The sequence below is a fragment of the Aquila chrysaetos genome, chromosome 17 (assembly GCF_900496995.4).
Source record: "Aquila chrysaetos chrysaetos chromosome 17, bAquChr1.4, whole genome shotgun sequence".
Taxonomy (NCBI): Eukaryota; Metazoa; Chordata; class Aves; order Accipitriformes; family Accipitridae; genus Aquila; species Aquila chrysaetos.
This window is the reverse complement of record NC_044020.1, coordinates 9,669,297-9,813,475: the sequence shown is the minus strand read 5'-3', so window position 1 is coordinate 9,813,475 and position 144,179 is coordinate 9,669,297. Positions and strand designations below refer to the sequence as shown.

At 41.5% G+C, this 144,179-nt stretch overlaps 1 protein-coding gene across 5 annotated transcripts; it reads left to right on the top strand.

Moving 5' to 3' along the window:
* The first annotated feature begins 25,195 nt into the window (after positions 1 to 25,195).
* Positions 25,196 to 131,145, top strand: CHRM2 (cholinergic receptor muscarinic 2). 5 transcript variants are annotated; one of them, XM_041118184.1, is made up of 4 exons: positions 108,800 to 108,936; positions 109,333 to 109,413; positions 123,888 to 125,323; positions 128,606 to 131,145. In XM_041118184.1, exons 3-4 carry the CDS (start codon positions 123,927 to 123,929, stop codon positions 128,625 to 128,627), a joined length of 1,419 nt encoding a protein of 472 aa, XP_040974118.1. In that variant the 5' UTR covers positions 108,800 to 108,936; positions 109,333 to 109,413; positions 123,888 to 123,926; the 3' UTR covers positions 128,628 to 131,145. The 5 variants fall into 5 exon arrangements, with proteins under 5 accessions (XP_029897253.1, XP_029897254.1, XP_040974118.1 ...); XM_030041393.2 differs by lacking the exons at positions 108,800 to 108,936; positions 109,333 to 109,413 and adding an exon at positions 25,196 to 25,792; XM_030041394.2 differs by lacking the exons at positions 108,800 to 108,936; positions 109,333 to 109,413 and adding an exon at positions 67,209 to 67,283.
* Positions 131,146 to 144,179: the final 13,034 nt, after the last annotated feature.

The window sequence follows — 144,179 nt, the reverse complement described above, 5'->3', positions numbered from 1 at the left end:
TATGTTTAATTTACTTTATGATTACAGGTACATTCTCATACTCTCTGGTAATTATCACTGGAACAGGATGTGATTGGCATAGGTAACGATGGCTAGTCTCAACAGAAGAGTCTGCAGTTCTCTCCATTCCCCGAGAAATGCAAAGCTTCAAAATGAAAGGGAAATAAGGTCACCTTAGTCTAGGGGCCAGTTGTTATCGTAGGTTGTAAGTCAGGTCCTCAGCTGGGGCAAGTCGTAACTTTGGGTTACTGTAAGTGAGTTACAATGTCTGAAGCTCTGCTCCCTTATTTTTATATACAGCTTTTCCTGCACTGTTAATATTGCAGAATATTTTATGGACACTTTTATGTTCTGCAGGTAAATGAGATGTTCTGAGATGCTCAGGGAAACTAAAAAAAAAAAAAAAAATATCTCATCAAGGTAGCACTTACAGAGAGGGGAGCGTAGGAGTAAAGGGTAAAAAAGCCAGACTGCAGCCAAAGAGACTATCTGAGCAAAACATGCTCTGAGATTTATTGTCTTAATGTAAAGAAGGTTAAGAGTTATCCCACCATGAAAATTGTGTCCTCAGCCAAGGGGTGGAGAAAACAGCACCACTAGCTGTACCCGGTGGCTGCTAGAGCAGCAGGCAGGGAAACAGAGGGGAAAGGAAGTCTGCTATTAAGGAGCTCAGGATTTGTAGGTCAAATACAAACTCAGCCAAGATAAGTGAGAGACATCCCAGTGTCTTGGCCAGTACTGGATCCAGATCTGGCTGAGCTGCCCCATTTGCTACAGGCGGCAGCTCTCCTCACTCCAGTCAGTGCTGGACTGCTCCTGCAGGAGGGGCCTAACTGAATTTCAAATTAGGAGAACTGCCTTCAATAAAATCAGGTGGGTTTTCTTTCCCAGTTGAGTAATACATTTAATGAATGAAAGAAGAGTAAGGGCAAATGATCTGGTATTTGCATTCAATGATGCTTGGAATAAATCAAGAAAAGGTCCTTGTTTATACCTTCAGACAAAGCACAGCCTAATCAGCACTACATCATCTGAATTTGCATTCGAGGACAAAGACGATGGATTTTTTTAACTATCATGTAACAGAAGTTGCGATGCAACAAATAAGAAACAGGGCTACACAATGGCTTGTTACAGATGAACTGCTGTGAGGACAAATTGTTAGATGACATTTAACCTATGCTGACATTTTTGTTTGCCCTTAGAACATCACATAATTAAATGTGAATTTATTTTGACAAGCCAGATGGTTCTGTGGTTACTGCACAGGAGTCATGACATACCAGATCTATTCCTGGCTCTGCCACTTATCTGTTCTACGACCTTTGCAAATCACTTAACCTCTTCACACCTCCAAATTCTGTTTGTGATACCAGAAGAATAATGTGTTTTTCACTGTGCAAAGGCTTTGTACAGTTCAGTGCATTAAGATCACTAGCTGTTTCACAGTTAATGAGAGGACAACGGACTTAAGTTTGTGGAACTACATAATCAGCTGGCATTAACTGGTCCACCTCTCCTGACTTAAATGGACTCTGACTAATTCATGCTGTCTGAGGATTTGCCTTATTTTGTGCTCTCATTTAATTTGTAGTCAGAATATTTCTCTGGTAGCATTTTTTCCATTAAGGTCCCATTCTGCTACAGTGTTGTTAATAAACTATTAACAAATTTATTAAAGGGTAATAAATTGTTATGAAATCATACAAGTCGATGACTTGCTTGTTATCGTTGCTAATGGATACCTCACATTTCAGTAGTGTGCTTCCAAGGTATTTTATTAAAAATAGTTATTGCTATGTCAGTCTTTATCAGTAGCCTTTAATATGTTTTAGAAGGCAACATATGTGGTTTTATACAAGTATCAGGGCCTGAACCTTAATATGATTCTTTGATTAAAAAGATGATAATATTTAACACTTAACTTTCTTTAGTTAATACTTTGGATGAAATTTCAGATTACGTATATTGGTAGATACAATGGAGACTTCTTTTTATCACAGAGGAAACAAATATCACGTCTTTATAAAGATTTTATTTCAAATTGCCCTCTATCTCAACCTTGAAAAAAGAGTGGAAATCTGAAAACGAGCAAGAGCTATATAAAAAAAAAAGAAACACGTTAACTCTAGTAAGATATGTTTCAGCAATGTTTTTCACCTCGCCTTTTTTTTAAATACTAGTTAACTTAAAATTTTGAAATTAGAAGTAATTTTAATCTCTTCCCAACATTCAGGTTTTTTATGAGATAATTCTACACCTTTGAAATTTATGGGGTTCTTTTACCTTCCAAATTGGGACCTTTATCAGAATGAAGAAAGCATCGAAACCTACCCTTCTGCATCTCTCACATCTTCCAAGAAATACCAAACTTACTCAGACAATAGCCAAATTCTGTGTCTAGTAACAAGCTACTGTTAATATAGTCAGCATTTGCTGAAGAAGAGATCTGCAAAGTGACTGGTTTTTAAGGAAGGAAATCTGGACAAAAAGCTATAGCCATTACCTGATGCAAGTACAGCATTTGATTAAAAATTCTCTCCATTCCTTCATATTTTGCCTTCCCTGGGAACATGGGCTTAGAGATATTCCTTAGGTTTGCATAAATGTAATCCTTTCAATCAGACTAAATATGCAAACAAGTCAGAAAGAACCAGTAGACTTGTGTCCTTCTTCATTCCTTGTCTCATCTTCATCTCCTACATTTCTATAATTTTTACATACTTTAACATTCTTTTGCACACTTAGAGATGATTTCTTTGATCTACAAACTTCATCAGATGACCTAGCATCACTGCAGCAATAAATGGGTCCTTCAAAGTATTCTGGCTTAATTTATTTGCAGCCCTTCCAGTAAAGATGTGTAGACTGCAAAGTGGAGGCAACTACTGTTTTTCCCATGTTTTGCTGATGCTGAAACTTTCATTTTTCAATTTTAAAAATAATAATTTGCTTATTTAATTATTTGCTTCTATAAATTCACCTTTCAATGTCATTGTGCCTACAGCTGGAACCTGAGGTCTCCGAGAAGTGCAATTAATTGTTAACACTTTTCTCTTAAACACTTTTTTTGTTGAGTTATTTACTTGTTAGAAGATGATGGTGATATGGATGTGTCTTTTGCATACCAAATAGCAATAGCAAAGTTGATGTTCTTTCTGCAAATACTTCCTGCCTTCCTGATGCTATCGATACTTGCTTCAACCTCTTTAATAACAGAGGCAGATTTTAATGTGTCTTTTTAAATAAAGGAATGCAAAGTACGAGCAAAAGACATTAAGGCATCAGTGATGTGTATGAGATACCTGCAAGAACATAGCTCAGTTTATACCATAGTGGATTGTAATTGGCTACTGGAACTTAGACAAGATGGAAATTGGCAGGGTCAATATCAGATTAGATATTTCTGTCAGAAATCGCTGTGCTTCATCAAGTAGACAGGTGGCTACATTTCTGCAAAGGCCCAAGATGTATCATGGAGTTTTAATAATATCCCCAGGAATCCAGTTTTAAGAGCCTGATTTAAAACTCTTGGGAGGGAGTCTTTCCACTGGCACTACCAGGCTTTCAATCAATACGCTCACACCTCTACAGAGCCTTCATTTACCCTGGACATACTACTAATGAGTCACTACACTAGGTCACTGGCACTGAGCCCAGGCAGCAACATTTGGCTCTGGAACCAAGTTTACCTCAGGCTGCCGGATGTGTAGGCCTGGGGTTTTGACTCAGACTCCTACCTGACATATTATTCCTTCTTATCTCTTAACTGAGATTTAAAATTATTAAAAGTTGGCAATCCCATGGTCTCAGTGCCCTTCATTAGCTATGCAATAGCACATATTTCTAGCAACACAGAGATACTCCTTCTCACATGCGACTTCTCCAACCCAGCACCCACAGGGACTTTCCCATCACTTCAGCAGTATGGGCATGTGATGGGTTGACCCTGGCTGGTTGCCAGGTGCCCACCAAAGCCGTTCTATCACTCCCCCTCCTCAACTGGACAGGGGAGAGAAAATATAACAAAGAGCTTGTGGGTCGAGATAAGGACAGGAGAGATCACTCACCACTTACTGTCACGGGCAAAACAGACTCAACTTGGGGAAAATTAACTCACTTTATTACAAATCAACCAGAGTAGGGTAATGAGAAAGAAAACCGAATCTCAGAACACCTTCCCTCCACCCCTCCCTTCTTCCCGGGCACAACTTCACTGCCGGCTTCTCTACCAACCCCCCCAGCGGCACAGGGGGACGGGGAAATGGGCGTTACAGTCAGTTCATCACACGTTGTTTTCTGCCGCTTCCTCCTCCTCAGGGGGAGGACTCATCACACTCTTCCCTGCTCCAACGTGGGGTCCCACCCACGGGAGACAGTCCTCCACGAACTTCTCCAACACGAATCCTTCCCAGGGGCTGCAGTTCTTCACAAACTGCTCCAGCGTGGGTCCTTTCCACGGTGTGCAGTCCTTCAGGAGCACACTGCTCCAGCGTGGGTCCCCCACGGGGTCACAAGTCCTGCCAGAAAACCTGCTCCGTGGGCTCCTATCTCCACAGATCCGCAGGTCCTGCCAGGAACCTGCTCCAGCGCAGGGTTCCCACGGGGTCACAGCCTCCTTCGGGAAACCCACCTGCTCTGGCGTGGGGTCCTCCACGGGCTGCAGGTGGAGATCTGCTCCACCGTGGACCTCCATGGACTGTAGGGGGACAGCCTGCCTCACCATGGTCTTCCCCATGGGCTGCTGGGGAATCTCTGCTCCGGCGCCTGGAGCACCTCCTCCCCCTCCTTCTGCACTGACCTGGGGTCTGCAGGGTTGTCTCTTACATGTTCTCACTCCTCTCTCCGGCTGCCGAATCTGCCTGTCCCAACTTTTTTTTCCTTCTTAAAAATGTTGTCACAGAGGCATTACCAGTATCGCTGATTGGCTTGGCCTTGGCCGGCGGCGGGTCTGTCTTAGAGCCGGCTGGTATTGGCTCTCTCTCAAACACAGGGGAAGCTTCCAGCAGCTTCTTACAGAAGCCACCCCTGTAACACCCCCCGCTACCAAAACCTTGCCAACAAAACCAATACAATTACTCAACAACGTTACGTTTTTCCGCAGCATTCTCCCGGCCTCTCAAAAGCCATTCTCAAAGGCTTGCCTTTTACGTTGTACTTCCTTAAAGTAACCATGTGCTTCTGTTCCCCACCAACAGTGGCAATAATCCCGCTTTCCCAGGGAAAGCTCTGACACCTGTGAAATAGATGTGCTTTGGTGACCCCGGCTGGGTTTCAGCAGGTACAAGAAGGGAGGGTCTTTCTAGGGCTCTTAACTCTGTTTTGTTGGTCTGCTCAGCTCTGTGTTGGAACTGGTTGCAGGCTGTACAAACTGCAGCCGAATTATTAAATCTATTTATTAGAGGCTTCTCAGTTCAATTGTGTTTGCTTCTCCTGTCTTTCATGCATTTCACATGGATGCTTGAGGCCTAGCTGTGCATCACTTAAATACCCATCCAAACATGAAAACTAGGATCTTTCTGTGCAAACAAAATCATTCACTCTCCCATTTCCTATTTATTGCACATTACTTGCCAATAGTAAAATGTTCACTAATTCAAACGGGCGCAGAAGCTTTGTCATGTGACTTAACTATTCACCCCCTGTGAGCAACAAGCGATATGTAAATAAAGCCAACTATGTGTGGAGCTGCCATATGCTGAAATTTACTGCTAGAAACTACTTGATGAGAGCTGTGACTAACAGGCACTTGCAGTTTGCTTCCCAGACAGACCCAGGGGTAACATCTGTAGAATGAATACTTTTGACCAGCTTTTCTCATAGTATACCTGGCTTTACAGTAATATTTTCTATGGAAAGTTTCTTTAGAAATCTCAAGTAGGACTTAAAGTAAAAAAAAAATCCTAAATATTTGGCATGTTGCTATTTTTTTTTTCAAAATAATGTGTTCAGCTAGTTTTCTTGGTGGTTTTATTGGTCTGAAAATGTAAGTCAAATTCCATAAAAAAGTTTGCAACAATATTCTGAACAAAGAAGATTAAACATAGTGATACTTGCTGAAAAGGTTGTACAAATGTTAAGTCCACTTGGTATGAACAGCACTCTGTGGGATTATAAAGAGGTTGAGTTTTTTTAAGTTCCAAACTATATCTATGCAAAACAAAGGAATAAGAATGTGAGTGAACTCATCACGGTTTGAAAAAAAACCTATTTATTTCCTGTGTTTGGAAACAGAACTGAAAGTAACCCTTTGCTGCAAAACTAAAAAAATCAAGTGTTTTTTCCATGAGTATGGGTGAGAACCTGACCATAGATAAATGAATGACACTTTTGCAATTCACATTAATAGAGCCAGGAATTGACCCTTTGACCACAAAGTCACAAAAGGTTGTTACAGGTTTTCATATTATTGCTGTATGGTAAATTTTCTGCTTACCTGCAAAACAAAATAAAAGGGGGTGGGGGTGGGGAAGGAAGGAGAAAAAAATACTATTATTTTTAATTTTTTTTTTTTTTTTAGCAAATCAACTCTTTTCTCTCTCTTTTTTTCTCTGCACAGAATATCCTTTCCCTTCAGTTTCATTTTTGTGTATTTTCTGAATGTGGGCAGGAATCACCTTTCCTGCAAATTACTTTCTGCACTGTGGACCCTGTTTCCCTCTCCATATAAAAAGTAATGACATGGTAGCAAGTGCAAGAAAGAGTTTGTCATCTGTTCCATGACGCCAACACACAGAATTATCCCTACTTGATATCATTTGAAGATGTTATCAGAATGTGCTAATCTTCCAGCAGTACGTCAATTTTCATTTCTTATTAAATATTTGAACATCTGTTCTTCTTCACTTATAGTTTGTGGTCACTTCAAATATGCTGTGATACTTGTCCCGTGTGTTTGAAGGAATTGAACTTTTACAAAGATGCAAAGTGAAAGAATTTTCAAAAGACTAAATGTGAAGTCCCATTGTACAAGCCTACATGTTAGTTATTATTTTCATGAGCCTTCATAAGATGTTCGGGTTTGGCAAAAACTCTTGCAAGTTGAAGTAACAATGGATACAATTAAGAAGAATCTAAAATGGAACAAAATGTATCTTAGGATTTATTTGAACTTACATAAAATATTTTGTATGGCAAGTATCCAGCACTTATTACAATCCTCTCTTCTTAGACCAAAGGCCACGATTCTCCTTTCACTTATATCAGCAATAACTGAGAATAATTACCTTAAAATGCATGGAGCTGTCCTAGTGCAAAACCAGAGAAATTTCTGGATTGGCAGAGAAATCAAGGTCCATAGATTTACATTCCTTCCTTGATAATAAAACCACTTGATCTTCTTTTAATTTCTGATTCTGTTTTCAAAGCTAGAAGAAAATGACCCAACATGTTTCTTCAGACACACAACTACAAGCTGCTTAAATTGATCTCTACTTTGGCACAATCTTCAGAAGCTTTACCCTCATTCAGCGGAGGACTCTCAACAAGGCCTTTGGAACATTCAGTATCTGCCTCAAACAAATTAATTCCTCGGGAGATAAGTATCCAACAACTTAGAAGCAATTAAAAGTTCTTTTAAGTGAATGGTTTTATTGTCTATTACAGTCCTTGTATAAGTTTACTCAACAGAGAGTTGCCTAGAGGCCACTGATACTTTGCATTCTATGCAGGTGTTGATGCATTTTCTGGAATTCACAGGAAACTGCTGTAAATTTATAGAACAGTTTGTTCTGGTGCCTGCTAGTCACAGCTGTGTGTGTTCATATCATGAGTAATTAGGCAGGCACAGGAGGTGTGTATAACATCTTTACTCTTTTTAACCAACAGTCCCTTTTCAAATTCCCTCCCGTTGTTTCCTCAGGAGGTGGTGTGGAAGTTTCTGTTAGCACATCTAATTAAGTAAAGCAGAGATTAGTTAAGACCCCTCTAGCTCCCTGAAATTAAAGCACATCCCTCCTAGGGAAGTGTGCTGGTTTTGGCTGGGATAGAGTTAATTTTCTTTACAGTAGCTAGTATGGGGCTATGTTTGGGATTTGTGCTGAAAACAGTGCTGGTCATTCAGGGATGTTTTTGTTCCTGCTGGGCAGTGCTCACCCAGAGCCAAGGGCTTTTCTGCTCCTCACCCCACCCCACCAGCGAGGAGGCTGGGGGGGGCACAAGGAGTTGGGAGGGGGACACAGCCGGGACAGCTGACCCCGACTGACCCAAGGGATATCCCACACAAGAGGACGTCATGCCCAGCATATAAAGCTGGGGAAGAAGGAGGAAGGGGGGGACGTTCGGAGCGATGGCGTTTGTCTTCCCAAGTCACTGTTAGGCGTGCTGGAGCCCTGCTCTCCTGGAGATGGCTGAACACCTGCCTGCCCGTGGGAAGTGGGGAATGGATTCCTTGGTTTGCTTTGCTTGTGTGCGCGGCTTTTGCTTTACCTGTTAAACTGTCTTTATCTCAGCCCATGAGTTTTCTCACTTCTACCCTTCTGATTCTCTTCCCCCATCCCACCGGGGGCGGGGAGTGAGAGAGCAGCTGTGTGGGGCTTAGCTGCCAGCTGGGGTTAAACCACGACGGGAAGAGACCACAAAAGTTTTTTTAGAACTGGTCATGACCACAGTTCTGAGTCCTAGAAACCTCCTGAATGCCTCCGGTTGCATGCAAAGGCAAAGTTTGCTGGACTAGTGTGAGATGTACGGTGAGGATCAATCACTCAAATGATGGCTGTTGATATTATTTTCTCAAGTACTGCCAAAGAAGGGCTTTGCAGCACAGATTTTAGGTGTATCCTAGCTAGAGCCGTCAGTTTCCAAACTGAGGCTATCATACCTGCTCCACAAGCTAGAACTGCTGGGGGGTCTGCGCAGTAGCATTCTTCCCTGGGAGGGCTTGTACCCACTCACCCTCGCCAGTGGCAGTTCATCTGCCAAGGATATGCTGCTGGGAGCTGCACTCCCTCCAGCAGAACTTGTGGCCGGTTGAAGTATTTTCTTTTATGAGGGCTGACTCCTGCACCTAGTAAATCACTGTTTATACTTCAGCATTTTAAAAACACCTGCTAACACAGAGGGAGAAGGCAGTATGTTGCAAAGCTTTGTTTAATAGTGTACTTTCAGCTTTAGCTTGGGAAGAGAAATGAAAGCAAAGATGATACCTCAGCTGGGGAAACCACTTTCCTCTTCAACAACCCAATGCTCAGATTTTTCACTCACACCACGGGAGGCTCCACCCTTTGGTTTTTAGCCAGAAGCAAGAAAAGGGCTAGTGCTTATTAGATACAATTAAGCACTATTTTAGTCTGGACACTCTAGAATGAGTGCTATAGATTAATAATTTTTTCTTTTCTTTTTTTTTTCTTTTACTTCTGTGCAGTCCATGAGAGATGAGCAATAGGTAATCTAAAGCAATCCAAATCCGTAGCTGTTCCAATGAGTGGGATCGTTCCACTAGCTAAGCATGGGCTTCCTTAGGGCTTTCTGAGCTGACTAATAAGATCTGTAGGGAGGACCTTGCTGGCAGATGAGGCAGCATTGTTGTCAAGAATAGATTTTAATTTATCTCTTTCACTCACCTGAGCTGTTACAAAATCTGAAGTGTAAAGCAGTAGGTTTTTAGGAGGAGTGAATATAGCACAAAGAAAATGAATCTAGAAAAATCTAGCCCACCTAGTGGCATTTACAAACAAGGAGAGCAACTGGTTCATAAAAGTCAGAGTGAGTGTCCCGCTACAGCTGCAACAACAGTGCGGTCACTGAGTCTTCACTACTTCTTCCTTTCACCTTAAGGGGGAAGTTCATACTGTCTGCAATGCTTTCCCACGGAAGTTTTTCATTTCTTATGAAATTCACAAGGGAACTTCAGACAAGGTCCAACCTCAGAAGTGTCTACTGAAAAGTCAGGAGCAATTCAGAACTAGCAAAAATATAGAAGACCTTAGGCCATAAAATACATTCACTGCTAGAAGAAAAATGAACCTATACTTCCTCATGCAGATAACTGAAGTTATACATGCATGTGTACATAAATAGAGATCCCACAATGATTTTATCTAAGGATCCCTCAATGCATACATTTGCCCCCTGAAGCCATTATTAAATAAGCCTGAAATTATTTATCTAAATTTGATTTAAAATATAAACAATAATTGAGTCTGTAAATCTCATTTGTAATTTCTATTGAGTTGTAGTCATTTGATCTTGAAGCGTGAACTCTTTCTGAAAAACAAATGCAAGTGATGCTTTTTTATATTCAGACATACGCTGAAATAGGAACAATAAACAGTCTTTTTCATAAATCTATTTCACCATTGCAAAGAGCCACCTTCTGAGAGTGACATAATCACTGAATTATTCTCAGCAGCTATTGTCACTGATATCCTATTGAGAAATATAAATCTGAAATAATTAAATGAAAAAAATTATATGCTACATTAATCAACAAGTGTTGGTCTTGCAACCAGTTAAAACACCATACACACCTACATGCAACTTCCACTGCATTTTTCTGAAGGAAGAGTCATAACGGACAGTGTACTTTTGCTTAAAGATCCGAGTCCCAAAAGGCACCCCTTGCTCTTCCAATACAGAAGAAGAATTTTGAATATTATGTTATTGTACATTGAGATCTGCTTCTGCCAGCTTAAAAAAGCCATTATACTCCTTAATATAAAAATACTATTTCTCTCCCTTTTTGTTACATGTCAGACTGCATCAACTCTCTTCCACAAGGTATGTCTTGCTACCACACACATGCTACCAGAGGAGCCTTCTCAAACCCAAAAGCTTTACTGTTCAGATAACACCCAAAATTTTGCTTGACTCTAGCCTCAAGGTACAGAAAACTCATCTTTTATGCCTCTGTTTTCCAGTTGCTCATTCACAACCCCCTGAAGATACTTTGGCTATTTCTAGGGAAGGCAGGAAGTACACCTAAGAAAAACAAATCTGTTTTCACTAGTCTTATATTTGCAGCTCCATCAGGAATTATTTTAGGATATACAAAACAGAAAAGTTTGAAAACTTCTGCTCTAGGGTCTTACAGTCTAGACAATGAGCACTTGGCAGTATGTGGAAGAAGGACAAATAACAAGGAAACTGGGGGAAAAAGGATGCAACTGGAGGGAGTAAGATCCAGTAATTTATCACATTAGAAATGGACATCTCAGTGATCCTGTCAAAGGGGTTGTGGTTTATCTCATGAAAAAATATACGTAGCTTATTCTGTGTCCTTTTAAAACAATGAATTTCTAATAAGGTTAGAATGTGCTGTGATGAAGTAGACTGTTGATTTTAGGGGGGGGTTCACTCTTTTTTTAAAAATAACTGTGTGCTTGAATCAGTACCACTTACCCACTTAATTAGTAGATTTCCCTGCCCCCCTAAGGTATAAGAACAAACACATATATTCCTAGGAGTTTCAGGGTGGGGGATGTTCTTTTCCTCATCCATAAGCATGGGGTTTTTACTGAAATTGCAGATGTTGACATGGATGGCATTATTATTATTATTATTGTTATTATCGTTATTGTTGTTATTATTGTTATTAATAACCTAAAAAGCAAACCAAAATACTTAAGCAGAAAAATATCAATGCAGAGAAAATGTTCCATATGCCAGTGTATAAATAGATCTGGCAGAGAACATAACAATAGCTCTGCTTCTGCTCTCTCAGAGCTGGGCTGATCCTGATAAAAACAACGGGTGATTGTTTCTTGCTGTCTTTCACTGTAGATGAGAGGGAGCCATTGTAATGGTACTGCCTATTAAGGAGGATGTAACACAGTGAGGTAAACAGTAATTATACAACAGGAAGAACAGACTGGGTAGGTCTGACCATGTTCACAAATAGGTTGTCTCTGTTGGAAAGCAGTGGCGAGTGCTGCCTCTGCCCCCCAAATACTTACATGGAAGCACAGAGTGCTTTATCACTGCAAGTGGTCGCTGCCCTGTGCTGTGCTGTTAATTCCAGAATTACCACTTTCTGTGAGCAATGTCTGTAGGAACCATATCCTTGCTCGATACCCCAATAGTTGGATGTTTTGATGTCGAATTGCCTTGCAGCTGCTGCCTAAAGGTTGCATGGCCTGCCTAGCAATGGTGAACTTTTATTAAAGGCAGCACACCTGCACTAGTGAGGGCAGGGAAAAAATACAGTCATTAACACTGGCAACAATTTACTTGTTAACCATGGTCCCCAGCGCAAATGTAATTCTGTGCTTTGCTATTTTGCTTCCCTATTTTGAGAGGTTGTGTGGCCTAAAGGCTTAAAATAAGGAGCAAATATCACTTACCTGCTTTCCCTGCCCTGTACAGTGGAGATGCCAATACTAGCTGTCCATTACTGAACTCAGGCAGAATAAATTAGTTCATATTAGCACAGTTCTTTGAAACCATGCTTGAACCTGCTTACTGTTGAGAATCTTTATCCCAAAAAGCAAAAGGAGCCCAGTCCTTCATAGATCCAGGGAGGCATGAGGAGCTCTAGATTAATGGTGCCATCAGCAGCATCCCTCAGCTAACCTGGTTAATCAGAGAGAACCTCGGATCCTGGATGATGGGTGCTCAAATAAAGGATGCACAGATAAAAATAGTATTCATCAAAGAGTTCTTCCAAAATCACTGCACTGAGGGAAGAGGTAGAATAAATTCTGTAACAGACAAAGAGGGAGTAAATGTTCAGGCCACAAAAAATAGGTCAAGTACAAAACATCCCACATCCATGTTCATCATACAGTATAAGAGGAGCTGAACCTGCTCTGTGACCTCAGAACCAAGGTAGCTCAAAAGGTACGAGTTAGCTGATCACTGTAAAAATAAAGAAGGCAAACACACTTCACTTTTAGCTTAAGCTAATGGGTATTCTCTTTCTCCTGGAAACAAATTATATCAAAATAGCAACTGTTCTTGATCCTTTTTTTTTTTTTTTTTTTGGTGTGTGTGTGTTGGGTATTAATTACCTATATCCTAGGAGTCAAGAACAAAGATAATATATTTTCATTTTGTGGTAATAACTCTGATTACACCATGCAGAGGACCATGCAACAGGCAGTATTTATATGATTTAGTGAAGACAAATATTTATCTTCCATAGAGGTGTTGTGGCTAAGCAGATCATATGCTCATTACACAAATCATATCTGGGATCTGTTTCTCAATCTATCATTTTACCTGTTGCAGAATTGGAGTGCAGTTCTGAGCTGTACTTTCTTACCTGTTGAAGAGTGGAGTCCTAACACATATAATTTTTTTTATACCTGTCTGAGGATAGATCATGGTAAGAATTACTAAATCTCTTCAGTTCTTCACCCCTTGTTTTTACTCTCCTTACTTTTAATGGCCAGAGTCTCCCATTTAGAGCCAATGGAAGTCTTGTGTGCAAAACATATTTTTTCTGTTTTATCGAAGCACGTGTTTATTTGTGTGTGTTTTCAAGGTAGATTCTTTTGGGGACATAAATCTTTCTGGTCACTACTGGTTAGAGAGAAAGACCCTTCCTCCATCCTCCTCCTGAAAGGCTGACTTCTTAGATTCACAAATTGTTGTTTTGACACAGTTTTCTTAGAATAAAAAACTTTTTTCAGTGTTCTCGTCTTTACAGTGCAGAACAAAAACAAATTTTGAAACACTGATGGGTGTTACCAAATGAAATTGGCGTTCTACAGCCAGCTCTAATTTCCACAGTAGGTTCACACACGACTTACTTACTTAGTCCTTTGTGAATTCATCTAACTAACTGTGACTCGCTATGTAGCCATCATTCCATGAGCTGCCACACACTGTTAGTATGTCCTCAAATGGCTTCAGTGCTATTTACCTTCAAAAATTTTGTCCACGAAAAAAGGTAACCTGTAGTCCAGATTATTTTTCCAATCAAAAATCCTGGAAAAGCAGCACAGTCTAATAATAAGCTTAGTTTTGCCAGATTTAAAAATATTAGCAAGGAAGTTCTATTAAAAACAATAGTAAACAAACAGGGATTAGTGAATCCAGCCACTCTCCTGCTCATGGTCACTTCTACTGAAAAAAATCAAGTGTCCTACCCAAAGTCTGGACAACCTTAGCCCAGGGGTCTAAAGTACAGCAGACATCTAGAGCTCAGAATTTCCTCATCACAGTGTGGGAACTATGGCTGGTTAGTGATGTGGTTTAACCCCGGCAGGCAGCTAAGCAGCACACAGCCTCTTGCTCATTCCCCCCACCAGTGGGATGGGAGAGAGAATCAGAAGGATAAAAGTGAGAAAATTCATGGGTTGAGATAAAGACAGTTTAATAAGAAAGAAAAACCCAACCAAACCAACAACAAAAACCAAAACCCTCAAGAAAAACAAGTAATGCAAAAAAACCCAATTGCTCACCACCAGCCAACCGATGCCCAGCCCATCCCCAAGCAACGGCAGCCCTGGCAAACTTCCCCTGCCCCTGTATTTATTACTGAGCACAACACCACATGGTATGGAATATCCCTTTGATCAGTTGGGGTCAACTGTCCCGGCTGTGTCATCTCTCAACTTCTTGCCCACCCCCAGCCTACTCGCTGGTGGGACAGAGTGAAAAGTAGAAAAGTCCTTGATGCTGTGTAAGCACTGCTCAGCAATAGCTGAAACATCAGTGTGTTATCAACACTGTTGTCATCACAAGTCCAAAACACCGCCACATGAGCTACTACGAAGAAAATTGACTCTATCCCAGCCCAAACCAATACAGCTAGCTACCAACAATGTGGACAGAAACTGATCGGCAAAAAGCCCCAAATCTTGCCCATAGACACAGAGGCTGAAACTTAATCTAGTCGTATATAAATGGCCAGAAAGTTTGAGCACAAAGGGTCATTCTTCATCTGGATTCTTATTAGTCAATTCATGCTGTTGTCTGCTGACTGAGCTATCTTTTATGAATGTTAGGTCTTAAACCTCTACAGGAAGACCCAAGTACCTGGCTCAGGGCTGTGGAGTCAACAACTTAAGGTGGTACAAACTAGTTCATTTTGCAGGACTAGATCTAGCTGCTTATCCTTCAAAGGCCCAGAGGATGGCTTGGGATGATGAAAAGAGAGGTTCTGTTCTGTATATGTTTTCCTGTTTATTATTGTTGCTTGGAAGTGAAGAGATTTTGGTCTTTGTTCTCCAGCATGTCTTGTTTAGGCTCAATTCAGATAACAGCTTGTACAAAAAACTGGGATTGATAATAAGGAACACTTTTCCAGGTATTGTCATTTTCTTTTCATAAAATCATGCTGAGTGTAGACCAGAAGTGGAAATGTCTGTCAGAAAGGCCCATTAGAGAATAACAGGAAGTCTGTAAAATATTCTGATGTTCACCAGTACATTAATATAGGAAAGACTCAGAGGGGGGGGAATGTGAAGGGAAAAAACCAAGCAAAAAAAAAAAACAAACAAAATCAAACCACCATAGTTCACAGATAAAAAAGTATGGAAATTTTCTGATGCATTTTTCTTTGATTTTAAAGAACAATCCAAACCACATCATCCACGTTTCTGGTTACTGGTACAGTGGGTGGGCCCTAATTCAATGAAACACCAATACAGAGATGTAATATTAAGCACATGCTTGAATCTAACCCTATTGCATGAGTATTTAGGCACATAAATTTTAACTTTGTTGAATCAGAGACATGAGTAGGAGGAGCAAATAACCCATCCATTAAATGAAATAGATATGTGCCTGGTTGCTGCTCTCTTAATAATTTGTGCTATAGCACCTTTTCCTCATGTACACTTCCACATGTTACTTGAACGACTTTAATTAGTAATGTCTCATAACACTCCTTTGAGGGAGATAATCACTGTAGTGATTTTGCAGATTAGAAAAGGAAACCAAGACAAATTGTAGTCTATATTTTTGTTAAGTGCTTCAGTCTTTTAACAACTGACTTGAAATACCAAAGCCCTGATTCTCAGTGATAGCTCCTCTGCAGCAGTGATAGCTCCTCATTCGGCACTTCAGCCAGTTCAGCCAGAGCAGCCGTGTGCTTGGAGCACAAGTGCTGTATACCTATACTTGAAGGAACTGTTTTGAAAACTGGCACTTAAGTGATTCATTAAAGCAATAATCTTGATTCCTGAGCTTGATCTTTAGTCCCTGAGGTCCAGTTGAGAACATAGCATCCCTATTCAGGAAAGCACCCAAAGATCTTTTAACCTTTAAACCAACAATTTCGTGCTGAACACCAGGCAATCACTTAGCTGTTTTCATGAACTGATATTCTGATTACACCATTGGGAATCATCATAGAACATCCCCAGGTGTTACAAAAGTTATCAATAAACACAGACCCCAGGTTTTTCATTCATATGGAAATAGGAATGAAAAAAACTCTCCCTCATGGTTTACGAAAGTAGCATTTTTACTTGGGTCAGTTGTTGTGCACAAATTCAGCTTTAATGGTAGCTATAATATTTCAAAAGATAGTACACTGGGCTCAGCAGTTCAGGTAGTCAGGTATGGTTGTTCCCTGAAGAGACAAGTCAGGAGCAGAATATTAGCAGAATATTAGTCTCAGTATTTTATTGTTTGCACCAGGGAGTGACTTTTTCTAAAGGTTCTGAAAAACTTGACATGTGAATATTCCAAGTGGCTCATAATTAAATGCAACTAGATTTACTTCAACATGTTTGTCATTAATGTCAAAAAGGGTCTATCTATCTACTCTGGAGGAAGAAAACATACTTTCTTCTTTCTAGAGGGCTTATACAAAGTTCCATAGCATCATCTGTTGGCTCTAAAAATGATGCAAGAAGGAATTGCTCTTAGCAAAGGCTATTCAGTTGTTGAAATGTGTGTGGTACAGTGAGGAAGAGTACAAATTATAGTAATTTGATACTGGAGGTAGAAAAGATGGTTTGATGAAAAGACACTGTTTTGACCTAGCAGACGTCCACACTGACAACTTGGAAGGTGAAAGAACTTATGAAAAGATTTTAGCTATTTCTCATTCTAAAGGTTCGTACAGGAATCAGATACCAATAGATCCAGATCTCCATTTCTGCATAAGATTGCCACATGTTCTGATCTATAGTCTTGCTGGATCACCAAACAATACTAAAAGTGTGCCCGTAAGACACATTTCTAAAGTGTTCCAGAGCTCATTTGGTTTGCTGTCTGAGCTTGACCACGCGTGATTCATTGCTCTTAATAATCATTGCAGCAATGTAGAACTTCATCTGACACCTTTCTCTTTCTAATTTAAAGGCTTATTAGAATGGCTGCTTATACTTGATTTAATACCAGCTTGAGCTACAAAACTATTGTCATGTCTCCTCAAGAGAGTCTGTTCTTTTCCATGCAAAGCAATTCAGCCAATGTGCTACTGCACAGGAATATGAAAACAGGTAATTTTAAGATGTACAATATGTAAATACTGCCAGAGGGTCCATACATTCTATGTCTGCTGAGTCAAACTTCATCAGAAAATTTTGTTGTTGTTATTAGTAATATTGTCATTATTAAATATATCTTATTGACAGGAAATAACCAAAAATAATAGAAGGAAGCAAAAAATGGCTTCTTACTGTCATGTTTCACAGGTGTATCTCACCCTTCTAAGTGGGAATAATGCATAGTTTTCAACAAAGGACATAAGCAAATTCTCCAGGATGCTTAGGAATATACTTAAGTTCTTTCTGTGATGATAATGAAGATGAGGAAGGAAAAAAACACAGCAGGATTTTTAACTTTTATGGAAAGATATTATTGACTACAGTTCAAAACAGCATAGGAAAAAAAAAGAGTATTTAAGAGTAAAAAGGTGAGTTATGGAATATGTGACAGTATCTGTTACTAATCTTATCTTGATTCACAAACTGAAGCTTGAGAAGCTGTAGGTATACGGCTGGTATAAGTCAGTACAATTTCACTGCAACTGCTACAAATAGGAAGGAGGGGAAGTCTAAGCAACTCCATTTGGTGGACTTTTTTTTTTTTCTTTCAAAGAATAAATAGATAAGAGAGGAATGATATAATAGGGTAAAGGAAGTAAGAATTAGAATTTAGTACTCAACCATTAGTAATAAAAGGGTTTACAAATTAGTTCTGACAAAGGGACTCCAGTAGCACTTCAGAAGAGGGCAGTGAATTGAGAAGGGGTTTTGTACTGTACTAGAAGCAATAGAAAAAGTGAAGAAAGTTGAATACATTTAACACGTTTGGTGGCTAAACAACAGGACAGTGAATAAAGATCAGTGTTGATAAATACAAAGCAGTAGAAGCTGAAGAAGAAAAAAATATATGCTGATGTATTTTGCTGGAGTTTTTCAGTTAAACATACCAGTGACACGGGTATAATTCCAGACAGAATAGCAAAGATGTGTTCAGAGTTCAGCTAAGTAAATAAGGCAGAAGGATCTTAAGCAATGAGGTTTACACTGATTAATGAAATTGTATTAGGCAATCATATTAGAACATTATACAAACCATCTAGGTGGTGTGGTTTCATCTAGAATAGTATCTGCTACCAGATGACCTTGTCTCAAGAAAGGTGCTGTAGAGGGGGATCAGAAAGGGAAAAAGAATTGCCGTGAAGCATGAAAAAACTGAGACCCTTGGCTAAACAGAGGGTGAAGAAAAAAATACTTAATCCTTACTCTTAAAGAGCAGGGGCATAGGAAAGAATATGGAAAAAGTAAAGATCCAGTGAATAATTCCAACATGGGAATTTGCTGTTCCAAGGTAGGAGATTATTGTTCTTGCCATTTCAGACAAAAAAAAAAAAAAAAAAAGTGGTGGGGGCCATCAGTCGAGGTAAAAGATATCAACTTTTTTTCACAAACTTAATTGAACTGTAAAACACATAATTACACTGTAGTTCTCAAAGTCAAGGATGACCTTGAGCTTGAAAACTTCACAAGGTTGAAAGAACAGGGCATTTCTAGACATACCAGCAATATCCTAAGCTATAGTAGCTAATGCTAAGACAAACAGTAAAAGACACAACAAAAAACATGCAGGAGAATTTATGCAGCTGTAATTCTTTGTGATTAGGAGGAGACTTCTTGTGTCTTCTTTATCCCTATGTTGTGTGTACGGGAGAAACTGTTTTGCTCTTTCTATAGAAAGACCCAATTCTGGCCATTGTTGGAGAAAGGCTGCTAAATTTGTCAGTCTACAGATTGGGAATTCTTTACTTTCCTCGTGCTGTGAGTCTGAGACACACAAAAAACTTCGAAAGAAATTCCAGCTGTGAAGGGGAAGAAGTGAAAAGCTGCCAAGGGTCTAGCTGCCCTGGGAAAAAAATTGTGTTTGAAATACCTCTTGGTCTTTCCCCAGCTAATTAAAATAAAAAGAAGTGTATGGCATGCCTGACACCTGCCTTCCTATGTCCACACACCATCCCTGTGTATAATGTGAGTGAAGTGGGTAGGCTTGCAGTGGCTGAGGTTCTCTTTGGAAAAGTTCCACTGACACTTTTGCAATAACACATTTACTTAGATCCCGTACTGGAAAGGGAGCTATTCATAGTCCCGAGCTTCGTGTTACTCTGTTCTTCAGTGTATATTAGAGCTTCTCTGACACTTTTAAAGGACACGATGAAATCTTCCTCATTTCTAGCCACTGACTCCAGCTAATGGGTATATGCAATGCACAGAAGCAGCCTTCTCCAGCTTGCTGCAGGGAGTCATCTTCCAAGGAGCGCAGCATTAAAAACAACAGATACCACCTCAAAGAACATCACACCAGATGTGCAGCTGATTATTGGCTTGCATTTGCCTAAACAGCTGCAAACACCCATGCAAGCAACGGTCGTATGTGCCAAGCGGGGGTGGTGTGCGCACACGCGGACAGACGGACAGGCGGACAGGCGGACAGGCGGACAGGCGCCCGGCGGCGGGCCGGCCGCTCTCCAGGGTGCTGCAGGCGGCGGCCCCGCGCTCCTCCGGCGGCTCTCGCGGCTCTGCGCGTTGCAGGATTTTCCTATTTTCTCCCCATCAGAGACACTTCAGGCTACAAACCCCTGAGTTTCCGGTCAAGGAGGGTCTGTGCTTCTGTGGTCAACGTCAAGTAAAACTTTTATGCGGTCGATAACCCGCTCCACACACAGGCACACAATTTAGAGAGGATTTCACTTAACTCTCCGCCTTTTAAGAGCTTTGTGCCACAGCTGTAAAACATATCCTGTTAAAAACACAATCGTACGACTGCTTGCCCCCTTGTTAATGATTTTTAACTCCCACATCACATAAATTGAGGCCATATACTTCCTTCTTGTTTTCTTTCTCCTGAAAGTCACTTTTCTGTCTGTACTCAGAAGTATGTCTGACAGCCTTGAACACATGCTATACCGTCATTCTCAGTAGCTGTCTTTCCAAGCCTGGACCAAGGCGACATCAGTTCTCAGAAAATATATTTTGCAGATTGTTCTGATGCTGTTTTCAGATCTGCCCACCTATATACTTACTTACTCACCTGGGACGCTGCAATATTTGCAAAGAGCAATTATTCCTACACAAAAAAGTGCAGAATTGCAATTTATAGGGCTTTATTGATAGGCAAACTACTTGCATCTTTACATTAAAAAGTGCCCCCTCAGCTTTGCTGTGCCTAGTGGGATGCTCCTCCAGATACTGTGTTTATCCGTAATAAAACAGTAGATTTGATTTTCCAGTTCGCCACCTAGCTGTTCTGCAAGAGAGGGGATCAGTTTGGCTTTGAAAATTAAACTCTGAGCCCCGTCTAAACCTGCTGGGAATTTCCATTTCATCAGTGTGGTCTGTTTTAAATAATTCCTAGTATGTCGGGCTTTGAGATTCAAAGGGGCTACAAAAACATGTCATCATGCAGGGGAAAAGTGAAAGAAAAGCTTGGTAATTTTCTGTTAGTAAGGCAGTGCTTAATGTTGCTGGTGGGTGAAAGCAAAGCACCTCCTTGCTAGCTGTGCTGGAGGACTGAAAGGGTTCAACTGGGAAGAAGAAACCGAGATGTTCTTAGTTCCCTAGCACTAATGAGATCCAAGCTGTGATGTGTCAATGTTTCAGTATCTTCCCCTGGCAGATCTAACTGTGCTTTATAACGCTCCCATGGACACACTGCTCTGGACACAGCTAAGTGCCCTTTTCTGTTAAAGGTTTGACCATCAGTTTATTTAACTCATTTAATTTCCTCTAGTAAGTGCCTATTAGCAATTTATTTGCATGGAGTCTGGCTTGCCGTTGCCTTGGTTTGGATTTGTTCCTTCCTTTCTTCTTGCTCTCGGCAGTCCGCACCATCAGGATGATTTGCTGTTCTGTTGTCCCGTTGTTTAACAGCCCTGTGCTGCTTGGGTCAAGTGCCCGTTTGCAGGCATCTCTTCTTCCAGAGAGGCATTAGAGCTTCTCCCTGTCCTTCCCAGTCCTGTTGGCCTAAACTGGTGGCAAAAACTCCAAGGGAAGAAGTGCTTCAAAGAAACATTGCTCTCAGAGCTACTCCTTTTCCCTGGGAGGTGACATGTCCATCTCCAGCAGGGACTGAGGAGGGGACCAGACCTCCAAAGGGAAATGAAGCATTTCCATTTGCAGAGCTGGCTGTCTCCTGGGCTTGCTCTCTCAGTGCCCCGAGAAGGCCGTCTGCTGGCTGGGAAGTCGGTCGCCTAAGCCATGGCAAACAGGTTGGGAGGTAGCCGAGCCATCGGTACCCCCTCTGCCGGGCATCCGCACGTCTAAGGGTGCACCCTCCCTCTTTCCCTCCTCCTAGGAAACTTGGTAAATCGGAAACAACAAGCTAGGGGAGCCGGGCTACTTTCCTTGGCCATCCTTATCTGTCTGGGGATAGAAAGAGGCTAACAGGAGGGAAGTTCTCATCTGCCCTGGCTCCAGGTAGACATGAGTGCCTCTGGGAGTGAGAGGGAAGCCAACAGTGTCACCTGGGGTCTGCCCATCTCTCATAGCCCCTCTAACCCCAACCCTGTTGCAAGGGGGTGAAGCTGGGAGCGGGGGGGAGCGCTGAGGTGGGGGGAGTAGGTGCCGTGGGACTGTGGCGACGACCCACCCAGGACAATTTGTCCCCAGCCCCTCTGTAGCCTCCCTCACCCTTGAGGGGACCTTGAGTCTCTGCAGATACCTCTGCGGCTCCCGGGTGCAGGGGAGGGCTGAATCGGAGAAGCACTGCACCCGCCCGAGTATAACAGAAAAGATCCCGTTGGAGGTCGTCCCCAGGGACACCCCTCCTTCCTCTGCACCCCTCACCCACCCAAGCTATAAAAGCCTCGGGACAGGGCGCTCGTCCTGCCGGAGCGCACCCCAAGGAGGCAGCTCCACGCCCGGGGGAAGGAGCCATTTGGGAGACGGGTACCTAAAGGCAGGGACACGGCCCGCAGCAAAGACTCCCCAGAGATCACTCGGCATCACTGGATACGGATGCGACTTCTTTGGGAAATTTCCTCGCTGAAAGTTGCTCTCTTTGCCTCCCCTCCCCGGGATCGCCTCTCGGTCCCTCCGCGGGAGGGGAAGATCATCATTAGCAAATACCCGCTTCCTCTTGCGCTTTCCTTTTTTTCTGCGAGCCAAGGGCTGAGCGCTTTGTTCTGTGGTTTTACGATGGATTTATCTCTACAGCTGTTTAGCACACTGTAAATGACTCGGCTCCCCCGCCCTCCCTCCTCTTCCATGAGCGGGGGGAGAGGGGGGCGAATGCATTTTAAGCTCAGGAGCAGCATTTTTTTCCCTCGGGAGGTGTGTCTAGCACATAGTGCTCTGAGGAGAGGAGCCGGTAGTAACAAATGCTCTGTCAAACTTAAAAGGCGCTGCTTACCACGGAGTCACCGGCTGCCACCAAGATGTATCTGCTGACACTGATTAAGAGCAGGGCTCCGCGGGCTCAGGAAGGCAGCGCTGCTCACACGCGTTTCGGTGGGGGCGGGGAGGGGAATCTCCGCTCTTCCCGGGAAAGCTGCAGACAAGGCAAGGTGGAGATGGGGGTCACACGGCAGGCTTTTCAGCACCGGCCTTTTATTTCCATAGGAGATCACGGCGGGGTGGTGGAATACGTACGAGAAGGGGAGATGCTCCCCGGCTTGGACGAGGTTTGCCCGGCGGAGGATGCACCCCCCCGGCGGAGGATGCCTCCCCCGGGCGGTCCGGGCTCTGCAGCCGTGAGAGCCCCCGGCGCTGAGCAGCGTGGCGTTGGGGAGCCCTCTGCAGCTAGGTTAGAGCCGCGCCGAGCCCCGGGGCAGGACGGCCGTGGGCTGCCAGGGTCGCCCCGGGGCAGGACGGCCACCCCCTCCCTGCTCCTCGCTTTGGGAAGGGCTGACTCGTGCTGGCGGTGATTGAACTCTAATTAAATCTCCGGAAATCAACGTGCACAATCAAACACTCACGACGTTGCTGGGAGGGAAAAAAAATAACAATAATAATAATAACAAGGGGAAGAGGAGGCGGGCATTGTCCCTTTTGAGGCTGCTGATCATTTTGATTAATGAATGTTAAAATATGTTAAGCGGCAAGGTCTCCGAGACAGCCGGTGGGAGGTGCAGGGGGTGGCCAGGGCTCTCTTTCGCCAAGGAAGGGGCAGCCAGGCTATGGGGGTGGCTGTCCCTGCCCGGGGGTGGCTGTTCCCTGTCCCAGCGTGGCTGCGGCTGTGGCAGAGCAGTCCCACAGGACCACAAGGAGCTCGTAGCTTCCTTCCAACCTCCAGGTGCCAAACCCCATCTGAGTTGCCCGGATAGCTGTCTCCTAACTCTGCTGTGAAGCCCATGCAAAATTTTCTGTGAGGAGGGCTAAGAAAACAAGGGGCAGATGTCAGGTCCCAGCTGCCTTGATGCTCCCAAAGAGCTACAAGTGATCCAACCCCTAAACCCTGTGAAAGTGCTTTCAGGTAAAGAAACACAGACTTGTGAACACTGAAGCATGTGTACCTCCAAAATTCAGACCTCCCCACCTCCAAATTAGCCCTGCCACCCAAGGCAGGGGAAATACCCACCCCAGGGCCGAGCAGAGTATTTCCAGAGTCCTGCTATCCTGAAGGTACATCACCCTCTTGGGGTTAAATCCACCCCTGAGATCCTTCCAGAAGCAATAGCTAAATGTATGCGAGTAGTGTAGGCAGCTCCTCTGCCTGGGGCAAGCCCAGGCCAAGAAATACTTTCTGCAAAGTGAAAGGGGTATTGGAGTGGAGAGGAAGGGGAGTGGTTGGGCTGTGGCTCCATCAGCCCTTCAAGAAGAGAGATGGGGCAGGGGAGGCAGGGCAGGGAGCAGCCGGGGTCACCTTCATAAGGTGCACCTCTCTCTCCTCTTCGCTTCCACCCTATTATTCTTTGGACGAGAGATGAGATGGGTTCCCCTTTCCTGCTTCCCACCCTGACAGCCCCTATCCCAAGGGAAAAAGCATCACTCCAGACCACAAATCGATCCCGGTCCAGGAGAGAGGCAAACAAAGACAAAGCAAACCTAAGGATATTTATGTCTAGATTATTTCCATTGAACTGGCAAGTTCCCCTAAGCGAAGTAAATACTTCTCAGCCTAGTGACTATTAATTAAAGGAGAATGCTTTACACCCAAGAAGATTTAACTCTTGCTCGCAAAATGTATCTGTTCCTGCTAATTCGTTTGTCATTGTGCTGGGGTAACAGCTTTCCATGAATATTTCAGCACAATAATAAGTTTTAAAAACTAAACTGGATTTAGTGTAACATTTTTCCATAGTGCGTGGAGACTCCGATGACTGCAATAATCTAAAAGCAAGATCTCTTTCTCTCTTTCCCCTCCTGTACATCGCGTTAGACTTACAGCTATCATGGAACTGTGAAAAAAAGTAACCAGAAATAAAGAGCGTTGCCGGGAAAGATGGGGAATAGGTAATTGAAAAAAAATAAAAAAAAAAGGTTCTGATGCGCAAATTGTAGATAAAGACTTCTGATGAGGAAGAGGGGAGTGTCTGATGAGGAAAAGGGGAGAGTGTGTTGAGAGATAACAAGAACCAGTAATTTCTATTCAGCAAAGCCACCAAATCAGAGAGCAGTGCTGATCTTATTGGAGGAGAGCCTTCAACAGCAACTAATCCTGTCATATTGAAAGAAAATTGTAAATGTTCTCTGCAGAAATTGCCTGCCCATTGCAGCTAATCGAGCCCACTTCACGCTCACACCCCCCCACACCCCCCGACACCCCCTCCGCCTCCGCAGGCGGGCAGCAAGGGGCCCCACAGCCGCAGCACCCCAGCAAGGACATTCACCCGAGATGCTCACCTAAGGGGGCCCGTTTCCCTCCCTCGCCACCCCCCCCACCCGCCCCCCGAAGGTAGCAGCTTGCCCTCGTTTCCTCCGAAGCGCTGGGGGAAGTATGAATTATCACCAGCTCACTTACAAGTCCCAGCTTCTGCTATTTTTAATTTCTCCAGTTTTGTCTAAACCGTTAAGCCGGGTTTGATAGCACTATCGCTCTAATTTTTTTTTTTTAATATATTTTTTTTAAAGCTCAACTTGGCTGAACTGAAGCAGAGACTCCCAAGAGCCAGGGCCACGGAGGGGGTGCGTGTATATGTGTGTGCCTGTGCGTGTGGGAGGGAGAGAGCGAGGGAGGGAGCGACAAAAACTCCATCAGCCCGGACAATGCCACCTCTTGTTTAAAGCCTCCAAACTGTTATTCTTTCCCCCCATTATCACGGTACCAAGTAATCTGTCTTTCCCCCACCCCAACCCCCCCTCCTCCCTCCCTCCTCTTGGAAGATATGGAAGAGAAAGATAAAGCGGCTGCCTCTGGGCTCTGACTGCGCGCAGCCCGCATGCCTCTGCCGCCAGAGCCGGGGCCGCTCCGCAGCCGCCGCTCGCAAGGAGCCGCTTGCAAGCGGGATGGGATGCAACTTCTGGTAATTGGATCACAGGTAGGAAAGCTTTGGTTTTTACTGGCGTTTCCTCTCTCTCTCTCTCTCTTTTAATTTCCTTTTTCTTTCCTTCTATTTTTTCTTTTTTTTCCCCCCTTTTTCTTTCTCGTCCTCTACCCTCCGCCCCTTCTTCGCCGCACCTAGGATTTCATCCGCTGCTCTCATAGGCAAGCTCCCGCCAAGAAAATAATGTCCAAGAAACGAGCTTACGTTTTGCTTCCTAGCAGAAGGAGCAGAACAACACAGAGGGAAACTTTTGCCCGAAAGGGTCCACAGCGGTGCGGGTCACCGGGGAAAGGCAGCGAGAGGAGGGAAGGCAAAGCGATTGCCCCCAGCACAGAGCCTTTCTCTGTTGCGTTACGGTTGCGATATTAATCCCAGAATCGAGTCTATCATGGTACAGCGGGGAAGGAGAGACGCAATAGCCTGATTTAGCGAAATCCTCACATTATCCAAGCGCTGTCCATAGGGGGTTTTTTATATAAATGCTGCATTCCCACACAGGGACATCCCCCGGACTACCTTTCCCAAATCCCTCTGTGACAGGTTTGTTGGCGACTCCTGCAAAATGTCACCGGCAGCCGGGAGCGAAGCCGTCCCCGGGGAGCGGAGCCTGCCCGCGGAGCGCGCTGGCTGGCGGGCGGGAGGGCAGAGACGGGGCGGGGGGGGGGGATCCCTGCCCTGTCGGGGACCATGCAGGGATGCGGGGTGTAAGGGGAGGAGGCTTCCACCGTGTCAGTGAGGTCCCTCGCCCCTCAGCATCCCTCCTGGGGAGCGCGCCTGCCCGGGGTCGGTGCCCGTCTCCGCCGCCTCAGGTCTCAGCTCCTGCCCCGGGGCGGGGGAGCGCGGGGGGCCGCCGGAGGCAGGGGAGGTATGGGCTTACCCCGGCTCGTTTCCGAACCAGCTTTCCTGGCTCGGTGGCCCTGGGGTCCGGTCCCCGGTGCGGCCAGAGAGTCGGGTGCGGCGGGGGAGGATGCTCCAGGGCCGGGGCCGGCTCCCCCCGCTCCCCCGGCCCGACTGAGCCCCTGGCAGGGCTGAGCCGGTCCCGGCCGTGCCTCCGGGCTCCTTTTGCTCTCGCCCGTGCGGCCGCCGCGGGGTGCTTGTGGCCAGAAGGAGCGAGCTGATGCCTTGAGAGGGAGCTCAGATCAAGCCGTGGGAGAAAAACCTCCTCCTAGAAACAGCTCCGGGGCACCCAGGTCCTGGTGACCCCCCCAGAGTCCAGCCATTTGGAAGGCTGTGGAGGAGCAAAGTGCTTTCCGGGCCGCTTCATCTCGGGCAAAAGTCGAGCCGGGCCATCTCTCCGGCTAGGGCCACTCTTCGCTTCGCGCCTTCCCACCTCTCTGCACCCCCCGCCGTGCTCGCCGGCTTCCCCGCGGCTGCCCCGGTGCCAGGGCGATGCCCCGCTGGGGGAGCAGGCGGGCTGGAAGCGGCAAGGCCGGCTTCTCCCCTCCGCTCCTCTCCCCGCAAGGCAGCCGGGCCGGAGGGCCCTTCCCCAGCCGGCGAGGGGCTCCCGCAGGGCGGCTTTGCTTCCACAGCGCGACCCGCTGCCAGGTCCGAGGGGAAGCTGCCAGGGCTTGTAACTCATTCCCACGGGCCCAGGGGTGAGTCCTTATCCCTTCGCAGGGGAAAGGACAAGGGGCCCTTCCTCCCTTCCCCGTAAGATTGTTTTTTCCTACTATTTTCATGTGCTAAAGTTCCTTTAGGGCAAGGAGAGGTAGCTTTTTTTCAACTGGAAGACGACACTGGGAAGGGGGTAATTCTTGTTGCAAATCTAGCCAGAGTAACATCTCCCCATTTTTATGTGGCAGCCAGTGTGTTTGCTTGTCCCTATCCCTTAAGGAAGATTTCCCCTTTACAGAAGGGAAAAAGGCAAGGGGAAAAAAAGGAGAAGGGCCAACCTCTGCTTGACAGACTGCTCTTGCAGTTTCAGGGGGGGAAAAAACCCCAAAAACAAACAAAAAAAAGACCGACAATGAGGAAGGTTAATACGGGAGATCAGAAGTATGCACGCTGTCTGCTTTTATGGTATTGCATTGCCTGCAATCATAGCCCCTGTCTAAATACACACCAGCCTTGATCGTATGGTTTATGACACCAGCCGCTCTCGGTGACTCATCTATAAACCGCGTTAAGCTACACAGAGTACGCTCCCTCTCTCCTTTGGGCTCTTTTGGATTATAACTTTGGTTGAACTTCCCCTCTGCAGTACCCCTGGACTGCAAAAGCAGCCCTGTTTGCTTTTGCATCACGAGAGCAAGAAGTGCAGTGGGCTCGCTGACTTGGTGAGCATGTATCCCACTGAGCTGCCCACTCTGCCCGTGTCCGCAGCGCTCCATGATTTCTGCATTGCAGTCCGCTTGGGAAAGGGGCTTAGGACATGGGGACAGGGGTCTAGGATGTCCCCAAGTTGCTTTGGATGGAGGGCAAAATAATAAAATGAGAGGTCATGCTCTTCTCCCATCCAAAACCAAGATCTTAAGTAATATCCTCTACCCAAAATGTTGCAGCTCTGCATCTGAGCAGAGCTTGGGGAGATCTGGACCATGCGTGATCTGGAGTGTCCTGAGAAGGTGGAAGGGGCAGCAGCCGTGCAGTGCTGTGCCATCGCCCAGGAGGGAGACCAAGACACAGAAAGGGGGAAACTGAGGACATCAGTGAAAAATAGCATCTGTGAACAGAAGCATATTTTTTTGCCTCCGTGTTCAGTCCCGTGTCCCACTGTCATTTTGGTTGTCACCTCTGGGCTGACTCCCTGTGTGTGTTTCATGGCGCTCAGTTGCTCTAAGTGCTTGGATCTTTCAGCCCATTGGGTGTCTAATTCAATAGTCTTTTGAGGACATCTGCTATGAAATTCCCCATTGTTGTTGATTCAGTCCCAGGAGGTTACTCTGCCCCACTTCACTCCTGTAACCCACTCACCCGTTCACCCAGACGTTCTCTTCTCCACTAATATCATGACCTACATGCAAAAGACTTATTTTCTGGTCCCGTTTCCATAGCAATGCAGCATGGGGAGCGCGGACAAACCAGTAAAAATGAAGGAAATTCCCTTTCTGTGAAACCAAGACCTCTTTGAAAGTTGAGTTCAATTTAAGGGAAAGTAGGGCTCCGCGGAGAGTTGGATTTCCAGCCCAAAGCCCAGATCTCCGCGCCCTCTAGTGCCAGAGGCAGGAGAGGGAGAGCACCCCCGGGCACAGGGGATGAGAGGCTTGATAGCGAATTACAGGGGAGGGAGAGAAACAAGTGGGATGAGATAAGGACGTTCCTCCCAGTGTCTGTTTCCAACCAGCTCTTCCCTCTTCTAAATCCCAAGTTGCAAAAAAAGGCAGGTGGGGTTCAGCTGATCCTGGTTCGGTCACTCAGGGGTTAACACTGCAGGTCCTGTGGGGTGGACCTGGGAAGCCCCGTCTGTATCTGGCCATTTATTCACAAATTCTGGATCTCTCTGGCTTTGAGCATCTCAGCTTGCAGCAATTTGCAGCTGATTCTCAGAGATTTGAAGGCACAGAAGAGGATTTCTCACTTGTGGAAAAGCTGCCCTGACCTCCTGTGGGCTCTTTGGGTGGGTGGATGGGTGGGCAACAGTAATCAGGCTAAGGAAAGCTGAAGGGGCTTAGGTCCAGCTCGTATGAATGACGGGGATAACTTTTTCACAAATGCTTGTAGTCTTAAATCTTAAAAAGCTTAAATTGTATGGTAACATTTCAAGCCCTGTTAAATCTGAGCTTGGATTCCCGTCTTTAAGAACCAGGCTGCGCAAATGACCAAGCACTAAGAACTGCTGTAACTAAATGAGACAATTAGCACACTCCCCACACACCACCCTACCCATCTTTTCCAGTTCCTATGTTTTGGCAAAGATAACTTTCAGTTTTGCCAGGGTCTCCGTGGCTTTTCCTGGGTCAGAGCTGCCCAAAAGATGCAGAGTTACTTACTTGCTTGTCCTCATCCCACCAGCTGAACGCCAACCGCCTGTGCCTAGCAGATTGCATTCCCTAGCCCTCCGTACCAAGTTGAGGAGGGTTCTCTTGCTGACTTATCCCACTGCCTTCCTACATCTCCCTGATACAAGTGGGCAGAATTAAAAGATGAGGTCACCCCTGGAATTATATTAAAAGGCTGCAACCCCTTCCCATGGGCCCTGAGCTTGTTTTTATGTAAAAATGCTTGAGGCTGTGGAGCTGCCTGTCATTTTGGACTGTCTGTCCTACATTTAAAGCTGTATCATTATTTATATCTAACACCGTCTATTCCCTGTAGAGAGATACGTATCAGTAGGTGTTCCAAAAAGACATCTCTCATATAACATGATTTTAAGTCCCAAAAGGATGGGACAGGGTGAAGTGAGTTTCCTCTCATTTCCATCAAGCACTTCCTAAAGAATGCTTACCAATGAAACTAAGATATCCAACGGGATTTCAGTAGTCCATATGCTTCATGTATTCATTTTCAAGAATATGATAAGGACGAAATGAAACAGACCATCATTTAGGGCCAGCTGCTTTCCTGAGAGCCTTCTGCATGTTTTCTTTTGACTCCATGGGCTAGGTTCTGCTCATAATTACATTTTTTCAAATCAGGGGTGACTCCACTGACTTTAATTACTTCTGGTTTATTCTAGTGCAATTCAGCTCAGAATTTGACTTTCACAGAAACATAGTAAGTGTTGTAATTAGAATATGCCAGTGTTTTGACAACTGTCCATGGAACAGCTTTGTTTCATTTGCCTCTGCCGAATGTGATATGGGCATTGGGAACAGTATGGGGCACCTCTGACAGTGATGACAATAAAGGTCTCTATAAGCAGCCACAACACAAATAGGTGAGACATTCTGTAAACCAGCATCTCCCAGGGTTTTCCTCAAGCTCTTAGAAAAGCTCTGAGTAAACTGTGGGCAGATGTGGGTTTTTTTAGATTTTTGTTCTTTTTTTTTTTTTTTCCTCTTTTTTTTTTTTTTTTTTTTGAGAAAGAGGTGGAACAAGACAAAAATATCTTCATAGATCTTTCTTCTGAATCATTGTGAAAATTAGTGTTGGAAACCAAGGAGATAAAATAAACCTAGTCATTTAGAAGAATTCTCTTGCTTAGTAATTTCTCTGGGTCAGGATTTTCAGGTAGTCTGAATATGTAAAGCTCTCTTGATTTCAGTGGAGATAGGATGATCTGCAAACTCGGAGGATCAGACCCTTCATTTTTATAATCTATTCCAGCATGTGAGAAATAAAAATTAGCAAAATCTGTCCACGGGAAACAGTAAGTTTCTGGTACAGCCTATAGCATTTTCATAGATTTCCTGAGAAATTTTCTCTCAGCTTTGCAATGAATTACTGATGTCTATTTTATACTCATCTATCTCACATTTAGTCAATTAGAAAGCAGAGTGGTCATATATTGAAAATGATTCACAAATTTGTTCATGAATAATGGCAACAAGCTCATTCCACTATGATTTCTGAGGTCATTTAGTGCAAGCCGGTGACCAATGATTTATTCATGAAAATATTCATACATTTCAAAAGTTTCATGAACGTTAGCATGAATAATTAACGGAAATTGTGTTATTTGTTATCATTACTCATTATTTTCCTATTCAAAAAGGCATCAGTCATCCAGTTAAAGAACATTAGAACATAGTGATTGCAGCATTGGATGAGGCAGGTGTTTTGTCTTGTCCAGTATAGTGTCTCTATCGATGTCCCTCACCGCGTGCTTGAGGCAGGTGCAGGGAGTGCTGCCCTGGATATATGCACAGCCCTCAAGTAAAATGTTTTAACATCCACCAGCTTGTGTTTGCTCGCTGCCCAGAGACCATTTCCAAATGAAGAGAGAAACCTGCCCTCCTCACCAAATGGAAACCTCTAGCGATTCTAGACAAACTGCAGATATACTCACTGGCCAGATAAGCAGCTAATGCAGTTTTGCCCCCCCAGTTAGTTCACTACCTAAGTGATAGCATGAAGCAGTGAGTTCAGTAGGTTAATTACATATTTTCTTGGGAAAACCACACTCCAAGCAACCTTTGATCTATTTAAATTAGTTGTCTTTCAATGTTATTGCTACCTCTCTGTTATATGACGTGAAAAGGCCAACAGGAGCACCCGGTTCATTGTATAGGTGCCATTCATTTACTCAGCCATGAACCCTCTTGTTCTTTTCTTCTCTCAGTTAGACAGTCCCAGGTTCCCAGTCACTTTGCACATCTTAAAAACTACTAATTCTTCTATATCCTTCTTTGGTGATGGATTGACCAATGTGGACACTGTTTTCCAGGTGAGGACTATTGCCTTATACAATAAAACTGTTTTAATTTTCACACCTTTTACTCCTTCTGTGCACTAATGGAAATTTTGTTTTGTTTGTTGGGTTTGGGGATTTTTCTGACCGCTGCTGTAACTGAGCAGAATTTGCGACTGGGTTATCTGCAGTGATCCTTCCTTGAGCGGTCACGGCTGGTTTAGAATCCAGGAAGATTTCTAAGTTTTTCACTCTACCTGTGATTGTTCTGCATCGGCCAACACTTATTTCCATTTGCAATGCGAATGCTACGTTCACCCAACTTAATTAGCATACTCTGAAATACTTCAGTCCTTATTCCCTTTTCCGAACAGCAATAATTTCAGTAAAGAAGTTATATGTGGTATAGAATCTTGGACAATCCAACTGTTAATCTTTTACAGTGAAAAATGATCATTCATGTGTAGTTCCTGCTTTCTCTCTTAAACAGTTTCTAACTTGTAATAATAAGCTACTTATTCTACAAAGACTTAAATTCTTCAAAGGAAATTTGTTAAAGAATTTAAGAAGATATATAAATACTTATATATATGTACATACTTATCATGTTGTTTTTCTTGGTCTATTAGCTTGATGCTTCAAAGAATATATAGAAAAGACAATATTTCTTTGAAAGAAACTATGTTGTGTTTTTTTTTTCTCTCCTGTGTGTAATTCTAGTTTTTCTTAGTTTGAATCAATTTACCTGGAAGTGAAATAAGACTTTTCAATATATAATACCTAAGATCAGTCTAGTGGCTGTCCTAAAGATAGGTACGCTAGCTGCTACCCTCCAGTCCTTCTGCAATGTATCTGACTTCAGCGACAGCTTCTGTACTTTTGCTATCAGCACAGCCACTTCATTTTCAAATGCTTTCCAAACCCTTGCATATATACCATGAGGTCCTTGTGACAAGCTGCTATTTAGTTTATCAGTTTGTTCCAGTGTTTCCCCTTTCAGTGTTTCACATTCTGACAGCTCATGTCCTTCTTGTCTTGAAAAAAAATAGGTCTAGTGTGGACATTGGCACAGCATTATTTGTGGGAAAGATTTACCCAAATGAATCGTTCAGAACCTCTGCAAAGTCCTTTTGCTCATTAATTATTCCCATTACGCCCTGGATGTGCAGCAGATCCCATTGGTTCCTTCCTAAACAGGGTGAATTTAAGACCTTTCAGAAATGCCCTGCAGTTCTCCCCTCTGCCCAGTCCCCCCAAGCTCTTGTCAGTTAACGCATCCTTGGCCCTCTTCATTTACAGCTGACATTTTGTTTGTGTTTTATTGTAAATTCCCTCCCTTAGTCAGGGGTTTCACCGGAGCTGATGTGCCATTTTCTGAAAGCTGGTTGTTTGGCTCAAACAACCTCTTAGACCTTAACATTTCACAATACCTTTTTTTTTTTTTCCTACCTTGCCTTTCAGTTTGCTTACTGCATGACTTCACTGAATCGGAAACTGGCTGTTAATTATACCTGTTGTTTTGAATCTATGGATTTTACTTTCTTTTTCTTTCATTCTTTGCTTTTCTTTTTTTTTTTTCCTTTATTTTCTTTCTACCTCCAGTAGTTTTTAAGCAGTTCTATAATTATTAGCAGTTTTAACCTCATGCTTTTAATATAGTAATAAGTTCATTACTATTCAGTGGCCTGACTGTATAATTTCTTCAGCTACTTAAGACTAAGTTAAGAACATATACTGTTATGTTTTCCAGTTATTCTAGAAAACACCTAGAAGTTGGGTTTTTTAATCCCTTTGTACCAGTTGACCTACCAATGTACAGGTGGGTGAAGTCACCCATGATTACCACTTTATTAGACTTAGATACCTCTTTGATCTCTCTCCATTTAACCCATTGAATATCCCAGACATTTCCTGGACTAAGTGTGCTATTGCTTTGTGCAAGCATCAGGATTTAATTAAAGAAGGATATTTTTATGCTTAGCACACTGGACTGAGACCAAGAAGATCACGGATAAGCTCCTGACCATGCCACCAGCCTCCTGCCTGATCTTTGACACATTCCTATGGCCTGACACAAAGCCTTTTGAAGTCAGAGAGAAACTCCTTACCTTTGGGTAGGTTTTGGCTCTGCATCCTGAGGTGGGGAGAGTAACTCTTCTTGGTCTCATGACAGTGTTGTAAGGATTCACTGGCTCCAGTTTGTCAGGTATTGAAGTTCAGCTGTGGTGCTGCCCCGTGAAAACAGGAGCAGACAGACTCCATTCACAGCGGCTTTCTTTCCACTGGGGTGTTGGAAAATTGAGCCTTTAGGAGCTGATTATCAGGAAAGTTTCTGTTCAGAAGAGAGGATAAGCTAAAATGTTCAGCATCCATCGAACAAAAAAGTACTGAAGCTCCTAACTGCTCCAGATCTTGGTGAGGAGTAAAAGAAAAAAATGGCTAACAAGGCCAGGTTTAAATGGACAAAAGTAGATTTCATAATCTGGTCTTATTTGAAAAAAATGAAAGAAGAGAGAAATAAACTGAAGGTAATGTTTAACAACTGGATCTAGGTCCGGGGCTTTACTCAGTTCTGTGAGTTTTCAGCTTAGTTAATGTTAAGTACGGGTACGATTGCCAAAGTAGGGTTTACAATGCCATGACCTTGCTCAGATCATATACTGCATCAGAGTTGTTCGCAAAATTTATAGGGACCTGCTGGTCCTCCTGCTCCCCCCTGCCCCAACACTAATTTCTCATGTAAAACAGAGTTAGTGGACTCTGAGAGCAGGGCACATGGGTGGAGCAAAGTCCATGTGTGGACAGAGAGGGTACAATTTTCTCCTCCGCTATTACCTAGGGTCCTTGAGGACTTGCATTATCATTACCGTGGTAGAGTAAGTGTAGTGCTTCACACTTCAATTGATGCCAAGGCCAGATGATATATTAAAAATGGTTGCCTCTGAGACTCACTTTCCTATATGTCCAGCAGCATTCTGCCATGGTGGGAAATTCAGTTTAATCCATTTTTTACATAATATTGCATGACAGTAAATTAATATATGTGTGGAAAATGAAGGCAGATGAGGGCTGGCAGTGGGAACCTTGGGGAGGGTCTTGGTACAGAACATGCATATGGACATGTGCTCCTCGCTGAACTTTAGAACTGTTGCTCAACATGGATGTCAGGGGAAGACTGGCTTTTAGGGGAAGGGGACTAGCCAGGGAGATGTCTTCTCTGCTTTTGTTTTTCCATGCTTAGGCTAAGCTGCAAACTGATCTCCTGATCCGTTACTGGCATCTTTCACCCACACTAATTTCACTTTTCTAGCAGTGTATTCTCAGCTGATGAAAGCTGTCAGAACATGAGTGACATGAAAGGAGAGGCCATCACCAAACAAAGTGCTATATTTAACCTGGCAATCTTATGCCTTCTCAGGTCTGACCTTGAGCCCTAGCAGTGAGGATACAAACGGGGCATCTTGGTTGTAAAGTTTCCTCCTTTAGCCAAACATAGAAGGCTCTTAAATATAAGGAAAAGCAGGGAAGAAGGAAGGTAATACAAATTACCCTCCTGCTTTTGACTTTTGTGATAACCAGCACACTTAGTTGCCACTAGAAGGAAAGAATACATGAAGGGCTCACTGTTAAATTCTCATTAAAAATGTCTGTTTGATGTCTGCAAGTCATTTCCACAGTCTTATCCACTGGGAGTAAGTGTAGGGATCTTTACTGAAAGGTTTTGACATCAGAAGCAGTTCCCTGCGAGGAATATCCTACTGTTATTAATCATTTTGCAATGTGATGCAGTAAAGAGAAAAAACCCCAAAAGTATACAGTTGGAAAGAAGCAAGGAAGGAAAAAGAAAGAAGATGAAGAAAACCATTTGGTCTGTTTCATCTGAAGAAAGCTTGTAACTCTCTCTCTTCCTTTCTTTGGCAAAGAGAGTGAGACTGTATATCTCCTACTTTGAAGCACAGGGGAATGCAAAATATCTGGTTTAAAAAACCCAGATAACTTGAGCATTGCCGTTCTTTCGAATGACAAATTTGACAATTAATATTCCACTTTATTGTCTTTAATGCCTCTTAAAAATGATGTGGGGTGTGGAAATGACACATAACTAAAAAGATGAGAAGCAATTTTCCTGTTACTTCTTTCGGAAAATAGTGACAAGGGCTGAATTCCTAGTTTCACCACAGATTGTTGACGTGGCCTCGGACAAACTCGGGAACATCCTGTACCTCAGCTTCTAAGATGGTAACTGTATAAAATAGCATTTGCATTCTCACATGCTTTGTCTGCCTTTCCTCTTTCGATTTTAAAGTGTTTGGCAGCACTTCTGTAACAGTCTGCACAGGGGAACCTTACTTAAATTTGGGCATTCATAGAAAGAAATGAATGATATAGGATCTTTCAAACATTCGTTTGCTTTTTATTCCCTGTGAAAACTAGCTTATAACATGGACCTGATCTTTCTTTTCTTTAGAGAGTAAGAGCCTTTCCATTCACCCCTGGCTGTTGCAGGTACAGGCAGCTATACATGGGATACCTCTTAGCAGCCTCTATCTGGAGCGGGTCCATGACAGATCTTCTTAAACCCTGAGAGCAGTTCTGCCATGCCAGTGCTGCAAGGGTACAGAGGAACTGGGAAAAGTACACAGGAAGGTCACAAAGATGGTGAGAATTACATGCCTTCCAGAGAGGAGTTGTTCGATAGACTAGGACTCATCACCCCAGAAATTATATGACTTATGAGGAATACACGTAGGTCTAAGCAACCTTGAAGAAAGGGAGAGGGTGAACAGGGGGCTATTTCATTTTTTTTTCACAACATCAGACTCAGAGCTGTCAGGTGGATATTAACAGGCATAAATTTAAAAAATCACTGTGTGGCTGAGCTGGGGCACTTAGTGCCCTATGATGTTTTGCTGATTCCAAAGGTATAAATGAGTAAAAAGTGATCAAACTAGACAGAATACTGCAAGAAAAACACTACCAAAAGCTTTGTGATGCAAATTAAGTCACAGGGACCTCCCCATACCACCAATTGCTTCAACCTAAGAAATGTACGCTGGGGTGGTATCACTGTATGCCCATTCCCTTTGCTTGCTCTTTGCTACCAGCCACTTTTGAGAGAGGACAGTGGGCGAGCTGGCTTAGAGAGAGGTGTTCTTGCACTCAGAGCCTCATTTGGAGTCATCAGGGTAGCCATCTTCTTTGGACAGTGCCCAAGCTGTTTTACTTTTGCTGCTCACCAGAAATTTGTGGTCCGTCTTGGCTAGGTGCTTATCAAAACAACCACAAGACACTTTGGAAAGCTGTTTAATTAAACCCCGACTGCCCAGAAAGACCTCCTACAAATAAATTCAAAGATTCTTTCTTGTATTTGTTCATTGTAACAGTTGGAGAGTTTTAATATACACGTGGTTTCCAAGCAGATCCCGATGCCAGCCACAGAGCATTCTCTCCTACCCCACTGTCTGTAACTCTGATATAACAGCCTGAGATAACCTTGCAGAAGCATTTCTCTTTCAGCTTAATGCCTTTGTGTTCCCTTTATAGGTATTCCCTTTACAGGGGAGCAGTGAGTTGAGAAAGGGAAAATGTGGTCACGGCTCTGCCTTTAGTCTCCCTTCTCATTCAGTCTTCTACTTCCAACAAGTACACGCCAAAAACAAGGAAGGGTGTGACAGGCATTGAGAGAGACCTTTGCATCCCTGTAAATGTAACAAGAGAAAGCCTCCCTCGGCAGTTGCACGTATACAATTTCTTACCTCATTAGAGCAGACCTGCCCCTCCCAAATGCGAAGAGAGAGTGGATTTCTTCTTCTTGCTTTTCACTTGAAAGCTCCAAAGTCACAGCTTTCTCAAAGCTCTGTATCATTTTGTGTGCAGTATCAGGATTTAGACAATAGCCTTTTAACTAGTGAGTCCTAGAAAAAAACCAAGAACTTTACAGAATAGAAAACTAAAGCTGAACTTCGGATGGAGATACTTCCTGAAGATGATCTCTGCTTTGCTGATGTCTTTTATGTCTGTAAGTGGTGGGACATGGGTTCATTGGAAAGCTCTCTAGGTCAGTTTTCCCGTTATGACCATGGTCCATTGGGAATCACACCACCATTCTTTCACCTATGCAGGATTGCTCTGTACTGCAACTACATGCCAATTTAAAGGCATGAACTTAAAGGTGAGTTGAAAAGCTTTGAAATGAGCAGAAGCCAAGCTTTCTGTTTATTAAGAAACCCACACAACAGCAGTGCTAAAATTACATTTCCAAGCTCATAATAGCTGAGGCCCCCACGTTTTCTACTGAATAACTGTAAAGATGATTTCTGGGTGCTTTGTTTGTTTAAAAATCAAGCTGTTAGTGTGTGTTCTTGACTATAGCTTTAGAAATCCAAGTTTAGGTACACTGTTTTTAACTCTAAGCCAAAATCTTTAACAAGTCAAGCAAAATATATCTCAAGGAAAACGTGGGCTTGGTTCCATTCTGTCTGGAACCTAATTTCTTTCCTTGCTAACCACAAGGCTGTAAAAAGCTACAGCTCTCCTTGGGCTACACTTCAAAGCTATTTTATACACATACAGATGACTGCAAAATACCAGAGGCAAAGGAGAGCCAGGCCCATACCACACAAATTAGCAATACATTTTTTTCTGGAGGCAGTGTTTGTGGGTTTTAGAAAGCAGTGGGCAACTTTGCAGGTAGCTGATGGCAGGGCCCAGTGAGTTGGAATTGGAGTTTTTCTCCTGACAAATATTTCAATGGCATTCTCCAGGTTATTCTGAAAAGTGAACAAGGGAAAGAGCCTAAGTTTGGTGACACAGATCCTTGCTTTGCCGAGGTTGGCTAGGCTGTTTAAGAGTTTAGTACTGCCTTTCACCTGTAAGTTATCAGTTTCCATGATCTATCACCAGATCTGATTTTTTTACTTTTCCCAATCCATTTCAGTCATTTGGTGATTTCCTCAACATATTTGGTGATCCTCAACATATGTAAACCAAATATACAGCATAAACCAATACATGATATATGTTATACATGTTAGTGTAATAGAAATTCCCTCCCACTATGGCTGGTTTGCACAAATGATGTTGAGACAGGTTCACATGCATGAAGATTTATTAGTGTAGTCCATAGCTGATGGCCTACATTGTCTCTAACTGTGAAAAACTGGGGAAAACATAAGCCAGGGAAAAATAAAACAAAGAGAGACAGAACGGAAAAGGAAAGCTCTCCCCGTGGCACTCAGCTGGGAAGAAAAGCAACCAGGGTTTCCAGACCTTTCCTGGACATCCTCTGCTGTGCAGCAGCTGGTTCTGCCCATAATACTCTTCCCCAGTAACCATACTGCTTCCACCAGGACATGCTCAAACCCTCAGCTGGTTGTCACTGCTTACTGTCAGTGTTGTTTGGAGTATGCATTGATTGGGGCAGGGGCTGCATGGCCAGTTGCTTGTGTGCACATGAACATTTATCGCATAAACCAAAAGCTATAACCAAAATGTAGCGAAAGTGGGGAAAAAAGGCTGATTCTCTCACAGGTGGTAATCACTGCCCATGAGAACCCACCACAGAAAGACTATTGGGGTGTGCAGGTGCAAGGCTATAAGAATAAGAAGCATAAGAATAACAGCGCTGGAGCAGTGAGAGGAAAACACTGTCCCAGGGGCTCGGAAAACATTGCCCCAGCAGCCTGGATGGGAGGGTACAGAGCTGTGAGGGAAAGGCAGGCTGCAAAGTTGCAGAGAGAAGGCCCTTAGCCACACAAACCAGCAACAGCGGTATTTTCCTAGTATAGGTAGGTGTGACAAGGTGATATAGTGGCACCCTAGAAGTCAAATGTGCCCCTCTTCAGGGACAAGCATTAAACCTGGCTGCTTTGGACAAAAGGTACAGTTTCGGAAGACTCACTCCGGCTGGAGGCTCCTGAATCACCTTTTCCTTGTGTGATCTGGGGCACGGGCTGGCTGGCCACTTCTCTCTCAGAGGGGATCTTCCTGCTGGTGACCTCAATGAGAACCAACCTCTTCCCCTCACTCTCTTCCACCCCCCATTATTTAAGCAACATTTGAACTATCAAGTTTCCCCACTGCAGGTCAGCAGACAAGACCAGCTGAGGATGTGTTGATTCTGTGTTAAGGACGATAACATAACAAATACCTACAGCACAACAGCAGAGGAGAAATGCACCCTCTGTATTTCATTTTCTGATACACTTTAGATGCTATGTTGAATTTAACTCAACTGGGAGGAGCAGAGGCTCCTGACTGCACATCTTAGTGAGTAACTCTCAATTTAACTTTTATTCCAGATAGGGTGGATGGAACAAAGAAGAAGGTCTTCAGCCCTTTACTTCAGGGTATGAGGAGGCTGTGGTTGAGCTTGGTTCCTAACCGTCAGGCACTGTTGTTACTGCAACACAACAATGAGAACAAGGAGAAAAACCCAGGAGTGCTCACCTATTTGGTTTTGGTTGGATTTTTTTTGGTTTGGTTTTTGGGTTTGTTTTGTTTTGTGTGTTGTTACTTATTTATTTATTTCACAAGAAGAGCTCCGTACCAAGATTTCATTTGTTGCACCTTATTGCTTCATAAACCAAGGAAGAAAACTAAAAGCACAACAGCCAGGAAGGAAGAAATTTTTTGCAGCTAAGCACATAGACAGGGAAGAGTTAATAACTAAATAAAGGGGAGTCATTTACTTATTTTGAAGCTTTATTAAGACCATTTTGATAGGGATCACAGGATTTTATTTATTTTTGTTGCACTGACAAGCACCCCATCTCTTCAGCCTACTGTGCTCTGCCGTGAAGCCAGTTCCTGCACTGCAGCATTAAGAAGTAATTATTACCCTTTACTGCGTAATGATTAGTTATTGCACAGGCCACATAGAAGACTTCTGCAGTCGTCATGCCAACTCTCTCGTCTATCCTGCTTTAACCCACTCTACCCTGCTGGAACGAGCAGCCGCGGGGTGTGGGGGGCACGTTCAGGCCGTGCACATCCCATTCTGACTTCACTGCATCCCCGACACTAAAGAGCACACAGTCTCATCTAGTGTGTACAGGCACAGGGATTTTAAAGACTGTTATCTCTTGGTCAGGCCGAGCTTCCCTGCCACGATCTGAGCGGATTAATATGTATCCTGAGTGCCAGACCTCTTGCTGCTCTACAGTGAACCCCTCTGGGTGCTTAAAGTGCCGCCTCAGAAGGAGCCTAATCCAGCCCTTGTCAGCTGGCAGCACGTTTCCTCTGACAGCAGAGCTTGGCGAGCTGGGGTTTGATGGGTGTTTAGGAGCGATGCATGGAAAGAGGGGGAGAGGTGCTAAAATGAGGCAGCATCTCACAGAGAACCCAGATGCACTTATTTTCTGGGGTAGTAGCCAAGGTGTCTTTCCAGTTACCTCCCAGTGCTGCTGCTAGGATCTTAACCTGGCTCTTGGTCCTTTTTTGGGGGGGGACAATTGCTTAGCTAGAAAGTGAGAACATCACTGCCTTTGCTTTAAAGTGATGGGTACGTGCCCGTGGGGAGAAGGGAGAAGGGCTGCATGTTGTCTGCTCTCCCACTGTTCCCTGAACTCTGTTGTGAATTGCACAGCGAGGAAAATGAGAGCTGGTCTTTGCTTAGATAAGCATTCTCTGAGCAAATTTACAAACTAATGACATAGCTGTTTGCGTTCCTATAGGAAATTATGTACATGCCATCCCAGCTTTAGGTGCAGTCCTGTAGTCCTGCACGCTGAAGGGTGCAGAATCAGACCCTTTGTAGCTAGCTCAGCTCATGAATAGCTGGGATTTGATACAATATCCATAGTTAATACTTTTAAAATTTTGTTTGCTGCTTGCTGCAATTAGTACCTACAGCCCCTCAAGGGGAAAAGAAAAAAAATCTGCAAAAAACCACCACGTTCTCCACAACAGAGAAGATCATGTCATGCAGTTGCTCTTACTGTTATTTATACATAGATGATTATGCTGTCTGCCACACAGTGAGGAATGAAGGGCTTAATTGGAGAAATAATCTGAAAATAAAATCATTCTTTTCTTGGTGTTTCTTCAAAGAATAGATTTTGCCAAAGTTGCTCCACATTTACTTTTTTTTTTTAAAATAATCTATCCATTCTGTAATTAAACATCTAACTGAAGGGAGCAATATTTTTCTGAAAACAAGTAAAAGTTTCATTATTTTATGGAAAGCAGCACTCTTGTAACCAGAGCTGATAGGAGACAGTGAGCAAAGGATGGGGAGAGGAGAGAGGGAAGTTTCTCTCTTCTGTCTACATCCAGGAGAATGAAAGCAGAGGACTCTCTCATTCAGTTTCTTCCTTTCTTACTACTCTCTCTTTCATACCCCTCTCCCTTCCACCATACACTTCTCACCATTCTTCATAAAGAGACAGCCCAGACAGTCATCAAATGACATCATCTGCTGTTTAAGCCTTTGGGTTACACGATCACCTAAAAAGCCCCAGCCACACGTAGAGGTACTGTTTTTCTTGGTACTGCACATCCGTGGTAGGAGAGCATCGCTGTTCTGAGCAGTTTGCAATCTGCCGCTTTTGTGGGGGTTGTCTGGGTGTTATCTCTGACCTCTCAGTCTAAGGAAGGGAAGGTAGGGCACTAAAAGTTGTCAAGCTATAGGTAAAGAATAGATATGGGACAAACCCACACAATTCTCTTATATTCCAGCCAGCTGCCCTCCCGGCTCAGCCTTGCTTGTGGTCGTTATAAGGTTGTGCCATTCTCCAGGGTAATGGTGAAGAAATGTGTTTGTAAGCAAGTCATCTGATCAGACTGGTGTGCTGGAGTGTAATGCCAACGCAAATTAGTTATTATGGGGACATAAGCAGTAGGCTTCTATGCAGGAAAATGACTGTAAAGAATTGATTGCCATTAAGCTGAAAGATGTGAGAAAATTTTTTGGCTTTCAAGTAACCTCAAAGACAGTTGTGTGAAGATGGACTTTTCTGAGAACAGACATTCCCTCAGTCCTGAGTGACTGGACACTGGTCTCATCAGACAGCTGATGCTCGCTTTTGCTTTCAAATCACTGAAAATAAAATGACGTATGCTGAACAATCTGTTAATTGTCATTAATTTGTCCACTGGATATTTTCCCCCTATATTTTGAATTGTCCATCTGCAAGTGTGCTGGCTAAGCTTAGCTGTCTGATTAATAGTTTCAATGATCATATCAAGGCCAAAAGATTCTTCTAAGTTGTTCATGTTCAGCGTTGACAATTTGGTATTTTTTGTATGTGACTGTTCGCCTAACTCATGTGACATAGCTTCCTACCTCTAATTTAATGACCTGATATTTATAAGCAGAAGCTGAAGGTGCTCTAGATGGTGGGGCAGGCACATAAACTGGCCAACAGCTGTTCCCTTTTGTTCTAAGAAGGGCTCAAGAGCAGTGTAGCTGAAGGGAGAGATAGCAAACCACAAAGATCTTGGAGAAAAGACAAAACCAGAGGGGTGGCCTGGTCAGCAGGGGCTGTATTTTTTGTCCATTTTCCCACATCAGACAATTACTGTGAGTCTCTGGTGGCTGACTCCGTACCTCAGCTTGTTCTCAATGATGGCTTGCAGCAGGATCTTTTGGTTCAATACCTCTGAACATAGTGCTGATATGTTACAGTTTAAGGCTAGAGGGGACATTGTTTTGCATTGTCCACTTGTCCATTTAAAGAAAAAGGTAAGTGCCTTTAAAGAGGCATTAAGGCCAAGTGCAGGTCCATACTGTGGCTATCTTTGGGACAATGGTGGGCAGCGCTAGAAACTACCTTTGGGGGTGTTTTCATTGCTTACACCAGGGCTGCCACCACACAGGATAGAAACTGTGCTGCATCTCCTCCACGCTGGCAGCAGCACAGGGTTCATTTCACTCCAAAAGTACAAACTTGGCTGTGCATGTGTGTCCCAAGGGAAACTGTGTGATCCCAAGACAGATCTGGCTTCTCTGGGAAGTTAATTTCTGTTTTGTGGTTTCCTTCACTTCACCATCTTGCTGCTTCATCGTGCCCTTTCTTGAATGCTTTGGACCTGCAAAGCAAGCAAAGGATTTCCAGTCTTACAACATTTCTGCTGGTTTAGCACTGCCTTTTTTTATACCACTTGCTGTCTCTTCTGCTCACTGTAGGACAGATGCTACTGCTCTTTTATTCACTTTGAGTAGTATACCACTGTTGAAGAAATGCCCCAGAAATGTTTGCCATATCAACTGCTACATACTGTGAGTGATGGTCCCCAGGTCTGGCACAAAATACTAATGGAATGAAATGGTATCCAGTCTGAGCAAAGACTGCAAAATCTTTCATGATCTCTCTCACCCACATTTCTTAGCACCTCTGCTCCCACACATACAACCTGTTCACACATGCTGAAAATACAGGGCAGCGCATTTGAAAATGTTTTCAAGGAATATTTTACTCAGTGACTTTCATGCTGTCAGGTGGCAGACTATGGGCGGTTACAGAACTAAGCAATGTAATGCATTTTTAAGAAGCATTGGTCAGTCACATGGAAATAAGCACCACTTCCAGGTACTTTAATTGTTATGCCTTCTATGATTAAAATTACTAGTGGTATCAGTTATGTGCCTGGTTTTACATTGATTACCAAGTCAGAGTTCAAAGAAGTATCCTTCCACTTAAGACTACTGATCGATGAGCAAAGTGCCTGATTTTCCCTTGAAGCATGAAATATAAATAATTACTATATAGTAGCATATATAATTACTGTACTCTTGGGTAGGGGCATCAGTGATCTCTGCCTACATGGAGATTCTTATGTTTCAAAAACATCTCAGACTCATAAAAGAGCGACCAGAAAGAGCATGGGTTATGCACAGGGCACCAGGGACCTGTAAATAGACAGAGAAGTGTCTCAGCTAGCACAGTTAGAGAAATTCTATTTGAGATGTCACTTCTAAAGAGTCTGTCCTTCATTTGGTGCACTTTGTTAGCAAAGCAGAGCTTATAAAAATCTATTTCTCTGCATCAGAGTAAACAAAGCCAGAAGGAAGAATAAATGGCTTCTGTCTAGTATCATGTTCAAGTCAAGGGGGCCAGAACTCAGATGTCCCGACTCTGAATTCAGCACCATGGTCTTATTATTGGACCATCATTTTACAAGGAGGTTTTTTTCTTTTTTCTTTTTCTTTCTTTTTTTTTCGGAGGAGAAGGGGAGGAGCTTGGTATTTGTTCATGTCAGCCAGGACTGAAGGAAAAATATTATGTATAATTACAGAGCGAGACAGGCTAAAACGTCACCCATCAGAATCATTTAATCTCTGGTATTATTCTCTGTTCTTACTCACCCTCATGTCAGTGCTGCCTCTCCCTCCACCTCGAATCCTTAACTCCTCCTTCCTCTGACAGGATGTACAATAGGCAGAGCAGTATAAATCAAAGCCTAGAATCAGGAAAATTAGAATAGATTGGAAGTGCCAGCTCCTCAAGAAGGAAAAGAAAGAAACAAGACCACAGGAGATCAGAAGAGTGATTGCAGCTTCATTACAAGGGCCGTTGTACCATCAGAACAGGTTATTGCCTGTCACAAGGTGTTTTTATTTGCCAGCTCCTGACTGATTCAGAGCTTGATCTGAAATAAATACCACCTATCCACTTACTTTATAAATCTCCTCACTGTACTCACATTTCATATTTACAGGTCTTCACATTTTTCAAGTAAAATGTAATTTTATATTCATCGTATCTTTATTGTAGAGCAGCAGGAGACAGGTTGAGGGCTACATAGGAGCTCTTACTGGTCCATGCTGAGGTGGGACTGAGAGGGAATGAACTCAGCCGTGTCAAAAGGCAGGATAAACCGTGGTGGGACTTCCATGCAGTGCACTCTCAATGTAAATTGCTTCCTAAATCTGTGTCAGGTTCAGACATTAACAACAAATCATATGAGTGGTCAAAATACTCCAGTATTGAATTTTTAAAGATGTCTTTCATTAATTTACTTAGCAGTTAAAAAACCCCAAACTTCTCAGCAATTCCATAATATCAAGTTTTTGATAACAGAAGGGTTTCAACAGCATGTCACTGGGAGTTTCAGATTTCAAGAGAGCAGTAAAAAAACACCTGGAGCAGAAAGAGGTAAAGATGGTTGCTGCCTGAATGTTGGATCTTTCTCTGCTAAGAACATTCATAGAGAGCAGATCTCCATACTGACTTTTGCTCTGGGCAAAGAAAAAAAAAAAAAGAAAAAAAAATCTCTTTAGGGTAAAGATTTTTTTTTTTTTCATTTTAAAACCTGTGTGTAAAACAATAACTGATCTTTATATTAGCAACAGCTATAATTGTTAGACCTGCTACTTACACAGCCAACACAGTATGCTCGGGCATGTTATTTAGAAGTTGCATTTGGTCGTAACTGTAGCAATATTTGCAATATAACTCCGGAATTAGTGGGAAGGCTTATTCTCCCTATGCTCTGTAAATAGCAAAGTGCTTCAGGTTATACTTTTTGAGTAGCTGCAGTCTTTAAAGCAGCCTCAGAGTCCTTAGCCTGGGGTAGAGTGGGTGTTTTGAAACAGTCACTCTCACAAGCGGTCCCTCAGATATAGGTAGGAGATTTGCGTGAGTAACGGTGGTTTGTTTAAGCGAGGACTGCAGAATTGGACACCTTAGCTGGGAATGAGGAGCTCTCTTCGCATGAACAGCAACTGTCTCCAAACGGTGAGGGAGTGATCCAGCTCTGATTTCCCACCAGTGTGTTGTAACTCTGTGGAGGAAGGCTGCTAATGACACGGCACAGGAATTATTATTTTTAGAAAATGAAGAATGTAAGTGTACCTGTACAAGCATGAGAAAATCTGCTAGTATTCAGTATTGGCTCACTGTAAAAGCTGGTAATGAACAAACTGGTTAGGTTAGTTATGCATCAGTGTCACTGCACTTCACCACTGCTGAAGTTCTGTCCCTTGGTGCCATTAATCATAATGGTTTTAGTACATAGCTAGTCTTGGAAGACAAAATGTTCACTCCGTCTTTTATAATAGGTTGTTTGAGACCAAAATGATCTTATTTTGCTATTTTAATGAAGGGTCACAGTGTTGCTTTAGGTTGACATGTCACTGACTGGCTAATTGTCCTGAACGGACCAGTCTAAGTTGAAAGCTCATGGCAACAGCTGGAGTCAAAAAAATTCATCAGGTTTGTTTCATGTACCTGTTTCTCGACTGAGATGTGTTTTTACTCTCTACATGGAATTGAAGAGTAAGATTTCAGCTATACTTACCTCTATGGAATGTCCAGATTTAGGACTAAGTATTACCATTTCAGTTCATTTTTTGACCCTTTCTCTTTATACTCCCTAATTAATTGTATAAGACTCTAAGCTGACACCACAGTTGCAAGGAGCTTCCCATTTCAGACTCAGTCTTTTTTTAAACAGTCCGCCTCTTTCATTTTCAGTCATTATAGTGTTTCTTTGTGCATTAAACTTCCATATTAGTATATGTATTAGAGAATTACTGCTGACTCTCTTACCACTATTTTAGAGCAGAGGGGCTTTATTTCTTTTCAGATATAGTAATTTCCTGTGTATAAGCACTAGAAAACACCTAATAGGAGAGGAAGATAAAAAATAAACAGCTGAAACCACCAATAACTGCTATTTATTTGTATTAAAAAAAAAGAATGCCAAAAAATACAGGAACTCATGAAAGTTATTACTTTAGTATACTTACTAAAGACTTCTCAGTAAAATATTTGATTTTCTATTAGCTAAAAATTCTAGTAGAAAATATCTGTTTGGTGTTTAAAAAAAAAAAACAAAAAACAACAAGAAAGAACACACCACAAAAAAACCCCCCCAAACTAATTGCTTCATTAGAAATTCAAAACAATGCATTCTCTCAGTTTTTGGTTAGCTCATTGAAACTGTTTACTTTTAATTTCTTCCATTTTTAAAGAAAATTTTAAAAAACTTGCTGATCTTTTTGTTTAATATTTCTTTGAGAGATGACAGTGCCAGCTCAGCAGTGTGCAAGGTATATGTGGAGAAACCAAATACAATGCCAGATCAAATTAGTGGAGGCAAAGAAGAAGAGAATAAGGACATATATGCCTTAGAAGATAATGGTAATTTTATAAAAATATATTTGTTACTACTGTGATATAGCCTATTAAATGATAAGATTGTGACCCAAAAGCTTGGTATTTTTCTTGAGTAAAACAGAGCACATATTTTATTTGACTGGATCCATTTACATTTGGACTGCCTTGCAATTTGTGGTACAATAGGTAATTTTATCTATTTTTTTTATGAACAGGCTACTATGAGAATTTCTTAGAACAGACTGCATTGATTTGCTACAAATACACTTTCTGAACCTGAAAACACTTTCACATGTCTAACTTTGAACAGAAATACTTTTTTGTGCCTTCTGTTCATGTGTTTCGGCAAAGTGGGTATGTCCGAGTTTGAGAGTAACCCTTGTTCCATCTTTTCCTGTTGAAAGTCTTGCAGGGTGATTGCCTTTCTATCAATAGCACCGTAAAACAGAAGTACTTGTGTAGGATGAAGTATGGTCACAACTGCTTGCGATTGCCTAACCGTGTCAGGGCTTTGACTACCAGGCAATTGCATTGCAGGTTAATTTTCTTTAAATTGTCACCTGGTTCAGTTTTTTCACCACATGAAGACTTGGAGGAGGGAAGCCAGTGCTTTGGGGTTGGTGTTTTCTTCCAATAAGTTTTCCCGTTCTGCATGAGCACTAGCATGTATAGACACCTGCTTATATCCTACTAAATTTAAACAACATGCTCAACTGACATTCTGCAATGGGGTTCCTGCGGGTGATGTGTTTTGGACAGACAGACTAGTGAATACAGGAGAAAACAGAGGAATCTGGCAAACCACCACGTGCACCGAAGCTGGTAGGAGCGCGTGGGCGGGCAGGGGGTTGGCAGACTGAGAGACCTTGGTGCAGGTATGAAAGTACGAGGAGCACTCGAGGTGTGGAGGGATTTGACAGTGCTGGAAAGTGGGATTTTGACCAATGGTCAGGGAGAAATGGGACAAAATGAAACAAATTGCTGGCTTACACCAATACCAGCAGGAGCACATGTCATTGCAAAAGATGGACAGGACAGACCACGGAGCTGGGGAGAATAATGCTGAGACAATACTTTTTTGGCTAGCCAAAAGCCAAACCCATCCCAATGGGGTGGGGACGATAAAATCCTATTAATGACATTGCTGCTTTACGGTTTCTACTATCTCACAGGCTCTGGAATAGTAGGTGGGAGCAAGATGGAAGGTAGAGAGCCTGAAACAATCAACTCTGCTTCTTCAGGAAATAATTCAGTCTCAAAATCTATTTTCTGTTTGCAGCTGAAAGAAAATCATTATAGGATCCAGAGGAGGTCACCCATACATTTATATAAAAAATTATACCTCTGCAGAAGTTATCTAGCTTACACTATTTTTTCAATATGGTTCCAAACCAATTAATTATGCATCTCCATTCTGAGCTAAAATTAGTAACTGATACCTTTTTATTTTTATTGTAAGCAAAAATGTACCAGAAAATAAATAAAAACATCAAAATGCTTCCTGGTATCTGGCCATAGAGAATGGGATTTAAAGACGAAGGAATGGGTTAAGAAGACACAGTTTAAGACAACCACTGTATCCCTCCAATAAAACCCAGGCAAACCAGTTGAGTGGGAAATGAATGATGTCAGCAAATTATGCTCATTTTTTTAGATAAATAGATTAGGGGTGGAACCATCCCAGCACTTTGGGCCAAACTCTGATTTACCTCTTAAACTCTGTTTAGCTGTTAGTCATTCTTTCTTCAGCTGTCTTCCTCCCTATCCCATTTTTCTTTAAACTAACCTACATTTTTGAGTGGAGGTCACAAGGAGGTTGTATATGTTACCTAACTTACTAGAGTATGCTTTTTCTTTCTTTCTTTCTTTTTCATTTCTTTTTTCTGTTACATTTCTGCTTTATGTTTCTTTTCCATCCTTCTTTTTCATTTTTCGGAAGCTTTTTTTTATGCTCACATGCAGGGATTTTTCCACCTTTTTCCTGCCTCTGCTTTCTCTTCTCCACTTTCCTTCTTCATATCTTATTCCCTATAGATGTACGTTCATCTGTAGTGATTTTGCAGAGTGAATGAGGTGGCACAGTTCTGTCTTCTGATCCTTTGCAAGCTATGAGTGTCACAGAAGGAATCCTAAAACCAAGCGTAATAGCTAGGATTTGGTTCACAAATCTGGGACTTGGTTTTTATTTTACTTTTAATGTATACTCTTGAAAGTACAATACAAATTTAATTTTAATTTTCTGGCTCTATTTTTTTTTTTTATCAGCATTGAGAGTTTCAGTATTCCAGCTCCTGTCACACAGGGTGACTGAAACAGACCTATCCCAGGTTTATTTTTATCTTGGTTTCCAGCAAAGCTGCACCAGCTCTGTACATTACACCGTGCCCTTCCATCAGAGCCACAGGCAGATGCTGGCAAAGAGAGTCCAGCCTCAAACCCACTGACATCCCTAACCTCCACAGTGCTTGGAGCAGGCTCACCCCAGCGTTTGTACAGAGAAGTCATGCTGCTGTGGCAGTTTCTGTCAGAGCACTTGCATTTGTATTTCTTTTAGAAATAGCTGGATACAAGAAGAGGGTAAGCAATCTCTCTCCGTCACACTGTCAGCTACCAGTAACAGCAATTATTTCACAGGCATCAGATGGCAGATGAACAATCTTTCCCTGCCTGCTCCCACCACCCTTACACCTGAAGAGAACAACCTACCAGCAGTGGCCACAATTGCAATAATATAATGAACACTAAATTAGGCAGACTGGCAATTGCAGGCCAGAGGGACTTCAAAGGTCTCCTACATTAAGCACTTCATAATGAGCCCTGAAGAGTGCCAGTGCCTGGAAGAGAAGTAGGAGCATACGTGTGTCTGCTCCATTCCTGCCATATTACCTGAGCAGAGTTTTTGAGTCCAGGGTATTTCCAGGCTCTCTGGACTGCCCAGGTGTGTTATACCCACCTGATGCTGCTTCTGTGAGTGTCTCAATGTTAGCCTGCTTAGATCAAGGACCTGACTGCTCAGAATGTGCTGCAGCATGGCTGGCAGAGGGTGATTTCTCCCCAGTCACGGTCTCCTGGGGTGAACAAGCATCTTTCAGCTGTAGAGATGGGAGAGAAATTCTTCTCAAAGCCCAGACTGCTCTGGAAATAGAAGAGAACACAGGCCAATTCTTTATGTTTTTATCTATTGTAATCTTCATGTTCTCTACAGCAAAAGATAATTTTTCTGTATATTTATAAGCAGATTTAAAAACAAAACAAAAAAAAAATGCACAAAGAAACCCTAGCTACTTACTCTTTCTTTCACCTTTCCTCTTCTCATTTTTATTCTGCATATGTGTATGTATGGATTTTCTTCAAGTTTTACTGAAGAAGCTCCTGGAAGGCTTAGGAGAAGTAAAAAGATTAATTTTAAAGCCCTGCTTGCTGTGCACTTAGTGGTGTTCTTCAGAAGGAGAATTTTCCTTGTTAATGCTAATGTTTGATTAAAAATCTTTTTGTCATCCATGGCTGCTTGCAGCTAGCATCCTTTTATCCAAGAACAGTGGGAACAAGTCTTCCAGTTTATCCTATTTAGGAAACTATTTAGGAAGTAGTTTGGTCTTTTGATTGGAGAAGGAAAATAGTTACAACATAACTGGAGTCCATGGGCAATATAAATACCTACATAGATTTACAGAGAGCCCTCTACTGAGGAGAATAGCTTTGCGGTATGTTGGGAAATTACCTGACAGCTGGTAAATGATGTTTCTGCATGACAAGTTATCCTGCTGTTTATTAAAGTAAAAAGTCCAAAAAATGACTTAAAGCCTGAGATAGTAAAAGAAAAACACAAGAGCAACGATAATCAAAATACCTTTAAAGAGTCTCTTGTTCCAGGACATTACCATGCAGTTGCTTGCTGTCCATTACCTGCTTTCTGACAAGATGCAACGTATTTCATGATACTGCTTAACTAACCCTGTGCAATGCAGTTCTTCTAGGAATTAACATGACAGTAGCAGAAGCAATGAACATCTGCTCTGGTTTTTGTGTTGGTGCACACCGAGCTGAGTTGCACTCTGAATTTCTCCGTGGTACCCTGTAACCTACCAGGCTGTTCTACTCAGTTACCTCTGATATGCACAGCAGCCTATTCCAAAAATACCATATTTCTTGGGAACTTCAGTGGTCAGAGAGGAAATCAGGTTTCCACCCATTTAACTGGGAAAAATCAGTTCTTCTAAAACAATGTTTCAACTGGTAGGAAGAACAATCATCATTTTATGAAAGCAAAAAGTAATAAATGGCTCATTTTCCAGGTTTTTGTTCTGTTGCTTGTGGTTTTTTTTCTTTTTGTCCTGCAACACATCACAGCCCTTTAATGCAATTTTGTTTCTTCCATTTTAATCAGTTTATCCTTTAACTATGACATTTCTCTGCCTGCCTGTCTTTTCCTTTCAGCTTTTAGACAAAAATTATTACAAACTAGGAAAACTAAAACAAAAACACACCAAACCAAAGTTGGATTTCCAATTAAGTCTCCAAACAAGAATCTGTAAATGAGAACATCCTGCTGGAAATATTTCTGTTTTGAAAGAGCAACTTTTCCTTCAGATAAATGTCTAATTTTCTGTTTAGTTTAGTTCATATCATTAATGAGAAAAAAGTTCATCATACTCTACATATCCATTTTTAATTTAATGCATTCTGTAGTAAGCAGCATATGATTTTTAGTGGGTAGGACTGCTGCCCCTTGGATTGTTCTTTCTGTTTTAATAAGTGTTCTTTCTCTTTGCCACCTGTCATGAATGATGCGTAGCAGACTTATAGAAATTGGGAGCTTTCAGTCACTGGCAAAGCAGCACGCCTCCCTGAAAATGAATCTAATTTCCTGAGTTTGGCATTACAGCAGAATCACAAGGCTGTGACACAAGAGAGTGGTATGTGCTCTCTTACCTTCCTCTCTCTCTAACCAATTTCTTACTGGCATCATGGCTGTTTGCCCAGTTAAACAAACAAGCAAACAAACAAACATCAAAAGTAGCAGAAGAAACAAAACTCCAAAGCCGTTAATCAAAATCCTACTGTTAAAGCCACTTGCTTTTCAGGCAAGATTATGTCTTTCTATAAAAGGCAGTGTTGAATTCTTAATAGGTCAGGACCCTTGTGAAAACCCTGGTTGTTCCAAGACCACTGTTATGTTCCTCTGAAAACTTGTCCTCTACATGTGAGGATTGATGTCCTACCTAAAACACAGTTGTGAAACACTATTTCTAGAACAGTTTTATGAAAAAGGACTACTTCTGCCAGGCCAAAGTTTTTGATAGTGTAATGGATAGAGCGCAGTTTGTTAAAATACCACGTAGCTATCTCAAATCTGAAGTTCAGCCTTTTAGTGTACAAAATGGCTTGTGCTGTGCTTGAGATTTTTCTATACATAGATGGCTCATTCTCTGGCATTAAGCAAATGACTAGCACATTGAGGAGTGAGCTGGCAAGGAGTTAAAAATCTTAATGCGAAAGATAATCTCTCCTGAAAATGCCAGGGACACCAGGGTGTTGTCCCATTTGATCAAGATTAAACATCCCATGTTCCTCACAGCAGAAGCTAAACTCATCAAAGCAATTTCTTGTAACTGACCCCCAGCAGGCTATTTGTTTTCAATATGTAATGATACAGCTGATAGGAGTTTTTTTCAGAGAGTTGTCTGATTTAAGTCCCTAAAGGAAAGGACTACCCATGGGCTGGGGTAGGATTGTCTCTTAGGTGCAAACAGGTAGCCTCTTATTTTGCAGACAAATTCCTCTAATGGCTGAAGCCTCTGATTTTCCTGTGGATATCAGGCTGGTAATATTTTAGAATACTGCCCTATGTAAAACTCTTCAGCATCCAAATTCTCTTCTCTCCTTTTATGGATACATCTGATAAGCAATTGTTTCACAATGTTGATGTCTTTAATTACACATCCCAGCTTGGATTAAATTATTTCAGACCTCTCTTTTCTCTTGGTTTCTGCCACAGTGTTGCCAGATAGCTGCTTGGTTTTATAAGACAATTAAAGCAATTGTAGTAAACCATTCACCATTTCAGTACTCGTTATAACTGTTTGATGGAAGAGGGCACGTGGCAGTATTTGGGGACAGGCAGTTTGCATGGTCAGTTGCCAAGATATTGGATAATGTCAAAATCATGTCTGAAATGATGGATTGTGCTGTCCCTTAAAAAGATTTTAGCTGCCTGTTGGTCTTTATTTGTCTTCAGAAAAATGCTGGCCCTTAGAAGAATCATTTCATTTTTGACATACTGCAAAAACTGTATGACTCAGCAGAGTGAAATGCCCTGTAGACACAATATCCACCAGCAACTATTCATTAGTTCAATAGTACACAGTATACAATTCACATCAAATAAATTCTGCCTGGCTTTGCCCATTAGGTAGAAATCTCAGGTCACAAGCAGCTGTCATGGATGAAATCTTGCTTCCACAGAGGTCAAAGTAGATCTCCTTTTGCTTCTGGTGGTCACAAAAATTCATCTTATGTCTTTGTGGATAGGTAGTATTAGACAACATCTTACTCCAAATTAAAACAAATCAGCAGAGACACCTCCCTATGGCTCCTAAGAGATAAAGGATTTTTTTAATCTTGTGAGAAGGCTGTGTCTTTTTAAAACAACTATCTGTCTTGATCAAGTTCCCCACAGAAATTAGTGGAAATTTTTCACTCAAGTAAGAGACCCAAGAGAGAGATTCCACCCTGGTAAAAATTTTAAACAAATACTAATCAATTTCTCTGACACGTCCCTTTGACTAGTAACTTTACATAGGCAGGAAAAGCCTTGACTTGGCAGGACATTCATCTTATATGCATAACTTCCACTCAGGACCTTTCACTTCTGCAATGATTAACAAAAATTACTATCTAACCAGAGCTTTCATCTTGTCTGTGCTGCATCCCCTCATGTTACTAGCAATAATTACAGGAAAGTCTTCAGTAGTATTTTAGAAGCCTATGAGGCTGATTTTCTGAGATTTTGGGACTCTTTTGCTTTCGTAGCCTTCAGTTGGAGCTGTTAGAGCTCAACACTTCCAAAAAATGTGTTAGATTCTCCATTATGTTTAGTCGGATGCTACTGAAAATAGTTTACATTTTCATGTTATCTATCTCCTTAAGGGAGTAATAAAATATATTACCAATTGATTGGACTTCAGTACAGTGAAAACTCCCCACTGCTTCGTATTCAGTACACTTCTGGGCTGAAACGTGCCAGCTGGTTCAGAGTATTTAGCAGAATTACATCTTATCAGAGGATAAGAAATAGAGCATGGTATGCCATTGCAATGCCAGGTAGAATTTTAAATATTGGAATTTAATTACCCAAGTTGTATTAGGGTAGCAGTTCTCTATCTCCTTTAATCCAGCTCATTATCATTTGAGAGAAGATACTTCCAAGTCAAGCACAATTGCTGGTAATTAACTGCTGGTGATACCAGTGGTCTCTGGAGGCAGTTTTATCCAGCCCTTGTAATGTTAAAAGAGAAAGACCCCAAACCAGAACTGTTTAAAGGAACAAGTGAGGCATAAAAGAAAATCTACTTTGAGGAATGTCTTTCACATAACTTCAAATCAATCACTGAAAGACTTTGCAATAACATACAGCTGAGGCCTAGTATTTTGCAGACAATAATATTTTGCAGCATTATAACAGTAAATCTGAACTCTCTACTCCAGACTAAAAACCACTAACAGAATTAATGGGATTTGGAAGGAATAGATGCTCTTAAAACTCCTCTTTACCTTCTGAGGAGAAAGGAAATCACAGAGACTAGGTTACTTTTTGAGATCTGCAAAAAAGCTTTGTCCCCTTCTCCATAGCAGCAAATTCTACTTAATATTGGAGATGGACAGTGATCAGTCAGCCAGCAGTTACTACATATAATTAGGCCTGTGAAAGAAATCTTGGAGCAGATCCTCAGCCAGGATGTTTGACACAAGCAGAAACAAAATCTAAATATTTTCTGTATCCCATTCCCAGGAAAGAACATTTCAAGCTTTTTATTGGCACATTTATCAGTCTGCTCTGTTGTTGACAGTCAGGAAGTTCTTAAGAAACTTTCTCTGGTGGTGCACTGGAATTTACAGTTATAGTGATAATATCATAAGGGAGAGTAACTGAATGCAACATCAATTACCTTTCCACAGTACTACGGTATCTTGCTGTCAGTCATCACTGCAGCATATTTGAAGTATAGGTTTACAGTCCTATAAGAGCAGTGAAGGAAGCAAGAGAGGTAAGTGAAAGTGAAAAGATCATTGGAAGGTGGGACTACAAATTTAATCTTAATCTGTCGTTCACATTCCCTAGTATTTTATGGCAGCTCCCTATCCCCGTTCTTCAAAGATTTTCTCATGACAATTGCTTTAGTAAAACTTTGTTCAGATTCATGCTTGTTGGAAATGAAACAGAAAACAATAAATCCACAGTGCCATTACACAGTAAAGTGATCAAAGGGCTGCTGATGCCTTGTAGGAAACTTTCAGAAACACAGTCTTGTAATTTAGTTGATCTATCAGATACTGTGTCTTTTTTTTTTTTTCCTTGCAGTTAGTTTCTGCCACATTTTTTCATTCTGAGAAGAGCTATTCTTCTCATCAGACTCACATGTTTCTGTGGGCTTACTCAGCAGTAGTCCATATATTCCAATTGGTCTACTTGAAGAATAATGTCTTAGTAAGCAGGAATCCTATACATTTCCGTACAGCAACTCAGGAAGTAATGTACTATTCGCTATATAAACTGACTATATGTCATCAACATAATTTGAATTACTGTGCATATGTTTGCTTGAAATGACTATTGGCAAGGGCATGAAAGCAAGGAATAGGAGTTCATTGGTTCTTTCTGCTTATATTCATTACTTGCCCCTGCTGTGACATCATAAGCATCACTGCTGCAACTAAAGCTAATGGCACAAACAGCCTTGTAATTTCAAATGAAGAGTAAGCAGCAAGAACAGGTACACTAAAACCCCTCAGCTTTACCTCATGTATTTTGTCTCTGCACAAATATTCATTGCAGTACATTGCAGAAGAAAACAAACACCAAACACATCCATTGTAGAAACCAGAAATTTCTTCAGATCGAATACTTTCAAGACATCCATATGAGCCATCTTTATAAGGGTGCACTGCAAGATGCAGCAATAATTTCTTTGCCTTAAGTAGTATGTTCTTGATACAGTGTAGTTTTCAAAACTAAATTGTCACTGGCATCTCTTTATATATTTTTAGAAATATGTATCATATATATCAATACTAACTGTTAGATCCTGCTTTCTCGTAATGATAATGTAAGATCCTTTTCTACAGTTCTAGAAAAAGAGAGGATTAGAGAGTAACTTTCACTATGCTGTTGAACAGGACCCTAAATGGGGGCAAGGTTTCCTCTTAAGCTTTTCCTGAGTTATCCAGGCTTTTACAGAGTGAGCTGGCTGTGTGTTCTTCTTCCCTGTGACAGGTTAGTGGGGCATGCATGAGGAGTCTTGTCTCTACATCTTCTCTACCCACCAGGAAATGCTGTCATGTGTTGTCATTATATATCAGTAGTGAATAATTACAGCCTGATTCCCCCCCAAAATTAAAAGAAGATGATTCAGGTCACAGAAAAATGAATGGACAACCTACTTGCCAACTTAAAGGTATCAGGGCTTTCTAGTTCTTGCTTTTCTATGCGTAGCTGACTTGTTTGTGTACAGCTGCACAATTTATCCTAAGTCTACCTCTCAAGGTTTGCCTCTCCACTCATGTCTCCATAACCTCAGAAGATATCTGTGAGGCATGAAGTCTCCAGCAATTATCCCTCGGGGTGATTTTTTTTTCCTTTTTTTGCATTATCTTTCACTCATTAAAAAAAAAGAACAAACAAACAAAGAAAAAAAAACCCAAACACAGCTTAAACAGATTGCCTTTGCACAGGCGCTGAAAAATTAAGAAACCTCATCTGCAAATCAGTAGGGGAGATGAGTTCCAAAATAGATGCCTATTTGTTCAAAATGTCTTGCTATCGCTCCCCAGTGGAGCAAGCTAAAGACTCTAGCCAAGAGTGTATCATCACACAATTTAATCAACACATTGGTCAGCTGTCTGCATAAAGTAGTAATGTGGCATTTAGTCTTTCTGTGGACATCAGCATACCCATCTGTAAAATGAATAGCGTGTTGTAAAATTCATATAATACCTTGCAGGGGTTTTGTAAAGCTAAGCTAATTAATGTCAAGCAGTCAGCTGAAATTTGCTCTTTAAGTGAAATTAATTTATCTAAACCTTCACAGGAAGAAGATTTCTTAATACTTTTTCATAAAGCTCCTATAGCCATCATGCTGACCGTTTATTATTTATACATCAAAACCAAACCATAGGAGAGAAATGGGCAAGCCAAAAAGCTTGAAAATAATAGCCATAGGTTGTAAAAGAGTTCTCATTAGGGACACAAAAGTTAAGTATGGAGTCAGTGGAACCAAAGAACAGTTTATGACATTGTACTTGCATATTTGGTAATAGTAGGAAATTATATTGGAAGATCTTCATCACTCTGCCATAGCAGAGTGGTCCAGAATCTGACCATCTTTGAGAAATACTGAGAAACCTCATTCTTTTATAAAACTTTCTTGGCCAACCAGAAATACCTTTCATAATAATTTATCACTTCCTTCACCATCCCTGCAAAATAGAGCAGTCACCCAAGAATCTTATTCAAAGATGATTAGGATGTGAAAGGAATCAGAGATTTTGTAATTCCTGTTGGGGGTCTCTACCTTGATACTCTAATTGACAGAGAAGCTACTGAGTATGGAGGGTGTAGAGTGACTGCCACTTACCAAATGCTGAAATGGAAGGCATGCATCACCTCTTGTCCATGTGTATAAGCTGTACAATGGTGGAAAAGGGGTAGTGAAAGAAAGGAACTTGCCTGTCATAGAAGAAATGGTAAAGGATTCAGCAATTCCTGGACTGTTCGACGCACTGAGGATGAAGAGGAGATCCCCCACCCACTGGAGGCAGTGTTATCTTCATAAGTTCATGGTTCGACACCATGGATCTCCAGGTGGGTCAAGATTATAGAGATACACCAACCTGGAGGACTCCATGCTGTCGAGCTGTTCATAAGCAGCGGAAGCCAATAAACTCTTCTCAGCCAGCAGGTTATTTTCCCTGTCTGCCTCTGGAGCTCTTCTGACTGCATTGTTTGCACCCACTTTGGAGGAAATTACCCATGGAGAAAACCAAAAACCTTCCACAACTGCCTAAAAGGAGCAAACCGTCTCTCTGTTGGGGACTAAACCACAATCAATACTGATACACAGCTAAGGAGGTTTCCAGGTTGTTACCAAGTGTGTGCATGTGCGTGCAGGTGTGTGTACTTGCTTCTGCAGTGGATTTTCTTACACCTTTCAGTGAATGCTGTAAATTTCCATTCATTGTCAAAGGGAGAGACTGAATGGGCAAATGATGTCCTCTGTGAAGCACTTAAAATACTATGTGGATAGCTATCTAAAGCAAAGAAATCAGGCATGTTCTGAAAGGGTATGCCTACACTATCAAAAATTTATGGGTATGAGCCCGTTCTCAAACCCACACCTGCCTTCCATCCACAACGATTACCTGCAGGGGTGTTAACAGCTCTGGATTTAGATTACTCTATGATTTTTCTGAGAGGAGAGCTCGAGCCCATTCCCAGCCTCTGCATGAACCCAAACTCTTGTTTAAGTGATATAGACAGACCAGGCTGCGACGGGGCAGAGCATGTTACGCTCGCACAGCATCAGCAGATCTGTGAAGTACAGCTTTTTCCATGTATAGTGTGGACATTTGAGCTATAAATACCCATGTGGATGGAAAGCTTTGAGGTCATGGGGAATGGCATTCTTACATCTGCTTTTGAGCCCTCTTTTCACCTCAAAGTGTAGACATACCTACAGAGGATCATGTCTTCTGCATGATAGTAAGTATTTATATGCATTGGTATAATTCAATATTGAGTCCTCTGTTGTTCACTTGGGTAAAGGCAAGTCTTGTCATACTGGAAGAGGGGAATTACCTTGGAGCAGAAGACTGCTGCGCAGGTCAAAGACCTTGGTGTTGTTGGGTCACTCACTTGTTGCACCTGAGGACACTAAGGCTCTTCAAGGAGGTTGACAATGAACCATTGCAAATCAGTTTTGCTCTCAGGATTTGTCAGTGGTAAAGCTTAGGCCATTGCTTACTGGACTTATTTACATTTGTATTTACTATACAGAATTTCTATTTCAGGGTTGAGTAGGAGGTTGGAAGAGAATAGATGTGAGCAAGAACTCTATAAAGCAGGATGTATCCTTATGCATGCTGCACTGAACTGTAATTCAAATATATCTTGGCTGCCACTGTTGAGCAATTTAAAAGTGATGGAATTTTCACAGACCTCTTTTGCTTTCCATAAGGCTTTTCTCTTTTCTTTAGGAAAAAAAAAAAAATGAAAAGAGAAAGAGAGAGAAAGAATTCTTTGGGGGATAAAATGACTTTTGGAGACAAACAATGCATCTGTACTATACAGTATTGATTGTGATGTGGCTGTGAGTTACATGGAATTACAAGCTCCCTTGCTCTCTGTTTCGCTAGGGCCGTTCCATGTGATATGAATTGATATAGGACCCACAGCTGCGTGGCCATTTGTTTTATTCTTTTACCGGAGCCCTTAAAGCTGTTGGTAATGATTGGGAAGAGGAGGGAGCCGATAACCAAGGAGAGTGGATGCAGTGTGTTACTCACTTTCAAGTACCCTGTTAGCATAAGTGCTGAGCTGACAGGGGGAACAGCCCTCTCCAAAACAATCCATAGTAGTACCACTTGCCAGCAGTGGACAGAGAGCAAGAAAGCACACGGGGTGTCATTTTTTTGCTGGTGATCTAATGTCATAAAAGAAACTTTTTGGATTCCAAAGTGGCCAGGAGTCACCAGATCATTGTTACTAAGCAAAATATTTTTAATTAGGAAGAAATGAATGGTCCCCCTTACTCAAAAGAGCTTTGTGGTGTAGTGTGTTAAATTCTGGCTGTATGAGTGGATTGTGCTCAAGCAGATCCCCGATGTTGTTGAAAATAATGTTCACCCAGTAATGTATCTTTCATTGTCCTCAAACAACTCCTGGAGCAGCGCGGGACCTCGCTGAGGCAGAGGGGCTCAGATCTGTCTGTACCCATCTGTCTAGACATGCCTGCAGAGAGTAGGGTGTAATCATTGTCCCTTTTTTCCCTTGCCTTCTGAAGAAGAAAATATATTCCTATTCCCTCAGGTTCCTTTAAGAAACTCTGTGCTAACTTTTATGGGTTTAGGGCTTTTTTCCCCTTATTTATGGTTTTTATTTTTAGACTGTGATTGGTGCTGAATTACAATACACCATGACAGCTGCTTATTCTCGTGTTATAGCTGTAGCTTTAACTCCAGTTGCTCTTTGTCTCATTGCAACAGTCTCCTAAAAATGCAAACATACTTAAAAAGTAGATCACATTTTGAACCAAAAGGAAAAAAATGACCGTTTTCATTGTTTATGAAATTTCATGGCATATGGATATTTGTTAGCAGGCTAAGTAGTTCCAGCTGGTGTGTTTAGTTTGCAAAGTGTAAGGCGTACTGCAAACTGGCTAATCAAGTTGTCCTTTTCAACGTGCTGATTTTATAAGGGTTATGAATCTATCCTTTCCATTCTGGTATGGCTGGATAAGCAATGTAACAACTCTGAAACTGGTCCATACAAAACTGGGTACAACAAACTTTGAAACTGATCCATCAGACTAATCCAGTTTAATATGGCAAGGGTGATGCTTATAAATCTATTCAGCATAGTGCACCTCAATACAGGTTAGAATTGACTTTTTCCCTTCCCTCCTTTCATCATACACACATGGAAAGAAAAAGGAGTAGAGACAAGTGAAGGAAATCTCATCTTCTAGCAAGTAAGCTAATAGAGAATAAGTTTTAAGTTACACCACCATCACCACAGAAAGGGTTGCTGTCTCTCCTCACTAGAAGCAAAAGCCACTTCATATATAGGACACTAGACAGCAACACAGAAACCTTTACACAGTCTTAAGGCTTCATCTAGCATTAGATGACTCCTTTATGATCCCTTTCTACAAACATTAGATATGGACTCAGCCTTGCCTCAGCTCTGGGAATCTCCCCACATCAGTCTTGCTGAAGATTGTCCCTCACCAAACATCTTTAAAAAGAATACTTTTTGGTTGTTCTCAGTTCCTTCCAGATGTTTGAATGGTTTGATAGAGCAGAATGAGGACTAGAAACTTACTTTCTTTCAAAATATTAGATGCTATCACTACCTGATTCACAGAACTGGGATTTTAAGGGCGAAAAAACCCAAAAGAACAAACATATGACTCATGTTAAAATTACAGGATCTGCCAGTACTAGATTTTGCATCTGATTTATAGCGATTTTTTTTTCCTACTGGATTATTATTCTCATTTTCAGAAAAAAAAAACCCGCCAAACAACCAAAACCATAAATAAAGATGAGTTCTCAATACTGGCTTCTTCTCCCAGCTGGAGCTGCTGAGATTAAAATTTTGTTTGTTGTTCAATATTACTTTATTGGATAAGGAAATTAGTGCTCTTTTGAAGGACTTCAGTAAGATGAAAGCCAGTTTTAAATAGGAACAGAACATATTCACAAGTTGGATTATTGCTCTCCCTTTCTTTCTATAGTTGCATGAAGGATGTAGCCATCTCATTGCTGTGTTTTCTACTCAGAGAGTAGAAACCATGACCATCACGCATGTTCCTTCCTACTCTTTATCACAGAGGTTGCTTCTTTGAGGGCTAGGTGACAGGAGAGATCCTGCACAAAATTCCCAGCCTGAGCTAATACCAGGCTACTCATGCTTATACTGCTTGCTGCCTTCTTGAAGATGTACAGAGGGAGCTTTCTTGCTCCTCTACATCAAAGATCTTCATTATAGGCACTCTTCAGCAGGTGCTTTTGATGGGCTGTGGTGAAGCAATGCCATTACCAATGAAGCAATACCAGAGCACAAGTCTACACAGTTTAATGTAGTCTCAGTCTAAAGTGTGAAAAAGGCACTTCTTGATCTATATTATGTATGAGTCCTTGAAGATTTCTGCTTCATTTACTGACCAAACCAAGATTTTCTATTGTTAGCAATGCAGAGCTATTACAATCTGAAAGAACGAGCTGTGTTCTGTTCTGATGTATGCACCATCAGCAAAATTGTCAGCTATGTCTTAGTCATTGCACTTTTATTATAGGAGTTCTTAGACATGAGGCTGGGTTTGCAGGGCTTGTAGACACTCAGATTGTCTTTTTCCTTGTGCACTGAGCAAATATGGCATAGAAAACTACATAAGCCAGCAAACATGGACTAGATCCCTACTTGATACTTTTACAGTGTGGCTTTTGTGGTTACTACTGACCTTTGGAATGAGGGTTAAAAAAATCCCATTATTACTCTGTTTTGTTTTCAGAACTCCCTTCGATCTCATTTCCACCAACTGCGAGTTCTGTCTCACACACATAATGGAGAGAAGGAAATAATACCTTTAGCTTGAAAGCTTTCTAATCACAGGCTAGAGGATTGACATTTTACCTAACAATAGCCAAAGAAATCTATGTGCTTTAAGAGCCCTTGCTAAAGTCAAAGAAAATGAATAATAGCTTTACTATTTAGTAAGCACCAAGACTTTCATAACACAGTGTGGTGGGTTGACCTTGGCTGGACACCAGATGCCCACCAAGTAACCCTATCACTCCCCTCCTCAGCAGGACAGGGAGGGGAGAAAATAAGATGGAAAAAACCCCTCGTGGGTCAAGATAAATGCAGTTTAATAAAGCAAAAGCAAAGGCCATGCATTGAAACAAAGGAAAACAAGAGATTTATTCTCTATTTGCCATCAGCAGGTGATGTCCAGCCACTTCCCGGGAAGCAGGGCTTCAGTACACATAGCGGTTGCTCTGGAAAACAAAGGTCATAATAATGAATGCCCCCCCGCCCCGTCCTCCTTTCTTTTAGCTTTTATTGCTGAGCAGATGTCATATGGTATGGAATATCCCTTTGGTCAGTTTGGGTCAGCTGTCTTGCCTATGTCCCCTCCCAAGGTCTTGCCCAGCCCCAGCCTACTGGTGAGGGAGGAACGTTGGAGAGACAGCTTTGATGCTGCCCAAGCACTGCTCAGCAGTAGCCAAAACACTGGTGTGTTATCTACACCCTTCTAGCTACCAGTACAAAGCACACCACTATGAGGGCTGCTATGGGGAAAATTAACTCCCTCTCAGCCAGACCCAATACACACAGTTGTGATGGTGTCTCCTCTTTGTAGTGGGAAGCTCCACAAGTGAAATCTACTCAGTCCAGTGAGGTGCTCTGGTTTAGTACTGAAGGTGGGATTCCTCCCAGTTAGGTTCCAAAGTCTACTTAGAAGTTGGGCTTCTAGTCTACAAGGTCTGGCTAGGGTTTCTTTATAGTAAAGAAACATCCCCTGGAGGCAATTAATTCCATCCTACGGTGGGGCCAAGGAAGAGGGGATGAATTCCCATCTAGAGGCATCTCTGTGTTGTCCTTTACTGTAGAGGGACCCCAGATAAGTAGCTTTGATAAGGTATATAACTTTCAGTACACTAAAATCAGGCAAACAGTATCCCACCAAAGGAAAAGGAAAATCACATCTAAGTCTGTTTTGCATGTTGTCTTCTCTTTCCAGCCCCAAACACCAACGAACATTTGTTGCAACTGGAAAGTGGTACCTTCCCACAGCCCTTGATATTAGGCTTATGATGAGGTATGAAGAGCAAGGAATAATGGGCAGAATATCCTAGTGACAGACACCTACTGACGTTTGTAGCATAACAAACAGTGGGTAATAAAGGCAGCTCAGCTGCCAACAGACCAGAGTGTCCATCACGGTATTTTGCACAGCAATTTTGACGGTGAGATAAGAGACTTGAGCTCTGAACTGTGATCCATATGCTCCCATTTGTCCTGTACACCCTCAGAAGCCCTTGGATCGGGTCAGGGTGCAGATGATAGCATGACTGCCTGGAGCTACACAGAGTGAGGAAATAACAGGGCATGCTTCCCTGCAACTTGATTAGGCTGTTGTTTCTAATGGACTATCCCTGCTGGCAGCTGAGTGTCTCCTTACTTCAGAATGCAATGGATTTTGATAGGAATGGAGAAGATAACTGGTCTACCTCCAACAAACTCTTCTGCCTTAAAGATCTCTGTGCTTGTCTAACCAAGGGACATAGCAGACTGTTTTGTTAGGACTGAAATATGGATTATAAGGGTGCTCTTTGCAAGCAGCTGTGAAGAGTCACTTTTGTCTGGATATTAACATGAAGGAGAGTACCCTTTTAGATGATTAATGAGCCTTATGAGGAGCAGCTGAGGGAACTGGGGTTGTTTAGCCTGGAGAAAAGGAGGCTGAGAGGAGACCTTATCCCTCTCTACAGCTGCCTGAAAGGAGGTTGTACTGAGGTGGGTACTCATCTCTTCTATCAAATAACTAGTGATAGGACGAAAGGAAATGGCTTCAAGTTGCGGCAGGGGAGGTTTAGATTGGATATTAGAAAAAATTTATTTACTGAAACAGTTGTCAGGCATTGGAACAGGCTGCCCAGGGAAGTGGTGGTGTCACCATCCCTGGAGGTATTCAGAAAGTGCATACACAAGGCACCTCACAACATGGTTTAGTGGGCATGGTGGTGTTGGGTTACGGTTGGACTCGATGATCTTAAAGATCTTTTCCAACCTAAACAATTCTATGATTCTATTAATATGGTTCCTAGGGAAGGCTTGTCCTGCCTAACTGCTTATATACTGAGCAGGTACTGGCTTCTAGGCAGAAAGTGGGGATGGTCAGCTGAAGCTACTCTGTCTTCAGATAGGTTTGAGTGCTTCCATACCATATTGTCAAGGAGACAGATATGCTGTGGTGGCGTGCAGGATGTGCATCTTTCCCTTGGTACTTGAAAGAAGAGATTGTGCTTGTTCTTCTCCCTTGCCACCTTGTTTGTTGAGACTTTAGATTGTTCTGTGGGTTTTTGGGAGCTTATTCATTGATTTCAGCAGGAGTTTTACCAACAGGGCAAGGTGTGTCTGTGAAGAACTTGTTACGCATTTGCACTGTGGCAAGCATTTTAGTAGCCTTTGCTTTTGAAAAAAAAAATGTCTATGATCTGGGACCTTGAGCCTGGAACATATCCTAAACCCCAGGAAAATATTTGCTAAAACTCATTCCTAGCAAACTCAGTAAGATACAGAACAAGCTACTTCTGCATATTAGTTTTTTTCTAACAAATAAAGGTATGCCCAAAATTGCCATACCTAATTCCTGTTTAATTAATGGTGCCTCTAGAGGAGGATTCAAAGTTCCCAAGAAAATTTCCCTGGTACTAGAAGCTGAACCAACAGTCAGTTCCAGCTCAGCTCCAGACAGTTTAATTCCCTGTACAACAAAGCTCCACAAATTATTTTCAGAAATAAGCAGATAACCAACATCCCACTGAGATACTGCTGTCAGTGATCTTAGTCCCCCTTTCTAACTTAATGTTCTCTGTGCCTCTGAGATGCTTATTGTGAAAATTGATCTTCTGGAAAGGGAAGAAGTGTTGTGGGATTTTTTTACTTCTTTTTCTAACTCATGTTATTTTATAAAACTAAGACATGTTACAGTTGCATTTGCACTGTTTATCAACTACGGTTATATTTACCTATATATAAAACTCTCTGATGCGTCAAAGGATTTCTTTTCCCAGCAGAGAAATGAGATTTCAAATTACTAAATGCCATATGAGGACTTTATTTTGGTCACATATTAATTTTAAAATGAATCCATCCAAGCAGTATTTCAGGCAATGAAGTTTGGATTTCTAACTTTTTTTCTGATTCCAGACAAAAAAACAGTGAGTGAGTCATTTTCTCCCTTTTGAAATGTACAGATTTCAAAAAATACCATTGAATTGGGCCAGTAGTTTGTGTAGTTCCATTTTTATCCCTTCTCTTGAATCAGCTAAATCTTTCCTCAGTGCTAAAATTTCAGACTGCCTTTTCTCCATGTGATTTTAGGTTATCCCAAAATGAAATGCTGTAACACAAAATATTGGAGAATTACTAAAGCCTACAAAATGCTGCCTTCTGCATACCCTACAATAGGTGAGTTCCATGTTACAAAGCCAGACAGCTTTAAATTTATAGTGTAGTGAAGTTCCATGCACTATCTTAATGTATGCATACTGACGGTTTCTGGAGTTTACAGTTTTTCTCCTGCTGTGAAGGATTACTTTGCACTCCTAATTTTCCTGACAGCCTTTCCGAAATGGACATATATTTTAATGTAATGCCCAGCTGAATATGTTTTTAGATGTTCTGCCAGCAAAGAACTGAATCTTAAAAAACAAAAATACTGGGGGGTTTAGCTTTACTCTGAGGTCACTCACCTTTGTTGCCATGCCCTGTGGCATTTTACAAGTATTGGAACTGGCATTTGGTTTCAGATTCCAAAGATCTATGCAGGAAGTTTTACATTATTTCCTCTTACTCTTTGACCCATTGAATTTTTCATTTGATCTTGGCAAAAGTATTAAGGGAGCCCAGTAAAAGTACAAGTGACTTGATTTAGAAAACTTGAATAGATAAATGCTTGTATTTTTAGATTGTATGTAAAGATAAATGACTGTAAGTAAAAATCACATTAAGTCAAAAGGCATTATATCTTTAGGCAGTCCTAATGTCAGAGTCTCAGCAACTGTTACGTGACACAGCTCCATTACAGTCGATAGAAGGACAATTTGCTGTAGCCAAGAAACTATCTCATAATATTTCCAGCAGCTCAGAAATGACAGGGAGCCCTGTGCAGAGAATTCTTCTTCCAATGACTGCAAGTCATTTAAGTTACCTCCTAGAAGATGCATGCAAGTAATTTCCTCAAATTATGTCAATATGGATAAGAAACTCGATCATACCCACATCAGAAATATTTTTTTGTTCTGTTCTCCTCATTTTTACAGCCACCACCACCATATCTGTAGGTCTTCTACCACTAGTTGCTCCAATTTATCCTTCCTGAGCTCATTCCAGGATTTTCTAGGAGGTGCATGTAGTTGGTGTTACATAGCTAAACTGAAATTATGAAAGAAATCTCTTTGCTTCTTCCCATATGTTCACATGTTATATGAGAGAACTCACTTCTTCATATGGAAGAATTACTATTTTTTATATAATTTAGCCCATTCTGATGTAGAATGGTATTGTTGTTCTGTGCACTCATAGACATTCACTGTACTAAAATAGTGTGTGAATTTGCTAGTCATCCTTGAGAATGCCAAACAAGCTCAATAAGGTAAAGTTGAAAATCACAATGAGTAAAAATGGAATAGAGCTATCAAACCACCCACTGGTGTATGCCTATTCTCTTTCAGGGTTTTCCTGCAAGCATTTTAATGGTGTCATGATTAGACCTTTTAGAAATTGTACCAGTAGATGCTAGAAGGGGACTCATGATGCTTTTACTCTTCCTCCCTGGAAGCAATATCAAGGATATCTTGATGATCCCTGATAGATGCTTGCATAACCTGATGTTAAAAACCTCCATGGATGGAGATGCTACAAAACTCTTTTGGTACACTGATCTAGTGTTTAACTCTCCTTTTAGTTAGAACCTTTTCCTAATTAGGAACCAAAATCTCTTTTGCTGCAGGTCAAAGTAATTATTCCTTGTGCTATTGCTTATGAGTGTAGAGAACAGTTTCTCACCCTTTGAAACAGCCTTCTGAAATTCAAGCTTCTCTACAATAAAAAAATCCAATTCCCCCAATTTCCCCTCTATTGCATGATTTCTCAACCTCTGATCAGTCTAATTGTACTGCCATGGACCCCTGATATTACATCTGTGCATTTCTGAAAGTGATGTGCTAAATAGAATGTAGTATTCCATCTGAATTCTCATTATTGTAAGGTACTAGAATAATTATTTTCCTCAAGTTGCAGATTTACGCATTCCATAATCAAATTTATGTTTTCATAGCAACATTGCATATTGGCTTTTACTAATATCCAGATCTTCTTCTCCACAAGCACTTTATTCTCTATTTTGTGTTTGTCCATCTAATTTTCACTTCCTTTATGTAACACTTCATTCTTGCCTTTATTAAATTTTATTTGATGATTATTTTTTTTTTTTCAGTGTACTGGATCATTTGAAATTCTGATCCTTATTCTAGGTGCTTATCATTCTTACTCACATACTAACATTGGCAAAGTTTGTGAGTGATCAGTTCTCATTAACATACCCAGGGGTTTGGGGGGGGAGATTGTTATCTTTGTGGAGTCCTCTGTAGTTTGTCTCCACCTGACCCACTGAAAGAAATACGCTAGTTCATGTTCTGGTTTCATCACAGTGGTGTGGGAGGGCAGCTGCTGCTTTTTGCTTCTTAAATGACCTTTCTAAGGAAAGTGTTAAATCACACTGTTATTTGGTATCTATATTGCAGTGCAATATACTATCTCATTAATGCTCCCTATTGCTGAGGCCTCTCTTAACATCTTCTTTTTCTCATTTTCATTGCATATTTGTTTTCTATTTTTCTTCAAACTTGACAATTGATACAGCTTTTCTCCTGCTCTGGTTCCAAACCTCCTGAGAACCCAAATCATGAAAATATCCCCTTGAAGAAAGTGTTTAAAAAGAGATTTAATGGTAATCCTGAGTTTTAAGTCAAAATTACAGCATCAGATTTCACAGCTAAGGGGAAAATAACTCCTCCCCTCCTCTCATTCCTGTGGTAAAGTGCAGTCAGGAGGACATACTACAAAAAGAGGTGTCATTGTGCAATGTCTTTCATCAATATCCTGGCCACTGCCAGCTCTAGAGGTAAATTCCTAAAATTTGACATGTAATTTTAAGCATTTTCCTGAATAAGTGAAGGCTTAAGTGTTTTCCTAAGTCAGAGCTCAAGCCAATTTGTATTATATTTCCATCTCCTCTATTATTTCCTATAATATATTCACATTTTTTCATTTCTAAGCTGTTTATGTTTTTGTATTAATGAATAAGTTAAATAAAATTAAATCAAACAGCTCTCCCAGTAGCCACATTAGAGGATATCACTCCTCAGATCAGACATAACACAGAACTGTTATCTTTATTTGCTGTCTTTTGTTTTTCCTCAGTTCATGGACAGTAGTGTTCCTATTTAAGTCAGATGGGGTTTCCACAGAGAGCAACATTTCATGGAAATCTACATTAGATACTTTAATATAGTATGCCTTCATTTTGGAAAACTATTTCATATTCTGTCTCCTAAAGCGTTATGTGCAAAATTAATATGCAGATAGGGCATATGATATGAATGCAAATTAAAAAAAAATCTATCTATTACTCATTTATCTTTTACTACCTATAGATATTGAACTGAGGGTTCTGGTACTCGTGAAACACACTGTGATCTTTCAGTGAAACTACATGGTGTTGATGCATAGAGTTCAGAGCTGGGTTATAGCTTCTTGATTAAGACCAAAACTTGCTACCTCTAACATAGGGGCCAGGACCAGGTAGAGAAAAAAAAGGGATACCTAGGAGATGGAGCCAGAGGGCGAGAGCCTTGGGGAAGCATCAGCAGCTACGGCTTCTGCCAGGAGCCATCACTGCAGCAGTATCGGCTTTAGGTGCCGACTACCCTTCTCCCCGGCAGCAGCAACTGGGGGTTTCCAGAACTGTGGTATTGGCAAAGCCGGCAGCGAGTCTGAGCTGTGGTACTGCTCTGGGTCTCTGACACTGCACACAGCGGGTGGTTCTGCCCATCACAAGTCCTGTCCCTAAGAGTACTGCGACCAAACGCTTGTTAGATCTGTACTGAGCTGGTTAAAACAATACCACTCTCTGGTATAGACAGGATCCATCCCAGATTCCAGCACATGAAACATCCAACTTCTCATACAGCTGGCAAAACACAGGACCCTGGTGGCATGCTGTGATGTGCTCTAGCAGGCTGGGAATATGCAGTCGATCTCATTTCATTGCGAGCACCAGATGCTACCCCTTCGGCTCAGGCTACGGACGTGATAAGGCAGTGTACCAGATCTATTTATAATTGTAACCTTTAAAGAATTTATTTTCAGGACTAAGTTCAACAACATGATAACACCATGGGGCTGCATCTCAGTGTAGCGGTGGTGTACCACAGTATCACAGTGGTATGGTATAATGCGGTGTTCCCATGTCATATACTGGCTCATGTCACTTACAGATAGAAAGCACAATACCGCTAAGTGCTCTGGGGGCAGAATGCAGTCTCCTCTTAGAGTTACTATCTGATATTAATATGGTACTATGTTCAATTGTATTTAAAAGCATTAGGATGAACAGGAGCATCCTGAAGCACAGTGAGAAAGCAAGTTCTTAATGGTATCTCATTCTTCCATTAATATCCTTTATCAAGATCTACCTAAGGTAGAAGTTATGGTGATCAGATGAAAGCAGAGCTAAGTGGCAGAGCTCTGTTACCTAATGATGTGTCTGCAACAGCAATTTCTGTCTTTATTTTTTGTTAGTTTGAAAAAAAGGTAAAGGAAAAAAATCATCAGCCTTCCTCTATCAACAGGCTCAAGCCTTTCTTCCTACACATGAAAAGAACAAGGATCTTCACTAATCTTAGGCTGCTTCCAGCCAGAAACCAACTGAATCTTCTGAAGCTTTAAACGTGGTAATTCACCAGCTACAACCACTGGACAAATCGTGGAGGGAGAATCTGTGCTGTGTCTGTAAAAGCTTCAGAACATCTCATTTTCCTTTTTTCCTGGTTTTCATTTTTTCTATCCCCATTTTCATGCCTTTCATCCTCCCCTTTTTTCTCCCTTTCCCCCTGGTCTTCCTTCCTCTCTGTTTTCACTCTGTCGTCATACACTTCCCATTGCCTTCACTCTTTTATGTAAACGTTTCAGTCCTGTGATGGGGATGGAGCTTAGAGACATCCAGCATGCCATAAGGGAAAATCTCTCAGATGCCAGTATTCAGCCAGGATTGGGCTGCTACTTATTGCAATTCAGTTCCAGACCCGCAGTGACTTCAGTGTCTGTATCCCTGGTGGGTACCCGGCAAGGTACAACCAGTGATCTCAGGAGATCGCTGTGAGGTTTTGTTAATCAATATACACAGAAACTGCCAGAGTCGTAATTGCAGAATAAAGTTCCACTTATTGCAGGAGAGCAAACCTGTGTTCAACCCCACCAGGGGCTGCAGAAGGCTTTCAACAGGAATGTTTTTACGTTGCAAGATTTGTATTCATCAGATAGCCTCTAGGACCACTGGTCCACTCTAATAAGTGTTTTGATAAAAGAGGTCATGTCCCCAAAAGATGTCTGATTGGGACGTGTCATTTCTCCTGTAAAAGATGATTACAATAGGCAGACACTGATTGTCTTCTAACATTCGTAAGGTGACAATTTTTTTTTAAAAATTAAACAAGTGACATTTCTCCTTCAAGGTTGTTCAGTGCTGATGAAAGTTATTAGACTGATGACTCTGAGAAACAAAGTCCTCTGCCTCATAGCATAGGTACTGTCAGTGTAACAGAATTTTGCATATTTATCAGCACTGCATGACCAGCAGGGTTCAAACCCTCATTCAGGGACAATCCTCAAAGTCAAGGATAATATGACTTCCAGTTCTTCTATTCCAGCTAATGCAAAGAACCACTGCCATGGTGCTGCATATGCTTCAGTCCATGATCTCCATATAGCCCTTAGGCAGGGCATGACCTTTAGAGCAGATAGCCCAGCCTGCAATTTAGTCCCGAGAGATTTCAGAAATGGATGTGGAGTGAGGTGGGTGATAGCTAAATTATTTCTGGGAGCCTCCTCTTTGCTGCACTCTCTCCCTATATCACCTGATTAGAAGTGGACCCTCTTGTCTCCTGCCTGGATGTTGTGCATATCATGCAATCAAGATATCATAGGATCGGGCATGAGCCTGGTGCATGAGGAGGGTACCTGCACTGTGGATCACAGAAGGAAAGGCCAGAGTACCCAGTCCTCGCATGTTTTCATTAGAGGCAGTGGAGCCTCCATATTGCCTTCACAAGATGACAGGTTTTTCAGCCATGCCCTCAGAAATGATGAGACCAATTGTGGAATCCGAGCGTTATTAAGTGGCAGAGAGTTGGGAAAAAATCTAGAAAGCAGAGGAGGCAAATTCTTTACTGGTTCTTCCACAGAAGACTGAATTCAGTAGAACACAGCCCAGTAGAAAATATCCAGTGTAAATAACCCAAAATTTCCTCCAAATAGTTTCTTATCCAACTGTTTATTCAGGACATACATGGTAATGTCAAAATTTAACTAAAAGCCAAAAAAGACAGTGAATAGTTCACTATGCTTTCTTTTCTAGCTTTTTCATTTCTACTGCCCAGTTAAGTTTTCAACACTCAATTTTCAGGAACATGGTAGGATGACTTAATTCACCTTATGGTGAGGTTGTGAAGTGTTCAGGTGACAGTGACACAGAGAATACACAAAACATAGACGCCCATCTTTCTTCTGCTTCTTCCTTCTCATTTGCAACTTCCTCACGTTCCCAATTAATGACTTTTTCAGTGCCAGAATCCTAAATTCTCACCTACCCCAACTGGTCAATCTCTGGGTTTTGGTATCTCAGTACTCCTTTCCAGATCTACATGCTTTTTACTACACCATAATACTAGTGCAAATAAAAGGGACGAATCAGAGTCTGATGGCCTATAGAATCATTTTCCTTTAATTCTTCTTCTGTGATGTTTTTATTTCTTTCTTAATACTGTATAATTTTGAAAGTTATATCTGGATACTAACCTGTAAGATGAATGGTGATAAAGCTGTTTACACCAATCAAACCTTTAAACTAAATGACAGTAAAAAGAAAAAAAGGAGAAAATACACCTTCTTAGACTAACACAATTGTTTAAATAAAAAAACTGCAGGAATATAGCTATACACTAGCATAAGTAACATTTCCAAATGAGTCTTATTCCATATGTGATGGAGAAATGTAGGAACCCAAATGTCTTTTGGAACTCAATGGGAATTGCAGATACTCTACTGCTCTTTTAAATTTGCAGCCTCCTGAAACAGCTTGGCACGCTTCAATTTTTTCTTTTTTCTACTGCTAATATGATTCACCTAATCTCTAACTGGAGGTGAAAAGATTCTAGTCACTCCAGGTACTCTCTTACTGGGAGTCACTGGACCGGTGCAAGATGCCGTGCTGTTTAGTGACACTAGGAGGGGCTCATCATAGTCCTGGTGCCAGAGCTTTCAAAGTACCTTTGCACAGGTCAAGTCCAAATTCCCCTATGACAAAAACTTGGTTCCACATTTGCAAACATAGCTCAAATAAAAAGCTTATTCCCATCACTCTCCTTTCAGACAATGTTACAGAATAAAAGGCTAGAAGAAGAACCTGGAACATATTTTGCTTTCAGTTGTCTCAGACTTACAGATCCCCAACATATTCTTTATTGAATTTATTACTGGAAAAAGTCATACAGCTAAATGAGATATTTGCTTGGTGATGGAGCAAAAATAATTGCTGGCATTTCAGCTTAAAATTAACACCGAATTCTTTACTTCAACATGTGTGGACCTCATGGAAGGACTTCTTTCTCAGACATGCCACATTTCTGTTCTTAAGAGGGGTAATTCCTAGCTCTCTGAACAATAGTTAACATTTCCCTCCCTGTCTCTCCAGAAAGGTCTCCTTGTCCTGTGCAATTTCATGAAATTAAAAGGATTGCCCCTTTTTTTCTCCTGACTTTCAAATATTTACTTATTTATCCACTTCTACTAGGTTTGAATAGATAAAAGATATTAAAACTCCTATCTCAAATAGCGGCATTACTTCTAATGCTGCACTTTGATAACCTCCCTCATCTTGGGCACACCTCAGAAATTGCAATTACATCTGCTTATGACTGGGGATTATGAGCCAAGCTCATATAACCAATGGATTTCTTCAGTTGTGTAGTGGAATTTTGCCAACAAGAGATTTGGCAGAGAGTCAGGCTGCCACAACAAGAGAGAAATCATAATGGAATTTAACAGAATTTCCTTGTATTTATTGTTAGAGAAGAGGGGAGGAGAAAAATGGCCAACTGTTAGATCTGATTTCATTTCACTCACAATCTCTCAGATAGAAACCTAAACTTCTTTTTTTATGAGATTCAATTTCTCAGAAAAGAGTCATTCAAATTCCACAATCGACTCTTCTTAGTGACCTTTTCCGCTGAATTTCATGTAGCCTTGAAACATTGGCATTGGTGGTGCAGAGAGTTTGCAACATGCTCGTTACTGCTAAGACATTTTGTCCTCTGTGCTTCCATAGTAGGGTGTCAGACTCACCCAACTGATTCTTAACCCAGAACCAGCAATCAGGTTGTCACTCACATCACATTTACCTGCCTCTGGCAAGAAGAAAGAAGCAATGTTTTCTTTGAAAAATTTCTACAGTAGCATTGCCAAATACAAATTAGCCCAGACAGACATCTTTCATTTGCTTAAACAAATTAGACTTCTAATGTCAGGGCAGGGCATACAGCCTAAGTATAGGGAAAACAACATAATTAGATCTTTAATCACACAGCTTTCCTGAGAAAGGGGTCTGTGACCAGAAACACTAAGCTCAGTTATGATGCAGTACCACACACCCTCTTAGGGGATGGCTAAGAGCTGCCTCTTCTAGGCGTCACTGCTCATTGAAAAGGAAATTCTTTGCCCTCCTTAGAGCTGGTGTTGGAAGAGAATCATTTTTCATTTCATTAAGTTTGGAAAAGGCCTCTAAGGTCATCAAGTCCAACTGGCTGCAGCCACATTTTCTTTGACAACCTTTGGGGACACATAAAGGGATAAATGAATCCACTGTTTGCTTATAATGAAGCGTTATCTTTATAAAGCCATTTCCTTAGCTTTCTATAAAGTATGACCCCTGTTGTACAAACACTGTTGTCTCACCTGAGGCCCAGAATGCAGGGCTTTGGACAGAGGCGGCCTTCAGCCTCACACGTGCAGGCAGGAAGGTTTCATGCTCTGGATGAAGCCCCTCTGCATAATTCAGCTGGATTGAAAAAGTCAAAATTATGCTAGAAATTGCAAGCAGAAACCTGCTTTGAAATACACTAACCCTGTTACCCACCACGATTTTAGGGACAAACTGGTAACTGAGAGGATTGCACAGAAGTAGTGTGTGGGACCAGTCCTCCACTGCTAGAAGTATATTAAGAGGGGTTCGGATGTGGCTCAATCTGTTTATATATTATATAAGACTCAAACTATATATTATATAGTCAAGGATCCCTGACCATTAAACGCCCCCAGATCCATCCATCCTTTATCACTGTCTGTAGCAAAAGGCTGAAAGAACAAATAATTCCCAGTGCTTCCTTGCTTTTAGTATGTAGCTTCTCCCTGGTTGACCACCGCATATGTGTTTAAGACATAGCAGTTGAGAATTATTTCTGTAGGAAAAGCAGCCTCCACAGGGAACATTGTTTTCCACAGGGAACATGATGCTTTCTCACAGTTCTCTGTTACCCATATATTGTCTGGAAGGGGATTTCAAATACTCATGCCTAACATGAAAAACAAAACAAACACCATCATTTGCATTATCAAAATCCTAATTTCTGCATCTTGGTGAAGATTTTAACAGTAACAGAAACAGATGAGTTTTCAATTTACTTCAAATTCAGTGGGGGATTTTCCCCCAAAGTTTTGCTTTTTATGGTCAAAATTTTTTTTCAAATATCTTTTAAAACAAAAAGTGTATTTTTTACCCTTTTAAACAGGGAATTTACACTACAATCCTGTAAATACATATATACACCTAAACCCTTCAATAACTCCTAACTGAAAATAACTTCAAAATACTTTCTGAATGTTTAAGATAAATCTGTCATAGCGATATCCAAGGTCTTTGTCCCTTCTTACATTCTTGTGTTCCTTGGTTCCTCATGTCCAATGAATATTCTGAAGGCAGCCATTTATAGCAAGATAACAGTTCTTCTAATATGAATATCAATTATGCAGAAATGTGAATAACAAAATTCATTTTTCTGAAGACAAGATACCCTGCAAAATACATCTTAACTACTTACAGACACTTAATTAATTCCAAATGCTTAAGCCTTCATAAACCAGAACTGAATTTGACAATTCCTGTAAACAGTGGAATTAACGTGGATGCATCCGTGAAATGGGCTGTGTGAAACTTTTCTTTCTCTAACACTGTCAAGAATCCAAATAATATATTTGCCCTTTTTGACCAGATGCAGTGTCTGGCATTGTACCGAATTTTATAACTCAAGGAACTTTTGCCAGTATTGATCGTATTTTGCCTGACAAATATGAAACCAGCCATAAAAAGTGACGTCAAATTGGCTTCAAGAAATCCAATAGTCTGGAAGAGTAGTTCAGTCTTTTGCATCTTTAATAATCAGTGTAATAACACAGAAACACTTCTGACTTATAAAACACCTTTTAGTTAGGTTCTGCAAAATCTCTTACATGTAAAGGTATGCCCGAGGGTGCTTTAAAATGCAAACTTCATGTAGGAGATGATGTGCTGTTCTTCTTACACTTTATTAGGTTCACAGTTTCATTAGTACCATGTGGCAATTTAAAATATTACTTTTTGTATTGAATATATGATGCAGAGAGTCTGATCTTTCATTCTTCCTCCCTGATCACACTCTACATTTTCTCTATTTTTAAAGAGCAGATAAATGTCTATGCAGGGAGTGTTTGCTATGGACAAGCCATGCAGATGATTAACTTTGGCATTGTCCCATGGCTCTCAGTGTAAAATTTTCACTGAGCAGATTTCAGGTAAATCATGCAGCCCACTTCACTTAATAATTCCTCTTTAACATTCTTGGCAATTATGTCATTTATGCTGTTGAGCTTGACCATTTTCCTTCATTATTTGCTTCTCCCCAAGGAATGGCAGTTTAACAGACATTTCCAGTGATATAGGTAGTTAAATGAGGCAGTGAGTTATCTCACTGACCACAGGGTTTCTCTCTCCTGGCAACCACTGCAGTCTGGTGTCATGTTCTTTTCAGGAAGAATTCATCTTCCAAGCTAGACCACCTGGGAAGGCTGGTAGAGCTGGTCCCTTCTCGCAAATATGAAGCAGAAGGTTGGACAGAGAGGTCCATGGTTTGTGCCCTGTTCTGTGGTTCCTCTGGTGTACCAACACTGCTCGACAGCTGGCAGAAGGTACCAGAGGGATGCTCCAGTTTATGTAGGCCATCAGCCATCCATGGCTGCCCCGCTGGGCTTTGGGTTTGCAATTCCCAAATCCCTACCAACAGGTTGCAGAGAATGCCACAATTCCAAACCTCAATTTTTACATGAGGTCCCTGCACATTTTGATTAGTACATTCTTTTCCCATAATGGGAACTGTCACCATAAGGCAGAACACAAAACTATACTTACCTCACCCCATTTAAGCTCAGATCCAGCTCCTGGCAACTGTGGGTCACTGACAGGGGCATCATAGCTTTTACCCTTGTGCTCAACTGGTCTTATGATTCTGTGGGAAAGAGGCTTCCCTTCCCATTCTCCTCTTCTCCTTCCTCTCCTTTGCTCTTTTAAATGGTGTGGTCATTTAAAAAATGGGTTTCTTATACAGCACAGGCATTCATGCAGCTGTGACACTCTCAAACCACTGCCACCTGACTCTGGGTTACCCCTTAATTGCTGTCTCATTTTTGCAATAAGCAGATCCAAAATCTTTTGAAATCTACTGATAGGCAAAGATTGCCTCCTGTCTATAGCAAGAAGAGAAACTATCTTCTTGGACGAGGAGGAGTGCTGACAGGGGTGTTACAATAATTTCCTACGCAAGCTGCAGTGAGGGGTTCTGGTAGGCTGGTGAAATAGTGTTAGGGTTCTCATACCTGTCCACATTTGAAAAGGACTATTACCTTGTTGTTCACTATGTGTTTTATCTGTGAATCCACAGAGTCACATAATAGCCCCATAATGTCAGCAGCCAGGATTATAAAAGGAAAATAGTTAACATACTTAGCAGGCTTCCTGAATCAAAGGCATCCTGGTCTGATAATAGCTATTTTGGCACAGTTTCACCTCTGTAGTAACATTTGAAGAATCCTAGTTCTATTTCAGTGCAGAATAAAAACCAGTATTAAGACCATCAAAGCTGCCCTCAAACAGGATGGTTTCCTTCTGATAAGTGGGAAATAACATGCCAGAAACATACCCTGTGTACAATAAACGGATGTAAGTGAACCGAAATTCAGAAAGGGTCATCCCCTTTGGGGTAGGTTTCCATACGTTTAAGTACATGATACTATGGCAGGATCAAGCGCATATGGAAGTGGAATAGTAAAAATATAATTCTGTTTTAGTAAGTGTTGTGGTTTAACCGCAGCTGGCAACTAAGCCCCAAGCAGCCACTCTCTCACTCCCCCACAGTGGGATGGGGGAGAGAATCAGAAGGGTAAAAGTGAGAAAACTCGTGGGCTGAGGTAAAGGCAGTTTATAGGTAAAGCAAAAGCCACACACAGAAGCAAAGCAAACCAAGGAATTCATTCCCCACTTCCCACGGGCAGGCAGGTGTTCAGCCATCTCCAGGAGAGCAGGGCTCCAGCACGCCTAACGGTGACTTGGGAAGACAAACGCCATCGCTCCGAACGTCCCCCCCTTCCTCCTTCTTCCCCAGCTTTCTATGCTGGGCATGACGTCCTCTGGTGTGGGATATCCCTTGGGTCAGCTGGGGTCAGCTGTCCCGGCTGTGTCCCCTCCCAACTCCTTGTGCCCCCCCAGCCTCCTCGCTGGTGGGGTGGGGTGAGGAGCAGAAAAGCCCTTGGCTCTGGGTGAGCACTGCCCAGCAGGAACAAAAACATCCCTGAATGACCAGCACTGTTTTCAGCACAAATCCCAAACATAGCCCCATACTAGCTACTGTAAAGAAAATTAACTCTATCGCAGCCAAAAGGAGCACAATAAGATATTTCAGATAGCTGTAAAGAATGAATTTATCAGTGCATAAAGTGACCTTGATAACAGGATCAATGACTGAAAGGAGAAGGAAAAGGAGAAATCAAGAGAAAATTTAAGAGAACTTACACAGAGAAGAGACAAAGTCTTTTAAATATAAGCAGACATAAACAAACCAAAATATTAATAGGAAGAGTATGTAGCAGAAATTAAAATATATGTTCCTGTGATCTAAACTGAAGGGAAGTTACATTGAAGACTATCAGGACACAAATATAGTAGTGGCTAAGAAATCTCTAAATGTGTCATACAATTATTCTTTTAACATATGGTTCCTTTGTATCTGTATTTGATTGACAGAATGTCATCATGCATTTTTTTATTTTGCACAAAAATGTTTTGGAGAACCACAAGGTACTCCCATAACCAGGAACAAAGATAAAAAAAATAAAATAAGGAGAAAAGGCAATTTCATGAACAAGAAAGTTAGAATCATCCTCAAAAATGAGTTCCAAACCATACTTTGTCATTGGCTTTCCTTTGGAAAAAAGTTCAGAGCAAAGTTTTCTTATTTTTATTCTAATTCACGCTACCTGTGAAAAAGATTGGTGTCATTGCTGCTTAAACCCAAAGGGAATTTCTCAAATTAACTGTAATGGGAGTTTGCATCTGTTGCCTTCCTTCTCCACTTCAAGGAGGAAGCACAGGCAACAAATCTGTTTTATAACAGCCTTCCAGCCATTGAAAGTCCCTTTAGGTGACACCAAGCATAAAAGCTATTCTAAGATACTGTTTGTCTGTGACTGACCATGTAAATTAGTGTGCTGCAACCATGTTCCTGATGTCTTCCCCAACTTTGCTGCAGAGATCTCTTGGTGAAGAAGAAAATGTAGCTGTCTATTAATTTATCCCTTAATTACTTGCCTGTAAGAAGTAAGTTTTATTACAGGCAGTAATATTTCCTTTCTTCCATCCTATCTATCTAGTTGATAAACTAATTCAGAAGGAAGTTTCCTTCTTCAAATATTCAAAGGCAAGATGCTCAGGCACTGGTATAATTGAATTAAAGCCACAATGGAGTTATACTGATTTATCTGAGCTGGTGATTTTGCCTTGAAAATTTTAAAGGAACACATCCTGTTCCTGCTAGATCTCTGATCCCAAACTGAGGAAGAAATCTGTTCTGCCCTGAAACAGGTTTAAGAAGTACTGCCATCAGTTCAGACAAGCAGCGTGTTGAAAACTACACTCTCCAGGCCTTTGATGTGTTTAATATCATCTTCTGCAGTCACCCTGCACCTCCTCACCTTGTTGCTTTCCATTAGATTCTGAAAAGTTAATAACACTGTCAAGACAATCATGCAGTTACTAGACAGTGTCAGTTCCTATGCCTTTTCCCTACCCTGTTTTACTTTTGGAGCAAGTGTACTGTCTATATACATTGGACATTTAGATTAATCTCTCTATTAGAATCATTGTTTGGCCATGAACTGTGTTACCTGAAAGTAATTGAAACTTGGAGAAAGTTGTGGTTGTGAATACAGGAGAACACTAATGAACCACAGCTCCTTCTCAACCCATAGGCTCCCAAAAAAGTTATTCTTGTTGAGGGGAAAGCTCACATTCAGATTAGGTTTTGGCTGAAGCTAAGATTGGTGTTTGATTAGTGGAAAGAAATGGTTTAACTAAAATGAGAAATGACCTTAATATTAACCTAAAGCTCGAACTAAATCCATTTTCAATTATGAAAAGATTTGGTTCACGTGTGCATTTGTGCTTCTGTTATTTATCCATACATGAAAACACCAACAGAGCAAGATAAAGACTGTTCTCCTCAATTTAGTTCAAAGAACAGAAGAAATAGGAACTCTCGGAAATATCAAGGAAAGAAGTGATCAAAATTTCAAGGAATGAGGCCAGCAACATTTTAAATTCTGGTAAACAAAGTGGAGAGCTATTCGGTAAATGGATTTCTATTGCATTTTGGTTCATTGTGACAAAATAAGTTATTTTCATGAGATTTTCAGTAGGATTTGTTTACCAAGGTTCTGAGAAAGTCAGTTTCGCTTCAGGCAGAATTCTGAACTCTTGCATGCTTATCGAAATTCTGTTAAGCACTCAGAGGGTCACCTACTGGAAATTCAACCCAAAACCTTCAAGAAAAGAAGTCTATTAAATGTTCAAACAGGTCACCTGCTTTGTATGAACCTACCTGAGCAGGAGGGTAGACAAGATGACCTCCAGAGGTCTCTTCTAACCTCAACCATTCTGTGATTCTATGATTATTATTTTAATGCTAGTATCCTAAGCTCACCCTGGCCTTTAAAAAAAGTACAATATTTTCTCTCTTTTATTCAGATATCGGCTCTGAAAACTAAAGAGCCTGCCGTCCAACTATCTGGCACCTTCACTGGTGATGCATTAATGTGTCTCATGATCTTGAAGGTTAAGCTGGTATGTGCATTTGTGTGCTTCTGATTTTGTGTGCAAAGCCTCAAATTTTCCTTGTCAAAACATTTACGTAGCATCGAGGTACCTACTCAATGCTGAGGTTGCAGGACAGCAGGACTGTAGAGCAGCCTCGGAATTGCTGAAGCTGCTTGTCACATCTCTTCTTTGAATGAAACTCCATGAAGAACAGTAGCAGCTCTGGTGCCACCCTTCTCCCAACAATCTTTCCAGATGGTGTAGCTATGGAAGGAGAGTGTGGGCTGGCACCCCAGCCTCTGGTAGTATTTGGCAGTCACTGGTAATTCGGAAGGACTTCAGAGAGCAAAGCTTCAGTGTCAGGGGGATATGGGTCTTAACAAATAGCAAAACACAGTTCTATCTCCTCTTTTTTTTAGCAGGTTTCAATCATTTTAGGCTACAGCCCTAGGATTTCTGTGTCCAGAAACCTCTCATCCTGCTACACATCCAAATTGCCTGTCAAGCATGGGCAAAACCCAACTACTCATTTAGGCTCACTGTGTGTTGATAGAGTTTGAGTCCAGCTATATTCACAAGTAGAGTTGAGGAAACGTCCAAGGCACAGCAGCAATGAGTGCCTGAAGACTTGAATCATGCTATCCCTCAGTATAGGCCTAAATATGCCATGTCTGCATTGTGAGTGGGGAGATATAGCCACAGATTAACTGCTTCAACTGGTTCTTCTACAACATATCTCAAAAGCCAAAGCTCAGTAGACAAAACATAGCTTAGATGGGCCTAAGCAGGCCTGAAACAAGGTGCAGTGGGTGGTATTGACAAGTGCAATGCAAAAATCTTCACTGTTGCGATATAGGCAAATGGAGCACAGAATTTGGCTATTAAGTGCTCTTCTTCACTAGTATCAATTAAAATAGTGTGTCCTACCCCACTCTCATGCCTGCTTCTAGTGATAGCATAAACATAGCACCTGCAGGCATTGATGGGTGTACTCATTCATGTCTCATTTCCATGCACAAGTATCTGAATTCCCTTGTATGATAGTACCAGTTGCAACTGTGCACCATTCCACTGTTAGGGAGCTGTCGACACTGGCTAATTGAAACAAAGACAAATAAGCAGAAAGATTTCATGAGTCAAAACATCAGCAGCAAGTGTGCAAGAACCCATCATTGCAATGCATTTGCGGAGAAACAGTGACTTCCATAGGATAATTTAGATGACACCTACCTGAACTGTGCTGTTAAACATTTTCTGGAGTTCGTGTCTATGGATTTTATTATAAGTGACAACCTCTATTGCTCCTACTAAGTTTTTGTTTTAAGAGTTCCTTGAAACTGTCATATATGAACAAAATGCCTCTCATCCTAAGCAAGAGGAAAAGGGGGGGAAAGGATTATGGCCCTAGCTCAAACAAGTGGAAACATGGAAGAATCACAAATATTTGTATTTTGTAATGAGACTGTCCTAACTTTAACTTCAGTGTATTTTTTCCTGATAAAGTATTCAAACTAGAAAAGCATATAAATATTTATGTGCAGAGTCAAATACACAAACATGCACGCTATATACATATATAGATGCATATATATGTACACACAAACTTACTTGAAGGACAGGTGTGAGTGAATTGAGTTATGAGGTATGAAGCCTGGCTCACCACTGCTTTATTTTAGTGTTATGCTGCTGTAATATAGTTTATTTTCATGTAGGCATGCCAATACAAAAGTGGATTAATATAGAAAGCGTCTATATGCTGCATGCTGCAGATATAGGGGAAGGTCACAGTGGTAGTAGTGTTCACTTTTGGAGTCTGACTATATCGGTCCTAGGTTTTCTCTAGGAATTCGGCATCACGATTCCCATGAGAGCACTCATGGCACTGACAGGTACTCACAAAACGTAGCAGAGCAACAGTTAGTGGTAGGAGGTAGGAGTCACTGTACCTAATGCTGTGATACTGTAGTCATAGGCTGTAGACCACGGGAGCAGCAGACACTTATTTCCAGTATGGTCTCTGACAAAAGACAATTCAGGTGTCAAAGCATGTTGGTCAGAAAAAGGGATCTGCATTGCTCTCTGTAGCAGCAAGTTGAGGCAGAACACTTCTTTGGGGGCTACAGGAGCTTCCCTGTCTCTCAATATCCCCTACCATTTACACGGCTGAAAACTCCGGAGCTTAACAACAAAGAATTTTAATCAAACTGCTTAATCCAAATAACTGTTGAAGAGAAACTGCAGTAATAGAGTTAGAGAATAGAATTGCTGCCAGGAAAATGAAAACGGGTTTAAAAAAGAGAAACACCAGGAGTGGAAAAACAGCTTTGGAGGGTACCATGTTGCACTGACCAGCCCACCTTTGCAGGATTTTAGCAATTCAATTAGAAATCTTTACAGGTTTCGCAGCTCATTGTTGAAAATACACCTCCATCCTACAGTGCCTGCTGTTGACACATAATACCTGGTTCTGTATAATCACGATTTCTCTGTGGCTCAGAGGGCAAGTGAGCCTGAGGCTCTCACATCTGCTGAAGAGCACTCGAGGTTTTAAAAGTGGAGCAAGGATAACCCGTGGAGAGAAATGATGAACATCAGCATCTAGTCCAGGTATGAGAAAACCTGGAGTGAAGGAAAACAAGCATGTATGGGAATTAGAACTAAAGGGACTTGCCCCCAAAGGAGAAGCTGTCTCCTCAGGGCATACTGTTGAGTTGCTGGGGTAAAGAAGTTTCAGTACTGCTTTTTTAGTCTTTGAAATGTGCTGCATGGAACTGCCGGGAGGCGGGTGAGAAGGAGGCAATGGGGAGGCTGGGGTTTGGGAATGAATCGGTTGTCTAATCCAACAGATGGCCAACTCACAATGTTTTTCCTCAAGAAAATTCCCATAGAGGAGAATTCAGCTTGAGCTTGAACCATAATAAAAAACTGTTATGAATTCAACCCTGGTTTGGGGAGAGAGGGGCATTACTGGTCTCTTAAGTATCTGGAGCTTTTACCTATGCTGATAAAACTGACATTTCTCAAGTGGCAAAGCATTCAGAAATATGTTTGGTTTTCACATAGAGACAGCAAGAAGTGAGGCACCAGGACTCGAGCTGTAAGAATATATGAGTTTTTCACTTGTAAGCTATGGCACATCTCTCCATTTTATTTACTATTACTTTAATTTTGAATGTAACAGTTAAATGTCCCAGAAAATCAAAATGGAACTTTATATTTCACCCAGTTTTCACTGGGAAGTCTAGTTTGTTTGAAAAAGGCTCCATATTCGGAAAAACAGGATATGAGAGATGATGAGTAGGAATCAGGCTTTGAATATGTTGTGAAATATAAAGTCAGAGGCACCTTGCATAGGTAGAGCTTTGCAGAGAACTGCTTACACTGCTGTTGTTAAAATTCCTCTAACACATCCTGGGTTACCATAACCTTCACCAGTTCCCTTAACTTGGCTGCAAAATGTGTAAATTTAAACCCACCTAGCCCATGCAGTTACAGAAGAGCTTACAGAATTGATATTTGTGAAAGGCCTTTGTATACAAGTCTTTTTCTAAACTGTAATATACAGCAATATTCTACACATTTGTCAGTAAGAGCAACTAAAACCAAACCACAAAAGTGCAATTGTACCGACTCTTTCCAATTACACAAACAATGAAGGGGGATAGAAGCAAGGCAGACAAACACTTCTAATATGGAGCTGGGTAACCCAAGAGGATGGAAAGGTGAGTGAAAGGCCAATGTTAATTTAGAAAATGAAGTGGCTTCTTGATGTTATTTCACTGTGCAGTTTGGTAACGTCTGAAAGGACAGTAGCTGCAGCCTGCAGCTGGAGGAAAGAAAAAACAAAATCCTAATTATAGTTTACTCTGTGGCCAAATTCTTCAGTCACAACTGATCTGGCTTCCCTGATCTGACATCCTCATATTTCACCACTAAAAAATGAAAAATCCCTTTCCACTGTCTCAGATGGCTCTGCTGGAGGGTATCCTTGTGCCTCACCTGGTGCCATTCATTCCCACTATTAACAATCAGCATAAACCTGCCACTTCCAGGATGAATGGGAAGTTGCCTGCCAGCATGAAAAACTTCAGAGTTTTGTACCGGCCAAATTTAGGGAGAAAAAAAAATGAGGGGGTGGGGGTGGTAAAAAAAGTTTAATTAAAACATTAAATTTCTGTCATATGCAAAAGATCGGTGAAATTAAACCAAAACCTGTGAACATATACATACGTAGCCTCTGCTGGCATCAGACACCAACTTATGGGGGAAACATCTATTGTTTGTTGGCAGAAAATACACATACGGCAATGTCTTCCAAAACACCACTTGCCGTTTCATGTAGGGACAATAACCAAAAGAAGCATTTGTGCCTAAATTAGCTGACTATTCTTCCTAATGACTTCTGTGACCAATGCAGAGAGGTAAACTCCTCCAATAAGAGACTCCCAGGAAGCACCTAATTTATGTGCTCAAAGCCACCTTGCAGAGGGTCCTCTTTCCTTCGGCTCTGGAGAAGACCACAGACACAAGCCAGCTAATTCACGTGATTGAAAGTGGGAACGATGAATCCCCCTCCTCCCGGTTCATATCTCTCTGCTCATATATTACTGTAGTTTCTCAGGGAACATCACTAGTGCAGGGTTAACTCAGGTTACCAAAGATGGAGACATGCAATTAAAAGCAATAAAATCTCTGTGTCTTATTGAGTTACAGCTCATCAACTGATTAGAGGTAACTTGTTAAGCCTCAGTAACTCAATTGCTTGCAGTCATGTGCATGTACCCTTAGAGGCAGCTTGATTCCTCTGGAGCTGGCCTCCCTTGGGCAACCACGGTCACGCTGTGGACATTGAGGCTGCGGGGAGAGACTGGCTAGTGACACACTCCATGCTGGGATTAGCAGCGAGCGGCTAAATTCCCCCTTGCTGGTTTGAAAATAAGCATTACTCAACCTTTAGCCCGGGCCTGTGACAAACCAGCTAATTCAGCTCTGTTGCAGCATGGCAGACTGCGTGCCAGCTGTTAGCAAGCCTCCACACCCCCCAGATAAGCAAGACACCAGGCACTTCAGTTCATCCACCACCAGCACAGATGCAAAACACAGCAAAGGCATCTAAATCATTGCTTAATTCATTGCTTAATTCAGACTGCTCTGTATGCGCAGGAGTTCAGCCAGGAACAATGCTGGAGTTACACCTTATGTTACCGCTTCACCGAGGACGAGCCCTCCTCAGAGAAAAATTAAACTGCGGTGACATACAGCCTCTTAACACTCGCAAGAGAACACCCGCAGGATCTTTAATGCGCTTTAATTCACACCGTTAACTGATTAAGCTTGCCTTTGCTGCACGTCCCCAGGTAGCCAAGCCCGCGGTGAGGGTTAGCACACCGTGCCCTACCTGCCTGCAGTGGCAGAGATGAGATGAAGCCCCCTTGCAATCTGAAAGGCGGCATGTCTTTTGCCACAGAACTCTCATCCAAATAAGCTAAGGTAATACAGATAAGCCAAGGTAAGCGGAACATTTAATTTCGTCACCTTTCTCTTTTTGTCGTTGTTGTTAAAAAAGGTATTCCAGTTCCACAGATGTTTACCTGCAATCAAAACCAAGATTTTGGTTCCTACTGTTTGGTTCATTTATTAAATGAAAACAAGTGAATTTCTGAGTTTAGGCAGAAAGATGTGGTGTCTTTCTAAAATGAACATCTCTTCAAAATGCCCCTTCCCTGGCACAGTTCAGGAAGAGTGCTTGCATGGATGTTCTCTATGTCTTCAGCAAACCAAGTGAGAGTCCTCTCAGAGATGCTCCTTCCATTTTTTTCTGCTAGAAAATAAATAGAGACTAGGAGAGAAGAGAGAAATCTAAAAAAACCTGACTGAATATTTTCCTTAAAAATCTAGAATATCAAAGAAACAAAAATAAAATAAAATAAAATAAAACAAAACCCAGGATGTTTTTCCTATAACAGCAGTTATAGAATATTTCAAGTAGAACATTTCAAAAAAGACTTTTTTTTTAATCTAAAAATAACCCCAACACTGATATTCCCATTTGTCAGAAGTATTGTAGAAATTTTTGAATATCAAATACATCAGCCTTTCGAGATTAATAATCTTCTCTTTGATTGCAGTTCAATATTTCCAAATTGAGATTGTTTTCCACTTTCTTATATGTGAAAATAGTTGAGATGTCAAAATTTCATCAGTGTGGGTTGAAAACAATTTATTAATATTTCCTGCAGCATGCAGCCTTTGAAGTACCTGAATACCCTCATGTCCTATTAAGACTTGGTTTATGTTCTGTATAAGCAAAGACTCTTTACCTCCATCCTTCAGCTCTCCTCAGAGCCCACACTCTCAAGGAAAAAACTTTCTTAAAGAGATAATAAGCCAACAGAAATAATATAACGCCAAACCTCGGTATAAGATCAGACAGATAAATGGACTACTACCGGGATTGTCGCTTTTAATTAGTTGCAATTATTAACAACCTAAAAAAGTCAATAGGCTAAAGGGAAACGTTGAGTTGGCAAAATTAGCTAATGGCAGTGGTTAGGTTAGCCAAGATAGAATAGGTAGGGTTCCAAAGTACTCCTAAAGAATTATATTACATACCAAGGTGGTAAATACGGACACACCAAAGACTGTCCCTGTACATTGGTAGGCTTTGAAATCAAAGTAACCTTTCTAGGGAAAGAAAATAACAATTAAGGACCTCTAGTTAATCAGAAACAAAACACTGAAGAGGAATGAGGTGAATAAAATGGAATATGAAGTGTCTCATCCACACTGGTTTCAGCACTCTTGTCTTTGGTTTCAGTTGTCTTGTCTTTAAGAAAGAAAAGACAGAAATGGGAAGGTCTAAAGGCACTGAGGGAACACATCAGTATAAGAAGGAATTGAAGGGGCTAGGAGAGTGTACTCTGAAAAGAAAAGTTACATCAATCATGATAGTTATAAAAACAAATGAATTGCATAGAGAAGTCCAGAGATGTCTGTTTACCTTGAGTTCAATAATACAGGATGCATTAATAGGCAGCAAATGTACAACAGGGGAAAAGAAATAGTTTCATGCAACATTTAATTAAATTGGAGGTTCTCACTGCAGGGAAATTTTACTGACACTAAAAGCTTGGCAAGATTTAAAAGATTGTGTTTATATGAATTACACAGAGAATCCGTTCCTATGTTTTGGAAATTGGTTGATTACAGAAGACACATTATTGCTGAACGAGGTACGTGGCTGGAAACCTGAGGCTTGATCCCTTTATCAGTAAAGTATGTGCAGAGCTTTTAGGATGGGAAGAATTTCAAGCCCCTGTCCTACCACGGCCCCACTACTATAAATGTCAAGAGTACTTTGTTATTGACTTTAAATGGTAACGGAATAAAGCAAATTCTAGGCACTTTTTGGAAATGCCTTCTTTATTCTCGCTCTGAGACATTCAGTGGCAACCAAGGTGGCAGACAAACTATTGACCTTCTCCAGCATGCACCAAAGGCCAGCTAAATACTTTTCATCTTTATTCCTTCAATACAATCCACCTCAGCAGCATGAGGACTCTGCAGTCTATAACACTAACTGACAAGAAAGAAAATAGAATTGTTTATATGGTTTACCCCAGTGTGTTATTGCTGATTCTCTGGCACATCTCCTACCATGATATGCCACCAGTAACAAACCAGCCGTCACACATAAAAGCAATACTAGGTTTGCACTGGAGATAAAGTAATTTAACAACCCTTATCAAGTGCTGTTTTATACAACATAAAAATAATAGTAATACCCACAGAAGCAGAAGTTGAGCAGTATAATGATCAACAAGCCTATTTTGCAATATGCCCTGTTTTATCTTACACAGTTTCACAAGGCCCCAATCCCCAAACTATTGAAACACTGTGGAGAAAATCCCTCTGACTTTAGTAAGCTGGAATTCAGCTCCAGAAATAAATTTAATTTATGACATAAACTTTTTATTTCATCAGAAAGCCAGTTTTCTATTTTTCTTATCAATCCCAGGTGCCATTCATTTGCATTTCTAGATACTTGTACTTTATAGATATAGTTTGGGGAAGCTAGGGAGAAACGCCTTGAGAACGGACTAGTCTGGAGAACATCTACCGATGGAAAGTTTTGCTGCAGTGAGTTAACCCCGCTGATATGTGTCCAGTGGCACTGTGTAGTATTGTCCCATATTAAATTTGCATAAAGCAAAGAGTTAATGAAACATGAGTTATGAGTTATCCTCTTTTCCATAATACTTACTGTTTTCTAGGAAGTTTTTTTCTTTTGCAAGCCTGGCCTTAAGCAAGGAATTGCTCTCCTAAAGGTGTTCTGCCACTCTTCATTCTTATACTTGGTTTTTTCCTGTTTCTCTTCCTTCTTAGCTTCTGGAAGTTCATTCTTTGGACCCAAGTGCAATTTTTAATAGTAAATAAATTTAGACTTGGATAAATTCCCCAAATGATACTAGTGAAGGAAGAGCGATTTTATCTCCTGTGATATACTTCTGACAAAGTATAATTAAAATATTTTCATGCTGGCTTGCCTGCTCTGTCTGCCTTTCATGAATGATGAAGTCTATCAAGCCATTATTTGTCTACACATTGTGTGAGGAAGGATTAAGCCACTGAAGTGTTCAATATCAGTAAATGATCTGGAACACCATAAAAACATCAATTATTCTGCAGTTAAAGATGTCTTAGTGCTCTCTCAGGAAGCTGGAGTTTTGTCTTCATTCCTCTGGTGATGGAGTGTGGGGATGACTATCTCCAGAGACAGAGAGAGCATGTACAACTAAAATGTAAGCTATGGGACTGTGAAGAAGAAAAGGGATTTTTCTCAGCTATTTATTCAGATATACTGGAAGAAAAATGGAACCTAAGTCAGTGCAGATAAAGGTGCCCTACTTATATCTCTGAAAAGATGGGCTCCGCTGCCTGAGCCCCTCCATTTTGGGCTGACACAACATAATGGGACCATGTCCTGGGATCACATAACCTTTGAGATTTTTGATGGAGTGACCAGAAAGTATTGCAATAAATTTGAATGTAGTGGTGTCTGGCTAAGTGGTAGGCAGCCTGGAAACCTACTGACTGGGTGTCGTGCTTTAACCCCAGCTGGCAACTAAGCCCCACGTGGCCGCTCGCTCACTCGCCCTGCATCAGGGGGATGGGGGAGAGAATCAGAAGGGTAAAAGTGAGAAAACTCATGGGCTGAGATAAAGACAGTTTAATAAGTAAAGCAAAAGCCGTGCATGCAAGCAAAGCAAAACGCAAAACCAGGAATCCATTCCCCACTTCCCACGGGCAGGCAGGTGTTCAGCCATCTCCAGGAGAGCAGGGCTCCAGCACGCCTAACGCTGACTTGGGAAGACAAACGCCATCGCTCCGAACGTCCCCCCCTTCCTCCTTCTTCCCCAGCTTTATATGCCGAGCACAACATCCTCTGGTGTGGGATATCCCTTGGGTCAGTTGGGGTCAGCTGTCCCGGCTGTGTCCCCTCCCAACTCCTTGTGCCCCCCCAGCCTCCTCGCTGGTGGGGTGGCATGAGAAGCAGAAAAAACCTTGATGCTGCGCAAGCACTGCTCAGCAACAATGAAAACATCTTTGTATTATCAACACTGTTTTCAGCACAAATCCAAAACAGAGCCCCACACCAGGCACTATGAAGAAAATTATCACAACCAAAACCAGCACACTGGGGAATGGAGCCCTGCTCAAAGCCATATTGTCACTTTTTTTTAGCTGGCAGGACTCTGCTACCTTCAATGCAGCTTTGCCTATTTACAGCCAAAGAGGATCTGAAACATCAAGTAGGCAGATGTATCCCTAACTTCTCTTTACAGCCTCTGATGTCTCAGCATCATGGCTCTCAGACCTGGTAGCACAGGAATGGCACTTCATATACAGCTGGGGAGATACCAGATACCACAGGCTTCACCTTTAAGGCTCTCCACCATTCCTAAAGTCTTTTCCCTAAGTATAAGGAGTTTGAACTAAAGCAAATAATATATTTGTATTTAGTGGGAATTGCATATAAGCCTCAACGTAATTATAACATACAAAAAAATAATGTTGGTGACCTTAAATTACACAACAAAATAACAGAGGGCATCTTAAAATTAATTCTAACTAATTAAAAGCATTATTCAGTTAATGAATGATTCATGATTCATGTTGCTTAAGTTGCCAAATATTACCTCAAAGTATAGATTGGGCACATCCTTTCACCACAATTAATAATTGCAATTATGTCAGTGTAAGTACCTTCAGCTACAAAAGCCAGTATGTTAACACCTCCAAGCCTTCCTGCCTCATCCTCTGAGTAAGACTAAGCCAAGGTCCCTAGAGCACACAAGGGTGCAGAGAGGGAGTGCATTTTTTCAAGAAAACAGTATCTTTGGGAGATCTAAGAGTCTAATGAAGGCTAAAAGATGTGCATGGTCAGGGGTGATGTCAGCATCCCCTGTGCTAGCCAAACAGTGTTGGACCATAGGAACATAGGAATTGCCCAGTGAGTTTCTAATCCTCACTCTGCTAGTGTCAAGTAGTGCTTCAGATAATCTTATCAGAGATAGGAGAAGCTCCTAAACAAATATCAGGATGAATAGCTGTTACTAGAAAAAAACAAAAATCCATGTAAGTAAGTCCAACTGCTTAGAAATTGCCCTAACCTGAAATCCAGCCACAGGTGAGTTAGAAGACCAGCATGCCATCTCCCCCTGCACCTTGCAATCTTGTATTATGAACATTTTACATATACTTATTATGAGCACATACATTCAGTCCTTTTTAAATGCTGATGAGTCCTTAATCACAAACCTCTCTTGTGGCAGTGAGCTCTGCAGCTATATCTGCAGTACATGAAAATCCATCTCCTTGTACCAGATTCCTATGTGTGGAGTTTCAAATTTCTCTAAAATCCCCCTATTTGAGAGAGCTGGGGCAAAATAAGCATCCGGTTTAACCTCCGTCTGATACAGAGTGCCTTTCATGTGATCACTGCATCCCCTCCTTTTTTTTTCTCCAAGGTAGTCTCTGATGTCTCAGTAGGTCAACTAAATAAACCTTGGTAGAGACAGAGGAGGTGAAAGATATTTCTATCTGAAATGTTTAGGGAGAAGAATCTTAACTCGGTGTAGCCATTATAGAGCTTGGAAACAGTTGCTTAAAGTAATTTGTGGTAAGTGCTGGAATGAAGCTTTTCTTTCCCTTGTAGTTAAATTGCTTATTTATTTATTTACTCACTTACTTACTTGTTGGACAATGGGGAGCATTTAAGCTAACTTTTGAGGTAATGAAAACCATAATTGAACCAGGGTATGAAAAGAGGAATGTAAGTTGTATTAGGATCATTTCTAGCAGGGAATTTTTAATGACTCAACAGAAAAACAAGGAGCATGAAATCTTCTATAGTAAAGAGCAAAAAGTCTCTGCCTGCTGTTGTGCCAGGATTAGAAGATGTAAATGTTGTGGAGTTTTAGAAGTCTCTGCTTTAGGATTTGAGACTAGCTAGGCGGTTTGATTGGGGTTTCTGAAATATATTAACCAGAAAGGTTTATTGACCTTTCTAGAGCTGGGCACGTTTTAGTTTCCTTAAGTGCTAAAAATCAAGGCACTCTTTCTTCATGTCGAAAGTCTGAAGACAGCAAAGTCACTTCGCTGCTTATTGAAATAGGTGCTGAACTGCCACCACGGCTGCCATCACTGCATTCACTGACCTTTTGCCTCAGTTTGACGCAGGGTGAGAAATCGAGCAACTGCTTTCATAGAAATTTCCACTATTATCTTCTAGAGAAATGTGCTTGAATTTTTCTCATATCTTTGTTCCCCCTCCCCTCACAAAACATACAAAAATACCCTTTTTCCTCCCCAGTGAATGTTGCTACACTAGTGGAGTACCAGCAAATTTGCACTGCTCAGTTTACTAGTAGGTAAACTCAGTTTTCCTGCATCTACCCTCAACTACGTTACCACTGCACATTGCTTAGATTATACTATAGCTTTTATTCTCCACCCTGAATCCCTCTGCTATTGCTCTGGCATCTCAAATAAATGATGCATAGCTGCCTGACATGCCAAGGCAATGCATTTGAGGAATGTCCAGTTGCAGTTGTCTACTCCATAGCAACAAAAAAAAGTCAGGAGAAAAAATTATGGGGGAACGCTTGCAGTATTATGACACAGTTTATTTGCTGTGAGCTGGCCACTGCTGGATCTCTCCACTCCCAAGAGGACCCGAGTGCATGTAGATTTGACTTGTAACCCAGCACAAGATGAATGGGCAGCATTAGGGAAATGACACTTGCAGCTGAACATAATAAAAAGCATCTCACAAGGGAGGCTGGCTGGTCAGCTTTATTGTCATGCTGCTTACTCCACTCATTTCAAGGTATTTATAACATACTTGATTGACTGTCATTTTTCTCCAGATGAGGCTGCACAATATGTCATGGAGGGGAGGTGAGACAAAGATGAGAGACTGAAACACTCCCCAAGATTAAACTGGGTAACAGAGACTAAATGGCACAGTTCTCTCTGGCACGATGGGGGTTCGTGTTCCACATCCCCAGGCACCCAGCTGAGGTGCTCGGGTTAGGAGCCTAAGAGAGAGCAGAGAGAAAACCTTCAGGAGGCTAATTCAGAGCTCTGAAGAGCCAAATCACTGTGAAAGAACCTCTCTGTCTTCATTCATTGCAGAACCAAAGATGAGGCTGCTAACTTAGGTACCACAATTAAACATCAACCACTATAGGTATGAAAACTCTCTCCTCCATCCTTCTTTTGTTCTGTAGTAATTAACCAGTAAATCAGTAACCATCACTAGCAGCCAGGTATTGAACTGGCACAGCAAGGCCCTTATATCTTTCTCATGATACCAATCCACCTGCATGGCTTTTATTCGTATCCATGGACAAGGACTTTTTCCTATTTTATCCCCAATTTGACTTTCACATTTTCTCACTCTTTATTTCTTTACTTCCTACAACTTAGTTGCATAATCCTGGAGTGGAAAATCCTGAGTAGGCTCGTGAAGTTTCAGAAAAGGCAACGGCTCATTTCTCACCCTTCACAAGGCTGAAAATGTCAGTAAAGGTTGTTATCATCACCGTTACAGTCAATGCAGAAGTGATTTTAAAGCATGAAGGTAGCAGGCTCAGTCCTGCTTGCCAACAGAGATGAAATCTCCTCTAAGCTGACATATATCACACATATCACTTGCAATGTCCTGCCCTGCACGTTCCTCTCTATTTCCAAATAGATTTGAAAGTAATTTTAATTGCAATTTGTAAGACTTTGTATACAGTTCTGATAAACAAAAAAAACAAGTCAACAGAACTAGGAGAGCTGACCAGATCAGGCCAGAGTTCAGAAGTCTTAGATGCTTTTTAGCTGCTCTTCAAAGGTCGAAAACCCTACTAGATATTTTTCCATTACCAATCTGCTTCCAGTTTTATCCTGGAAATGTCTTATAAGCCAATGCATGCCATTGACAGTAATAGTGAACATGAGTTATCACTCCTTGGATTTTTCTGAAGACAGGCACTACCCCATTGCTGAAAAATATGACTCCTCTTTGTAGGCATGTGATGAACACAGCACATCGCAATTTCCTGGGACAATCCAGAATGGATTCTTTCCTGTTAACCCTGAATTCCACCACACTGAAAAAATTTGGACTGGAATGACTGAAAATGTCTGTTGTGCTGGCTTGTGTCCCTTGGAAATGGGCTAAACAGAATTACTCTGCCCATTCTTGTGCACAGTGTACCGTCATCAGCATTGCCATGAAAACAGAAACTGTTGTCACTGGGGACTCAGGCTTGCATCTTTTTTCCTCACTGGGTTTCTGATGCAGCTTCTGTTCCTTCTAAAGTTGCTCTTAAACTGGGTCCCAATAACCAAAACAGGGCAATCTGTGTAACAGTCACGTGAGGCTGCTAAAGAAGTACCTGGACTAAGACAGTTCAGCTGCTTCTTTTCAGGCAAATCTTTGTTTTCATTCTTCAGTACTCTATTGTCAAGAAGGAATATGAATACTAAATAACAGCTATTCAGTACACAATTTTGGCCACTCAAACACAAGGCGCTTCAGAAATGAGAGAAGTTTTTATTTGTGAAGTGAAAGAACCAGTGTTACTATTAACTGGAAAATTCTTTGCAGAAAGCGGCTCAGGTTCCTATTGAATATTATCAGATATGCCAGGGGAAAAAAAGTAATAATAATAAAAAAAATTATACTATTCTGGGCACCCATACGTTGACTTCTTTTATGGCATTCAAATTAGTTACTGTAATGTACAATTTCCTGCAAGGAATGTGATATCTGTAACTTTCTTTAGAGCTGTGAGCTTCTCCATTTAAGGTATACTTTAAAATGGTATTTCAAGTATTTATGATGCTGTTAAGGAATGAAATAATCTAAGTGTCATAAAGGAGGTTTTAGACCATGAGTTTAGTAAGTTTTTTGGGCAGCAATCAAATATTTTTAGATTATGTAACATGAAGTGATGATCATCTGGAGCTATTCTTGAGACCCTGAAAATACATAAAATAAGTGAATAAGCATAGAAAGAATAAGATCTATGGTAGTCATAGACTGTTCAGGGTAAAGAGCACTTCATTGGGGCAACCTGCTTCAAATCCTTCTGACATATCAAGTAGAAGGGAACGTGAATGCTAGACAATGAAATTGTTGAGGACTCTCAGCTGGTAGACTCCCAGCAGCCTGGCAGAGTGTCGAGTATCAGCAGAAGAGCGGGGCACGGCAGAGCCCCTGCTCACACAGTACCTGAAAGGCCACAAGAGGGGGAAGGAGGAAATAACCAAGTAGTTTCCTACTAGGCATCTGTCAACTGATGTGACAAAGAGGGGCTACAGGTGATAGATTCCTTCAGATATCTATCTGGTGCCTCAGTTTACTTGTTTTAGTAACACATGGGAAGAGTTTTTGAATAGGGCTGGCATGATCTGAGAGCTCAACAAATTGCGTACAAGTATCATTTTGCGAAAAGCTACCTTAGCTCACTGGGCCACTGCTGATGGTGGAGGACTGGAACTGGAGACACAGTATTGAGCAGTTGCAAGTGACAGGCTGGAACACTTGCTGCTAGATTCTTTTTCTGGACTCAGCGGGCTCTTCAGAAAGTTGGTACAAATGTTTGCAGAAGGAGCAGTGAAATGTAGGGGACTTGCTCTGAAACCAAAGAACACTAACCATTTGACAAGACATTTCTTAAACACCTTCTAAGCACCACAGCCCTTCAGGTCTCAGAACTGGCACTTTCATTCCCTGAATGTCTACAAAATTGGAAGTAAAGATTAACAGGAAAAGCAAATATCAGGCAGAATGTGTTTCAGAAGTTTCTTCCAGAAGGAAAGATATTTTCTCTGAGTAGAAAAAAATGACCATCAAAAAAAAAAGCCACTTTCAAAGCAGCCCTGAGGAGTCATCAAAACCTAAATAACTTATCTTTGCTAATCTCCAGGGAGGATGGGAAACGACAGAAGAGAGAGACACGGTGCACAGCTTGGTGGATACAAACCATGGAACACACTGCAGTGTGCATTAAACAATCTTTAGGGAAGCAAATGTGTTTGGAATATTTTCAGCAGTTTTATTTCAAATGGCATCAGAGGACCAGTTATGGAAATGGATGAATTAATGAGTCAGAATGTATAGGCATTCATAGGAGTTTTTCTGTAACTGTGTTCACTGATAGATCTTTTAAAGCAAAAGAGAGGTGGTCATGACAACACAGTCTAGCTGGTATCCATGCTAAAAACTACCAAGCCAGTGCTGTCAAAACATATTATAATTGATCAAGAAAAGTAGAAACTCCTTGAGATGTTTCTGATCTTCTACTTCTGTGCTGTGCATTATACTTTCCAATATCTTTTCTAAAGGACACCAAATGTGAATGAGTAATGATGAAAATTTAGGTTTTGCAAGCATCATACTAGGTATAGAGCTAGGGCTTTGTTCATGAATACCAGATGCTCTCCCAACACCAATTCCTACACACTGAAGTTTTGATCTCCTAGGGTTACTCTGGTCCTCAGCATAAACCTATAGGAATCCTGCATAAAACAATATCCCTGTGTCTGTCTACATACGGCCTGACTAAAAGATGTCAGGCCATATGTAGACAATACAACCTTGATAATAATAATGCACGGCAAGGGTTTGGGATTGTTTGGGGTTTTTAGTTTTTGAAGGGAGGGAATTAAGAATTTGTTCATCTGCGTAACTATTATAATCAGAAATAACAGTATACCCCGCCTGCTACACAAACTAGCTATAAACCAATAACAGTGTTTAAAAATGCAGTTTATAGCTGTGTCTCACTCTGAATTTTCTTTCCTACTTCCTTTTCTAACTGTGTATTGCAAAGTCCTCTTCTAGCTTTCAGCTCTGGTTTACTGTACCTTTCCTCGGCCTCTTGTTTTGTTCTTCTTTTATTTCTTTGTCTTCTACTAAGTTCCTACTTTTCTTCTGCTACTGTTTAGCATATCCCTTATCATTTCTTTCCTCTTCATCCTAAGATTACTGCTCTTTACCTCTTTACCATACCTGTGCTCCCCTCCTGTGAACAGTAGGAGCTCCTTGCTGCAGTTTCACATCTGGCAATGAAGTATCCCAAATTCTCTCTGCCCTATGGAGGCACAAGCATTCCTTGCATTCCCTCCATCATGTTACTGGCTCCATCTTTCATGCCACCCTTTGATCACCACCTGCTGTTTGACACATGCACTATCCATAGCAGCAGAAGACTTAATTTTGTCAGGAAGGCAATGCAGAAATACTTGACCAAAATATGGGTAAGAAATAGATTCCAATATGCACTAGACCACAGCCAAATATGACTTATGAGCAAACACTTCAGTGATAACAGTACATCAATAAAACAGGAAAGATGAGCACATGATGCTGTAGGAAAGAGTCACCGATGCAAATTGTAGAGAGTCACTTTTTCCACAGTAGCTGCCCTGTGAGAGAGAATTTTCTCAAAATAAATGAGATCTGGCAAATCCGAGACCCTGCAGCAAATAGCAACAGTGATTTTTAGAGGTGTTAAGCTTTTAAGTCCCCTCTGGCATGGGGGACTGTATGACACGATTCACTCATATTGTGGCTGAAGAGAGAGACCACCTTTCAGGGTTGCTTTCCACCTTTGGAAGCATGCAGCTTTTCTGGAAACAATGATCTTTACCTTTCTTCAGGACTGGAATAGTGACAAGTTATAATGTCTTAATTGTAACATTCAAATTTGCATCATTTGTACAATCTCCACCCATTGCCTCAGTAGTTTTCTTTTTTCCTCCTCATATGAGTATCTCAGGCAATTTCAAAACTCTTTAGTGAAATATAAGATTAAGCTAAAAGCATGTTAGCAATTTTGACAAGGGCTGAAAGTGCAATGGAAAGACTTTAAGAAGGAACTGTATTTTAAAACACCTGTATACCATACAGAATTACCTGTGAATATGCAATAACAGAAAAAAATATTTAAATCCTTGTTTTCATTAGAGCTATCTTATGGAGCACTCATGAAAACTGTATTGGTAAGGACTGCATAAAGTAATGAGGTAAAGTGTTTTCTGGATGAGTCATGAGCTGACCTCCTAAAACAGTGCCTGAGATGTCCTGTCATCAGGGAGAAAAATCTTCTCTGGGTTTGCGAGACTTTGTCATTAAAATAATATTCAAATGGCTCCTCAAAATGAAACCTTGATAATTAGCTAGCCTACTTCTGCAAATACAGAGAAGCAATCTTTTCTCAGTATTCAGAAAAAGCTGAATGCTAATATTGGATGATAGATCCACAGTTTAAAGATTAATTAAAACACTAAAAAGAAACTTAAACTAACAACACAGTTATGTGGTAAGAGTCCTCACTTACAACCCGATTAGAGACAAGAGGATATTTTTCAGTCTATATTTCCCCATAGAATCTTTCCCAGTACTTTTTGACTGGATGAAAATGTCCCAGAACACTTCCATCTTGTGCTTTACAGATATTATAATTTATACAGAACCTGTGGGGCAGTCTGAAATGAAACTCTGCTCACAAGCAGTCCCATTGACAGCACTGGGATTATTTTCAGGCTTAAGACCAGGTATTATTGTGTTATTCATGTACCTAAAGATGTATATAGTCATTTAACGGGGTTTACAAAAATGCAGTATAGACATCTAACACAAAGAAAAGCTAAAAGATGCTAGAATCTGACTCCAGGACATGATGGAAGTTCATCTTTAAAACTAGGACTTGCTGGGGCTCTATCTTCCAATGAACTTGATCAAACACTTTGTGGCACTGGCCCAATTTTGCCCTGACAAGGGAGGACAGAGACACAACCTGCCAATGACCGTCTCTGCAGGAGGCTGAATTTCCCTTGCAGTGATTCACTGGGAATTAAATTGCTGCAGAGCTACAAAGCTGCATATTGGCTGAGGATACAGGGGTTCTTAAAGAATCTACAGTGAACATCAGCAACTTTACAGTCCATTCATCAAAGTGCCAATGGCTCCCATTTCAAGGCAAGTGAGGCAGTAATATATAAGGATTGAAGAGATTATCTGTTTCCAGGGTAGTTTAATATATAAAGAAGGTGATGGCGGTTGGGGGTGGTGGGTTCTTGTCTTTTCTTGCTGTTTTTAGGGAAAATACTGCAAACCTGTCAGGCTCTTGCCAGTTCTTGTTATTACAGCTGGAGCTCAACACTTGCATATTTACTGTTTCACTGAACATAGCAATACGGAATAAGGGCTTGCTTACCTTCAGCACATACAGATGAAAGAGAAAGGGAATGATAAGCATGAGTCACTTATTATTTAGCAGTCTTACTGGGGCCAGTTCTGCCAGGCTCACACCAACTTCATGGTATCATTTCAGGGCTTTGATCCGGGTTTTAGCTCAGCTCCACCGCATTAAATGAATCCTCTTATCTTCCCTTACTCCTTTCTCAGACCCTACTTTGTCCTTTATCTTTGAGCATTGTTCTAGCCCTCCCTTAGCAAAAGCTCTGTGTGTGTACATGGAAATGCTTGCTCCAAAATCCCACCACTTCCTAGCAAGCACAGGCTCTGTGTAACAACAGGGAAACACAGGGCTAAAAATAAACTCAGTCTTTGCCTATTTCACTGGGTGTCCTGCCTGAAAACAAACAAGCAAGTGAAAACGTGAACAAACCTCCAGCTCCCTCCTGCACCTTGAACTCTGGCATGGTGTGTAGTTATATACTAGCTCTAGTGTCTTGAAGACCTATTGTGCCTGCATTGCTCAGATGTGAGTGAGAGATCACCTGTGCCCTGAAAACCTTTCAGGTCTGAGTTGCAAGATAAACTTGGAGCAGGAGAAAGAGATAAAGCACAGACAGAAGACTGAAATAGAGGAACAGATTGCCATAACCAATAGCTTTTGGGTGCCTGAGGTGCTTTTGATGTCAGAGGTGATGCGCTGTGCCCTCATTTTCCAGGGACAGACGCTGATCAAAGACAAGTTCAGCCTAAGTCATTGCTTTTACTGCAAAACCCTTGCTCCTTCAAAGCTATGTGTCACCCTGTGTAATATCATCATCACTTCTAGTGTAATGGTTCTGCCCTGACACATCCTCACAGTTCTTTCATACTCAAGTATTTTGCAAGGTATATTTCTGATACTATTAGGACAGCCAAAAAAATGAGAATGCTGATCTGGTCAGTTTGTAATTAGAGCTGGACTAATTATGGAGATAACTATTCACTGAACATCAGTATCATTTTTGGACTATTCCTCAAACAGAGTGAATCTGTATAACCTCATCCTCTTCAGTGATGGATGAAAATCAGGACCACCATGTTAACAGCTGAAATGACAATACCATGAGCCTGGTTACTTTCCTGCAAGCCTTTGTGGTTACACTCTATGTGGTTAATCTTCTTAATGCTGCTGTGCTGAGCCTTTACACTGGAAAATGAATCTAAGCCGAATCACCGTTGCAGACTGCATTCATGTTGAGGTTATTATACTCAGAGAGGAAAAAGCTGGTCTTTCAAGGCCTGCATGCTTGCGACCAGAGATGGAAAGTTGTCATTGTTGCTGGTAAAAGCAATTTGGAGGGGAGGGAAAAGATACAGGTCACATAATAGAGATGGAGAGGCTTACCTCTGTGTGATCCTGTTCACCAGTATTCTGTGGGTCTGCTAGGGCCTCCTAAACCAGTCATTTCTCTAGCTTATACATAAGCTAGCACTAGTTTGGAAGACAGTGCAGGGCTTGGGATCTTCTCATTTGCTTCATTGCAACAGGTATGTGAACTTGTGGTAGGGCAAAGAAAGAAATAAGGGTTAAGGGCAAAATTGGGGCCTATCCACCTGTGCTTAAAGGCCTTTTACTTTGGTATGAGCTGAGCTATGTACCTGAGCAGTCACTCTTGTGGTTGAGTTTCACCAGCGTACAGCTTTGCTCCCATCATAGATGTTCTGCTTACATGGTGCCTTGTACCAGGAAAACTCTGGAAGTGGGGCAGAACTGGAAAAGTCTAATCTGTGCTCTTTCAGCTGCTCTTTATGGGCCCTTCCATCCATCCTTGGGGTCCCTTTCTTCCAGACTGGTTGCAAAGAGTAACTGGTGGTCAATAACAGGTCAGAGCTGTGGAAATCAGGGCAGGTGGGATGTCTTTCTGATTCTCTGGGGCAATCTCTCGGCTTCAGCTGCTGGGAAGCAGCAGACACCCCACACTGCAGGCTACAGGCTGGTGACTGCCCCTGGACAAACCCTGGGGCAGTTAATTCTAGTGCAGACCAGATGCTATGGGAGCCTTGACTTTGTGTCACCTCCAAGTAAGAAGCCAAAGATCTGCATTATGCTGATTCCTTTTTCTCTCTAGTGTGCTGTTGCCAGACACCCAGACTGCTTTCTGCACAATCATGTGGGTTTCTTTCCTAATATCTGGATGCATATTAAACAAAAGGATATGTGTTCCTGCTCCCCTGGTCCACAGTACCTGCGAGCTTCATGGCGTATGCTAGAATCACATAACCGCAGAAACACAGACTAGTTCAGGTGGAAGGAGCCTCAGGAGGTGCCTACTCCAACTTCCTGCTCAAAGCAGGGTCAGTGTCAAGCTCAGACCAGGTTTTATCCATTGTGTCTTGAAAAACTCCAAGGATGGACCCTGTACACGATCTCTGGGCAACCTGGTCCACTGCTTTGCTGGATGGAGAAAGAATTTTTCCTTAAATCCTATCAAAAACGTTATGTCTGTTTTCTCTCATCCTCCTACCACACACCACTATAAAAAGACTGGCTCCATCTTCTCAGTAGCTTTCCTGTAGGTATTGGTAGGCTGCTGTCAGGTAACCCCAAAGCCATTTCTCCTTCAGGCTAAACAAGCCCATTTCCCTGAACCTTCCCTCACAGGCCACGTACTTCGGGTTACCAAATAGTATATCCTCTATCATTGATCTTGGACCTATGGTTTGCTCCCAAACTGCTTTCCAAGATGCATCAGTCACTGGACAGAAGCTTTTTTTTTTTATTATTAGAAATCTCTGCTAGATTACAGATATTTCTGATCTGCTGGACACAACCTCCCTGGACATACCTTCCATCTCATGGCTGATGTGAAATGAGGAGATATCCAAAGCCACTGCCCATTGGATGACAGCCACCGCCACCTAAGTGTTCTCCTAACACTGAGGAGAACCAGGGCAGAAAGCAATGTGGGTTGAAGGAGGAAACACCACAGTTCTCCCAATGGTGATTCTTCAGCCCCAGCCCCGCAGGCAGAGCCCAGTTGCTCCTGGGAATGCTGCATTGCTCCTGCCGCTCTGTATGGGTTCAGTGACTGAACTGAAAGAACCAATCTTCCATCCAACAGTTCTCTTAGGAATTTCCTGTAGTCCCCACTGATTTTTTTGAAGAGGGAAATATACATATAGCATTGCTTTTTGCCTTTGCTTTTACACAGAGAGGACTTTAATTAGTGCCCTTTGTGTTAAACCATTAGATGTGGCCACCTGTGGTATCTTGAAGTTATTCACATCTTTAAGTGTTTTTAAATGTTGGGTCTAAGCCACCCAGAGGTTTTCCAGCAGGGGGAAAACATTCAGTTGCCTGAAAGCTTTTCCATTACCTCACACCACAGGAGTAGCATAAAGGAGCTAAAGAAAAGTCTGAATCTAGTACTAATGTTTCTACTACAGGGAACACAGTTTTTCTTTTTTAGGAGGTGGAAGGGCAAATGTGGGGGAGTTCAATTTGTTTTGCTGATATTTATTTATTCTTTTGTCTTATTCACTCAATGACAAGACCTGAGTAAAAATGGTGATTATTTAGATCTAGTTTGTTTTATTCAGAGAAACACTTGCCCATGGCAGTCATATAATTTCTTTCCCCTCCTTCTCTTTGCAGTATGATGACCTCGTCTTTGCCAGGACCTCCCCATCCCATCCCATCCCATCCCATCCCATCCCAGTAGCTCTTCTTGCTGCAGCTATTTCCACAGTTTTAATTTCCAGTATATAAAGGAATGAATGTCTGTTATCCACATCTCCTCCGTAGAATAGGTGAATGGCAAAGATGGGATTTTATTCCTCAGTTGTTCTGTTGCTTTTCGTGGCTGTTCATAATTATTACTATGCTCTTTGTTATGATACTTTTCCTAGCCTCTGTCATTTACAAAGTGCTTTTATCAGTTAAGGATTCCATGTTACTTTATGAACTTAAAATGGTTATGTACATAGAAATCAATCTAGCCATAAAGAGAATGTGTTGGGCAAACTGCACCAGGTGCTTAAAAGTGGGGAAGCACTCTCCTGTACACACACTTGGAAAAAACTCTTTAAAGCAGACTGCACCTACAGCTCTGGGATACTCAGAAACCCATCAGGCTCCAACCATGAACCCAATGTTACACTTTGCAGATGTGTTTTGCAATAAATTATGTGTGCCAACTGCCTGGCAACAGTCACAGCCCCAGGTAGTTTTGCATGACCCTGTGCTAAGGGGAGAAAAGGGAAGCGTTGTCCTTCAGAAGGAGGAAACGCTTGGCTGGGCACTCTGAATGTTACAGAGGGGTACCGGAGACAGACTTTTCTCCTAAGTGATGAATAGCAAGCCTGATCCCGGGACAGTTTACAGCAGGGAACAGAAGAATCCAATAAAACAATGAACTGGGACTAGTCCCCAGACACCAATCCTGGTTTTTTCCTTTTTTTGCAGAAAAGTCATGAACCTACCAAAAGCAACAGAAGTTTTGCCTTTGGCATACACAGGGCTTTTGACCTATTGATTTTTTTTTTGGAGCAATTTACCATGGGATTTCAGACTCTGAAATTGGAGTTTGGATGAGTAATGTGGCCTATACAGTAGACCCCTGCTCTCAGCGCTCTCCAAGTCAGGCTTCCCCTGCCAATGCTGAAGTGTGGAAATTCACAACTCACTTCATGAAAATTCTGTAATATCCTCCCAGTGGCTGCTGTTTTCATGAGCAGCCTGATATTTAATTCATTCTTAAGAATATAAAACTGCACAAAAGTAGCATGTTTGCAGAGCAGATGAAGGGAATCTAACACAAGCAAATATCTGTGCATTTTTGTCATGAATAGATAGCTCTGTTAGTTACAGAGGGAGCTCAGATTAATTCTCTGAATCTCAAAACCAAACAATATAGAGGAAGAGACATCGGAGACACTGCACATTCAACGAGTGTGCACTTTGTGACAGAAACACTGGTTATTGTTGATTAGCCCGTATAATTTGGATTATATTGAATTTACTGTCCTTTGTCTAATATTCACAGTTCTGTGCAAAACCCTTGTGTGCGCCATGACAAGAAGACAGATAAACAGACAAAAATGTAATACAGATCAACTATACCAAGAAATATAGCAGTAAAGAACAAAAAGGATAGGAAATAACAAAACTACAATAGAACATAAATATAGCCCTAACTGCCTTTTGTATTTTCTGGCATAGCTGCTGTCACTGTTGGTGATATAACAGCTCCTCGAACAAAAATAGGAGGACAAAAGGAGATAACCAAGACAACACAATAGGAATAAAGCATCAGGGTCCAGGTTGTAAGAGGAAGGAAGGAAGGAAAACACTCAACTCCTTTCCTTAAAAGGAAGGAAACAATAACTGAATTAGGATGGTGTCAGCTGAGCCGGGTAGGATCAGGTACCCAATGCACAAGAGAACCTTCCTGCTCTGTGAAAGAGCAGATGCCAGAGATATCTGACCCTGGGATGCACTTGCTTTTTTGTTCACAGACTTCTTATGTATGTCCTGTAAGAGAAAAAGGCATGCAGGTATCTTCAGAATATTCTCAAAGTAGCAGGAGATGGGCTGTGCTGCTTAGCTAGCTGTGCTGGTTGGGTTATGCTGAAAGTTCCTCACAGGTACTTGTTCAAAATTGCCTCTTCTGCCCAGCTGATATGTTTGCCACAGTGCAAATAGGAACTGAGGGAATTATTGGAGAGTAGCTGTTGCCCAAATAAGTAATAATCTGAGTGAAACTGTACAAATAACAAAGTCTAACCTGCTAAAAGTACTCAACAGACAAGTAATGGATGCTTTTAAGAACTGTAATTAAACTTACTTTAAGAGAAGTACATTTGCAGCTTTTTGGAGACCAGAAGTTCTCTCCATACAGCTTTGCTATGATTTTATGATTTGCCTGTTATGAACACAATTATTCCCTAATTGATACCTTTGTTATGGCACAAGGCTTCAGACAGGGTAAGGACCCTGCTGTATTGGGCACTGCCCAGCTGCTCCAGAAACAATCCCAGCTAAAACTCACTCATAAATTCTGTGAAACCGTACAGTGGCTCACCACATTGCTTAGTTCAAATCAAGGTATCAAGAGCTAACAGTTCCTAAAGGGTGCCATTAGCCAGCAGATGCCCATTGTCCCCAAAGATAACAACAACTATGTTAATGCCAAGGGGGTGAGACGCAATCTTTTAAGCTCAATGGATGGGGCACAGCAGCCTACTTGGTTAGTGAGGTCCTTCCCCAAGGCTCCCAGTTGCCGAATATACAGGGGGAAGATAGACGATGCCAGGCACTTCCCTAACTGCAGTCTGAAGGGCTGAGCTGGTGATGGGAGGCCGTGCCTGGGCTGGAAGTGGGGGAAGTGGATGTCGCTTCAACATGATTTTTGTGGAAATCAAGGAGAGGGCTTCTGGGGCACAGAGGTGCCTGCCAGGGACAGACTTTGTTAGTGCTCAGCCCTGGTGAGGGAAACAGAAAGGACTCCTGTAAATAAGGAAATCTCACTAGCAAGTAGTTGCCTTGTGTCACCAGTTTCTCACTCTGAAGGAAACAGTCCCATCAGAGTCAGAACAGTGTCAACCACTCAGGCTGGCGAGGCAAAATCATGTGGGCTGGTTCTCTCATAGCTGACAAAAGCATTTAGAAAAAAACCTCACAAGAATTCAAAACATTTCTTAAACCTCAACACTGGTTTAACCTGCCTGGGTAGGGTGAGACAAACATAATTTATTCATGGCAAGCTCTTATTCAAGATATTCTTTTGAGGCTGGAGAGAGAGCTTTCATTTAGCTCTCTCCCAGGAGACTTTCCACCGTGCCTTTCCTGGGCTCCAAGGTGATGAAAGAGAGGAAGCCCCAAACTGTGTGTCTTGTCTGTCTGGGAGCAAGAAATGCCACACTCTTATGAGCAGTCTTGAATTCACAGGCTTAAGAAAGTCATATATGAACATCCTAACTATCGTTTATCTAAAGTGAAACACTAAACTTCTTGGCATTCCCCATCGTTAATGCTACTGTCTTCGTCAGTTTGCTTGTAAGTCTTTCAGACACACCTTTTGTCACTTCCTGTAGAGAGCCTTGCAAAACCAAAACTTTTGGCTCACTCATCCAAATTTACTACATAAGCTTTATTCTTATACTGAGTGTAACAAACACAGGTAGATTGAACCACTTTCTGGTCACAGAAGCACAGTGTGCATCACAAGATTGCAAAAGAGAAACTATGAAACCTATGAGCTTTTCTTCTTTTTACTACATTGTCTTTATTCTCAGCCAAATATCAGTACACTCTTTGCATCAGAATAGACTGGATCACTATTTATTTGTTCTCAAACACCACCCAGTTTCTTATTATTGAAAGAACAGAAGGTATTGCAAGGTATGTGCAGCAGGTCCATGACAAAATTGCTAGAATGCCTGAAACTCAAATTTCTATTTGTGTTTAAAGTCCATGTGTATTTACACATGGGAGTCTGAGGTATATTGGCTCTGCTTAGTTCAAGGTAAGTTGCATCAGTTTCTAGCTATCTGGAGCACTAAACCTGTCCATTGATGTAAAGCAACAAACCTCCTTCACCTGTGAAGACTACAAGACAGCAAGAAGAGGTTCTCCCAGAAAAAGTGTAAGACACCAGTTCTCTTAGTCTCTCTACCAAGTCTGTAGTTGAAAATAACTATGAACTGTGTTACTATGTTTGGTTATAAACAGATTGTGCAGAAATATGGGGTATAAATTAAGCAAATCACAAGACCCAGCAGGAGTAGATAGAAAAGACATTTGTCTTATTACCAGATATAATTGTGTTACTTGGGAATGCCATCTTTGGGTGCTTGATCTTCTTTGCACAGGTGATGCAATTCAAATGTGCTATCTCTAATCTAAATGGATTATGCATTTGCAATACCTACCTTGGAGATAATGAAAGAAAGAATTAATACACTTCTGTAAGGTGTAAGTAAGGAATTGTCCTGTATTTTTCCACATCCCTTACACTTTTTTGTCCCTTGCCTGTTTCCAGCCTGTGTGGATAACTGAGACATCCCTTGTGTCAGGTGTTAGAAGCAGAAGCAAGATTGTTGATGGAAATGAAGCAGCGATGGTACCACTCTTCACTTTCCTTTCTGTCTCAGCAGAGAGAGGCCCCCATGGAGCCTCTTACTCCTGTATGCAGGAGTATGAGAAGCAGGAATATATCCAATTGTTTTTTGATGTAATTGTGCTGTCGCTCTCCATTGACCACCTGACAATAGTGGTCATCCTGGATCGTGTTAGCTGATATTAGGAGGCAGGGTGTTGGATACCATTGGACTCTGTGTTGATAAATATTTGCTTGCCATCTATTCCTACAGGACCCAGCCTTATCACATAGTTAAATCAATACCTTTTTCAACTTCCTGTTGCACCTGACAGTCAAAATGGCAACTGTTTTCAAAAGCAGCAGACCCCACAGTATCCCCCATGAAAAGAAAATAATAAACTGTTGCCTGCTCTTCCAAACATTTGAGAAATTGATATGAAACGATAGATAATGTATTGACATAGTTTGTATCTTATGTAGAATCTATACTAAGTTACTTCCTGAGATTTATTTTCTATTTGTCAAAACATTAATAATTTAGATATTTTTCTGGAATAAGTCTCTTCTCAGGACAATGCCACCCATCCCCAATTAGTTACTGAGATTTTTGCTACCTGGAGATGCAAAACCATAGTCTATTAAGATTTGAAATGCTTCTAATATATGGTGGGGTAAAGGAGAAAGCACACTGTGCCTTCAATTACATGGTCTGAGATATGCAAACCTCAGACAATTAAGAAGAGAATAAATGATGCTGTCAGTGGCATAGTGGGCTGGGTGGCATTTGCTTAGGATGACCAACATCATTATGAGTGGATACAAAATTATTATAGATCTCTGTAAAGAGAGATGACTGACATTTTTAAATGCTCATTTGCAAAGTAGTAAATGTAAAGAAGCAGATAATTAAATTTAAAGGGCATTTTCCAACCATAACGTTAGAAAGATTAAGAGGTTAAACATTAACTTGACTGTAAATCCCTCCATTATGTCTTTCTACAAACAAGAGCGTCTGCATTTTAACTATTCAGTGCCTTTCAGGGTATCAAACATTCAAAGTGATTGCATTGCATATCACAGACTAAACCAAACAGATCCAAATTAACTCATTTAAAATGTAAAACAAAATAATCTAATACTACTTTACATATAGTAAAAGATACACTTTAGAAACTTCATGAAAGCCATTCAGGACTTCATATATGTGGAGGACATTGATGTTATGGATAACATGCTTAAAGCCTTAAAACAGACTGAATTTAGAACTGAACCACATTTACACTCAGAAACAAGAGAAAATGTCATCTAAGTGATGTTGCCTACAGCCTGAAAGGGCACCACCAACCCTCAGAGACTTTTCTTATTTACTTTATGACTGGATATGCAGCAGGGAACAGTACGTGCTTTTGCATATGCTACTACTGAAAGTCCTGATATGAAAAAGTCTGAGAGTCACTATCATGGACATCATTCCAGCTTGACCCAAGGAGTCTGCTTAGAGATGGAAAGTTGCTTGCCTGCTTTTTGACAAGTCCATTCTAAGATGACAGCATCTGGATTGGGCTCACACAGCTGTTTTCTTCCTCACTGCCAATTTCTTTTTGTGGTCTTTGTAAAGGAAGAAGGAAAAAATGACCCACTGAGAAGCAGTTATACCAAAGTATCTTAAGCCTGTTATATCATGAGCAGAAAAAAAAAGAGACAAGCAGGCAATCTTTCTCTGTTGTTTTGGTTTTTTTTTTTTCCTTTTTTTTTTTTCCCTCCAAACATTTCCTTTCAGATATCCCTTTGAAGTCACAGGCTTATAGTGTGAGTGACTGAGAGCAAGGAGCTGTGAAATGCGCCTTTGAGCCATAGACTTCTCAAAGAGTATCACAAGGCATATATGACTGGGGTACACGACATCTGCAAATCAGTGTGGTGTTATTGAGGCTTTGTTCAGCCTCAAACTCTGTGAGCTGCAGAGAACCAAAAACTTCAGCAGGAGAAAATCAGTTCTCCCATCCTAGTTCTGCCTTCCCACTTGGGGCGTCTCACTGCTACTGTATGCAGTGACTGTGTTGGTGTAATTTGCTTATGAAGAAATAATTGAACATATGCATACATTCTATATATAATATAATTGCTTATTATATGTGCATAAATTAGGTATATTTACTATCTTCTGTTCCTCTCAGCCCTGTTATTGCTGTGCTACTATTGGATACTTTCCCATTGTTAAAAATATACTGCCACTTCTCTGCTGTTATAAGGTCATCGCTTCAAACTAGCCTCACAATATGCCACTTTTCATACTTACTAAAAACAATCCCTGCTCAGATGGATCTGAATCACTTCATATTCAAACACACAGATTAGCAGAACACCTCACTCCTGACTGGTTATGTCTCCTGATTCTCCACTCACGGGTCTTCTGCATTTCTCACCTAAAACAATTTTCATTACTTCTCTTACATAAAGGATATTATATAAAGGATACTCTGCCCCACTGATCATTCTCAAACAGGGGACAAAACTGGCTCTCATGATTTTGGAACTGTCAGTACTGACATATCAGTTTCTCACAAACTTCAGAGAAGAGCTGATGAAGGTTAGGAGTATTTCTGTAAGTCGTCTGGTAGAGCCACTGATCAGCCTCACCCAACATCCATCTCGAGTGGGAGGGCAGCACCGTAGTGTGTCAGGACAGCATCGCTTCCTGCTAGACTTGCTAGGAGGTTTGTATTACACTGCATGAATCTTTTTTTGCCTTTCTGCAGTTGAAAGTGCTGAGAGAAATGAGACTTGAGCACTGCCAGCAAAGCGAGTAGTAACTGTTAGACCAGAAGATGAGAAAAACAATACAGTGTGACCTAAGGAAAGTGATAGCCAGAAGACTGATCTGAGCAGCGGAGAGGTGGAGAACAAGATGAGAAAGACCAGAGAGACTGAAGGGTAACCAGGTGCTGCACTAGGCAGCAAGGAAAAATGAAAAGGGAATGAACAAGAAGAGTGATGTGGGTCTGTCCCAGTCCCACAGGTTACAAATCCTGCTTCTCCCTAAAGCAGAGCCACTGCAAAGGTCTGAGGGAGGAGCGTCGCTGTTAAGGAGAGGAGTTGCGGAGGCAGTACTTGCTAATACAAACAGAAGCAGCAAAAAAAAAGATACCAAGACAACTCAAATCCCCAAGACATGACTTCACAGAGAGCTGTGGCTGTTCCATGGCGCTGAGCTGTGCCTCTCCCAGCTGAGAGAGCAGGGACGTGGTGTGCTGGACACCAGGCTCCGGGGGTCCCCAGAGTTCGGTCACAGCTTCCCTTCATTGCTTACTTTATGTAATTTCTTTCTACTATTTTTTTGAACATTTTACCTTCCTCAAGGATCACAGGCAGAAATATAGGAACCCTACGATAAATGCCAGCTTTACCTGGAGATAAGCATCTGAATCCCACTTGATTATCTGAATCTCATACCTTTTGGAGGCAGACCCATCATGGAATTGATTGCTAATGGTCCCAGACCCAGGGTCATGGCTTTGCTGCAGAACTGAGCAAGAAAAGAATGATAGGGCATGGGGGAAATAAATTCATGTCCACAGCATAGATAACAGCACAGGAAACAACAAAAGCAACCTACAGGGGAAGAAATCATCTCTATAGGAAAATTGAATAGACTGGAATTCCTAATTAGGGAAAAAAAGGTAACTTTTTGAAAAAATCATTTACATCCTCTTCTCCAAAGAGGTTATGGAGGCCAAGTCTTAGTGAATGGCAGCAGGATTTAAGAAAGTAAATGTTTGAATGACTACTGGGGGTGAGATTTCAGATCTTTAAGCCACTTCAGTGCTTCAACAATACTGCTCAATGCACAAGATGTGAAGGAATGCTAGCCGATCCCTCTGTGGGCTGGCATGGGATAATACAGACAGGTACTGAAACTAGGGTCAGTGAGGAATTTCTACTGAAAACAGGCAATAAGGCATGACAATTCAAGTAGCCCAGGTGAATGCTCATGCAGAACTCTTGTTTCTCTTGCAGTCACTCTTTTTTCTTTCTCCTCATTAACTTCTTTTCTTTTTCATTCACACCTCAGTCTTGTCCCCATTTCCTCCCTCTTGCTTTCACCCCATTTATTATTTTCTCTTTTCTTTTGCCCCACACCTCCTGATACGTCTATCTTTAGGTATGTACTGGTGCCCATCAAATAGGTTTGTGCTGCGTGGAGGCACGTTGCAATGCAGCAATCGCTGCTGAGTGATTCTGCTGCTGTTGCATGGCACAGTGGGAGGGATTTAATCTCAGTCATGACGCCCCAGGGATTCAGCAGTTTGATGGAGGAGATTGTTCCCTAGGTACATTACTAGGTAGTATTCCTATCTAGATAGTATTTCATATTCCGTAAGTTTGCTTTACCATCAAGTCCCAATTTAAACAGTTGTTAAGTAAAGATAGAATTAGATCGAGAGAACTGGACCATGTAGGTGACACTGCAGAAGGCGAGGGTAAAATAAAACGTCAGGAAACAAAATATACTAGTTAGTAGTCTTTTTCTCCTCAGACATGTTTGTTGTGGAAAGGTGGTCTGAGATGAGGAAGCAGAAATGGCAAACTTGCAGACAATAAAGATAAGCCTGCCAAAGAAAGGTAGAGAGTAATCTACAGCATAATTACGGAATTTCAGCATATTAATAAAACCAGTTTGAGATCCTCAGTACCAGAAATGGGAGAGCAACTGACTTCATGCCAGTCAAGTAGTTCTAGCAACAGTCTTGGTGAAGCTGATGTGGTGCTTCGGCCACGCCATGAAAGAGGTTCCTATGCCATAATATATAAGAACAGTCTCTAGAAGCCTGAATTTCAGAATCAACCTATTTGTCTCAAAAGCCTTTCTTCTTTTTAATTTTTTTTTAACTCATCTTTGAATTAGAATGAAAAGTACAAGGGACATCAAGTATATTCATCACCATCACCCTGTGCAAGCATTGTATCTCACAGACTTCATTGCTAAAGTGACAAGATCAGTTTGCAAAGCCCCCTGTGGGATAACAGTATTTTCTCTACACACTTATGTCCAAGCGGTTCCTGTGACAGGGGCATAAGTTTTTGTGTTTAGTAATCATAGTAAACTGTCTCCCATGAGGGAGAAGCTGAGCTGAAGCCTTTGCACCTAGGGACAGTATTCGGTGTAGCCTTTTCATGCCTCACAGTGCAGATCCATGCATACAATAATCACCTGCTCTTCTCTATCCTGTGTTAGTTAATGCCTCTCAGGCTTTAATAGATTTGGATTCAAATAATCCCATTTAGCACTTCTGAAACCTTGCATTTCAAATGTTCTGAATATTTTCTTTTTGCAAACATGCAAGAGAGGTCAAAGTTTGATGTGAACAACCTTTGCAATGTCTCTTTAAAAATCAAAATGTGCAGAGAGCTTGAGAGTATTTGCTTATGCATTTTAGTATTCCTGGCCCAGTGATGCTGAATATATTTTTAACAGAAGGTACATGGTCAGAGACAAGTCCCCCAGTTTCCTGTTATTAAGTTAACCTTGTTAAACATTACATTATAGTTTAACATAGGATAGGGGCTTCTCTTAATGCCATGGTGAATTATTCATATGCAAAGCTAAGGTATTTTACCTTGTTAATTGCAGCGTGTTGAGACCAGTATCTGGAGCCATGCATCAGAACCAGAATTAGACACGGATTTCTTAAACCTGGAGTGGAGTAAAAATGCAATTAGTCTGCAACTACAGTCTATGTAATTAAAGTAGGTAGCAGTCATTTAGTGAAACATAACACAGTCAGAGTCTTAGAGAGCCTATAATAATGTAGCAACTGGGAACATAAATGCTGCAGAAAAACTGCTAAATAAATATTTCCTTCCTTTGGCAAGGAATATGTAATCTTTGAGGTTTCTCTGTCCACAAAAGGGGAGATGATCATGCAGGCTCACAGTAAACATTCATAGTTGTGATCAACATGTTTGTAATTAGCTATAGCAAACACTTCATTTGAGATTTTCAAACATATTACAAACATTTTGTTAAGTATTGTTAGCATCTTTCCATCTTTCACAAACCTTTCTCAGACTGCAGAATGTGCTTGGAAATATGGATTCTAATTTGGGAATTTAGGTACCACTCCTTTCTGGTAAGGTAAAGAACTAATTAGGTTCTTTCACTATTTCACTATCACCGCCTTAAACGCGGTCTGCAGAAATACAAGCATAAATAAAGATTTAGCTGCCCTGTCAGAAACAAGTTTGAACTAGAGTTCAATATATGCTTAAATTCTTGCAAAGAATTTGAGTCAACTCCTTTTATATCTGAGTCAGCTTTCTTCTCTGTGCTTCTAATCTACATCTTTGGTAAACTGTTAAGTAAGATGGAAGATGTGTAAAAATCCCCAAGATTAAGGGACACAGAAGCAGAACAGACTAGATTTTCAAGCTCTTGAGAACTTCATGTAGGGGTGACCATGATGGACTTAACAGGAATTTTAAAATCATTTGCTGAGTAAAGAAACTGGGCACTTTCCAAAGCAGGTTCAAGGATGATCTAGAGGTATCACAAGTAAGTCTGCTAGATCGTAAGCGGGTGAATAAGGAAATCACTGATAAAAGCAATGTACTAACACTATTTCCAACCAAGGGAAAAGGAAAGATTTTCTTTAACTTCAGTAAGAGTCCCTTTGGGCCCTCAGTATGTTAATATTCCTGTCACAGACACTACTGAAGGCTGCAAAATCTCTGAGGAACAGTGAGAGTCTCCATGGGCTTATTCAGGGTCCCTAAAGGACCTCCATGACTTGGAGGGATTTGCAGAGATTCACTGAAATACCACAGCATCTTTGCTGCACTCATTGGCATGTTGAGGGGGTTAATCAGCAGTTCTTTGAGAAACCCCCCCTGTACTGTATTGTAGTTCTCCATTATTATTTCATCACCAATATTACTTCAGGCTTTGGCAGAAAAAAAGTCATTTAAAACAGGAAAAAAACAGAAATAGTGTGGGTTTGTGGTTTTTTGTTTTGTTTTGGGGGGTTTTTTTGTTTTCTTTTGGGTTTTGGGGTTTTTTTTAGATCTACCTGTACATGTTTTAAATAAGAGATGCATTTCTGTTATGCATTAACTCCAGGTATTCAGAACAAATTGTGAGCTGGTTTCAGCCAGCCTTCTGAACCCTCTCCTCTTTCACAAGCTTTGCCACTTGTCACCCAGGGACTTTGAGTAGCTCTCATAAGGTTTTCCTATTTAATAGCACAGGCATGATAGCTGATACGAGGATAATGAAGTACTGTGCCTCCAATTCGTGCGGGGCTGCAGAGGGAGTACTTACCTATCACAGCACTGTCCCTTCAGAGAATATATCCCGGAATCTAATGATCTTCAATTCAATCTTAACAGAAGCTTAAATAACTCTTCTGCTGAGGGAACCTTTCTTATGGCTGAGGGTAGGTATAATTTTAGTCTGAGTTCTGGTATGAGTATTTTATCTAAAGTGCTTGAAGAAGGTAGTTATAGTCAGATAAAACTTGTCGTCTTGTGGTTGACTGGTGAGAGGAGCTTCAGTCAACTTCCAGCAACAGTGGTGTAGTGCAAGGAGGAAAAGAGAAGTGACTTACTGCAATCTGTCACTTCGATCTCCCTTTTCTAGCTAGCCTATAACCTCTGCAAGTGGAAATCAGCATAGGTCCACTGATTAAATGTGAGTGTGGCATGAGCTAGTCCCTAGTTTTGTCACCTTTTGATGACACCAGCTGCTCTTCTGACCCATTTACAACCTACTCTGAAACAACACTTTGAGTTGGATCATGCCCAAAGTGGTGAATAAATAATACTGGTGGCAGTGGATAAGCTCAGGCCTGAGCATGTGTGTCTGTGCAGTGGCTGCCCCAGCCTAATTACACCTCAGTATTCAGACTGTTTGCTACAAGAATATCTAACTGTAACGTTTCAGAATTTCATCAAATTATATCTCTGCTCCTTAATTATAATAAAATGTAAATTATAGTAAAATGTGGGGCTCCTCCACCTGAGAGATTAAGTAAGTATCTAAATTTTCAACACATATTGAAGCCATCCTACTGCTGGAAATGACTGCTTTATGTGGTAGCTGCCTTTCTGTGCCTCTAGATGGAGATCCTGTCCATTTAACTCAACCCTCTAGAGAGAACTGTGGGATGATTCACTAAGAGTTCCATTTTGGTTTTCATAGTCCATAGACCAAAAATTACTTTGTTCTCTGATTTCTGGGTTATAAAATCATTTTGATCTTATTAACCAGATTTCCACACACCCCCCCCCCCCCCCCCCCCTTCACAGCTTACCTGAAAAAGAGGAAAAAATATGCTATTCTGTTCTAGCTTTCCACAGCGAAAGTGTCCTGAAGTATTTACTTTGCTTGCAATGTAGTGGTGAAACCCTCTGTCTTTTCAATTGCCATTCTGCAAATTCCCTCCAGCGTGTAAGCACCTCTGACAAGCTGAGGTGCGCAGTATGGCAGGTGGGACTCAGAAGGAATCACATGGACCGTTGTATTCGGTCACTTTTATCATATGGGCAACCATATCATATGTTTCCATGAGAGTGCAGAGGAAAGCCTTGCCATAACTTCACCAAGAGACTTGGCTGTTTGCTCTCCGGTTTGGGACCAAGGATTCTTTATATACAATCCTAGCAAGAATAAGGAGACACATGACTGAAAGTATTTCCACTAGTCCAGGAGGTAAAAATCCCTTTTTGTGGATCAGAACCAGTTAGATAAAACCAAGCCTACTAAGCATATTTTTCAGGTTTGCCCAATGCATTCAGATGCAGAAGTTAGCTTGTAATGATGTCAGCTGCCGAAGAGAGAATGCAAATTCTCTCTCGATTACACAGGTCCTGAAAAACAAAGACACATCTGCAGCCAAAACTATACTTACAGAAAGATAATAGATTAAGTGCCCTAGTACCACTGGGTGACTATCAGCATAACAATAGTGATAGTAACAACAGTAGTACCAGCATAGTAGAAATACATAATTATCCAGACCTTTGAGGAAAAACTGCTTCTTTTTTATTGTTTCCTGAAATGAGAGAGACTATTGGTTGTTTGGGGTTTTTTTTTCTATACTGCCTATACTTTTCCTTGTGCAATTTTGAATACAAACCAGCTGGGCTCACAGCACTATATTTACCAGTTTTAGACTGTAACAGCAGCAGCAAACAAGATGTAGTTAATAGCTGTGCAAATTCTCAGACCCTAACAATAGCACTGAGGCAGCAATGTTGATGCCAGCACTGCCACCTACTCATGTACAGTTCCCTGCTGTTTTGGGGGGGAGTATTTTTATTTTTGCTTTATTTCAATTGTTGTTAGTGGCACAGTGCTAGTTTGCTTTTGTTAATGCTCTACGACTCTGATCTACTTGTTGTTTCAAGAAATGTGCAGAAATTGTTTATTTTGCCCTTAGGTACCCTTCCTGATGAGATGGGGAAAAGTAGATCCAGACAGGCCCACAGAATATCTTTTTTTGTAGGACACGTGTTGATTGAGAAAAACAAAAGTGCATGAAAATAAGAATGGACCACACTGAGGCAGTAACACTTTGCAAAGATATTTCTGGTTTCAAATGGATTGCAGACGATAACCCATGTGGTGAAGATTTTAGTCTTCCGGTATTTGGGAATTTTCTGAAATGTATTTTTTACCAAAAGCCCAGACTAAATCTATAATCTCTCTTAAAGTCTGTAATAAATTCTGACTAACATGCCTAGTATATTTGTCACGGGTTTATGGGTTTTGTTTCTCTTTTTTTTTTTTTTTTTTTTTTTTAACACTGTGGCTTTAAATGATGCCAGGAAGGAATTTACAATCAAAACCAATGCAGTTCAGGATCAAAATCAGTTCAGGAAAAAAAGGAAAAAATCTATTATTGCTACAGCAAAAATCAAATCCATTTTACATAGGTTTGGGCGAGAGAGGAACTAGATCAAAGAGGAGATGTTAAAAAAGTATATTTTACTTTTGTTTGAGAGTTGAATGCTGGAAAGTGCTCAGACTAGCAATGCACATAGGTTCCTGGGTAATCCCATTTAAATCACAAATAAAACTTTCAGGTACAGATTGTTTGTTTCCTCTTTCATGTCTTGACCTTTATATGGTTTCAGAGGATTCAAAGAAACCATTAAATCCTTACCATATTTAACTTGGCAATACGCACAATACAGAGGAAGAATTTGTCTAACAAACTTTGACAGGCATGGCATATCAGCCATTTTTTTTCAATATACACAACATTGCTGCAGTCTCTTTTGTGACAGATGTTGGAGATATATTCTAAATTTAAAATTACAATGATTGCTACAAGGCTCATCTGCACCAAAGGGATGGGATCCTCTCAGGGCAAGTGGAAAGCAGCGTCAGCAGGATGCAATACCTAAGCACCTCCTGTTTGAGGCTCATGATCCCAAGGGTGACAGGCAGTCCTTGTCCCTTCTCCTTGCCCTCCTGTTTCTGCAGGCCTCCTTCTCAGGGTCTGCAATGGAATAGGATGAATACCTTCAACGGCATCATTTTGCTTCCTCACACTCACCGCGGTTCCCTTTTATGATGAACCAGTTTACAGACTTCACCCATCAGACCTCTGTTTCGCTCTTCCAAGCGACTGCTAGGGAGGTAAATGAAGGAAAGCGAAGCAGACCACGGCAGCCAGCATGCTCTGCGAAGGTTTACTCCAGCCCGTGCCAGCCCGGACTACGTTTCTCCTTGCGAGTGGTAACGGGGGTCCAGGTCAACCCACCTGTGCCCTGCTTCTGTCTGACTACTACTCACTGCAAAAAGACCCGGCATCACACCAGGTGAAAAGTGCACGTACCATGTAGCCCGTTCTGCCCCAAAACCTTGTCTAGTCAAAGAAGGGAAGGGAATGATTTTCAGCACTATGAATTTTTTAGAGGGGAGAAACTACTGCACTGGAAATGTTTCTCAATGACATATCAAATATCAAACAATGAATTATTTTATATGTGGATTTCTTGGCTTTGGACATTTTCCATGTAGTGATTATGATGTTTGTGTTCCACAAAGTCACATAGATTTTAAAATATTTTTCAGAAAATGAACTTGGTTGGTTTTCAGCTCACAAGTGAAATTTCTTGCCTTTTCTGGGTATTCCCTGTTTAGCAAGAATGCACTTAGTATAGAAGGATAAATTATGGTAGCCCACAGGAGTCAGTGCCATATTGTGCAACTCACACCCATGGGCTTGCAGAGGAGAGCTCTGTTTGTTCAAGAATAAGACCTGGTATTTCTCATAACGGGATGTCATATTACCTTAAAATGCGTCTGCCCCGTAGGTCTGTCCGATGAATACCAGCTGTTCCCATAACAACTGCCTCTCCAGCAGAAGAGAAGGGCTCCGTGGCATGACAAAACCAGAAGTAGTCCACAGTTAGTCCTGTACCAAGACAGCAAGCAGCCACGATAAGAAACAGAAACCTCACTACCAGCCTGATTCAAACCCTACTGGGGCCAACAGGAAAGAGTCCAGCACATTCCCGGGGGTCTTGGGTTAGGAAGCGTGCATACTCCTGTCTCTGCTCACATAATGATAGCTCTGTCAGCGCCGATGATACGTGTTGGTTGAAATCAAATGTTTCACCAGCCCTATACCTTCTTGTCAACACACTCGGCAAAACATGGTTCACTTTACAATCTTATTGATGCAAGCAAAGGAAGATTTTACTGAAGTGATAGCAGGTATGTTTCTCCATACCTAAGAAAGCCGTAACAGTCACTGTAATTTGCAGTCCAGACCTACCACCCTTCTCATGGCAGGAAAGTTTTGTGCAGAGGGAGATCACTGGGAAATGGACTCCTCTGCTTTGCTTCCGTTCAAAAGAACACAGTGAAACCCTCTTCCTAACAAGTAAAACTAGCTTTTAGTTTTCATCCAGCTCCTTGCATCCCAGATAATAAAATCAGCGGAATTTATACTGAATTACCAATATTTCCACTGGAAGTGGGTAAAGAAATCAGCAGAAAAGACTTAGGAATAAAGTTAGCTGGGAGACAGTAACTCGGTTTCACAACAGGTTTCAAGGTTTTAAAATGATTTTTAGTTCTTTGGTGGAATGAAAACAAACCTCTGAACATTTTGTCTAAATGAAATTGTAGAGAAATACTTGTTTTCTTACCATAAAGCACAATTTTTTTCAGCTCTGATCCTCTCTCACTCTCTTCCCTTCTTGCTCCCCCTCTCACTTGCTGTCACCAGAGGTAGCTGCAGAGCCCTGCATCACAAACTTGTCAGCTGAATTTTTTTTTAAATCAATACATCTCTGTGAGTTATTCTGTCTTTTGATAAAAAATGCATTCTGTTAAGAATGTTCATAAAGAGCTCTGCTTGGGAGAAGTTCTTAGCTCATCCCCAAAAAATTGGTATCTTACGTATCTAACTGGATAGCCAGCTGCTCAGCTGTGAGGTTTTGGGTGAAAAGCACACAATTGCTGAAATGACAGCCCTATATGTTAAAGATGTCTGGGCTATTCTCCTGTATATTTTTTGCACAGAGTATAAATTCTGTTATATTCCACTCAGCCTATTTTTACTGTACAAAGCACATATTTAATTAAAGCACTCCTCCTCACAGTTTTATTTTCTTGAACCTGATCCCAAGGATTTTAGGGATGTACCTGTGAATAGAGAGTAGGAAAAAAATGTCTGACTAGCCTTATGTTCCTCTATTTATTCATGTGTTCTCTTCAACAAGGAATTGGCAAACAAATCTTAGCTGTTTTTTAAAGCAAAGGCAAATGCATGAGCCCCACCTTCTGCCAGTTGTATTTCTTCAAGTATAAATTACAAGATTACAAAGTTGCCTCAGACAGAAAACCTTTACCCTGGTATAGCACTTTGACTTTTCCACAGAGACAGACTTGCTTATTTTTCTTAGAGGTCAGACGGGTTTTTGTTGTTGTGCTGACATTTTGCATCATCTTCTTCCTTTTGCATCTGAAAGAAAATATGCAGTGCTGAAGTGACAGTGAAAATGCATTGCTCCGTTTAAGTGCCATGGATTGTATAGGTCTGTGCATCAGCAGGTTAGTTACAGGGGCCAGAGGAGGATTCCTTAATCCCTGATGTACAGAGGAGCCAAACATAACTGATCTTTTTGTCTTCCTTTGACTGCACCACCACTTTTAGAAACTCTGTCTTAAAAAAGTGATGCCTTATGGGTGGGGAAAAAAAGGAGAATATTCCAATTAGAAACAACCTAACTTCTCTGTCACATCTGGCCTTCATGCCTCAATAATCCCTTGAGCACAGCTCATAAATAATGAGCGCTCGGAGACTGGCTGTACAATTCCAGTGCATTCTATTGACTTCCAGGGGATGCACAAAAGGATAGGACATATCCTGAAGGCAAAAGCATGTGCTGTTTTCTTGGTCTTCTATCAAATGTATATTGCTAGTAGTTTAATTACTATTTATTGAGTACTGCCGGTAGGCTATCCAGGGCAGAAAAAGAATTGCTGTGTATAAACAGAACCGATTTTTATCTGTTTCTTTCTTTATCATTACCCTGCTATCCATTTCAGACCTTTTGTCGTAGCTTATGTGATACAGATTAAAAACACTGTGATTTGAAAAAAATGAGAAAAATACAAGCAAGCAAGCAAGCATCAAGAGATAACCTCATCACGTTAAAAAAATCAACCAAACAACAACTGTTTTTCCAGGTACAAATGGTCAAAATGATGTAAAAAATAACTTTAATCTCACTGAAATGGAAAAAATAAAAATAAACTTTGTACACATCTAACTAGATAGCCAGATGCTCAACTGAGGTGAGTTTACTAATTCTATTGACTTCAACAGACCTACCTTTTTTTTGTTTATTGGCAGACCAATAACTTTAGTTTGATGCAGTGCCAAAATCCTTGCAAGTGTTGACAGAAAAGGTAACTGCAGTGTAAGAAAATGAGAGGGAGACATGACACAAACTTGTTCCATAAACCTCACAGAAGCATACCCGGGCGGAACATGAAGGAAAGATGGAAGGATAAGTCACCTTTGTGTGATCTGGCTCCTGGTAAATCACATCTTCACCTTGGGTTATAAGAATGGCATACCCTCAGGACTGGACTTTTTTGTTTGGAATAGGGTTTGAAATGAGCAAAGTGAACTATTTTGTTGGTAGGAAAGAAATCAATATGCAGATCCGGTTCCAAAATTTTGAAGTCAATAATGGTTTTGTAACAGGACAAAGAGAAAAATGCATCTGAGAACTTAAAAATCTAGATCTGGATTCAAATGTTGTGTCTTTGTCACATATTTAGAGGTATTCTGTCGGTATGTTATTCCTAAGGGGATATTATATGTTGTAAGGTTTTTTCATTAGCCAAAGCTGACTAGTCCTTCTGGACACATCTTCTACCTTTCCAAGTAGTTTTTCTGGGATCCATTTCCTAAAGGCAAAGGGACTAATTTCATGACGGTATCTGTTTTGTTTTCTTTCCTCTGCAGGCTTAAGTGATAACTGGGTATCTTTTTAGGAGAACAGAAATGAATAACTCAACATACATAAACTCCTCCACTGAAAATGTGATGGCTTTGGAGAGCCCCTATAAAACTGTTGAGGTGGTCTTCATTGTCCTGGTAGCAGGGTCTCTCAGCCTAGTCACCATAATTGGGAACATCCTGGTCATGGTGTCAATCAAAGTCAACAGGCACCTACAGACTGTCAACAACTATTTCCTGTTCAGCTTGGCCTGCGCTGACTTGATCATCGGCATCTTTTCAATGAACCTATACACCCTCTACACTGTGATAGGCTACTGGCCCTTAGGGCCTGTGGTGTGCGACCTCTGGCTGGCTCTAGACTATGTGGTCAGCAACGCCTCTGTAATGAACCTCCTCATTATCAGCTTTGACAGATACTTTTGCGTCACCAAGCCTCTGACGTATCCTGTAAAGCGGACCACTAAGATGGCAGGCATGATGATCGCAGCTGCGTGGGTGCTGTCCTTCATCCTGTGGGCCCCTGCAATTCTCTTCTGGCAGTTCATTGTGGGAGGAAGGACTGTCCCAGACGGGGACTGCTACATCCAGTTTTTTTCCAACGCTGCCGTCACTTTTGGCACTGCCATTGCAGCCTTCTATTTGCCTGTTATCATCATGACTGTCCTTTACTGGCAAATCTCTCGAGCCAGTAAGAGTCGGATAAAGAAAGGGAAAAAGGAAGCTGCCCAAAACCAAGATACAGTTTCCCCCAGCCTTGTCCAAGGTAAAATAGTGAAACCAAACAATAACAACATCCCAACCAGTGGGGATGGGTTGGAGCACAGCAAAATTCAGAATGGAAAAACGACCGGAGAGACTGTGACGGAGAACTGTGTTCAAGGGGAGGAGAAGGAGAGCTCCAACGACTCCACCTCTGTCAGCGTGGTTGCTTCCAACGTGAAAGAGGACGAAGCTGCCAAAGATGCCAGCCAGGCTTCTGCCTCCCAAGACCATCTCAAAGTGGAGAACTCCAAGCTGACATGCATCAGGATAGTCACCAAGTCCCAAAAGGGTGACTGCTGTGCCCCTACCAACACCACTGTGGAGATTGTAGGCACCAACGGGGAGGAGAAGCAGAATAGTGTAGCCCGGAAAATCGTCAAGATGACAAAGCAGCCAGCCAAAAAGAAACCACCTCCTTCTAGAGAGAAAAAAGTGACAAGGACTATTTTGGCCATCCTCCTGGCCTTCATCATCACCTGGACCCCATACAATGTGATGGTGCTCATCAACAGCTTCTGCACATCCTGCATCCCTGGCACTGTATGGACCATAGGTTATTGGCTCTGTTATATCAACAGCACCATCAACCCTGCCTGTTACGCGCTCTGCAATGCTACTTTCAAGAAGACCTTTAAGCACCTTCTTATGTGTCATTACAAGAATATAGGAGCTACAAGGTAAAACTAATAACAATAATAACAATAATAATGGAAAGGGTGAAGAAGTTCTAAATTAAATTTAAAAAAAAAAAACAAACCCCAATGCCATAGCACTTTATGCTCTTCTACGGAATGTGCAATCCAGGATGTTAGTGAAAATACTGACATGAGGCATCAGCTCCACCCCTGAGAACTACACTTAAAAACATTTTTTTAATTATTGAAAATAAATCTTGAGGACATGGGTATGTTTGAGGAATTATTCAAGTATGTGGACTGGAGGCACAGTTCCTTGCTTTCTGACAGTATCCTGCAGAAGGGCTTTAGAGTCTACGATTTTTTGTGATTCTGTGTAAAATACTTGTTCTTCTTTTTTTTTTTTTTTTTTTTTTTCTGTGTCTGTTTAATATGTCTTCATCTAGGAAAAAAAAAAAAAAGAGGAAATTTTAACAACAGCTCTGTGGAAGAGGCATAGTTGTTTGGAAGATCCTTACATAATCCAAATGAATCATGGTAGAAGGTTTCTAAAGCTCAAAGTTGTCTAAAGTTTTTTTGTCACTGTCATGTAAGAACCTTGATGTTAGGTAAATCATGATGAAAGATATTTTATGTTGTTTATGACACTACCATTTCCAAAACTGCATCAGTTCTGAAAGTGTACTTATGCTCAACACGTAACCATTGCCTAAACTGTCTGTCATTCAAAGTCTGCTACTTGCCCCTTCTAGGGGCTTTTGTTCCGTGATTCCTTCATCACATCAAGATTAAAGTGAAAAAAAGCGGTCTTTTCCAGATTGCTACATCCCAAGACTGTTTCAGCATCCATGTAAACCAAAGCTTTAGAGACAATTTTGTTCACTTTATTTGTCGTATAACATCCACCTGTGGATTTGTCTTTTACCTCCATCAGCCTTTTCTTCCTTTTTGTACCTTACTTGTTCAGGGCACGAAGACTGAATATCAAAAGAAGTTGTAAATTCAAAGGTCTCATCCAGTCAGCCACCATGGTGGCCAAACAAAGGGCCTCAGCTGAAGACTAGAAACAAGGTTATTATTAGGAAAATGGAAGTTACATCCTTTCAAAGTTGGATGTACAGTTGAAGAGGTATGCTGAGGCTCTATAGAATGAATAGTTAATATTAGATGACTATGCTCTTGACCAGTCAAAAGTCACACTCATTTATTGAGGAAAAGAATAAGATGGACTGACGCGCCCACATGGATCAAGCTCTGCCTAAGTCCTTAGTGTGAAACCACGGTCCTTCCTAGGTGTATCCTGGACAAGATGTTTACTTTGTGGAAAAGATATTGGCTACATTGCCTTTTGTACCAGCTGGGAGCAATATTTTCACTGTAAGCCAAGGGATAACGCTAATAAAAAGGCAGAGAAGAAAACAGTGATTACACAAAACCAGATACTGAAATAGTCTGGCTGGGGGGCTGGCAGGGGTAAAGTTCAAATATTATCTGCTACTCCACACCAGCTCAAATTCAGATTCTTTCTGCCTGGCAAAGAATTTACCATTTCAATATTTGATATTTATTGTAGCACAACTGAGCACTGTGTGGATAGAACAAAGTATATCAGATTACTGAAAACAGCAATTGTCTGTGAGTTATGCATATTCTAGTTACCTCCTTCTTAGGAACTCTAACTTCCAGGCACTAGTGAAGGTACACATGCAGATTTTGTTACCCAAAAAAGTAGTTTCTTGCATAAACAGTGTCCTGAGAGACTGTATTCTGGAGTGAAAGCCACCTACCAAATAGGATACCAAATCATTCTGTTATTTCATGCTACCACATTAGAGTCTTCCAAAATGCACTTCCAAATAGCAGCCTTCAAGATTACAGGGAAATTAATCTTGCAGACTTAAGTTTTACGTTTGACAAGCTCATTAGAACACAGTGTCAAAGCACTTTGGCAATATGACAATTTTCATGTTTCGAAGTACAAGTTCCTAGCAGAAAGTGAAAATGAGGAGGATTAAACTGCAGTAAATTAAGGCCACATTAAACTCAGGATTAATGTGTCTTAATATGCATTCATTGATTTTATACTGCTAGTGATTTCATCCTAATATATCTAAGTGTCTCCATGCAGCCAAGGATCTAATTTTGCAACCCTCACTCACCTTCAGTCATATTTACTATCACTATTTTCATCTTCCTGCTTGTAAGGAAGAATTACTCAATGATAAGGCTTGCAAAACTGAGTGCTGCTTGTCTTTCAAAACTACATTCACTAAGCTTATCTTGACAGGTCAAGGGAAAGACTTACATGATCATTTCTAGATCATTCATTCTCTTACAGTGTTAAAAAATCCATATAAAAACCAAAGATAAAGTGAAATCTGTTCATTTTCTAAATCTTACTTCTTTAGAAAAGTTTCATAAAAGAAACACACTTGCTTCTTTCTTTCAGCAAGTGCTGTGGGTATCAATAGTGCAGGTACTCAAATTGGGAAATAACAGTTGGTATATTCTTATTTGATCTTTTAACTCCAGTTTTCCTGGAGTTTTGCAGGTGTGCAAATCCTTTATTCTGACCTTTGAAGCTGTCACTTGTCCATAAATTATGAATCCCTCTAACAGCAAAGGACACTTCTACAGGTTAAGTGCAAGATATAGATTACAATTATACTTTTCATTGTGTGATGTGATGACACTCAAAAAAACATGCAGAAAAATAATATTTTGGTGGCAGCATTCATGAAACAAACAAAAAAGAAAAACCTTCAGTTTGAAGCTTTCTAGCACTTTTCCCTAGCACCACCCCCCACTCTGATCCTAAAGGACAAGATATTTTGGTTTGCGTTATAGTATTTTAAAAGGCTTGCAGGACACACAGTCCTGTATGTTTACACCTTGTACAGTTCAGTGAAAAAATATTTCCGTGGTACATCCACATTCGTAGCCAATTAAACAATGTAAAAATAGATGACATAATGCACCTATGCATGTACACACACAGGCATGCAAACACACCCCCCCAACATGGTTTATATACGTGGAAAATAATCATCTAACGTTCAAGATATTGCATGGGATTGTGTCTATGTTGCGCTCGGTGGGAGGTGCAGAGGCAACGCTTACTCACGACACTGTCTACCCCCTCCCGAAGGCAGAGAGGAGGCAGAGCCTACTCTGAGATACCGGGAACCTCTCGGGACTTCAGCTGGTTGTGGCTCAGTAAGACAAAAAGTGGGATAATCTTTCAGAGCCGCAAAATAATTTGTTCTTTTGAACATCTTTTGAGCTCTCATGTCTTTCCTTTGTGTCCCAAACCACGTTCACCAGGTTTCACTTCCCTTCTGAGTGATAGTTCTGCGAGATGTAGATGTCGGTCTTGAAGAGCAGCGTTCCCTGGGTACCTCCTCCGGCTTCCCCGGCTGCCACCTGCGCCCCGTCGCCCTCAAGGCCCCCGGTGGCCCTGCTGCTGGTGCTGCCACATCTTCACCTTGGGCTTGCCCAGAGGATCCCAGTGGCACGTCCACACCATGTGCTGCGCTGGCCACTTTTCATTTCACATGGAAATTGAGCAAACTGTGCAGGTGACTCATGAGAAAACAACACAAACAAACAAACAAAAAAACCAACCAACAAAAAACTGCAGCTAGCACTTCTTGCCCTCTCCTTTTCTTCTTCAATTATTTCCAGAAACAGCCTAAAACTGAAAAGGCCCAGCCAACCCTTGACAGTAACCCTGCCACAGCAGGATCTGTCACGGCAGCAGCCTATGGGGAGTGACTTGTTCTGCCACAGGCCAGCCCTACCTTTACTCTCCAGGGAGAGAACAACAGCCTGAAGATATGTCAATCCAACTGGCACCTTTTCTGAGTACTAAAGACGTCTGTGGTTAAAAAAAAAAAGAAGAAAGAAAGAAAGAAAGAGAGAAAGAGAGAGAGGGAAAGAAAGAAAGAAAGAAAGAAAGAAAGAAAGAAAGAAAGCTGAAGTAATGTTGAGAAATCTGTTTTCCAGTGAGGACAAAAACCTAAAACCAATTTCTGTCAGCCTTCCTTCGATCTGGGATTTTCATTTGATTTACTAGGAATCATGAGGATCCATTCAGAAATAGCAAAGTGCTTGAACATTGCCTGATGAAAAATAGTCCAAAGGCAACAAACACATCTATATAGGTCAGATTGCTTTTTCTTTCTTTCTTTCTTTCTTTCTTTTTTCTTTCTTTTTTTCTTTCTTTCTTTCTTTCTTTTTTTGCCTCAGAAATGCTCATGGGGACAGGAGTGCTCAAATGGACCCCAGGGATCTGTTGTTTGGAAACCACAAAGCATGAAGGGGACAAAAGCAAGTGCTAAATCTATCAGCCCTCTGTTTTATATTTTTCTGGTGGAGGAAAACACATTGACAAGAGGAGGCGTCTTTAGTGAGTGTGGCTGTGGTGAGAACAGCCCACACACCGGTGAGGAAACCTTTGGGGTGGCCCAGCTGCTCCTGGCCATCCCAGCTGGGCCAGGGGCAGGAGGGGATGGGCATTTTTTTCTTTGTTTCATCTCCTGATGGATTTGAATGTGTCCATGTGTCTGCTGTGCAGGAGGTCTTGCTTATATAAGCTCACTGTCCCCTTCCCCAGTCTTGACTGATTTTGATCCCTGTTCTTCATTCCTGTGGCTGCAACGGCTGCCCCAGCGCTGCCTGGGGACACAGCTCCTGGTTTCTGCTGTGGTGCTGAGGTGGCACACTTTGAATTTTTCACCTCGACTGGCAGCACCTCTCCTTGCCACTTCTGTTGTTACCCAAAACTGATCCTGGTACTGGCCTTGCAGGACCAAATAGGTAAAGCATCCTACAGCCATCCCGCTGCAAAGCTGGCGTGATGCAACTGGGCGGAGGGGGGGGGCAGGAAGAGTGCTGCTAATATTTGTTTTCCCTCCCTCCCCTTACAATACTTCCTAAAAGTCTTTATTTTTTTCAGAAATCAGGGTGCTTCTTGTAAGAAGCTAAAATCCTAGGGAAGAAACTGCAGGAAAACAAACTCTGGTCCTGTGGGTGCGGGGTGTTTGCTAACAGGTAGTGGGTTTGGAGTCTAATAGCCTTTGATATTTTTAAAGATCTCATCCTAGATGGCTCTGTACTCCCAGCTGACAGCAGTGCAAGTGGTAGAAATTGAGAAGCTAAAAAGAAGTAAGTTTTTTTCACCCCTGGGTCTACAAATGTTTTATAGAATATGTCTAGAGATACTTGGGTTGTGTTTTCTATACAGTAGCACTTTTATTGTTCTTGTATATCATGAAAAGCTCTAGACTTTTAAGAAACTTTTTTTTTTTTAATTTATAGAAAATCTTTCCCTGAAGGAAGCTGAGAGATGGTCCTTAATTTGTCGTGGCTTCTTTTCTCGTTTCTCTGCCTGTCCTTCCTTTTTTTTCACAGTCCTGAAAAAAAGCTTTCCTCCTTCCTCACTTTAACAAGTATGTTGCCTGTGTTTGAGCTACAGGTGTGCAGTTTCTCTTGCCTTTTAGGCACTGTGAATGCTGGTATTCAAACTCATTAAACCCACCAAAATACTGCCTTCTCTAGCATGCAAATCCCCTTCCACTGAAGCCCAAACTACTGTATGGAGCAAGAAGTTCAATAAATCCTGTCTGCATGGGTTTTAAATTGGAAGTAAAAAAAAAAACCTTGCTGAAACAAAGCCAAATCAATTCTCTTCTTCCCCAGTTTTGTCATCTCCGTATTAGAAACAACAGTGGATAATGGCAAAGAGTGAATGTTCTTGTAATGGAATATCATGCAGCAATATGCACAGATTAATTTTATGCCCTTATCGTGGTTTAAACCCAGCCAGCAACTGAGCCCCGCACAGCCGCTCGCTCACTCCCCCCCTACCCAGTAAGAGCAGGGAGAGAATTGGGAAAAAAAGCAAAACTCGTGGGTTGAGATAAAGACAGTTTAATAGGACAGAAAGGAAGAAAATAATAATGATAATAATACTAATAAAATAATAATAATAATAAAAAGATTGGAATATACAAAACAAGTGATGCACAATGCAATTGCTCACCACTCACCAACTGATGCCCAGTTAGTTCCCCAGCAGCGATCCCCCTAGGCCAACTCCCCCCAGTTTATATACTGGGCATGACATCACATGGTGTGGAACATTACTTTGGCCAGTTTGGGTCAGCTGTCCCGGCTGTGTCCCCTCCCAACTCCTTGTGCCCCTCCAGCCTTCTTGCTGGCAGGGCATGAGAAGCTGAAAACTCCTTGTCTTAGGGTAAACACTACTTAGCAACAACTGAAAACATCAGTGTGTTATCAACATTCTTCACATACTGAATCCAAAACATAGCACTATCCCAGCTACTAGAAAGAAAATTAACTCTATCCCAGCTGAAACCAGGGCAGCCCTGTGCAATGGTAAGGCAGCCCTCCTTTCCCTTGAATCCCCTCTTATTCCTGTGCTTACTAGCAGTGTATTCACTGAGAAACCAAGCCTAAGAATGTAATTATAGCAAGGCCCAGTTGGACATGAATCATTTACCACAACCAATGCGATTATTTCTCCTGTATTTTACTTCCCTCCTTTTGCTATGGTCTCTTTTGCTACATTGTGGAACTAGTGGGTTACACGAGCGCATCAGTCCTCCCAGGCCTCCTATTTCAGGGTACTGGGTAGACTTGTCATACACATTTCATTCCAGTATTAACCAAATAAAGGGAAACAAATTCTGGATTCTTTTCACCTTCCAAAGCTCTGCATAACCTGAAAAGTGCCATTAGGTAACTACTCTTTTTCATCTTTTTATAGTGAATTTCTATTTTCTTTTTTCTTTTTTTTTTCCTTTTTTGACCATACTTGCCGAGAAGCACACAGAAACTGTTTTCTTTGAGATGCCTCAAAGTGCTCTGACTCTGGGAGAAGCGGCTGTGGGTGGTACGTGAGGCAGTAGGATCACAGTGGCTTTTGGAAGGAAGGATTTCACTGGGTGTTTAAACGTTTGGACCGGCTCCCCTGAAAGCACTGAAGAAAGCACAGGGGGACAAGCTTGGCGTGCCCTAAGTTGCGAAGGGACAGACAGGTCACGGTTGGATTGCTTTTCTGCTCCCCCCAGTTCATGTAGGCTGTGGGGAGGGAGGCGGATTTCTGCCCCCACCAGAGGCTCTGTCTCTACACGTCTACCCCAAAGACAGCCCTTCTCTGAAGCACATCATGGTAGTAGTGCTAGTAATAATAACAAAAACACTGGTGAGAGTGCCATGGTTGCCAATAAACAGACCTTCTTGCGTCTTATCCCTTAATTCTGGTGCCACTTTGCAGAGGTTGTTGGTAACTTAGAAACTAGCAGTTTGTAAATACCTTTAGATAGTGTGTTTTAACATGACCAACACCATATCTTGACTGTGTAAAAAAATAAAACTTTATGTGTAATACTATCCAGATAAGGTTATAATGTAAATATGTCTACAATGAATGTCCAATTACTCTTCAAGCTATATGTATGAGGAAGAACCTCACCTCTTCTTGAGACTTTTTTTAACTTAAGGTTATGGAAAACCTGTTATTCATTTATATAAAAACCCAACTGCATTCTTTTCTTCAAAAGAAAACACTACAGCAAGAACGAAGGGAACGCATTACATGTATGTGATATCCAAAATCGTATGGTAAAACTGAGAACTGAGGATCTCACAAGTTGGGGACTGGTCTATATTTCTTGATGCCGTACATTTGATCTCATATAAATAAGATAAGCACAAGTTTATGGTTGGCTGTGTAAAGCTGACCCACTTGATTATATATACATTATAGATATATATTTATATATGCTGTATAGATATATACATATTATACACAACATTCATACAGTGAAAGCAAGTGAAAGACATATTAACAGGGAATTTGGATGCAATGTTGTGCTCCATTTGGAAGAAAAACATCTGTGTTATTCAGCAACATTCAAACATGTTATGCAGGATGAAGGAAGAAGGTGTTTCACCAAAACAACCCGTGAAGGACTGAGATGATGAGGATTTAAAATATCTTGAAGACACAACTAAAATTACATGCAATATATGTGTATGTACTTCTGCTGAGTTGTATTCCTAGTTAAAACATTGCATTAAACAGCAAATTATAACAATAATAAAAATGTTTTTGTATGTGGTACCTGTTTATTTTTCTCTTTTTACTGAGCAAACTACCCTGTGAAATGCGAAACTGGGATAATAAATGGAGAAAAATAGTTTCCCTACAGTAGCCACGGGCCTGTGAGACTGACTGTAATAATTAAGAGAAAAATTCTAACTTTCTTTGCCCCGGCCTTTTTGGCAAGTGTAAAGTTCAAGAGAGGTCTGGAGTACCGCTTTACTCATCCTTGTCTTGTCCACGTCTCTGTTCCTCCCTCAGTTCACCTCCTCCCGTGACTCTGCTTCAGAAGATATTGTCTTTAACTGCAAGGTCCCTTCAGCAATCTGATGAGGGTCTCCAGTAAGACATTCCTCCATATATTTCTGTCATCCAAATGTTAAAAGGGAATAGGTAAGTGTCGTGGTTTAACCCCAGCCAGGAGTAAGCCCCACACAGCCACTCACTCACTACCCCCCTCAGTGGGATGGGGGAGAGAATCAGAAGGGTAAAAGTGAGAAAACTCATGGGCTGAGATAAAGACAGTTTAATAAGTAAAGCAAAAGCCGTGCATGCAAGCAAAGCAAAACGCAAAACCAGGAATCCATTCCCCACTTCCCATGGGCAGGCAGGTGTTCAGCCATCTCCAGGAGAGCAGGGCTCCAGCACGCCTAACGGTGACTTGGGAAGACAAACGCCATCGCTCCGAACGTCCCCCCCTTCCTCCTTCTTCCCCAGCTTTTATTGCTGGGCATGACGTCCTCTGGTGTGGGATATCCCTTGGGTCAGTCGGGGTCAGCTGTCCCGGCTGTGTCCCCTCCCAACTCCTTGTGCCCCCCCAGCCTCCTCGCTGGTGGGGTGGGGTGAGGAGCAGAAAAGCCCTTGGCTCTGGGTGAGCACTGCCCAGCAGGAACAAAAACATCCCTGAATGACCAACACTGTTTTCAGTACAAATCCCAAACATAGCCCCATACTAGCTAATGTGAAGAAAATTAACTTTACCCCAGCCAAAACCAGCACAGTAAGACTCTTTTGTAGCCATCCTGTTATACCAAAGTAGAATAAATTTTTAGGTAATTATGGGGGCAGATGGCACCACTAACAACCAAATGTATTTTGAGCTCCCTTTGCCTTATGCATGCAAACGTAGCTTCATGGGATACCGAGAAAGCATCTGAGAGGAGGAATAAAGAACATAGGTTGCATATCTTCAGTTCCTCAGGGTCTCAGGATACTGTCTCATCCCCACTTCAGGAGCAGACAGGGCTCAGATGCAGCAGAGGAAGCCAGTGGTAGTGACTGGGGACCATCCCTGCCCAGGTAAATCTGGTTTTTGGTGCACAGTCAGGCTAGCAATTTGAGAAGTGGATGAAGAGTGGGTCTCTTGGGCATAGTGGGTGCATAAGCTCTGTCAAGATCAGGATACTTCAGCCCAGCCATTTCAGAATGGAAAGAAGTAATTTTAATAAGGTGGTCTTTATTGACTTCTTCTTTCTAAATTTTTCCTTTGTTAATATTTGAGGATTTTCACTGTTTCCACTTTTCAGGGCTTTACACCTATCGTTATCCTCTCTGTCTAAGATTTCCCACCACTGCCATTTGCTCTGTTGTTTCTTCAGTCCAAGCTCACCTTCAGCCATTTTACCATGTTCCTGTCCATAAGCTTTCCACAATGAAAGCCAGAAAAGTCATCTGCCTTTTTCTCAAAACAATCAGATTAATTTACGTGTTTTAATATATTCCTTTGTTTGCCCTGTATTTAAGTCCCTTGCACTCTGCAAAGCATATACTTTACTGACAGGTTGTAAGGTGGGAAAATACAATTACAACTTTTTTACAGGTAGATCCTGACGGTCAAAAAACAGTTGCCAAGATCACAATAGAGGCACAAATAAGTACCCGAACTCTGTTTTCCCAAGCCACAGTCTACTTATTTTTGATTAATTTCTTCCCTTCAAAGAACAGATTACCGCTTTCAGGCCCTGGTATGCTAACCATCACATCACAGACCATATGCATAACTCAAATTGTTAGTATACCACTAGAGTCCAAATGATTCTCTCACACATGCTATACCACCCTATAATTGCCAACATATGGTTTCAGAGGGGCCTCAAGATGCCGATGGTGAGAGTTTTAACAGATGAAAGAGGTTTCTGCAAATATGAGGGTTAACTTCCAAATGGGTGGGGTTGCCAATCCTATTTGAAACACAGCATGGCAGGCCAAGACTTAATCCTGTGCTCTATGTGCTTTGGAAAGCAGAGTCCCAAAACCCCCTTTTTCCAGCACACACGTTTTTTTATTTGTACACGTATTTAAGTTTACTTAACATTACAGAAACCTTACGACTAAGGGTACCTGTAAATTCAGAGCACTGAAGCTAAACTTTTGTTCGTCTTCCCAGAGGAGGTTTAGGCACATTTCCCTGACCACACACATATTTTGAAAAATTTGTCACCAGAGTTGATGTCACACAGGGAAAAAGGGACATGGCTGGTGCCAAACTACTCCTGTCCCTGCCTAAGCCATTCACTCGGACTCACAGTTTCACCACTGGGCTGGGAACGAGGTTACCTTTTTCTTTAAAAGAGTAGAATCACACTGAAACACAATAAAAATTGCCACCTCAACCTCCACGTACAGCCAGTAATATTTACAGTTAATGTAATATCTAATAATATTCTTCCTCTCCCCTCTGGAGAGACATCTTTAGACAATGTCTCCCAGACCAGAAGTGTCTTTATCAAGTGCTTCCCTCTGAGGGCTTTTATTAGCAGAAAAAAATTGTAGAGTGTAACTACCTACTTCTCCCTGAGTTCTGGAAACACCCTGAGAAAATCAATACGGAGAAATGCTGCTATTTTGTAAATCCATTAACTCTGTTTCTGGCCTTTTGCCAACCATTGTATGCACCGTCTAGACATGGGAACCTACTTGGCAGTGCTAGGAAATTGACTTTGCCACCTTCTTCTCAATGGAGCTTGCCAACTTCATTTCTACCAACACACAGAACCAGGGAGAATAATAAAACCGGCAAGAATGATCTCAAAGAAATGGAGAGACAAAAGATGCCTTTCCTTCTGCCCTCGATCACTGCTCTATCTTCCCCCCTGCCTTGCTCCTTCCTCCCTCTCCCCGTCCCTTTCTTCCTCTCCTGTCTCTGAGGTGTCTCAGCTAGCTCTCCAGGTTTCCCTCTCTCATTAACAGCTCGCTAAAGGTGCTGAATAAATCACTATGAAAGCAAAGCCTTTGGCTTAAAAACGTGAAGCAATGTAGGAGGGAAGGAGGCAAGGAGGAATGCCTCAAAAAGCTCTTGAGTTAATTCATTTAAGTTTAGAGACCAAGGGCTTTCCTTGACTCCCACCATAATTGCTACTATGATTTTGCGTGCAGCTGAAAAACGCACAGGAGCAGGGCTGAGCAGGGGTGATTGGATCCATATGGCACAGGAGCAACATTCTTAAACAGAAGCATTACTGGTGGCAGCTGCACCAAATCACTTTCTGGGAGTATGGGCACAATGGATCTGTGGCATCATAAAATTGTTCCTGCTAAAACTCCAGCCTAAAAAAGAATAGGGAGCAAGAATAGGGAGCAGCCTAAAAAAGAATAGGGAGCAGTTAAATCCCTCCAGCACAGAAGATACAGCTCAGCTCCCCTTACAGATGGGAAGACTAAGAAGTGCCAGTAGCCCAAAGGAGCAAGAACTTCCCTCTGTAAAAGTCCCATTCTTTGGCACAAATTAAGATACTCCTTACGCCAGGTTGTCATTTTGGGTAACAAGGGCTAAGCTACTGCCAATGATTACGTGTGTTACAACAGGAGGGTTAGACTTCAACTTTCCTGCCAGCAGCCAACATATAAGGATGAGAGCAGAATTCAGTGTATACAGGCTTAGTTATTAAAATAGTGGATGTTCTATAGAAAATATGAATAAGACATTTCAAATATGGACATCAAATCCCAGATTTTGTTATGCTGTCTTCCTAAAATGAAAAATAAAGAAACCAAAAGTTTTCAATGGTTTTAATTGGTATATTTTCCATTACACGTATGGAAAAAACCCCATAATTTTATACAAGGGATGGGGAATGTCTTCTGTTTGGTAGCTTTCACATCATGCTGAGAAGACATGAGCTAGATGATTACAAAATAATGGAGTTGGTTGAGAACTTTCCAGTGAAACTTTTTTCCACTATAAAATCCTGATTTATTAATTTTTTTTTTTTTTTTTTGGGGTGGGAAGGGGTCAATTTCAATGGATTGCCTGGTTTTGCAATGTTCTAGGAAAAAATCCAACTTGTCTTAAGAGACTATCGTAACACCTTTTTTTAAAAGTTCATTTTTTTGTTCAAATACCTTTCATTCAGAAAGCTTAAATAGCAAAAAAATCAATATGAAAAATGAAAAGGCTTTTTAAAATATGTACATTGGTTGATCTAGTCTTACCTGGGTGGAAGGAAAGAGGGCATAAAACTCTGAAGAGATGGACTGTCTGCCAAGATTTTGGAGGGGAACAGGAAAAATTCTCTCTCATTAACTGCTCATTACAAGTTTCATTTGTGCAGTGGACACAAGAGCCCTGATCTGCCATCACTGGGTGTACAATAGTGCCTGTACACAGCAGTCTTGGAGCCATTTACTAGCAAAAATACCTCTCAGGCATGTGCTTGCAAGAGATCTGTCTCCACATTGATCTAAAGTCCTTTCCAGACCTTGTTTTCCCACATTGCTAGCTTGTCTGAGGGGATGTTTTGGGTGGCCAAGCACAGGGTGTCAGGGAGGGTTACACGTCAGGGCAGGGTACTGAAATCCGTCCTGCTTAGGCAACCCCTGGAGAAACTGCACATAACAGAGCTACAAATAGATATTGGTGACAAAACCAACTGAGTGCTGCTACTCAAACACCACGTTGTAAATTTGCACAGGGCAGGGAAAGGCTGTATGACTTAGGCACAGCCTTGAAGACAGGGCGTCGAAGAGGTGCACCATATAAAACAGGCATAAGTAGATTTCCGTAGCACTTCACAGAGAACAGAAATGATCATGGGTTTTGTTATGGGCATGCTTGTGCCATACTCCATATCAGACAATCAGCACTATTATGTTTTTATGAAAACTTATGGAAGTGCTACTCTAATACTTCGGACTCTGCAAATGGGAACTATTTATAAAAGGGAGGAATATATATTTTAAAAGATAAATGCTAAAATATATGTTAATCCTTGGGCATTCACAGTTCAGAGTGGAAAGGGTTGAAAAGTGAAAGTCAATGGTGTTTGCAAAAAACTATGAAGCCACAGCAAGAAATGAAGATGAGGCATGTCATGCTTCAACTGTCAAAAGTAGGGCACCCTCCTAGGGGCAATGTAGAAACATAATTTTCTCTAGAACAGGATCCTTATTTAAATGGGTTGAAGGCCTCTTTGGATACAGTTTTTTCTGCCTATACTGATGATAGGGAGAGCCAGGGGGACTAGCTCCGAAGACCTTCTTTTGAACAGCTACAGTTAAATGAGATTCTTCCCAGCCCAGGTGTGCACAGCCCCAGGGTTTCAGTCTTTGTTAGATTTTATAGCTGCAGCTGTAACAATAATTATAGTAAATAGTATTATGCTGGGGAAAAAAATGCTGCTTAATGATTAATTAGTTGTTTGTGCTCACAGTCAGAGTCACAATCTCAGATGTACTCCTTCTGACATGGGTTGTGCAAGGGATGAGATAAAAAGTAGAGATGGGAGGAGAGAAATCCATTATGCAAAGTTACAAACTGCATGGAGGAAGAAAACAAAATTAATTGGTTCTCATGCCATTGCTCTGCATCCAGCAGTGTCTTTAGTCTACATCCTTTGAGAGAACATTTGGTTCCTATAACAGCTACTGCTAATGCTGTGATGTCCAGTTTTGCATGTCCTTGAACGCAGCAAAGCCACCTTTGAGATAAGTTTCCCAAGGGTGGAATAAAACAGTCGTCTTTCCCTGCTCTGACTGCAGTGGTCACAGCTGGCATGGAGCTGCCTTCCTCATCCCCACAAAGGCTCTTCGTGTGAAGTGAGCAAAGAAATATGGCAAAGAACTCTGGCTTGGCGCAGCCCAAGCTGGAAAGAGCGGAGCAGCACTGCTCTGCTAACACTGTCTGACATCCCCATCACGTTAGCTCCTCTCCATCACTCCCTATTAGCATGCATCTTACCGAAGGTGCTCGGAAAGTCACTTTGCAATAACATTACCACATATGAATACTAACCTGAAATGAGAGGAGCCTTACAAAGGAAACTGCTAATCTGATTGCAAAGGCCTAATGTGACAAAGCCCCAAAGGGCAAGGAAGGGACAGGCAGTAGTTTCCATGCACTTTTTCCATTTCCATCCTCCTCTCCCTCTCCTACTTTGCATTTTGTTCAGAAGGGAGAAAAAATAACAGATTTGGATTCAATTCCATACAAGCCGCTGCTCTTCCTGTTATGCTGGACACTTAAGTTGTGACTGTGATGGATAAGCAATAAATATACCGAATAAAAAAAAAAAATCCACCCTTGGTTGTTCATTTGCCAGGAGAAGCCCTGAGACTCTGGTTTAAATTAATTTCAGTTGCACAGCCTATCTACTGCTGTATTACCTTTTGCCTACTATTCAAAGTTACCTCCTCCAAGGGGCTTATTTTCCATTAGGTTATGGGCCTAATCGTGAAACAGTAATTCCCTAGGGGCCCAGATAGTGCTGATTATCTTCTAATGAGATAAAGTACCTCTCATCTCTAGGTCACTGCCTTGAAAGCATCTCTAGCTCCTCAGTGGCTAGAAGTGATCGCAATCTGTTGATGACAAAATATGTTAATGGTGGTGGCTACTGCTGCCCCAAAGCAAAGCACTTAAGGGAAGAACCTAGATGAAAATGTAGAACTTAGGAGTAGGGAGGGCTACGACTTTTATCTTTAATTTCTGCTGTTTTCCATCAGGTCAGCAGCTCATCTGAAACAAATTCAGAACTAACTTTCAACTCAGAGTAAATATGAGCCCAGTAACAATTTGTGAATACAACTCACCCATATATTTGTCAGGAAATTATATTAGGGTGAAACCATCTTGGGTTGGGTTTTTTTTTTTCAGTATCATACCTGTAGTGACATAAGTATCAGAAAAGCAATTCAAAACCAGAAATGAAAAATTCAGTAAAAATGAAAATTTCATTTAACACAATTCCATCATTTAGTCATTGCTTTTTGTATATATTTCTATATGGCGTTATGACAAATCAGTGGGAGTCATGCAGCATATAACATACAATTTTGAAAACAGATTTTTTTCAGGATTTCTCATTTTATAGGGAGTTGTAGACACAAGTTTTTGTTCCAAGCCTCATCAAAACAAAACAAAATAATAATTTCCTAGTTTTCCATGAATTGGAAAACTATATTTCAATGTCTCCGATATTTGCGTGTCTTCCTCATATGCATATACGTACAACTGAAAATATCTTTCAGTCTCATTGAAAAAGCTGAAGACCAGGTTGTTGACATGCTAGATATTATACAAAAGCAGGCACAGAAGCTGAAGTATAAACAACTACTGTCTCAGTACAAATATTTATTTCAAGATTTACATTAAAATTTGAATTCAAGGTAATTGTGCAGTGAGTATGGTTTGAGCAGACCAAAAAAGAATTCTGCTATTTTAAACCTCAGGAAAACACTGAAAAGCAGTACTTTTTCACAGTCTAGGGCAAGGATGTTTGCTGCCCCATTTTCATTCTGTTCCTCAGCTGGGAGGAGGTGCTGCAGCACCAACACACAGCCTGTCCTTCATGCCTGGTGCAAACGTGCCTTTCCAGGCACGTGGGAGCGATGGACCCCTGTAAGGGTTTATGCCAGCTGAGCAAGGGCAAGAAGGACCCTTGTAAGGTACGAAGGGAGCTCTCCTCTCTCTGCACAGCCTGGGTGCCAAATTCCCCACACCCCTCTGTTTCAGGAGCGCAGCTCTGTGTATTGATCAGCACAATACAGCTGTCCACCCACGTGGTGATTAATGGATAATAAACAGCTCAAGCACCCACAAACAGCATTTTTCTTAGTAAGCACCAGCCTGGAATCAATTAAATAACAAGAAGGGCTCTAAGAAGTGCCATCAATTGCAAAAGTTATTACACTCTCAGGATGTTTCACTGAAAACTCCCACACAAATCAATTAGATGTCAGATGCTGCCGTGTCTTAATCAGGAGCTTTCAGCAGGGTCAGTGCCCCTCGTGGGCACTGTCTGGTGTGGAGCGGCAGTCCTGCGCAGAGCCATCGGCTCCCCAGGTCCCTCCTTGTTTAGCAACCTGGGTTGACTACTGTGTGGTCTTCAAGAGCGAGAGAGAAAACTAGAACAGCCTGAAAGGAGCATGGAGAACAAAGCAGAGAAAAAAAATTAGCTACAGCTGGCTTCCAGTAAGGAGCGAACCCTGTTTGCTGGCCAAAAAGTCCCAAAATGTTGTGCGCCTTCCAAGGAAGGTATGAGGAAATGTGCGATATCCCATTCTCACTGCTTCATTTAACACCTTACTGCTGGTGTATGTGAAAAAGGCAAGGGTACTGAAACACAGAGCAAATTCACCTGTCTTTAAAAGTCCAGTGCAAAAAAGAGTTAGATAAATATAACATTTTGTTCAGGAAAAAGCAAGACAAGGTTTCTTTTCCTGGTTGCTTTTCTTAGTAATGAACAAGTTATTTTAAGTAGTCCCAGCTATGTTCTGTAGTGTAAAGCAACTTCCATCCTGGCTTTATCACATTTCTCATACTGAGACTGTAATAGGCAAAGCAGAAAGGAAAGGTGATTAACTTCAGGTCACTAGTCCACAGCAAAGGGAAAAAGTGAGCAAGCATCTTCAGCGGAATTCAACAGTACCAAACAGGTCTCATTTCCCCTCTGCCCACACTTCTGATGTAAGAAACAAATAGTCCAGAAGTTTCAGCAAGAATTATAGTACAGGAAGACAACAAAACATACCCAACATACCAATGCTTTTTGCCATAAGGACAGAGAAGCAGCCATACAAAATGACAGAGAAAAATATTCTACTTAAATGAACCAAGAAGAACTTACATGGTAGCTGAGCAAGGACTTTGAGTATGTAAGTATTGGGTGCAGGCTCCCTACGCAGTAATAGGACTGCAGGTAGAGGACTAAGTAGAGGACTGGTAAAACATCCTTAGTGTCTAAATACTTGCAGCTGCATTGCTAGAGCTGCCTCTGCCTCTTACCAGTCCTCCCCCACTGCCAGAGCACTCGGGCAGAGCACACCAGCCTGGGCTCCCATGCCCTGCAGTGATGCGGGATGGTGTCTCCCAGCCACGCTCCACACTGACAGCGAGACGGGGCTGTCAGCAGTGTCTCCTCATATCTCCTGGCTGAACTTTTCCTACTTTTCAAGAGCTACTTAAATTAGTCTGGAGCAAAAGAATGACTCCTTACCCACTGGATACCTGGTGTTAGGATACTCAGCTGGGGCAGCAGATAACTGCGGATGCCCAGATATTAGCTGGGCCAGCTACCAGCACTGACTTTTCCCCTTTTTTGTCAGTGCTCCAACCACAAGGTTAGGTGGTCAGTCTGTCTAGCCCAATAAGCAGAAGAGTTTTAGCTGGATCAGTTGCTCTTACAAATTCAAATGGAAGATGGTTGCTTGAATCTTCTTGGACATGACAGACAGGGATGTGAACCAAGGTTTTCAAGAGCGAGGCAAGCATTCCTGGGCCACTAAAGTATTGCTTCAAGTCTGAGAAACAGGCAACAACCTGGGGCAAAGTTTCATCTAAGAACACAAAGTAGAAGAAAGTGTTCAATTTTATTAAGCCCTCTTTTTTTCCTCACTGCCTCCTGTTAACCAAAAAAAGCAGCTCATTCCCAGCAAGCCAGCTTTCAGGCCTTCCTCTCCAAGGCACCCGGCTCCTTACAAAGGGAGCTTTTCAGGGCCCTGTCATTCAAGGGAGGCGTACCAAAAGGTCTGGCATTGCAGTGCCCAGCTCCTTATGTGGCTCTGAGTATATTAATGAGATCGATGGATGTTTTGAAGGACTGCATCTGAACACATCACAGAAGGTCCATTCCTATCCATGACATATATTGGGAGCAATTCAAACCCAACAGAATAACTACAGCAGTAGCATAGAAAAAAGTTACGCTTTCTTTCAGTGCTCCAAGGCGGCAGTATATTCCTTGTGACACATTCATCATTACAAACGTGTCTGCAGCTGAAGATGATTGTTGCCTGCTGTTTAATCAGTGGGAAATGCATTGCAATGATAAATCATTCCTGTGGAGGAGTTTCACAGGCGGCTCTCCCAGCTGGGGACCCCAGGCTGCCACCCAGGATGCTCCACCACCTGTCCAATGCTTCAGGCTCTTCAAATCAGGATCTAAAGGGGTTTCTTCTCTCCAGCCCTAGAAGAGGGATGTTTCATATGCAGCTCTGTAACCTGATTTGCCAGCTGACCACAAACACAAAGTAGGCTAGTAGGAATTACACACAGAAACAGGCCTGGTAGCTGAGATGATGACAAATCAACTCAGGTTTCATCACTCAGCACTGTTTTTTGAATTAAATTTAAGCTCTTGATGTTACCTAACCCTCGCCAGCCCTACCACCCTTCCTCTTTCCTCTCCTCCCATCCCTCAGCCTTCACCTCGGGGAAAGACCTAGTGACAACCCTTCACCTTGTGCCGAGGGGCACAGGCTTCTGCAGTAACGGAGATGCCAGTGGTGATACTCTAGTGTGCAAGAGGCTGCATTTGAACTTGAACTCGTTTCCTT

Coding starts and splice junctions, on each gene's coding strand:
- CHRM2 (XM_030041393.2), top strand. CDS start 123,927: ATGAATAACTCAACATACATAAACTCCTCCACTGAAAATGTGATGGCT. Junction 125,324..128,605: donor AAGAATATAGGAGCTACAAG/GTAAAACTAATA, acceptor CACGTTCACCAG/GTTTCACTTCCCTTCTGAGT.